This window comes from Myxine glutinosa, chromosome 1, assembly GCF_964187855.1.
Source record: "Myxine glutinosa chromosome 1, kmMyxGlut1.1, whole genome shotgun sequence".
Classification (NCBI taxonomy): Eukaryota; Metazoa; Chordata; class Myxini; order Myxiniformes; family Myxinidae; genus Myxine; species Myxine glutinosa.
In genome coordinates this window covers 372,628,546-372,772,724 of record NC_136261.1, presented here as the reverse complement: position 1 = coordinate 372,772,724, position 144,179 = coordinate 372,628,546, and the positions used below count along the sequence as shown (strand labels likewise).

The 144,179-nt window shown below is 47.2% G+C and overlaps 1 protein-coding gene across 1 annotated transcript; it reads right to left on the bottom strand.

The window, feature by feature from the left end:
* Positions 1-59,517: 59,517 nt before the first annotated feature.
* On the bottom strand, positions 59,518-117,173 carry LOC137417054 (E3 ubiquitin-protein ligase TRIM7-like). The gene is made up of 7 exons (XM_078770156.1): positions 116,481-117,173; positions 100,056-100,151; positions 98,728-98,961; positions 98,320-98,342; positions 92,906-93,033; positions 90,806-90,859; positions 59,518-60,166 (listed from the first exon to the last, which is right to left on the bottom strand). Exons 1-7 carry the CDS (start codon positions 116,955-116,957, stop codon positions 59,637-59,639), a joined length of 1,542 nt encoding a protein of 513 aa, XP_078626282.1. The 5' UTR covers positions 116,958-117,173; the 3' UTR covers positions 59,518-59,636.
* Between the last annotated feature and the right edge of the window lie 27,006 nt (positions 117,174-144,179).

Below are 144,179 nucleotides of genomic sequence, written 5' to 3'. Positions count from 1 at the left end.
ATTGTTACGATCGCCACAGGTAATGCAACCATCACGCACACGATGTATCGGGTTTTAATCTCCATGTATCGGAACTTGTCAATAAAACTCCTTTTCTTCTGCTCCAGCATTTCAGTGTCCTGCTCCAAGTTTTCCACCTTTTCCAATAGATCCTCATCCTTCTCTCCATTTTCCTCTGCCAGCTCGATCTCGTCCTTCCCCTCCGATAAAGAAGCTGCATAAAGAGGGTTTGTTATACCAGGTTAGTGAATATCACCAAGTTGTCAACTTAAAGGCTGCGAGGGATGGAGGAGGAGCCTCGACCCATAACTCCACCTCCTGCAATCTTGACCTTTGCTGTGACGTCAAACTAACGGATCAATGCATATTACATGAGCTGTTCAACTAGATGGTATTCATAGAATACTTACCCTGCACAGTCAACTTGTTGCGAGCCAACTCTTCTGTTTTTGAACATTTTTTTCCTTTGATCCAATATGGCTGCCAGACCACGTGAGCGATGACATCATAAATTAATGTTCTCTAATATAATTGTTGCATAAATCATGCTCAATACATTTCAAACTGATCAGACTAAGCGTTGTCCCTGTCGAATTATGACGTCATAATTATGGCACCAATGACGTCATCGTTAACAACATCTATTCCCCATATGGAGTTCTTTACAATGAGCCATGTTTCAATTTTTTCCATGCAGCGGTTTTGGAGATTTAGAGGTGCAACATTTTTCGGTTTTCCAAGATGGCGCCTGTACCAAATGAACTGTGACGTCATGATTATCATTAAAGTACGAGGAGGTGCTCCTATGGTGAAGATTTCGTGCCCATCAGACCAACAGTTGCTGAGAATTTATTTTTTACAATGATCGATAAGTATTGTACTTGTCGAATTATGACGTCATAACGAAGGCACCGATGACATCACCATCAACACATCTTATTCCCCATTGTGAGTATTTGACAATGAGCCATGCTTCAATTTTTTTCCCATGGAGCGGTTTGGGAGATATGGAGGTGCAACGTTTTTCCAAGATTGCGTTTGTACCACATGACCTATGACGTCATAATTATGAATATAAAAAAATCTACAGGAGGAGGCGCTTCTATGGTAAACTTTCGTGTAAATCGGACCAACGGTTGCCGAGAAAATTAATTTTAAAAATGCACACACGTATGGCACACGGCACACGCCACACGTACGGTACACGGCACACATGACACACGTACGCAGAAATGCTTAACCCCGCTTTTCGCTTCGCGAGCGCAGGGTAATAAGTCTGGCCTGGGTTTGACTCAAACCCGACTGGAGACTCTTGGAGAGGTGCTTCACAGGGGGTCTCTCGGATGGACGTTAAGCCGGGTGTTCCATCTGCTAGCATCAATTGTTGAACATGAAACTGCACAAGCACTTGACAGTGGAAGACTATCAGTAGAGCTAAACACCCTTCCTTACAATGTACACCAAGGCAGGATGATCTTCCGAACTCCGTTGCACTTATTGAAACATAATTTCCAGTTATGGGTCGTGTGCAACGGATATACCTCTTTCAACTTGGTTATGAAAATGTACTAATTTACATCTGACGTCATAATCTCGCCATTATTTGTTTACAATATTTTTCAACAACCCTGCCACAATAAACGGGCTTATTGTGTTCATCATTGTGTCCAAGCAACCCAGAGTACATCACATTAATCATTTCGTACAGATCTTGTATTCCACGGACAAAAACATGAACACAGGGATCTGGATTAAACTGGAGAACACCACCGTAAACTTGGAATCTGGAATGAAGAATTGTCTCCGAACACTGACCCAAGCGCCATTTGTTGAATTATCGTGTCTCGTTCTCAGAACAGAACGCATGAGCTATATCAAGTAACCCCTTTTAATTTAAGCAATCCTTACATCCCGAAATATTAGGCCAAGTAAAATACGTTATTGGCTTCTTGTGCCCGCCCGGTTGCTTTTTGATGCCCTACTACTTTATTCTTGATATTTATTATTTTCTCTTAAGATTTTGGATCAGCTTCACGATTGTCATCCAGGCATTGTAAGAACTAGGGCGTGCCCGCACGTACGTGCTTGCCCGTACGAGCGTGCAAAAAAACATGCGTGCAAACAACAACAACAAAAAAAAACTTTGAAACCACGTGGCAGTAACGACCACAGAACCCCCCCCCCTCTATTTACATGAAATGGTTTGGTCCATTCGCAAAGCCAGTAACGACCACAGAACCCCCCCCCCCCCCTCTATTTACATGAAATGGTTTGGTCCATTCGCGAAGCCAAAGCGAACGGCTTGCGAGTACGGTGACCATACCTTGGGAACCACTTGTCCGATTAATTTCAAACCTTGAAAAGGCACATCCTCGGGTCCCCAGCAATATACCTGGCAAGTTTCAAGTATATCGGACCGGTAGTTGTCGAGAAACAGCGGTCACAGACAAACACACACACACACAGACACACACACATACACACAGACACACACACATACACACAGAGATTACTGGAATTATAGATAGATGAAATCTCTGGCACGGAACTATGTCTGGTGGCCTCACCTCGACTCTGACATCGCACAGTGTGTGAAACATTGTTATCCATGCCAAAGCAGTCGAAACGCCCCTGCGAAGGCACCACTACACCCCCGGGAATGACCCACTGAACCATGGCAGAGGATTCAGCTTGACGATGCTGGACCCATCGAAGGCCGTATGATCCTTGTTGTTACGGACGCTCACACTAAATGGATCGACGCCTATGTAACACATACAGTAACCTCACCCGCTACCATAGAGAGGCTGCGCCAGTGCTTTGCCACTCATGGTTTGCCACGCTTGATAGTCACGGACAATGGGACCTGTTTCTCAAGTTCTGAATTCACTGAATTCACCCGCCCGAATGGTATAATTCACAAGTTTGTGAGCCCACACCATGAAGCTTCAAATGGACTATCTGAAAGCTCTGTGAGTTTTGTCAAGTCTGGTCTAAGTAAGATACCCGGCGGAAGCCTTCAGACCAGACGCTCACGTGTGCTTTTAACTCACCACATCACTCCCCACACAACGACAGGGGTGACACCGGCTGAGCTGCTGATGAAACGACGTTCGCGTACACGACTGGATTGTCTAAGACCAGACGTGGTGTCGGTTGTGTATCAAAATCAGTGGAAACAGAGACTTCACCATGACAAACAGGCTGTGCAGCGCTCTATAAAGGTCGGGGACCCGGTGTTTGTGAGAAACTTTGATCGCTGAATGGTTTGGTTACCAGGGCGGGTTCACAAAAATGAGGGACCATTGTCCTACGTTATCAAACTAGAGGACAATCGAGTCGTCCGGAGGCACCTTGATCATGTCCGGTATCGGTCCTGTGATCCTGTCATTTTCACAAAGGATATCTCGCCACTTCCTGAACCTGTGAACAGCGACATTGTTGCTGCAGATAGTACTGCACCACTCCCAGAGGCTGACCCCCATAACGCTGTTGCAGCACCACCAGTGGGGCCGTGTGGCGGCTTTGCACCACTCCCTGAGGCTGACCCCAATAACGCTGTTGCAGCACCACCAGTGGGGCCATGTGGCGGCTTTGCACCACTCCCTGAGTCTGACCCCAATAACGCTGTTGCAGCACCACCAGTGGGGCCGTGTGGCAGCTTTGCACCACTCCCTGAGGCTGACCCCAATAACGCTGTTGCAGCACCACCAGTGGGGCCGTGTGGCGGCTTTGCACCACTCCCTGAGGCTGACCCCAATAACGCTGTTGCAGCACCACCAGTGGGGCCGTGTGGCGGCTTTGCACCCCGACGATCATCCAGAGTTCGAAAGGCGCCGATCCACCTTGACTTGTAGTTAATATTCTTGTCTGCATATTGCATTCGATTTTCAATTTCATTCAATTCAATTTTTGCATTCAATTTTGCATTTGCAATTTTGCAATTTTGTATGTTTGCATTATTGTATGCATTTGTATGCTTGTAGTATGCATTTTCACTCTTAATGGGAGGGGGGAGATGTTATGTATTATTGCATGGGTTTAACCGGAAGTGCGGTCATAAAAGAGGCGGGGCATACTGCATGGCGCGGAAAGCTGGGCCGACGCTGGGCGCCTGTGTTTTTCCCGGCCGCGCAATAAACGACCGATGGTGCACTCAACCTGTCTTCCCAGCTTGATACATTACATCGACAAAATGAGTAGAAGAGTTGGGTTTTATTTTAGCAGAATAGTCTGTGGTCGGATCAGGGACATTAACTTGAAAGACAAGAAACCTCTGAAAGACCCCACCCCCCGACGCCCCTGGGTCCACCTGTCAGAGAGTAATTAACAAGGAAATTCGACGCGGGTGGAGCCTTGGAGGGCATTGGGCCAATCATGAATGTGGCGCACACAGGAGTGGTAGTGGGGATTGGGGTGGGTTGGAGGAATGGGGGTGATGGAGTGAGGAATGGGGGTGATGGAGTGAGGAATGGGGGTGATGGAGTGAGGAATGGGGGTGATGGAGTGAGGATGGGGGTGATGAAGTGAGGAATGGGGGTGATGGAGTGATGAATGAGGGTGATGGAGTGAGGAATGGGGGTGATGGAGTGAGGAATGGGGGTGATGGAGTGATGAATGGGGTTGATGGAGTGAGGAATGGAGTGAGGAATGGGGGTGATGGAGTGAGGAATGGGGGTGATGGAGTGAGGAATGGGGGTGATGGAGTGATGAATGGGGGTGATGGAGTGAGGAATGGGGGTGATGGAGTGATGAATGGGGGTGATGGAGTGAGGAATGGGGGTTTATGGAGAGGCGATTGGAATGGGTTGGAGGAATGGGGATGGGAGGAGTAGGGATTGGGGGGTTTGAGATGGGGGTGGGAGGAGTAGGGATTGGGGATGTCGTAATGGAGTGGGGATTTGGGGCGGGTGGGTTGTGGAATGGGAATTAGGGGGGTTTGGATGAATGGGAATGGGGAGGAGATGGAGTGTGGAGGGGGGGATGGGGAGAATTTTGTAGGAGTGATGAGTGGGTATGGAGGCAGGAGGAGTGGGGATCGGGGGGAGGGAGGAGTGGAGATGAAGGGGGAGGAGTGGGGATGAGAGCAGCGTGGCAGGAGCAAAGATCACCGGCCTTACATCTTGCTCAGCTTGACCCCGTGGAAACCAAGACCTTCAGTTTGACAATTGAAACACAATTTACCACACAATACAATTTACACAACCACCCATAATCCTCTCCTTCCCCAACACCACCCACACGCACCCACCCCCCTTTACATGCCCCCCACCCCAAAAAAGAAGCATTAAAAAAATCAAAGCACATGTCTGGATGGAATCTCCAGAAAACAAACAAACAAGATGGAAATGACGCCGCAATCCTTTTATGGATTGCCATCACAAATAATTATGAAAGTTTTACCTCAGTCACTCACTGAAGGTGGATAGAGGTTATGTTTTCAACAGTCTGTCTGTGTTGTTTATCTGTGAGCACGAAATCTTCAAAAGTTATGGACGGATTCGACGAAACTTGGTGGACAGGGTGGGTGTGTGACGAGGAAGAATTGATTCCATTTTGGTGAAGATCCGGATACGAGAGTTTTTTTTAGTTTTTAAAAGTAATTCTTCATAAGTGAGAGATGGGGCCAAAACCGTAAACTATTCAACCTGGAAGAGATATGTACTCCACCGAGTGCCATTTTAGCTTTTTATTGAATCAACCTGAAAATGAACCAGAAAAATAATGCACCTCAAACCTGGCGTAGCAAGGGGTGTGGGGCGAACGGGGCGAACGGGGCGGTCGCCCCAAGCTGCACTTTTGGGGGATGGAAAATTTGTTTTGTTGCATCCGCTCTTTCACTCTTTCTTGGCACTTTCACCGCTCTTTCACTCCCTCTCTCTCTGTTCTCTTCACTCTCTCTTTTGCTTAAGGTCATCTGCCATCTGCTTGGAAATCAGCAAACATCACCGCTTTGCACAAAAAAGGTGCAAAAACAGATCCCAGCAACTACAGACCAATCAGCCTTCTCCCAATTTTCAGCAAAGTCATGGAATCCATCATTGCTTCGGATATGAAATCTTTCCTCTTCTCCAATGGCTTGATCTCTGATCATCAATTTGGTTTCAGACCAGGTCACTCTACTCTGGACATGCTGCTTCTGCTTTCTCAACAATGGATGGAGGTCCTCAATGCCAAACAGGAAATTAGAGCTGTCTCTCTTGACATATCACGTGCCTTCGATACGGTCTGGCACCCCGCTCTGCTCACCAAACCCTCCTCCTTTGGTATCCATGGAAATCTCCACGCATGGCTGGCGGACTTCCTCTCTAGTCGTAATCAACGTGTGGCCCTGAATGGGTTTCTCTCATCTCCTCTTCCTGTTCAGGCTGGAGTTCCCCAAGGCAGTGTTCTGGGCCCTGTGCTTTTTCTGGTCTTCATCAATGATCTCTCTGACTCTCTTGAAAATCCTCTCTATCTCTTTGCTGATGACTCCACTCTCTGTCGCTCCATTCCTCATCCCTCAGATCGGCAGTCTGCAGCCTCCTCACTCTCTGCAGACCTGGACAAAATCACAGACTGGGCAAACAAGTGGAACATGTCTTTCAATCCTGACAAATACCACACTCTTACGATGTCTCTCCGAAAAGACCGACTGCACAACCCTCCCATCCACTTTCTGAATAATCCTCTCCAAGAAGTTCTGTCACTCAAGCTTTTGGGTCTCACTATCTGCCATGATCTTTCCTGGGAAAACCACATTTCAAATCTGGCCTCCAAAGCCAGTCGCCGACTGGGCATCCTCCGTCGTGTGAAGTCCTTCCTGGGCACACCTGAGCTCCTCACCACATACAAGGCTTTCATGCGCAGCTCAATGGAATACTGCTCTCCCCTCTGGGCTGGTGCTCCTGCCTCACACCTAGCTCGTCTTCACGATGTTGAAACCAAAGCGTTCAGAATCATTGGAATCTCCCGCGATGAAGCTAACTCCAAGGGCCTTTCACTCACTCACCGCAGGCAGGTTGGTGGTCTTTCCGTCTTCTACCGACTCCTCTCTGGCCTTGCCCCCCCCCCCCAAGCTCTCTCTGGGCTCTGTCCCCCAAATATTCCTGCAGGTCGCACAAGATCTGCCTGCAACCCTCTTATGATTAAACTGCCAAAATCAAGACTCTCTGCTCACCTTCACTCCTTCATTCCTCTTTTCTCCCGCCTCTGGAACAAACTCCCTCACTCTCTTCAATCCCACTCCACCCTCCAGGTCTTTAAACAGCTGTTCACCACCATCTCTTATCTTCCCCCATCCAAAACCTTGATCTTTTCTACCCCCGCTAATTTCACCCCAAATCCACTTTTTTGAAATACCAACTTCTGGCCTGGAAGTCCTTGGTGTCCTTGTGTTTTATACTTCTCCCATCCCCTCCCCCCACCTTCCCACGCCTCCCCCCCAAGCCCTCTCCCTCCCACACATCTCCCTGCTCTCAAATGTTGTGTTTGTGTGCTTCCCTTTCTCTCCCCATCTTGTCTTCTGCTCCCTCTTTTTATATATTTTGTTTGTCTGGTTGATTTGTTTGTGAAATAAATGTTAGCTCTTTCACGAGCTTCGATTCAGTAAACAAAAAAACAAACAAAAAAAAAATTAGCTCTTCTTTTAAATAGGTGTATTTATTTATTTAAGAAAGGCTGTCATCCCTCCTGCTTTGTCGTCTTAATTCATATCTATAGGATCGGGTATCACTCTACTGTACTGGGACCTGCGATACTTGTAGGAAACCCAAAGATTTTAACCATCTGTTTTTAAAACCCCTCAGTATGATGGAACCAGATTGAGTCTATTTCGAAGTATTAAAGAAGTGGGGATTAGCAGGTCGGATCTGCCAAACATTTTTATCCATTTACACCAGAAGCAATCGGCTTGCTCACGCTTGCCAAGCCAGCCGATCATTTAGTTGGAGTGCTTGCTTGAGTGCTTAAGCGGCTTGGCGATCACTCTCTAATCTGCTTGGTAATGGAACATACTGCAGTTTCACCATTCTCTTACCTTGCCGTTTGCTTTATTTGTCGTTTTGCATAAATATTTGTCATGACTTTGTTGCTCAACTCTCAGTGACAATGTTAAGGTTATAAATTAAATGTGTGTTCCATTGTTTTAATTCAATCTTACAAGTTCTATAATAATAGAAAGCAGTGTGTGTGTCTCCTCCATAACTCCAACACCATGAAACATAGCGGCCCCAAACTTCTCATACATACATCTCCACCTCCGAGAGAGCGCATGAATGAAAACAGTGTGTTTAAACACCCTAAAGATGATTAATGAGGTGCTCCCAACAAAAATAAATAAAAAGCCTTACCAAAATGGCGGTTCGCCATCATGGTCAGCCCACGGTCACATCGTTGGGTTCTTAAGCCGCCATTTTGTTTCGGCCTATTGAGATTGTTCACCCACCAACAGGGAATGTGCCCGTGGTTTAGACCGTCGTGAGACAGATTTCTTGCGTCAGTCCTCCTTGTGTGGATATTTGGAAAGACAAAGGTGTCAAGAGAAGAACAAGGTAAGTCTTGTGTTTGTGAGGTTTGTAGTTTTTCATTTGTTAATGTTTCAAAATTGGCCTGCAGGCCGTTGGTCTCGGCTTGGTCTTGGGTAAATGCGAGGCCGTGGGTTTTTCAGCAAATAAAGTTGTCTAAATGAAGGTGTGGTTAATGTTTATGAGAAGGATTGCATGCCTAAGGTTAACAGCTTTCGGATTATGTTAGGATGGACGATGTATGGCTTAGGAATCATGTTTTATGATTTAGAAAAGGAATTCCTCTGGTTAAAAACAGGGTTTTGCTTCAAACCCCTTCACAGGCTTATTTCAACTCGGATTCGATTTCTGTTTTGGGTTTGGTAGTCACTGAAGTGGTTTAACACTAGACTACAACAAATATGGATATTAAACGAACTTACAGCTTATCAGGATTTAACATGGGGAAGGCCGGTGATTGGGATCCTCATCGGCTTTCCTTCAAGGCGTTGATCGGCCTCATGGGTTTATTTTAACTCGGATTTGATTTCTGGTTTTTTTGTTTTAGTCGCATGTTAGGGTCGATAAAGGCCCTGGTAAAACAAATTCTGTGAAATTCTGATGAATTCTGAACAACTTACAGCTTTTAAGGACAACATGGAGATTGACTTGTGTGTCTCTTCTAACTCCGATTCAAATTCTGTTTACGGTTTTGGTGGTCACTGGAGTGGTTTAACACCCGACTACTACGAAAATGGTGGAAACCCAATAAATTTTCACTGACTTAAAACTTAGAGGATTTAACATGGGAAATGATGGCCATTACAACGTGAAGTACAACCTTCCCCCTTCCCTCTCTCCTCTTCCCTCCTCCCCTCTCCCTTCCTCCCTCCCCTCCGCCTTCATCCCTACCCTTCCCTCTCCAACCCCTCCCCTCTCCCATTCCCTCCCTCCCCACCCCTTAACCCTCCCCCACCCTTATGGTTCCCTCATCCTCTTTCCCCTCCCCTTCCCTCCCTTCCCCTTCTTCCTCCCTCCCTTACCCCTCTCCCCCTTCCCTTCCCCCCCCTCCCATTCCATTCCCTCTTCCATCCCACTCACCTTCCCTCCACCCTTTCCACCACTCCGCTCGTCCTTACCCTCCCACTCCCCTTTCCCCCACCTTCTTCCCTGCCCTGCTCTGCCCTACCATCCCCCTCCTCTCCTCTCTCCCCTCACCCCTCCCCTCCTGCTCCCCTCCCTCTCTCTCTCCTCCTCTACCCCACTAAAATTTATCACTCAAAAGGAATGATCACCAAAATTTCATTGGTCATCTGATCTGGCAGATAAAATTTGAAAATCCAAAAGATGAGCAAAAACCTTTGAACAAACTCTTCTATCAAACTGCCAAACCAATTTACGCAAAGCTTTAACCGTCATCAACTACCCTCGGGAATATACAACTGATCATGAAAACATCATCTGTCACATGGTCTAGCAGCCATATTGGAATGAAGGAAAATCTTTTTAAAACTCTAAAACTGCATAACCAATCAATGCGAAATTTTACAGACACCATTGACCAAACTTGCTGCATAGAGTGTGCTAACGATGACTTCATCAGTCACGTGGTGTGGCAGACATTTTGGAAAGGAAAACCAACCTTATCTGATCAAAACGAAACTTCACAAACGTGACTGCCCAGTTAGAGTCGTGTTTTAAATTCATGACATGATCGGTCGTGTGGTTGGGAGTCATATTCGATTGAAAAAAACAGATCCTATGAAAATCTCCTTCTCCGAAACCACTCAACAGATCGATGCAAAAGTTTATACTGGGAATCCCCACTTAATGTCGTCCCAGTTAACGTTGTTTAGTTATAATGTCTATACTAATTTGATTTATTGGGGAAAATCCCAAGGGCATAGAAAATGCCCCTTTATATGGTATGTGCCATGTGGAAAGCTTTATAAAAGAAGGGACATTCCATGGCTTGTAGAAAATGTCTAACAGTAGAAAAGAAAGGACATTCAAAAAAAATCTCGTATGCATGCTGTACTACCCTTGTGTTTTTAGGAGGAACCAAGTAATGCTCGAGAAAGGCTCATATAAAGGGCCGCCAGTTTGATGCATACAGCTGCATGAAGAAGTAAATGTGTTTTAACCTATATTATATATGGAAAAGACAAGGGTGTCCAAAGCAGCAGTCGATGTTGAGGTCTAGGTTATATGACCAACGTCTTTTTTAATGGTATATGGTATATGGGATGTGTGTTGGTGGTAGTGATAGTCTTTGATCTGATAAGACTTCACTGTGTGGTGGCCATCTTGGAAAAAAAAGATTGAAAATCTGGAAAATATCAAATAGTAAGGTGTCCCCTCCACCTTACTTTTAAAAAGCACGGACGAGAAACTAATAATTTATTTCACTTGGCCTTATCCACAAAGTGTTCTGGGGTCATGGCTCTCCCAGTCTCTAGTTGGTGTCGTTGTTTTCATACATTTTCACCACTCGTGGGCCCATTGGTCTTCAAGGCCTTGTAGCATACCTGCCTGCTGTGCCCCTTGAGCATTACCTTGCCTTTCACCAAGCCGAGATGTGCTTGGGCCGGGCAGGGGGAGGGGAAATTATATGTTCGTTATTGATGTTGCCAAATGATAGCACTATTATTATTGTTGTTAATATTGTAAGTATTAATTCATGTCCATGCTTTCTTACAATGGCATCTTTTTTTTGTTATTACCCCCGCCAGAGAACAGGGTATTGCATTTGAGTCCGTTTCTTTGTCTGTTTGCTACTTGACAAAAACATTTTTTTTGACATGTTGATCACTCCAGTTTGTGTGTTTGTCTGTCCGCTCTCTTATACTTGCCTACCGTCACAATTTAAAACCGATCTTCACGAAACTTCGCCAAATGTTAGAGTTTATGGTCCGACAAAATCCTATATATTTTTGAGGTCAAAAGGTCAACATTGGCCAAAGGTCAACCACTTTTTTTAATTGCTAAAATCCTCAATTTTCATCCGATTAACTTGAAATTTGAATAGGATTTTCATATCAACTCACTGAATTCAACCAACAACTATTTTTAAGATCATCATCGGCCAAAATGTCAACATAGGCCAAAATGTCAACCACTTTCTTCAAATTCCTAAAATCCTCAATATTCATCCGATTAACTTGAAATTTGAATAGGATTTTCAAATCAGCAAACTGAATTCACCCACCAACTATTTTTGAGGTCAACATAGGTCACAAGGTCAACATAGGCCAAAGGTCAACAACCATTTCAAATATCTAAAATCCTCAATTTTCATCCGATTGACTTGGAATTTGATTGGGATTATCATATTAGCGAACTGAATTCAACCACCAACTATTTTTAAGATCATCATCGGCCAAAATGTCAACATAGGCCAAAATGTCAACCACTTTTCTCAAATTTCTAAAATCCTCAATTTTCATCCGATTGACTTGACATTTGAATAGGATTTTCATGTCAGCTAACTTAATTCAACCAACAACTATTTTTGAGATCAGCATAGGCAAAAAGGTCAACATAGGCCAAAGGTCAACAATTTCAAATTTCTAAAATCCTTAATTTTCATCTGATTGACTTGAAAACTGAATGGGATTTGCATATCAGCTTACTGAAAGCAACCACCAACTATTTTTGAGGTCAACATAGGCCAAAAGGTCAACATAGGTCAAATTTCTAAAATTGTGCATTTTCATCTGATTAACTTCAACTTTGAAGACGATTTGCATATCAGGTCACTGAATTCAGGCACTAATTATTTTTTGAGATCAAAAGGATGCTCTACTGAGTGCCATTCTACTTTGTTCTGTTTTGCCAAGTGTTGCTCTTTGAGTGATTTTTCAAAAAATGAAAAATGAATGATTTTTGTTTGTCTGTCTGTCTGTCTCTGTTTGTTTGTTTGTCCACACAGAATAAATATCATTTTCTCTGCAACTGTTGGTCCGATTGACAGAAAATTTTCACCATAGGTGCAACTCCACCTGTAGAATTTTATAATGATAATTGTGACGTCATAGGTCACACGGAACGGGCGCCATCTTAGAAAAACCGAAAAACGTTGCACCTCTATATCTCCAAAAGCGCTGCATAGAATTTTTTTTATACATGGCTCATTGTAAAGACCTCTCCACGGGAAATAACATATGTTAATAATGATGTCACAGGTTACTCCATGATGACGTCATAATTCGACAAGTACAAAACTTCATCCGATCAAGATGAAATTTCTTGAGCGTCATCTAAGGATAAATTAAGCCTGGTTTTGGCTTAGCAGTTAGGGTACCAGCTTGTGATCATAGGATCCTGGGTTTGAATCACGGTCAATCGCTGAATTAACAACAGGGGGGTTGACTCAGCCTGTCATCCTTTCCAAGGTCGGCAAATTGAGTGCCAGTTCATTGGTAATTCCCTGTCTGTCGCAAGAGGCGACTAACAGGGTTGGCGGCAGGAAGGGCATCCGGCCATAAAACATTGCTTCAAAAAGAAGACCATAGTGCCCAAAAAAGATCGACCCCACTCTGCGGGGGAAAATGGCCTCGAAAGGCGGTTCCATCTATGGATAAATTTGTGGAGAAAAAAAATAACGTCATCGGTCACGTGGTGTGGCCGCCATATTTGTTTCAACACAAAAGCCTTTAAAACCACTAAAAACATGTCCTGGCAAGGGTCTGCAATCTTTGATTGCTCTTTCCAGTTTATTTTGTAATTAGAATGCCATGCCGTGGAAGGACCTATTAAGCTGCTATATACACCTTAACATGGTGTGCATTTTAAACATGGGAATTCTTCCAGATTCTTTGTACTTAATTAGCCTAATCAACTCAGGAAGCCATGATGATAATTTCAGTATGTCACATTCCACATCAGAATTCAGAAGACTGCAGTAGAACTCCACATTAATAATAATCTTTAAGGGTGTTTAAACACACCAAAACGCACAGTTTTCATTCATGCAGTATCTCAGAGGTGGAGATGTATGCATGACAAATTTGGAGCCGCTATGTTTCATGGCGTTGGTGTTATGGAGAAGACACACACACATACGCACATACACACATACACATACACACATACACACATACACACATATGCACACACACACGTGGGTGGTTCTCGACGTGTGCACAGGCGATTAACATGAAAACCAATTACCAGGATGTCCGAAGCAAGTCGCAATAATAATCAATATGAGCAGCACGAGGGATACCCGCTGGGTTTGCATTTCGCTGCTCCCATCGAGTCCGAGTTCATCAGAGCGCGAGTCCTCTCAAGGGTGTTTGTGCTAATCATGAATCATGAAGAACACAAGTAATGAACACGTGATTTTAAATGACGCTTGTTATATTGATACAATTAGCGAGGGCTCACCGGCTCCGCCCCTTAAGGGTCGATGACAGGGTTACGCCTCGTTCTGGGCACTCCGCCCCCTTCTGAGCTTGACCGCGTGCGTAATGGCGGTGCTTGGGCGGAAGATCAGTGAGGCAGCGAAAGCTGCTGGCAAAAGGCGCGTAATAGTCAGGTTCACTATGTTAACAAATATAATTTTGTTCAAAATTTTGGTAGATGAGCAAAACTATACATTTTTGGAATATTCAGAGCATGAGGAATCCAAAAATTAATGATTACATTTGCGTAGACACCTTTGCGAAAATGACACTCAGGACAGTGATGAAGATAGTCAGGTTCACGATGTTAACAAATATAATTTCTTTCAAAAATTTGGGATTAGCAAACCTGTACATTTTTGGAATCTTCAGAGCATGGAGAATCTGAAAATCAATGTTGGCATTTGCACAGACACCTGCATGGCCGCCATTTTGGATTTTGAAAATGGCCACCATAAAATACATATTTTGCGCGATCTCGGCTTCTAGTCAACCTAGAGACTTAATTAAACATGCTAATCCTATGTTTTCTGGGTCAAGGAATCCAATAAAGGCCTCAAAATAGTGCTCAGGATTATAGAAAAGCAACAAACAAAGGTAATTGAAAACCATTGTCTTTATATTTGTGATATAACTGTATTACATAATACATGATATTGCAAGTCCTTTGAAGTTATAGGTTGTTATAGGAAGTTATAGGTAGTATCAGATTGAACTATAAGTCCTATACACAGGATCTACGAGGTCTATACCGTTCAGGAATATGCTTTTACAGATCTTCATCACTGTCCTGAGTGTCATTTTCGCAAAGGTGTCTACGCAAATGTAAACATTAATTTTTGGATTCCTCATTCTCTGAATATTCCAAAAATGTATAGTTTTGTTAATCTACCAAAATTTTGAACGAAAAAACATCGTGAACCTGACTATAATATAATTTGGAGAGAGATAAGCCGCAAAATGAATGGCATTGAAAAGGACCTATTGTAGGGGCTGTGCTCCCACGTCAATCGGAAGAATGGACGCGACAAAAAGCTGGAATTCGTCCGAGTTTCTTTATTGTCACAAAACAACTCGGGTACTCTGAAAAGCCCGTTTATCGGGCAGCAATATATATACACACATTATTATCCCGGAGCGTTTGCCCGGGAAAGGCGAGAGGGGGCGTGGCCGGGCGTCCCGGACGCGGCCTGGCAAGTCGAGAGCGGGCGTGGCCGGGCGTGCCCGGGCATGCCCGGGCGTCCCGGCCGAGGCCTGGCAAGTTGAGTGCGGGCCTGCCCGGGCGTCCTGTACGAGCCCGGCATGGTGATCGCTCCGCGTCCTTGGTAGGTGCAAGGCGATTGTGTAAACCCAGCGGTAGCCGCTACACACGTCCCCCCCCAGGATCGACTTGCACTGGCAGGGTCAATTTGAGGGGGGTCCTGATGACCCGGCCGAAGCGACCTCTGGTGGGTCGTGGGAGGGGGGGGTCCGGTGTGGTGGTGGGCGGTCGAGTGGGGGGCACCGTGGATGGGGGGCGGCCTCGCCGCGGCAGAAGGGCCAACCATGGCGGTTGGTCGATGTCCACGTGCGCCGGCTTGAGGCGGTCCACCGCAATCCGGTCCGACCTGCCGCCGATGTCGATGACGAACGACTTGTCGTCCCGTTGCAGGACCCGGAAGGGCCCGTCGTACGGCGGCCGGAGTGGCCCCCGATGTGCGTCACGACGCACAAAAACGTACTCCACTGTGCGAAGCGCTGGGGAGACGTAGGACTGGGGGTCACCATGGTGGGATGTTGGCACGGGGGCAAACCGTCGGGCGGCCTCCTGGAGGTCTGAGCGCTGGTGAGCTGCGGACCAGGGACTGGTAGCGTCGGGCACGAATTCGCCCGGGACGCGTAGCGCCTGGCCGTAGACAAGCTCGGCAGTGGACGCCCGGAGGTCCTCCATGGGGGCCGTGCGGAGGCCCAAAAGGACCCACGGCAGCCGGTCGGCCCAACCGCCATCTTGAAGGCCGGCCATGAGCGCGGCCTTCATGGAACGGTGGAATCGCTCGCACAACCCGTTGGCTTGGGGGTGGTAGGCCGTAGTACGGTGGAGCTTGACCCCCAGGTTGCGGGCGACCGCACCCCACAGCTCGGAGGTGAACTGCGGTCCACGGTCTGACGAGATGTCCACCGGTGCGCCGAAGCGGGCGACCCAGGTGGCGATGAAAGCCTGCACCACGTCGGCGGTGGTGGTGGAGACGAGGGGAACGGCCTCCGGCCACCTGGTGGTCCTGTCCACCATGGTGAGCAGATGTGTGAACCCCCGTGATGGGGGGAGGGGGCCCACCAGATCCACGTTGATGTGGTCGAAACGTCGTTCGGGCACGGTGAAAGGTGCCAGCGGGGCCTGGGTGTATCGGTGGACCTTGGCCTGTTGGCAGGCTGTGCAGGTGCTGGTCCAATCACGGACGTCCCGTCGAAGGCCGTGCCAGATGAATCGCGCCGACACCAGCTTCTGGGAAGCTTTCTGGCCCGGGTGGGAAAGGCCGTGGAGGGAGGCGAAGATGCGGCGTTGCCAGGTAAATGGCACGATGGGGCGAGGCTGGCCTTTGGAGACGTCGCAGAGCAGGACAGTGTCCGCGAAGGAGATGTCGGCCTGGCGGAGGCCCGTGTCCGCCGCCTGGAGGGCTTGCACCATGCTGTCGGTGGTTTGGTCCGCCGCCATAAGCGCGAAGTCCACGCCGAGGTGGACCGCGTTCGCGCTGGCCCGAGAAAGACAGTCGGCCACGGCATTGTTTTTGCCGGCGACGTGCCGGATGTCCGTGGTAAACTCCAACACGGCAGAGAGGTGGCGCTGTTGGCGGGCCGACCACCGCTCCGTGACCTTGGCCATTGCGTAAACCAACGGCTTGTGGTTGACGAACGCCGTGAAGGGTCGGCCCTCCAGGAGGTGGCGGAAATGGCGAACAGCCAGGTGTAGCCCGAGGAGCTCACAGTCAAACGTGCTGTATTTGAGCTCGTTCGGCCGGAGCTGCCGGCTGAAAAAGGCGAGTGGCTGCCAAACCCCGTTCACCCATTGCTCATGTACGGCGCCCACCGCGAAGTCAGAGGCATCCGTGGTGAGGGCGATGGGAGCGTTGAGCACCGGGTGAGCGAGCAGTGTTGCGTCGGCGAGGGCCCGCTTTGAGCTTTGGAAAACCGCGTCCATTGCTGCGGACCAGACGATGTCGTGCTTGGCCGGCTTGCCCCGGAGGGCTTCGTAGAGGGGCCGCATGAGTTGAGCAGCGCGGGGCACGAAGCGGTGATAGAAATTCACCATTCCCAGGAATTCCTGCAGGGCCTTTATGGAGCGGGGACGCAGAAACGTGGTAATGGCCTCGACCTTGGTTGGCAGTGGCACGGCCCCGTTCTTGGTGATGTGGTGGCCCAAAAAATCAACGGCCGTCGTGCCGAAGTGGCATTTGGCCAGGTTGACGATGAGGCCGTGCTCGCTGAGGCGCCCGAACAGTGTTCGGAGGTGGAGGAGGTGCTCGGCCCAGGACGTGCTGGCGACGAGGATGTCGTCCAGGTAAACGAAGAGGAACGGCAGGTCACGCAGCACGCCGTCCATCAAGCGCTGGAACGACTGAGCCGCGTTCTTGAGGCCAAACGGCATCCGTAGGAATTCGAATAAGCCAAACGGCGTGATGACGGCCGTTTTAGGGATGTCGGCCGCCCTGACAGGTACCTGGTGATATCCCTGTATGAGATCGATTTTTGAAAAAATGACCCGTCCCGCCAGACGGGCGGAGAAGTCTTGGATGTGCGGGATCGGATACCTGTCGGGGGTGGTAGCATCGTTAAGGCGGCGGTAGTCGCCACATGGGTGCCAGCCGCCCCCTGGCTTTGGGTCGATGTGTAGTGGCGAAGCCCACGCGCTATCGGAGCGCCGCACGATGCCGAGGTGTTCCAAAGCGTCGAACTCGGCTTTGGCCACGGCGAGCTTGGCTGGGTCGAGGCGGTGGGCTCTGGCGTAGACCGGCGGGCCCGTGGTTGGTATGTGGTGCTCGATCCCATGTCGTACTGCGACGGCCGAAAACGTCGGCCGCATGAGGGCCGGGAACTCCGTGAGCAGGCGAGCAAACTCGTTCGCCGCCGGGAGGGCGCATGCCAGCTCGGTCGGAGCGGAGCTGCTCAATGTGCATACCAAGGAGCTGAAGGTCTCGGCATTGATGAGGCGACGCCGTTGGACGTCCACCAGCAGTCCGTGTGCGCAGAGGAAGTCGGCGCCTAGCAGAGCCATGGGCACGTTTGCGGTTACAAACGTCCAAGTAAAGCATTGGCCACCGAAGCAGAGGGTGACGTTGCGCGGGCCGAAGGTGCGGATGGCCGATCCGTTGGCCGCAACCAAGGAGGGGCCGCAAATCGCGGACTGCCTGTCCTGTTCAGAGGCGGGTATGACGCTCAGTTGGGCGCCGGTGTCGCACAGGAATCGCCGTCCGGACGCTTTGTCCGTGATGAACAGTAAGTTGCCCATGTGGCCAGCGCTCATGGCTGGTAATGAACGCCGGCCCGGCCATTTCCCGGCCTGCCGAAGGTGCACGGTGGTCGGCATGTCCGGGCCTTCTGTCCGAACCTGGCATGATAGTAACACCACGCTTGGTCAGGTGGAGGCCCCGGTCGTCGTGCTGGAGGTGGTCGGCTCGACGTAGCGGCCGCCAATTGCGTCGGCAGTTCAGTCGTCGACCGTGCCGGGTGCTCGGGTGCCATGGGCGTTGCGTCGGACGGCGGTGGGCCCCAGGTCGCTGCTGCAATGCGTTGGCCTGCCGCGGAGATCTTGTCGGCTTCCCTGGCGAGGGCACGGGGATCCGTGATCGTCGTGCTTGCCAGGGCGAGGCGTACCGGGCTAGGCAGCTGACGGAGGAACAGCTCCCGGAACAGGAATGCTGGAGAGTGCTCGCCGAGCAGCGAAAGCATGTAGTCCATTCGCTCGGACGGGCGCGTGTCGCCGAGCTCGGGCAGGTCGAGCAGGCGCCGTGAGCGTTCCGCCGATGGGAGGGCGAAAGCGTCGAGGAGGAGCTTTTTAATCGCGCCGTATTTGTCAACGGCTGGCGGGCTCTCGAGGAGGCTCAGGGCGTGGGCCGCGGTGGCTGAACCGAGCGCTGCTACCACATGGTGGAGCGGGTGTCGTCGGCCGTGATGCCTCACAGGGCGAACAGTGGCGAACTGGGCGAACCAAACCGCCGCGTGAGCCTCCCAGAAGGTAGGCTGTTTAAGGGCAACTGCCGTGTCCATGTCGGTAGGTCACCAATGTAGGGGCTGTGCTCCCACGTCAATCGGAAGAATGGACGCGACAAAAAGCTGGAATTCGTCCGAGTTTCTTTATTGTCACAAAACAACTCGGGTACTCTGAAAAGCCCGTTTATTGGGCAGCAATATATTGTTACGGACGCAGTTTAGATGTTATTTACCGAGCGGTGGTATTGCCGCGACCGAACAGTTATTCCCCGACTAGACCCCGATTCCACCCAACTCACCCGATTCACCCAGACGTTGACCAAATCGCGCTATGCCAAATCAATGATATAAAGGACACGACGACTGGGAAAGAGGAAACGACGCAAGGGGTACAGTTCTCAAGACCTCCGGAGGAGGGTATAATTACAGTGGTGCAGAAAAGGGGGTAGATTACACGGCAGAGTGAGGTAAAAGACACAGAAGAGATGGGCACTTAAATACAATCTTATCTATTCCCGGACAGACCACAGACAAACGGAACAAGGCTGACTTACACAGGGATTGATGGCAGGGAGGGACAGGCAGTTCGATGGCACAAGGTGCACCTTGGCTCGGGGACAGGATAAAGCACGGTCCAGTCCAGAAGATGCGGGGAGGCCTCACAGCGCTCGGAGGTGGTCGTGCTTGCTCCAAGCTCAGCGCGCATCTGACGTCACCTCCTTCTCCCTGCGCATGCTCAGCGGGGAGTGACACGCCCTCGGCTGGTTGGCTCCGCCCCACTGGGGCCGGTCCGCCGCTTCCATTGGGTGCGGGGGTTACCGGGCTCCGCCCTTGAAGAGGAGCTGACAGGGAGCCCCTATTTGGTAACCCCGTCGAGCACATGTTCGATGGCGGCTCGTTGGGAAGGCCTGGTGCCCTCCCAACACCCCCTACCAACCAAGCTGGAGTGAGGACGCGCACTTCCCACGCCCGCCGCTGCCGTTGCTGTTGTTGTTGTTGTTGTTGTTGCTGAACCGTGAGGAAGCGCTGCGGGGAGGTATTGGGAGGTCCTAAACTTCCTAACGGTGCCATACAATCACATTCTGGTGCAACGAAGGGTCAGAATTAATGGAAACGAGTCCTTAACTGACATAGACTAAGAATAACTAGCAAGATGTCCTATAGTTGTCTTACATGAGATGCGGTGAACCTGGGCACGACATTTAATGGGGGAAATAGGGGGAGGTCGGGTCTACAGAGTGTTGTTTACAGAAAATGGGACTAGGGAATGGGGGATTGGGGATAGTTGGGAAGTATTGAGGAAATAGGGGAATATTTACAAGCGGATATGGATGGATGCAAATCCCATATCCGCAACAATATATTGTTGTGGATATGAGGATTGTGTTTTCTTATTGTGTTCTATTGTATAGTAAATTGTTGTAAATATCACCCTCTGTAAAATGTAAGGATTCCTTGTAAATACCTCCGTAGTGTAAAGGTCAAAGGGCGTCCCATAATTAGTCCATAAAGCATACACGTCAGCCAATCATAGAATACCCCTGTTCGATAGTTATATCTTTATTATGTGTATTAGGGTAAGGCCTTGTCTTCCATTAAGATGACACTCCATTGCACCAAGTAAAATAGATAGATCCCCTTCATTCCCCCTTCCAAAACTTCCCTCCAAGCCTCCATTGCCAAGCCCCAGATTGCCCATTTCATCTCCTCCAAAACCACAATGGAACATGTGCTCAGGTCAGGGAAGAAGGGGCGTGCCCGCCCATCGTCATCGAGGGCGGAGTCAGAGGGCCTGTTCCCACCAATCAGGGCCGAGGCGAGCTCACGAAGGGGCGTGTCCTGAAAGCCGGTGGCTTGATCGCCCGAGGTGTTATATAAGCGCGCGGAAGCCTTGGTAGGAGAGAAGGTTCGAAAGGGGGACAGAGGGCTGGACTAAGAGTTGAGTTGGTTGGTTGTGGTTGAAGAGAGGCGGTGGTGAGGAGTGGTTGAAGGACGTTGTCGAGTTGGGTCGGGAGTTGGGTTGTCGATGGTGAGGAGTTGTTGGAGAGTGAGATCGTCCAGGGAAGCAAAAGCCTGCTATTCGTCGCCTTGCTCGCCAAAGTTGGACCAAAGAGGAGTTAAGCAAGAAGCCTGGAAAAAGCACGCGATGTCTACAGCATCAGCAGCAGCAGCGGCGGCCACAGCAGCAACAACAGCGCTGGGGGCCTGGACGGCGGTTTTGAGCAGGGCCGCGAAGGAACGGCGGCTGCGAAACGCACAGATCGTGCTGCAGGACCCCCTTGGACCTCCCTCTCCCTCCAGCCATCCACCTCCCGCCTTTCCATCCTTTTGGTGTACGTGAGTTTGTTCTGTTTGTTCTGTCCTGGGTTTAATTAAGACAGTAGGTAAGCTAGCGATTCACTGTGTCTCTAAAATCTTCTGTATATTCTTATCTTTCCTTCTTCCTTGGTTATTTTGAGCATGTAAATAGTAGGAATAAATTTAGTAGCATTTCAAACCTTTCGGTCTTCTGCTTCTTCTTCTTCGCATCCGTGGTCTTTGTCTTTTCCCGATTGAATATCTGTGGCGCGATCCGGCCAACGTTCGGGAATCGGGTTAGTCGGGGTAACTGTACGGTCGCGGTGCCATCCGCTCGGCCAAGCAACATCTTGTCCGCGGTCCGTAACAATTGGTGTCTGGGCGTGAGATTCGGGGCCCGAACCAAATTTTAAAAACATTTAGAAAAAAATTCGGTCAAAATTTGGAGCGGCCGAAATTTATTTTGTTAAAGGAAAACCCGAATTTTGGAATCGCGCCATGGCTGGTCAAGGCGACGGGATGTCGGTGGGATAGATAGACGGGGTAGAATCGACCCAGGACCCCGGGGAAATGTATGTGGAAGAAAGGGAGGAGGAGAGCATTGAGGTGGTTGAGGAGGTTTCAGGCACGCAAAATGGCGCCCTCGCGCACGTGGTTACAGCGGCACCAAATTTTGTCGCGCCCGTGACCGTAGCAGCGGCCGCAGCACCAATGAACTGGGGCCTATTCATGCAGCAGATGCAGGCCTTCATGGTCAAGGCGGATGAGGAGAGGGGAGAGAACAGGGGGATGAGAAACCAAATGGAAGGGATGGAAAGCAGAATGAGGAACAAAGCGAGGGGTACCAGTGAGCAATTGGGAGCAATGAGGGACGAAGTGAGGGGTACTAGTGAGCAATTGGGAGCAATGAGGAACGAAGCGAGGGGTACCGGTGAACGGTTAGACAAAAATTTAAAGGAGTTAGACAATAATTTAAAGGGGTTGGACAATAAAGTTGAAGGGTTAGACAACGGGATAAAAGAGGTGAAGAAGGGATTAATGGGGTGAGAAAATACAATGAACGACAAATTGCGGGAAGTAGGGGAGCAATCCGCCCGGGAAATCAAACGAATGGGGAACCAGATAGAGGAGGTGAAAGTCGGGGTAGAAACCAAATTGGATGCCCAGAGGGATGAATTCGAACAAATGAGGGTGGCATCTAGTAAAGAAAGGGAGGAGATGAAGGAGGGGATGAAGGAGGAGATACGACGAGGTGTAAGTGAGGAGGTCTCGGGAGTACGCGAGGAGGTAAAGCAAGGTGAGAAGCGTATGGAGAAAGAGGTGAGGAATAATACGGCTGGGTTACAGGGGGGGCATAGAGGGTCTGACGAAGGGGGTAGAGCAGCTGACAGTAGGACAAAGGGAACTAGCGGACCAAGTGGAAAAGAACACTGCAATCATCGGGGGTTTAAAAGCGACACAAAAGGACATTAAAAATGAATTAATAGCGACACAGAAGGAATGTCAGATGGTACATGAGGGGTTGACGAAGAGGTTGGAAGAGGTGACAGAAGTAATGGAGACGAAGGACCGAGAGGTGAGGACGCACATAGAAACGGTTAAAGTGGCGTTGGAGGAAGAAATAGAGGGGGCGCACCGGGAGATGAAGGAGGTAAAGGAAAAATTAGAGGAGGTGGAAGAAGGGATGAGTGAAATTAAGAAGAGACGAAGGGAAACTAAAAAGGAGATAAGGGAGGAAGTGATGGAGTATGTGCAAGGTCGGTGCTCAAATCGTGATGATGTGCTCACTAACCAAATAAAGAGTTTGCAGGTGGCAAAGGAGGTGCGGAGACGAGGTGCCAAGGTGAGTGGCGATATACGAGGAAATGTACATGATGTGAGGGGAGCTTCAGGTGGCTTGAGGGTTGATTTGGATCCGGGTGTTCGTGAGAGGCCGTTGGTGAAGTGTGCGACAGGTACGGTGTGCGAAAGAGGTGGTGTGCGAGAATGTCCGACTCTGGGGTGTGTGAGGAAAAAGTGCGCGCCAAGGAGTGAGTGTGCTGTCGAGGGTGAGTCGGTCGTGGCGCGTGTGCGAGGGAGCACATGGAAGCGCGTAGTGGGGAGTGTTACAGAGGAGGTAACGAGAGAGTGTACACCTGTGGTGAGTGTTACGGAGGAAGTAACGGGAGAGTGTGCGCAGGAGGAAGCGTGAGAAAGGTGTGTAACGGACAGGTGCATGAGGAAAGAGTGCGTTGTCAAAAGTAAGGAAGATTGCACACCTGTGGTGAGTGTTACGGAGGGTGTGAAGGGAGAGGGTGCGTGAGAAAGGTGTGTAACAGAGGAGTGTATGGGTACAGGGTGCGCTGTCAAGAGTAAGGGTGAGTGCGCGACCGAGTGTGGAGGTGAGAATAGTGAGAGTGACACGGAGCGTGAGTTGGTGGTGGCAGGTGACAGAGGATGTACACCTGGAATGGGAGGATGCACACCTGGAACGGCAGAGAGTGTATGGGAATGCACGCTGGAGTTGGTGGTGAAGCACGTGATTGGGTGTGCAAGGGAGAACACACCCATAATTGTCACAGAGGATGTGACCGAGAAGGGGGTGCTAAGAGGTGTGTTGCTACGGTGTGCGAACGACGAGTGTGTGCAAAGGTGTGCGGTGGTCAGGTGTGTGACCAAGTCTGTGAGCGGAATGAGTGTACCTGGGTGTGTCAGGGAAGGTGCAATGACCAAGAGCATGGAGACGGCTGGATGTGTGAGCAAGGAACGGGCTGCGGGGTGTAAGCATGCGAATGGAGCATCGACGCGAACCGGGGTAGCGGTTAGAACGACGTTTAGCCGAAGCGAGCCCTCGGTGCGTGCCGGGCTTCGCGTGCCGCGAGGACCAGTGGGGATCCGAACCACGGCGGTTTCGAAAGAACCGCCGTACGCGATCCACGCTTGGCCTCGCCTGGAACGGTCGCGTCCGAGCTCCGCCAGGCGGAACGGGCGGCCCGGTATGAAGGGTCGTCATGGCGACCTCTTTTGGTGGAGGCGCTCCGGCAGGGCGAGATCGGACCATTGGACGGCTCCGTGCCGAGATGGTGCGTTGGCTCTCGGCCCGAGTAGACCACCTTCCCTGCACCGAATGCCAGACGGACCAATCCGCTGGCAACGAACCACCCGCATCCATTGCTCGGCTTTACGAAGCCGGGCTTTGGACAGGAATTGGCGCACTGAGAGGCTCAAGTGAGTGGATGGTGAAGATGATGATGATGATAGTGTTTTGGACCCGAAATTGCAAAGCAAAATTTGATGATTGGAATAGAATTGGCAGTAATTGGAAAATTTTTGATTTGTGGAATTTGGGCGAGCAAAAATGTATAGTAAGGGATGACCCATGTGATGGGATGGCCAATCCACCATCTCTCACAGCGGGGGGCAAAGGAGCACTAGACTTATGGGGTTTATGGCAGTGAAATCTAGCCTGGGAGGGTTAGGATATAATGTGTAGGGATCTAGAGATTGACCATAGGTAACGTTAAGGTTAGGTAGCTACATTGGACAGGTAGCTGGGGACGTAGAGAGGGTAGTTGGATAATAATGACGAGGGAGCGCCGTAATGTAAGAGGCGACGGGGAAGCGCAAGTTTTAGCAGGGCACCAGGTAGTTTAGATGATGCCGTGTGAGTGTTGGAGGTGTATTCAAGTGTATTGAGCAGGGTATGAGTAACTGATTGTGAGTGTGAGTTAAAAGGTGTGATTGCACAGGTGTGCAACTGAACAGGTGGATGGAGCAGTGTATGAGGGAGTGATTGTGATTGTGAGTTGTGTTGACCAAATGGTCCAGGGAGGAAGGAGGGTGCAGGAAGCACCAGGTGTAGGTGTGATTGCACAGGTGTGCAACGACAGGTGTATGGAGAATGGTTGTGTGGAATACATGGAGTGTGGAATATATGGAGTATTGGAATGGATGGTCGTGGAGTGAGTATGGTGAAAACTGTGGAGTGGAGTGGATGGTGCGAAGGTGTGAATGGGGGAAGGATGGACCCCCATCACGAATACCCGGGGAGGGTAGTGTAAGTGTTAGGTAGAGGGTATAGGTAAATTGTGGTTGGATATTGGCATCTGTGGTGCGGGTGAAAGAATGGTATTTGGATGGGTGCATTAGTGACGTGGAAATGGCTGGGCGTGTGGCCTGTTAGTGTGTGTAGTTGGTTGGGCACTCCACCACTGTGAGGATGTCGGCCAGGTGAGGCCGCAGGTGGGCTCTGGGAGCCAGTAGAGTTGTTGTGGATGGGGCCCGAGGATCCAGAGGACGGACCCGGGTAGCCCAGTGCCAGAGGGCACCAAGGGGTGACAGAGCCAGGAGGGGCCTTCCCCAATTAGATAGGTTAGGTCAAGGAGCTAGGTAAGCTCGGGTGGCAACTGCAGTGGTGGAGGTGTGCAGGTGGGTAGGCCTGCTGGGAGAGCTACACGCCCCAGTCCTGAAATTGTGCAAGGGCACAGGGAGATGAATCGGGGGAGTGAGACCACAAATTGAGAAGCACCACAGTTTGGTCAATGGGAATTGGTTTTTAGAACCCATAGTGTAAGTTGGCCAATGGATTGGCAGGGAAAGACCCCGGGTAGTGCAAAGAGTATTAAAGTCATTTAGAAGGTAGTTAGGATGGAGATCTCCTTGCACCATCTACATCCACTCACCTGGGATGACGTACCTCCACACCATGCCATGGTTGGTTTTATTATTTTATTGTGCAAATGTTTGGATTGTGAGTCGCATCATGACGTGGGTGTGACATTGTGCTTTGTGTTCCATCTCTCCCTCCTTATGAGGATTGATGATGAATTGGTGATGGCAAATTTGGTTAGAGGGATTGTGGAGACGAATTTGGTATAGGAGAGATAAGGGGAGACGTGACAGTAGTGACGAATTTGTAAAGGTGTAAATTGTTGTACATATGGGGTAAGGGCAAGGGTAGTGTAGGTGACAGGGGGGGTGACGTACGGTAGGGACGAGCTTTTCTCACTTCGCTCTCCGTATGCACTTCGCCTTGCATTACCTTGTTTGATGTGTACCCTTGTGACCTTACCCCTCGCTCATCTGTCTTCCCCCCTTTGTCTCCCACATGAGGACCTGTGCGCCACTAGGCGCCGAGGGGAGCGTGCGTGAGTCCGCCATTGTGCACCCGGAACTCCCAGAACCAGCTGTCTGCATCGATGCACCACATTATGGACCACACGTCTGTGGCCGAGCATCACTTATGGACGGTTGGGGCATGGCCCCTCTGCTGGAACCGGCCATGAATGCCCGAAATCTTGCTGGCGGACCTTGATCACAGGGCACTGATGCCCCACAGGTGAACCACACTAGTCGGCCCTGTGGGCCATAAATAAAATAAATAAAAATGGACACGTTGGGTGCATTTTAATAGTGCAAATAGGCCGCCAGCAAAGGAAGATGACAACACCAGGAAAATAATAATAGCCAGCAGAGGGAGCCGAAGAGCAAGAGACCACCTGCAGGGTTAGGGGTTGTTGGTTTATTTTTATTATTGAACAATGGTGACTGTGCACCGATTGGTGCTTGAGGGTGTGTTGGTGCGTTCTGGGTGCTTTCATGGTGCATTGATGCAGAGCAGACTGTCTCCCCCCCAAAAAGAACAATCACAGGTCCTGGGTTGCGTTTTGTAAATAAAAGTAGCGTCAATTGTAAATAAAGCGCTCCCCACCCTCAGTGTATAGATTGAAAACCAATTCCGTGATTCGGTTAGCTGTGGGCGTGAGTCTGTTAGGTAGGGTGCAATGGAGCAGCGGGACGTATTTATTTATGTTTTAAAACTGTCGCACTCAGGGTCAGGTTAAATGTAGAGGGGACGACACCTACGTGTCACACTAAGTTAAAGTTATAGGCCTGGGACGTGCCTAAGGAGGAGGGTGCAGTGTTGTGGATATGAGGATTGTGTTTTCTTATTGTGTTGTATTGTATAGTAAATTATTGTAAATATCACCCTCTGTAAAATGTAAGGATTCCTTGTAAATACCTCCGTAGTGTAAAGGTCAAAGGGCGTCCCATAATTAGTCCATAAAGCATACACGTCAGCCAATCATAGAATACCCCTGTTCGATACTTTTATCTTTATTATGTGTATTAGGGTAAGGGCTTGTCTTCCATTAAGATGACACTCCATTGCACCAAGTAAAATAGATAGATCCCCTTCATTCCCCCTTTCCCACTTCCAAAACTTCCCTCCAAGCCTCCATTGCCAAGCCCCAGATTGCCCATTTCATCTCCTCCAAAACCACCATGGAACATGTGCTTAGGTCAGGGAAGAAGGGGCGTGCCCGCCCATCATCATAGAGGGCGGAGTCAGAGGGCCTGTGCCCACCAATCAGGGCCGAGGCGAGCTCACGAAGGGGCGTGTCCTGAAAGCCGGCGGCTTGATCGCCCGAGGCGTTATATAAGCGCGCGCAGAAGCCTTGGTAGGAGAGAAGGTTCGAAAGGGGGACAGAGGGCTGGACAAAGAGTTGAGTTGGTTGGTTGTGGTTGAAGAGAGGCGGTGGTGAGGAGTGGTTGAAGGACGTTGTCGAGTTGGGTCGGGAGTTGGGTTGTCGATGGTGAGGAGTTGTTGGAGAGTGAGATCGTCCAGGGAAGCAAAAGCCTGCTATTCGTCGCCTTGCTCGCCAAAGTTGGACCAAAGAGGAGTTAAGCAAGAAGCCTGGAAAAAGTGCGCGACGTCTACAGCATCAGCAGCAGCAGCGGTGGCCACAGCAGCAACAACAGCGCTGGGGGCCTGGACGGCGGTTTTTAGCAGGGCCGCGAAGGAACGGCGGCTGCTAAACGCGCAGATCGTGCTGCAGGACCCCCTTGGACCTCCCTCTCCCTCCAGCCATCCACCTCCCGCCTTTCCATCCTTTTGGTGTACGTGAGTTTGTTCTGTTTGTTCTGTCCTGGGTTTAATTAAGACAGTAGGTAAGCTAGCAATTCACTGTGTCTCTAAAATCTTCTGTATATTATTTTCTTATCTTTCCTTCTCCCTTGGTTTCTTTGGTCCTGTACATAGTAATAAATAATAATCGCATTTCCAACGTTTTTGCTTTGGTGTTCTTCTTCTTCGCATCCGTCGTCTGTCTTTTCCCGATTGAATATCTGTGGCGCGATCCGGCCAACGTTCGGGAATCGGGTTAGTCGGGGTAACTGTACGGTCGCGGTGCCTCCGCTCGGCCAAGCAACATCTTGTCCGCGGTCCGTAACAATATACACACATTATCCCGGAGCGTTTGCCCGGGAAAGGCGAGAGGAGGCGGGGCCGGGCGTCCTGGCCGCGGCCTGGCAAGTCAAGGGTGGGCATGCCCGGGCGCCCCGGACGCGGCCTGGCAAGTGGAGAGCGGGCGTGGCCGGACGTGGCCGGGCATGGCCGGGCATGCCCGGGCGTCCCGGCCGAGGCCTGGCAAGTTGAGCGCGGGCCTGCCCTGACGTCCTGTACGAGCCCGGCATGGTGATCACTCCGCGTCCTTGGTAGGTGCAAGGCGATTGTGTAAACCCAGCGGTAGCCGCTACACTATCTTATTTAATTAATACAACGCAGATGCAACTATTGGGAACACAGCCTTACCTAAAAAGAGACTAAGTAAATAACTAACATCCTATGGTGTCCTTCGTGGACTAACTATGGGTGCGACCTTATGAAATGAAGAGAATTATTTACAAGTATTTACAAGTGAGGGGTTCTAAAACCGCAACATTATGTGTGTGTGTGTGTGTGTGTGTGTGTGTGTGTGTGTGTGTGTGTGTGTGAGTGTGTGTGTGTGTGTGTGTGTGTGTGTGTGTGTGTGTGTGTGTGTGTCAGCTGAACTCGTCTCCCTGGGGACAAACCGTTCTCAGAGGATTTGTGTTAGTTAAGGCTCGTCTTGTACCATGTTTTTATATTCAAAGAATTGATAAAGCATTGTCCGACATTTTGCAGAAATAAGTGAGTGATTTTTAAATATAACTGACGTGTGAACAAAATGCGTGTGCACAGGAGGACAACAATGAATACCACAAATGTGGAGCGGTCGCCGCATACGGTCATTTTGTGGAAGTTCTCTCTGGATGAAGGAAGGATCATTTTATTGTGGATTTTTGCTTCCTTTGCGTTCCTTTCACTCCTCCTCAACGTGGGTATTATAACATCCTGTGCATCCCGCAGGTTCCACAAACCCATGCTGCTCTACATCAGCATTTCATCATTAGCCGATGCGTGCTGGGGAATCGTTGGGATATCCTGCGTTCTTAGCAACACGCTAGCACATCGCATGGAGATCACGTTCGTCGAATGTCTGTGGCAAATGTTTTGTTTGGAGTTCGCGCTTGTTCATCAGTTCCTCAGCACCTGGATCATGTACGTCGACCGACATTGCGCGGTGTTTTGGCCGTACACATATGTCGCTCTGATGGCAAATAGGCGAGGTGCCCTGAAGCTCGTATTATTGATGGAGATCCTTGCGGTCTTCCTCAGCATCAGTTACCCTGTGGTCACGTTGTACATCGAGTTTTGTAACGACTCGGTGATCGTGCCAGACAGCATATGCCTGTTCACAACTGTTGCTCGCTCCTCTTGTGAGAACTCCTCCATCGCATCCGCATCCATTGTCGTTCTTTTCTCTTTTGTGTTCGGATTAACTGGATTCACCGCATTGTACTCCACTTGTTGCATCATCTGGAAATGCCGAAATTCAAGCAAGGAGTCGAATGTCAAAGCTCTGCACACTTGCCTTACACAGCTCATGGTGACATCAGTGCAATTTGTAACTTGTATTGTCATCATGGTGATGAAAAATATACTAAAACGACCGGCCGACGGATTGTTCCTGGATCTTTTTGCCATCGTCACCCCAGGTACTATAAATCCACTGATATTTGGATTTCGGACTCAGGAAATCCGTGTGGTGGTCATGAACACATTTCATCCACTGTGGATTAAATTCTCCACCATGATCAAACATCCATTGTCGTGGAATTATTTCCTTAAGCAATGAGTACTTTTATACAATGTCAAAGTCCGTTGACCAGCTGAAAATTTACACTTTACAGTCACGGGAAAAAGTAAGTAAACCTCATGTAAAGTTTTGACTTTTTCAACATATTTCAACATCTATTTCAACAGCTATTAGATCTTCATTTGAACAATACTGATAGATAAAGGTGATATAATATAACAAATATCATGAAACATTTACATTTTGTAGTCCATTGTATAATTTAAATAAACATAAATACAAATTTCACATGTGGAAAAAGTAAGTACACCCTTGGCTCTAATAGGTGGTATTGCCCCCTTTGGCAGAAACAACCTCAAGTAGGCGTTTCTTATAACTGTCTACCAGTCTCTGATATCAATGGGGAGAAATTTTTGCCCACTCCTCCATGCAGAATTCTTTCAGCTGTGCGATGCTTGAGAGGTTTCTTGCATGCACAGCTCGTTTCAAATCCCCCCACAACATCTCGATGGGATTTAGATCCGGGCTTTGACTTGGCCATTCCAGAACCCGCCATTTCTTTCTTTTCAGCCATTCCTTGGTGGATTTACTGGTATGTTTAGAGTCATTGTCATGTTGCAAGTTCCGCCTTTGGTTGAGCTTTAACTTTCCAACAGATGGCCTCACATTATCCTCAAGCATCCTCTGGTACAATGAAGAATTCATAGTGGATTCTATGATGGGGAGCTGCTCAGGCCCTGATGCAGCAAAGCTGCCCCAAACCATAATATTTCCACCTCCATGGTTTGCAGTTGGTATCAGGTTCTTGTGGTCAAATGCTGTCTTTGGTTTTCGCCAAACATGTCTTCTGGTACTGTGGCCAAATAGCTCTACGTTTGACTCATCTGTCCAGAGCACATTGTTCCAGAAGTGCTAGTCTTTGCCTCGGTGTTCATTGGCAAACTTCAGTCTTGCCCTGATGTTCTTTCTGGACAGCAAAGGTTTCCTCCTGGCACACCTCCCATGTAGATCAAATTTGTGCAGCCTCTTTCTAATGGTAGACTCGTGCACTTTGACATCAACAGTGGCAAGAGCTACCTGTAGGTCCCGTGATGACATTCTGGGGTTCTTAGAGACTTCTTTCAGCATCTTGCGATCTGCTCTCGGGCTGAACTTGCTGGGGCGGCCTGGCCTGAACAAGTTGGCAGTTGTTTGGAATCTTCTCCACTTGTAGATGATCTTCCAGACAGTCAAATGATTGATTTCAAATTGTTTGGAGATCTTTTTAAATCCATTCCCAGACTCCTAGGCATCTTTCTGAAGGCCTCAGAGAGCTCTTTTGATCTAGGCATGGTGACGCCGCATACTTCAACAACAAAGAGCAAACCAAACTAAATGCCTGAGGTTTAAACAAGACATGTTCCTTCAAGATCCTCTCTAACGATGTTCTAATCATTTGCACCTGACCTGGTGCACCTGATTCTAATTTTAGGTATTTGAAGTAGTGATAAATGTAGGGGTGTACTTCCTTTTTCCACATGCGAAATTTGCATTTATGTTTATTTAAATTTTACAATGGACTACAAAATGTAAATGTTTCATGATATTTGTTATATTATATCACCTTTATCTATCAATATTGTTGAAATGAAGATCAAATAGCTGTATGTTGAAATATGTTGAAAAAGTCAAAACTTTACATGGGGTGTACTTACTTTTTCACGTGACTCTAGGTTTGACTTGATTTTAGAGGAGACCTATCGAGGTTAAAAGGTTGAAACCAAAATGATGCTGCAATGGCTTCACTGATGATTCAGGCCAGGGAAGAATGTTTGTGTTGTTCGGTGTCTTTACATAAATGTCACAAAGTGTGCATATATATAATGTATATTACGTAATATTTTTGTATATTTCTTGTGAACGAAATGGTGCCCGATTCCAAAACTACATCTCCTTGATCTTCAGCGCTCATTGACCCAAGTACACACCAAAAGTTTTGTTTGTTGCTCATAGCTAAATGAACGAAGGTCATTCAAATGATCGATGAACGACATACTCACAATGGTCCAAAAGAGATCAAAGTTTTATTTTTCAATTAATCAGTAAATGTGTTTCATATGCAAGAAAATCTATTTTCTTGTCTCGCACCCTGCTTGAATATGTAGCAACACACCAATGCTGATCCTGTGATAAAACCAGAACTCTTAAACACTTGCACCAAATTTTATATGGGTGACTTCGATATTCTATGTTGTTTGATGCGTCGTTAAGACCGATTCAATAAGAAACAGATTTTTTTTTTTAATATCGGCCTTTGTCATGAGGCTAACCCCCGCTCTAGCGGGGAAAATGGCCTTTAAAAAACGATCATTCATATCGGTCTTTGTCATGGTTGCTGATAGCTCGATGCTAACTGGAAATATAAGGCAGAGTAAAAATGCAACACATGCGTCATGTTCGACATGCGACAAGACACATGTTCATGTTAAAGTTAAAGTTAAACTTTACTGCTTATGGAAATATTCGAAGGGTTCAGGGAATTTCTAGCTGCCAACATATACACACACTATCTATATTATAATAGGCGAAGGTGATTCTGTCCGTCTGTCCGGGGGTGTGGCTTAGTCCGTTTGCAGAGTAGCTCCACCCATTCTTGCAGAGGCTTCATGTAAACAAATATCCACCATTTTATTACCTCGAATGGCTTTGAGGCCTGTTTAGTTAGGCCCATGCTGTCTTTCTCTCTCACACAGGTTTATTTCAATTCTAATTCGATATATCATTTCATTTTTAACAGTCGCTAACATAGTGTTAGACTCGGTTGAAAAAAAACGGGAAGAGAATCCCAAGAAAGTTTCCGTTTGTAGAACGAAATGATTTCTCAAAGGCCTGTAAACTAAAGCCCATTCATTGAGAGTCACCCTCACGATTTTATCTCGAATTCACCATCTGATTTAATTTTTATCGATGGTTTTAGACTCGGTGTCAGAAATAATTGAGAGCATTCACGCACACACGGGAAATTGCCGAGATATATTTATAAAAATCGCGCCACGATGACACGAAAATACAGCGCCTAAAATAACATTCGGGGAAAATGTCGACATATATAAAAAATTCGCTTTTTCTTTTCCGCTAAGATATATTACTTTTACCTTTTATGAGAGTCGGCACAAAAACGACATATACATCTTCGTTCTTTCTTATTTCATTCAACATTATTATCCGGAAGTAAAATATGTTTCAGGAAATTACCGAGAGATATTTCTTCGGTTTTTTTTTATTAGTTATGTGCGCATACACTTTAAATAGGTTTATTTGAATAATTTTCACAATGTAATTTACTTGCCATTTGTCATTTGATAATTAATTGTGACAATTCATGCGTTGCGTGGAAACTTCCATTATCCAAAATGAATGCGACGGTCGATGAAGAACGCAGACTTGAACAGGATGTAGCAAGAAAACGAATGAGGCGGGCGAACGAGTCCGTCGACGAACGTCAATGCAGACTTGAACAGGATGTGGCAAGAACCGCACAGAGGAGACCGCACGAGACGGGAGAACCGCACAGAATGCTGCTGCAACAACGATGAGGAGGGTTGGAGAGGAGCGAGGAGTTGGAGGGCGAGGTGCTAGGGGTTGGAGAGTGAGGAGCGAGGGGTTGGAGAGCGAGGGGCAAGGGGTTGGAGGGCAAGGAGCGAGGGGTTGGAGAGTGAGGGCCGATTGGAGTGGAGAGTGAGGGCCGATTGGAGCGGAGAGTGAGGGCCGATTGGAGCGGAGAGTGAGGGGCGATTGGAGCGGAGAGGAGTGTGAGGAGGGATTGGAGAGGAGTGTGAGGAGGTATTGGAGAGGAGTGTGAAGAGGTATTGGAGAGGAGTGTGAGGGCTTGGAGAGGAGTGTGAGGGCTTGGAGAGGAGTGTGAGGGGTTGGAGAGGAGCGAGGGATTGGAGAGGCGAGTGAGGAACGATTGGGGAGGTGAGCAAGGAGCGATTGGGGAGGCGAGTGAGGAGCGATTGGGGAGGCGAGTGAGGAGCAATTGGAGAGGCGATTGAGGAGCGATTGGAGAGGGGAGTGAGGAGAGATTGCAGAGTCGAGTGAGGCGTGATTGGAGAGGAGTGTGAGGAGGTATTGGAGAGGAGCGAGGGGTTGGAGAGGAGTGAGGGGTTGGAGAGGAGCGAGGGGTTGGAGAGGAGCGAGGGGTTGGAGAGTGAGGACCGATTGGAGGGTAGTATGAGGGATTGGAGAGGAGTGTGAGGGATTGGAGAGGAGTGTGAGGAGTTGGAGAGGAGTGTGAGGAGTTGGAGAAGCATGTGAGGGATTGGAGATGAGTGTGAGAAGGTATTTGAGAGGAGTGTGAGGAGGTATTGGAGAGGAGTGTGAGGAGGTATTGGAGAGGAGTGTGAGGGGATTAGGATTGGAGAGGCATGAGGGTGGAGAGAGGCGAGTGTCAGGTGGAGAGGAGTGAGGGGTCACATATTATGTGAAATAAATAAATTGTGTTCATGACACCATTTCTGGATCTGATGAATTGCCAGTAACCATTTTGTAAAAATGAATGTGCAGCATCTAACTCAATATGTCGAAATGTCACACACGTCCATGCCCATGGGATTCCCACGGGTGACCCCACTAGTAACTAATAATTTCCTTACATAAATAAAATGAATGCTGAAGAACGAGCAAGAAAATTTAAGTAACATCAACAATTACTTTCAAAACTTGTTAAACAAGAGGAAGAGATAAAGAAGAAGCGGAGGCAGAAACTAACGGGTGAAGAAATATTTGAAAGAAAACAAGAGAAGTTTTTTAAAACCTCTTTTAAAATCTGCTGAACAAAAGTTGGTTTCGTTTCAACCTCCTGCGATAGAAAATACCCCCCAAAAAATCCAAGAGGCGCATGATTTGATTGACCTATCAGGTCAAGTTCCCGCAATAACATATACTTCCAAACAACAGCAGGGGTTGCGAGAGTTGGAGGAACTAGCGAATCAAGAACTTACAAGTATAGAAACAACACAATCATCCCGAGACTTTGAGGAGACAAATAAACTTTCTTATCATGTTGTGAAAGCTCTTCAAGACAATGAATATAAAAAGGACGTAACATTAACCAAAACGGGACTCATTTCAGCAGGAAAACCAGGAGTATATTCTTGTTAACGAGGGGGTATTTACATTTAATGATGAGTTAATGTTTTTGAGTTATACTCACCCAAATCTTAAATTAACCCCTAGATTATTGTTTCTTCTCACACACACCGGGCTCAGTGGTTCAAAATATTTAGATGCCCCACTTGATATGGAAAGAGAGGAAGATAGAGAGTATATTGAGTTGCTAAACGCGATTGATAATTATGAGGGATATATTAAGGGTAAAGGTAAGAAGACCGAGAAGGAAAAACATATTAAAAATGCTTTAGATAAACTTGGACTGAGGTCAGGCTCCGGTGTTAGTTTTCTTCGGAGTGACTCATCACAATTAGTTAATGGACTATTACTGCTGTTAGTAGTCCATGGGCCAGACCAGATATCGGTACCACCCGAGGTGGCAAAAGTTCCATGGTGCCAATTTATTTGTTACACCCATATAAGTAAAATAATATGTGATAGCAATTCCAAATGGGTAGCTTTTTCATTTTTCTTGCAGGAAAGCTGTTTTTGCATTAATCGCGATACCGCAACTCCGCGCTGTTGTTACTAGTATCATCTTCCAAATCATTTTTTTAGCTGAATAGACAATGTAACATGCTTAAATATCTTAGCAAATGGATGTTTGTAATAAAGACATGTATGTTATACTATATAATACATATTCTTGTATTTATTCATGTGTGGAAACTAACTTTTTCTTCAGTTTTAGTGTCTTAGTTAAGAACAAAATATATGTTGGATGCTGGCAGTGTCCAGTTTTCTTCCGTATTCCGTATACTTGGCCACTGGTGGATACTTCCTGGTAGGTGAGGCAAGAACAAGAGGCTCTGCAATAATTATGTCTATTTAGTTAAGCAGAAAATATATGACAGATATGTAAAGTGCTGATTTCCCCTCATCAGTGGTGATATACATTTGCAGCCTGCAGGTTAGAATAAGTCCAGTCATGAATGCTTGATTTGCTTTCAGATATCAGTCCACTGGTTTCACCAGTCTAATTAAGTGTAATTAAATATAATTAAGGACTGGCAGACTACTAATTTGTGCAACATAGTAATGTGGATTGATAATTCTATGTTGCAGGTGAAAACTGACTGAACATGGCCTCTGACGGAGCAAGCAGCCTGCCACTAAAGCGGCCACGAGTGGAGTGCATCATCCACTGTTCCAATGACAATACAGACAAGCTGGTTTCACTACAAGACATTGACTCATGGAGAACATTGCTGAGGGCAGCCCAGATCAGAAAACATGCAGCAATTTTGAAACTAGCTACGAACCTTCCTGATGGACAGATTCCAACAATCCAGTACCACAGAAAATGTCGCAGTCTCTTCACCATGAAAAGACATCTTGATGGCATCCTCAAATGTGCCAGTGCCAGTGAACCTGCTCAAGACCTGCTCTGCTTGGAAATCAGCCAACATCACCGCTTTGCACAAAAAAGGTGCAAAAACAGATCCTAGCAACTACAGACCAATCAGCCTTCTCCCAATTATCAGCAAAGTCATGGAATCCATCATTGCTTCGGATATGAAATCTTTCCTCTTCTCCAATGGCTTGATCTCTGATCATCAATTTGGTTTCAGACCAGGTCACTCTACTCTGGACATGCTGCTTCTGCTGTCTCAACAATGGATGGAGGTCCTCAATGCCAAACAGGAAATTAGAGCTGTCTCCCTCGACATATCACGTGCCTTCGACACGGTCTGGCACCCCGCTCTGCTCACTAAACTCTCCTCCTTTGGTATCCATGGAAATCTCCACGCATGGCTGGCGGACTTCCTCTCTCGTCGTCGTCAACGTGTGGCCCTGAATGGGTTTCTCTCATCTCCTCTTCCTGTTCAGGCTGGAGTTCCCCAAGGCAGTGTTCTGGGCCCCGTGCTTTTTCTGGTCTTCATCAATGATCTCTCTGACTCTCTCGAAAATCCTCTCTATCTCTTTGCTGATGACTCCACTCTCTGCCGCTCCATTCCTCTTCCCTCAGATCGGCAGTCTGCTGCCTCCTCACTCTCTGAAGACCTGGACAAAATCACAGACTGGTCAAACAAGTGGAACATGTCTTTCAATCCTGACAAATCTCACACTCTTACTATGTCTCTCCGAAAAGATCGACTGGACAACCCTCCCATCTACTTTCTCAACAATCCTCTCCAAGAAGTTCTGTCGCTCAAGATTTTGGGTCTCACTATCTGCCATGATCTTTCTTGGGAAAACCACATTTCCAAGCTGGCCTCCAAAGCCAGTCGCCGACTGGGCATCCTCCGTCGTGCGAAGTCCTTCCTCGGCACACCTGAGCTCCTCACCACATACAAGGCTTTCATCCGCAGCTCAATGGAATACTGTTCTCCCCTATGGGCCGGTGCTCCTGCCTCACACCTAGCTCGGCTTCACGCTGTTGAAACCAAAGCTTTCAGAATTATTGGAATCTCCCGCGATGAAGCTATCTCTGAGGGCCTTTCACTCACTCACCGCAGGCAGGTAGGTGGTCTTTCTGTCTTCTACCGACTCCTCTCCGGCCTTGCACCCCCAGCTCTCTCTGTGCTCTGTCCCCCAAATATTCCTACAGGTCGCACAAGATCTGCCAGCAACCCTCTGATGGTTAAACTGCCGAAATCTCGGCTCTCTGCTCACCTTCACTCTTTCATTCCTCTTTTCTCCCGCCTCTGGAACAAACTCCCTCACTCCCTTCAATCCCACTCCTCCCTCCAGGTCTTTAAAACAGCTGTTCACCACCATCTCTTATCTTCCCCCATCCAAAACCTTGATCTTTTCTACCCCCGCTAATTCACCCCAGATCCACCTTGTTTGAAATTCCAACTTCTTTCCTGGAAGTCCTGGCAGTGTCCATATGTTTTATACCTCTCCCACCGCCCCCTTCCCATGCCCCCCCCCCCCCAAAGCCATCGCCCTCTCTCAGATCTCTCGATGTCTCCATGTCTCTCGGTCCCTGCTCTCAAATGTTGTGTTTGTGTCCTTCCCCCTCTCTCCCCATCTTGTCTACCGCTCCCGATGTTATATGTGTCGGTTTGTCTTTCTGTGTGATTAATGTTCGCTCTTTCACGAGCCTCGATCTTGTATACAAAAAAAAAAAAAAAAAAAAAAAAAGACACAGGATCACAGAGAGCAGCTAGACAATGTGCAAGCACATCAATGTGCAATGTGACAGCCTCTGCAAAGATATCTCACAGGCATCCCTGAAGCAGGTCCTCGGTGACCGCTCATGCGCACGCATCATGGAACTGTTTGGAATATACCTCGAGTTCCTCAGAGGTGGAAACGGCAGCCTCTCAGCATTCTGGATGTCGTATCTGGACATTGTCGAGATCTTGCTGGGTCTCATTCGAGCATCAAGAGAGGGAGACTGGGTGCTACACCTGGCATCAATTCGTGCAATGATCCCATGGTGCTTCGCATATGACAGGCTGAATTATGCACGCTACCTCCCATACTACTATGCCCAGATGTCCCAGCTGCCCACCACACACCCAGACGTGTATGCTGAGTTCATGCGAGGGGGATTCTCAGTTCAACTCGGTCCCAACAACCCCTTCGGAAGAATCCCTGTCGACCAAACGACCGAAGAGACAGTTAACAAAGACACCCAGACGGCAGGAGGGACAAAGGGGTTCAGCTTGAAACCAGGGGCTGTGAGCAAGTACTACCTGACAGCTGAGTACAGGACCATGTATCTGAGAGCACTGAGGGACATGATAGGTCAGGGCAGTTCCAAACTGTCTCATCCAGATATACATGCTCCAAGGATCAGGAAAGACGAAACTGCTGTCAAGTCCCTCATAGATCTCATGGAAAACAACTGGCTGAATCCAATGTTCCCTGACAACACTGACCTGATTGGTCTGTCCACTGGCACCATGGCTCCACCCGACGTGGCCAGGGACCTTCTGAAGGCGCTTGAAATAGGAGAAGAAGCGTACCAGACATTCAAGAAGACAAGGTTAGATGAGGATCAACCATCTGTCAAATTCCACGACAAGATGTCCAAGCAAAGCCTGAAGACATTCGCCAATGTCACCACAAAGACATCCCGTGGAAAGAAAGCACAAGATGTTGTTCTGAAGGCAGATCGAAAACTGTTCAGCCATATGATCCTTGTCGCTGAGAGCAGAAAGGTGAACATGAAGGATGTCCTGGCCCACCCACTAGGTCCGTTACCGTGGGCACTGGCAAATGCTGATGGATCCCTACGAAAGACGAACAAGGCCGCAGTTGCCAGGGAGCTTGAGAAGAATGTATCTCCTGCAGACACTATCCCAACACCTTCGACGTGCATCATTGATGGGATGAGTCTGGTGCAAAAGATTAATGGAAACAACAAAACCTTTGCACAGCTAGCAGAGGTGGCCTTGTCTAGGGTCCTGCATGAGTGTGGACAGAGTCAGAGGGTTGACGTGGTATTTGATGTTTACCGCCAGCCTTCGATCAAAGATGCTGAAAGGCTCAACCGTGGTGCAAGCACAGCCCTTCAGTACAAGAGCCTTGCAGGGGGGCACAACATCCAGCAATGGAGAAAGTTCCTGTGTAGCGCCTGCAACAAGACCAGCCTCATCAAGTTCCTGGTGGAGCAGTGGAAACTCCCAAGGTTCCAAGAGATGCTGCATGACAAGGAACTGTATGTGACTTGTGAGGAAACATGCTACAAGATAACAGAAAATGAATGGGTGGAAGTGTCAGAGCTGCAGTCGACACAAGAAGAAGCGGATACCCGTCTGCTCCTGCATGCATTGCATGCTGCAAATGCTGGCTCAAAGGCAGTCGTAGTCACAGCTGAGGACACTGATGTCATGGTGCTCTGTGTAGCCTTCCAGAAGGAGATCCCCTGCCCCCTCTACCAGAAATGTGGCACACAGAACCGCACACGGTTTGTCGACATCAGCAAACTGGCAACCTCAATTGGAGACAGCATGTGTGACAGCCTGGTTGGGCTACACGCCTTTACAGGGTGTGACACTGTGAGCGCATTCGCTGGCCGTGGGAAGCTGATAGCACTGAAGCTGGTGAGGAACGACAGTAACTACCAGGAGACGTTTAGACAGCTTGGTCAGTCATGGGATGTCAACCCAGAACTATTTGAGAAGGTACAGCAGTTCATCTGTCGCATGTATAGTGCAGCTGCTAGGACTGGTGAGGTCAACGAACTGCGCTACCAGCTCTTCTGCGCAAAGAGGGGAAGAGTCGAGTCCAGCCAGTTGCCACCATGTAGAGACTGTCTCTTCATGCACGTCCTACGAGCCAACTACCAGGCAGCAATATGGAAGTGCTGTCTGCAGGCTCGCCCAGCGGTGCCAAACCCTACCGAGCATGGATGGACAGTGGATGAAGATGGCAAGCTCGCCATCCACTGGATGCGTTCACCACCAGCACCAGATGTGGTCTTGGAACTCTTAGCTTGCAAGTGTGTGCGTTCCTGCAAATTGCCAAAATGCACATGCCTGACCAATGGACTGTCATGCACAGACATGTGCAAGCTACAAACCTGCAGTAACCAGAAACAACAGGAAGATGAAGAATCCTTCGAACTCGGAGACTCCGATGAAGACGAGCAGTTCGATGACTGACTATGATATCGCTAGTTTGGTACATTGACATACTCAGTATTATTCTGAAGAGCACAGGACGTGCTTTCCCTGGAAACACCCTCAGAATACATGTAGACATGTAGACATTTTGATAATGTGTTGTGTCATTTCATCTTTATGTGAAGCACTACCTGACCATACCGGGTACATAGCCTACAGTCTGTTAGTTCTGTTAGTATGTGATTTCCAACCATTTTGTATAACATTTGAGTACTAGTACTGTTTATAGCTATTGTGGCATACATGTACTTGAGATGGGCTCAGCAGATGAGCTCAGTACAGCCTCTGGACTTTCTTTCCCTTGATTCAGAAAACCGTTTGATTAATATGTGTTGTGACCTTTTCATGTTGTGACATGTTTATGTGACAATTTCCATAACAATCACGTACGTGTATTATAGTAGCTGTTGTATTCCAAAATTACACTATGTGAAGATTGTATGTTTAAAATAAGACATAAAGCGATAATTTTGGGATCTACGTTGTCTCAGTACTTTCTGATTAATATGCCCAATTAGTCCATGGGCCCGTACCCAAAATTTCACACATGGACTAAATCAATCCGAACCGTCGAACGCCTTTCACCGGGTGCGGGTATAAAATAGCTGATAACTACCACTAAGCTACCAGTCCAGAATTGCTATCACATCAGCATGTATCCCACATACATGCACCTTTCCAAAAATCATTACTAGAACTTGCCACCTCGGGTGGTACCAATTAGTGAAATTTCGGGTCCGGGCCCATGGACTATAGGTAGTAAGGAGGCGGGAAATAACAATTGTTTTAATGAAATATCAGCTATTCTAGATCAGTTGATGAATATGAAAATAATTAATAAATGTCAATACAAAGATCTTTTATCTCACGTACAATAAAATGAGAAGCACAACTTAGATTTGATTTTACAACGAGTGATCACACGGCTCCATTCCCGTTCCCGATAAAACTTGATTCCACAAAATAATATGAAGCGGTGTTATTGTCTATGGAAACATATAATACCTTGTTTAATATCACAGAAAAGAATAACAAGTTTAGTTATAATCCGGGAACTGGATATAAAACTATAGAAGTACCCCCCGGATCTTACGAGATACCCGTACTATGTTTTGACTGAAAACACCCCAAAGACCCAAAAGACCCCAAAGAATGCAAATACCCCAAAGACTACAAAGACCCCAAAAGACCCAAACTCTGAAGAGACCGAAAAGACCCCAAAGACCCAAAAGGCCCCGAAGACCCAAAAGACCCCAAAGTCCCAAAATACCTCAAAGACTGAAAAGACCCCAAAGACCCCGAAGACCTAAAATACCCCAAAGACAGAAAAGACCACGAACACCCAAAAGTCCCCGAAGACCCAAAATACCCGAAAGACCCCAATGACTACAAAGAACCAAAAGACTGAAAAGACCCCGCGGACCCAAAAGTCCCCGAAGACCCAAAAAACTCCGAAGACCTAAAATACTCCAAAGACTGAAAAGACCCCGCAGACCTAAAATACCGCAAAGATTGAAAAGACCATGAAGACTTAAAAGTCCACGAGCACCAAATAGACCCCGAAGACCCCAAAAACCCCTAATACCGAAAATACCCCAAAGACCTAAAATAGAGAAAAGACCCCGAAGATCCAAAATAGCCTGAAGACCCCAAAAAACCCCAAACATCGAAAAGACCCCGGAGACCCAAAAAAAGCCAAATACCCTTAAAGACCCTGAAGACCAAAAGACCAAAAAGACCCCGAAGACTGAAAAGACACCGAAGACCCAAAATACCCTTAAAGGGGAACCCAATTTTTATTTCTTGTGAAAACTATTGACAATCAATCACAGTCTAATTTGAAGGGGATTTTATTTTGTTTGTGAATCACAAAGTTCTGAAAAAAGCCCAAGAGTGTCGATTTTCGAGTTTGCCAGTGACATCACATTGTGAACTCACTGTGATCCTGCTGACGACAGTACATAGAGACAGTGCATTCTGAGCTGCTCGGATTCCGATAATGATTGGGGATGTTGGAGGGGGCGGGGTGTGTGGGTTGGTCGTGGGTACTGTTAGCTCGGGTGATGGTTGTTGGGGGATGGTGTGGGGTGGTCGTGAGTATCGTTAGTTACGGAGATAGTTGATGGGGGATTGTGTAGTGGTGGTGAGGGGTGGTCGTGAGTATTGTTGGCTAGGTTGATGGTTGTAGGGGGATTGTGAGGGCATGATGGAGCGGCAGGGGGTGGGGGGGGGGGGTGAGAGAGAGTAGGTTGGTCGTGGGTACTGTTGGCTAGGGTGATGGTTGATGCTTTTTTTTTTTTTTGGGAAAATTGGGATGCCTCAAAACCCAAGGCCACCTAAGTTGAACAGAGAGATGGTGTGGGATGGTCGTGAGTATTGTTAGCTAGGGTGATGGTTGATAAGGGATTGTGAGAGGATGGTGGAGGAGAGGAAAGAAGTGTTGTGGGGTTGTCGTGGGTATTGTTAGCTAGGGTGACGGTTGAAGGGGGATTTTGAGGAGATGGTGGTGGGGTGGGTGGGCGGGGTGTGAGGTTGTCATGGGTATTGTTAGCTCGGGTGATGGTTGATAAGGGATTGTGAGAGGATGGTGGAGGAGAGGAAAGAGAGTGTTGTGGGGTTGTCATGGGTATTGTTAGCTCGGGTGATGTTGAAGAGGGATTTTGAGGAGATGGTGGAAGGAGGAGGGGGGGGGGGGAAGAAGTGAGTGTGGTTTGGTCGTGGGTATTGTTAGCTAGGGTGATGGTTGATGTTTGTTTTTTCTGGAAAATTGAGATGCCTCAAAAACCAATGCCACCTAAGTTGAACAGAGATCCAGCAATATTACCAAAGGAAATAATCAAGAGCTCCAAGTCAAATCATTTGCATCAGCAGAAAATATCCTCCAATAAGAGATGACAGAAAATGTGTTGTACGCTTGGAACAAGAACGCCCATAGGGTCGCCCGTAGGGCAGGTACTCTGCTAGTATATATAATGGAGCAAGTGTTTGTGTGTTTGTATGTATGTATGTATGTCTGCTCTTCACCCACTGGTTAGACAGCTGACCTGCCTCCACCCACAAATGTAACCTGAAATACTTAACCTAAAGTACCCAGATGACCCAAAAGACCCTCCCCCAACCCCTCCTCAACAACCAGAGGACGTACAAGACCGAGAAGACCCAAAAGACCCAGGGGACCCAAAAGACCCTTAGGACCCAAAAGACCCTGAGGACCCTAAATACGCCCGAGGCCCCAAAGGACCCAGAGGAACCAAAAGATCACAAAGACGAAAAAGCCTGAAAAGAAGCAAAGGACCCCAAATACCCAAAACACCCCAAAGACCCTGAAGATCCCGAAGACCCTAAAATACCCCAAAGACTGAAAATGTTCCAAAGACCCTTAACAATCCTGAAGACTGAAAAGACCATTAAGGACCCCATTGACCCCAGATAACCAAAAAACCCTTAAAGACAACAAAGACCCAAAAGACCCTGAATACCCAAAATACCCCAAAGACCTAAAATACCCCAAAGACTGAAAATATACCAAATACCCATAACAACCTCAAAGACCTAAGAGAACCAAAAGACCCTGAAGACCCAAAATACTTCAAAGACACTTGAAGACCCGAAAACCCCAGAGAACCAAAATACCCTGAAGACACAAAATACTCCAAAGATCTAAAAGACCCGAAGACCTTAAAGACTGAAAAGACGCAATGGACCCCAAAGACCTAAAATACCCCAACTACTGAAAATATTCCAAAGACCCTGAAATACCTCGAAGACCCAAGAGAACCAAAAGACCGCGAGAACCCTTAAAGACCCAAAATACCCCGAAGACCCAAGATAACCAAAAGACCCTGTAGAGTCAACCCCCCCCCCCCCGAAGACCCTTAAAGACCGTGACGACCCAAAGGACTCAGAGGACCTCAAATACCCAAAATACTCCAAAGACCCTTAAAGACCCTGAAAACACAAAATACCCTGAAGACCCAAAAGACCCAAATATCCCAAAGATCCTTGAAGACCAAAACTACCCTGAAGAACCCTAAAAACTCAAAAGGTCATGAAGACACAATGGACCCCAAACACCCAAAATACCTGAAGACCCAAAATACCCCAAAGATCATTAAAGACCCCAAAGACAAAAAGACCCAAAAGACTGAAAATATACCAAAGACCCAAAAGACCTCAAAGATCCTTAAATCCCAAAAAACATCAAAGAATGAAAAGACCACAAAAACCAAAAATACCCCAAAGACTGAAAAGACCCTGAAGACCCAAAAGACCATCAAAACCCAAAAGACCCATAAAGGGGACCCAAACACAATTTTTTTTCTTTTGAAAAACCATTGACAATCATTAATTGTCAATGGTCAATATTGGTCATCTATCACCCTGAGGTCTTCACTGCAGGGTAGACACACGAAAACTGGTGCCAGGGTTGTGAGTTCGACACCCGCTGAGGGCAAATTGCGCTCAGCTTTTGGAATTTTTTTACATTTTTAATTTTTACATCAAATTTATTACATCAATTTTTTACATTTACATCTAAATTTTTAAAGGTCAACTTTCTCTTGTCGAGGGGGCGTGATCGTAGTGACCGGGGTGTCCAAATTTTATAGTTGATTGGTGTCGGGAAGAGCGCAAGGCAGCGCGACGATAAATTTAAATCTTTTTTTATCCTGAGGTAAAATTAAGCACGTGCGGGAAAACTGCTTTGTCAGCACGTAATGGCGGACGCGAATGAAATGGCAGAGCATATGAAGGGTCCTGAAGAGCAAGAAAGCGAGCCGGGATAGAGGGTTTTGAGGATAGGATTGGAACCTTCCCGGTTCCTGAGCGATCGAACGAGGAAGAATATCCGATGACTTTCCAGGCCTTGCTCAAATAAACTATGAAGGGACTGAGTGAACGAAGGAAGGGAGAATTGATTGAACGATTGAAGACCCCATGGAATGAAGTGAAGAAAATGAAAATACGGGTACAAAGGGAAATGGTATTGGACAAATGGTTAGAGTGAAAAAAATTAATGCTCAGAATGAGCGTGGGGAACGATTGGAAAGCAAAATTAAGTGAATGGAAAATAAAATTGATGGATTGGAGGGAAAGATAGAGGGAATGAACGAACGAATGAGTGAACAAGGGGATGAAATTAGGGAAATGAATAACCATATTGGAAGGGAAAATTGGGGGAATAACACAAAAACTGGGGGAACGAATTGACAAAGTAACGGGGGAATAGATGGCACTGAAAATTGGAGGGTGTAACCCAGGCTGATAAAGTTGGGGCACAGGAGAGGGAATGTTTGGAAGTAAATAAGAATTATTTATTAAACGAGGACCTGGAAGGCTGTCGGATTGGCGAGGATGCCAAAATGCACCAGCAGGGGGAGCAATTTGAATTTTTGCAGCACCAGGAAGGTGATTTGGAGCAAGAGGTGGAGAAAATATTGGAGGCCCGTGAAACGGAACCAGCTCGGGTGTTTATAAATAAAGACCTGCTGGGGCCACAATTGGTTGGGGATGAGATTAATGATTTGACACATGAATGGCCGAGCCCTTTGGACAATACCATCGAGGAAGAGATTGCCCAGGTCCAACAGAGTCTGGGAGATGAGGTGAGTCGGTCCGTCAAATATCCCCAGGATGAGATTAAGGTGACCCAGGGCACCCTCACCACGAACCACATTTGGGCACCAGAGGCTCGGAAATTGGATACACAGTTGGGTGGGGGGGAGGGGGTATTTTGGCCCCGGGCTGGACTCGGACATGGAGGAGTCAGGAAATAGAGCCTTGGAAAAAGTGATCCCCATAGTGAATTTGGAACAGCTGCAGGGAGGGGCAGAAAAACCCAAAGAAGGGGTTGTTAGCTGCAGCTGCGGTTGGGCACACGAGGCCGAAATTTTTAAAAAGAAATTGAAATTGAAATGGGAAATTAATTTGGCACAGCCCTGAAGGGAATTGGTCACCGGGCTGTGGAATTCGGACTAGGAGAGGTTGATCGGCCTTGTGGGAAATTGCTCCACTTGGAAATTGGATGATGCCAGCCAGCTGGGGAGGTGTGCTGACAATATTTGGACGTGGGGTCCGACTACGGGTGTCGTGGTACGACCCTGGCCCCACGGGGGTATGGTGGAGTGTGGCGTCCCTTGTCCATCGGGGCACCGCCAGAGCGAGTGTCTCGGGTCGTCGGACCCTGGTGGGGGTTAAGACATCCGGGGGTCCAAGGGGTGGTTTCTCACAGGCACCTGGTATGGTGTATCATGAGGACCACTAGGGGGAGGTGTTGCAGATCGTGCTTTGGTGGTGGCACCATGGACGGCCAACAAGGGCCTGATGTGGTGACCGCCCGGGCATGCGGCCTGGCAGCCTCTCCCTGAGACTCCGGGGCAGCCAGCATGTGGTGATCTGCCATGCTGTGCTGCTCTATGGACGCGAGTCGAACCGCATGTACAGGAATGGATATCGCCCACTGGACAACCATTGGGGCATCTGTGGAACTTGATGGTGTGAGCATGATCTTCCACAGATATTCTGTTGTGATGTGTGGACTCTCGGCTTGGGAAGAGAGCCCTGGGATTGATTAATTGGAATGAGCAGAGCATACGGGGCCATGCTCTGCTGGCAAGTGTATGGAGAAGCGCCCTTCTTTGGTGAAAATAATGAAATGTGGAACAATTGGCACGGGTAATTTGAGGGTTAGATGTAAAATTGAGGGTGAATTTTGTGAGGCCAGGGTGGACACTGGGCCAGTGATACCATTATTGATCCAGGTGTGTTGGACCAAATTGTTGGAGTCTGGGACAAAAATTGAATAAAGTAGCAGGACACAGCCTTCAACTGGCTGCGGGGGCACCGGCGCCAATATTGGGACGTGGTGTTGAAGGGATGGGGTTGGGCAGTCAGGTGGTCAACGTGGTGGTGTGGGTGGCCGAGGTGTGTGACCACGTCTTCTGGGATTGAGTCTCCTGGTGGAGCATGGCTGTCGACTGGTCCTTGGGTGTGGTCATATGTGGGTGGGTACTGAGGGACTGCATGTGGTCGGACTGGGGAATGTGAGAGGTGCAGGGGATGTGATGGGAATGCCACGCACTGCGACCGTGCCCATCAGGTCCGAGGCCTTGGGAATGGTGGAGTTGGCAGCAGGTGCTCACCAAATTGGCCAGCTTGGGCTAGTGGAGCCGTGGCCCTTGCAGGGGGCCGAAGGATGGATGGTGGATCGCGCCCTTGTGGGCACTCGTGGGCTATGTTGTTTTGGCTGCACAACTCATCCAATAGCCCTCACACAGTAGAGGGGCAGAGCTGTTGTAGTCACATTTAGTTGTGTAGTAAAGGTCACCAGAGGAGGCGGATCCAAATGCTTACCACTTTGGGCTTCTTGAAAAGCGCTATATAAAATAAATGTATTATTATTATTATAGTGGATAAAATAGAAATTTCAGGAAAATTGATAGGCCCCATGAGATAAATTGAGGATTCAGTAGGGTGATGGCACTCTTGGATCCGACAAACCTTCGTCGACCTGCACTTAAGGTCAGTTGCCTTGATGTTTACTGTGCCAGGGTTTCAGTACTTGCTCATAAATTGGGACATGAGTAATTTGTAGTGGGGGTGGGTGAGAGTGATGAAATGGTTGTAGAGTGGATTGGTTTGTGAGCCACAAAGTGTCTTGTGGGTGGCGTTTGTTTATGTGTGAAGGTTTTGTGCTTTGATGTGGTCGTAAGGGGCCATTCAAATATTACGTAACGCTTTTTTTCCCGAAATTTGACACCCCCCCCCACCCCCTCGTAACGCTTCGTAACGTTCGGCCAGACACCCCCTAAGCGTCGGTCACTACACCCCCCCCCCCCCCGAATATACATTTTGCGATCTACTGCTTGCACAGACCAGTGCAACCTCTGAAACATGGTGGGGGGGGGGGGCGGAGGGTGACGGGAGAATTTAGGGTTGGGGGTTAGGGGGTTGGGGAGGAGCTTAGTTATTTTAGTAGATGTTTACTGGCAAAATAAAATAATGCGATATATAATATAATCTCAGGAAACTAGCATAACAATATATGTTTATCCAGATTATAAATAGTTAAAAACTGTTTTACACTTCTTAAATTTCAAAGAAAAAATAATCAGAAACAAAGCAACATGAACACCTAACCCGGAAATAGATGTGAGCACCGGCAAAATAGTAATCAGCCTAGAGTAACACGCGATCGTTGCTGCGGCAAAGAACATCTGTTTTGCGCACTGCGGTGCACCATAGGTTGAGGTGATTATGAACGATTCGCCAGGTGGGGTTGCAAGCTGGGGTGACCTTTACCTTCCGAAGAAACGCCATTTTGTCGGCAGTCGCGTGATTGGTGAGCAAACGCATGAACCACACACATTTCAAGCATGGCGGCCATGAATATAAAAGAAAAGCTATATAAGAGTTTAATCGACGGATTTTCCAAGGCAAACCCCTCAACTTCTAAACAAGCTGTGCAATTACAAGTCGCCAAAATATGGGCCCAACTGAAAAAGCAACACGACATTCAGCTTGCTGTGACGGCAAAGCTACAAGAATGGAAACAGAAAGAACTAGAACGAAAGGGCCGGATGCTTTCATTTTGGTCAAAGGTATGTACATTTTCATGTCCTTCAAATGAGAGTGATGCGACTCACAATATAATTCCCTGCAAATACAGCTAATATTCTCAATATCATGAAAATGTATCATTCAGAATATATAGGAGAACTTATCTATCTATAAATTATGTTGAAACTGTAATCATGGTAATAAATGAGCAATTTTTAAGATATTGTTTCTGGCGTGCGTTCCGTGTTGACTGGGCGATAATATAGTATACACACCGCAAATTTTATGCCATTTAGTCACAACCGGGAACTACATTCTATTTCTATCCCGAAATGCCTAAATAGCAGATTCAACTATTTCCACAAAAACTGGAGCTGTTGCAGGTTGGTACAATGGTACTAGCTTTAAGAAATATCGTCCGGTTTTTTTCCGGATTTGGCTCTGAGTCATTGACCAGAGGTCAATTTTATCAAAATCGGCCAAAATCTTACGGTTTAGGTTTAGACCAAAACTTCCTCTAAAACACATATAGTAAGTCGCATGCTGGCTTTCATTTGGTACCAAAATCATTGACCTCTGATGACATTGAGAAGTCAAAACCCCCTACCCCTGGGTAACACCGTATTTTCAAACCCTTATAAATCAAATATTTTGTACTTTAGCGCTATAGTTCCTCTTAAACACTTATATGAAACCATATATTGGCTTTAATTTGACACCAAGTTCACGTCGTTTCGCCAAGTCTCGCTCTCTGAGCGGTCTCGTTGTATACAGTGCTGCTTCCTGCCACCAAAATGTAGTGTTCCCATTTCCGCTGCTATGAATTTGCATTGTAGCTTACACCATCCACGCTTACCGCCCTGATTCCAGGCCGTGTGGGGGGGGGCAATTGCCCCCTCAGGGTGTCTAAGGCGCCCCTTTCGACTATTACGGGGATTTATGGGTCCCCTTTTTGGCCGTCGTGCGGGGCGGGTGCAAATGAGATTCATCGGGCCTTTTTCCGTGCGCCCGTAGGGCAAATTCCTGGATCTGCCACTGATAGGTTTGAACTAGAATATAATCGAATATATAGAATATAATCGTACGATTACTCACTGACGATGCTGATGAGTGGTGACCACGTGACAGGAAAGTTCAACAGACGGGGGATTTGAATTAAACGGGTTTATTGAGCCGATTTCCTCCTGAGATTTTTGGAGAATTACTTTTGATACTTTTGATGATTGTCTGAAAATGTTCTCGAAGGAAAGTAATAGGGATTTTTATTTTATTCAGGTACCGACAGCGGCGACAGACCAACTACAAGCAGAAAAGGAGACTGATGGCACTATCGAACCCGCGGCACCACCCAAACCGACGAAACCTGTGCAACCCGTTGCGACTACCAGCTCAGCTGAGGAAACCAAGGTGCGGCTAGCGCTGAAAAAACAAGCATTGGACGCCACCCTTAACGTTGTACAAGATGAAGTGAATTATCTGTCCAAACGTCAAGGCCAAGGACTTTTATCAGCGGATGAGCGTAGGGATCTGAAGCAGAAACAGCAGAAACTGGATGGGCTTAAATCTGAACTCAAAAACTGCGTGAAAAACAAAGAGCGGCAACAACGGTACCGGGATAACTACAAACGAAAGTTGGATAACTTAGATGAAGACCAACGTAAACAACTCCGAAAATCAACTGTGGGCAGGCCAGCGATAGTTGATGAGAACCTACTTCACAAAGTTAAAGTGTATATCGCTTTCGGTGGTTCCGCGGCTGATGAGCGACGACGTTCTGAGATCATTAGAACGGTCAAGACTCTGGATGACCTAACCGCTGCCTTGACAAAACGTGGCTTTCAGCTATCTCGAAGTTCTGTTTACCTCCGCCTTCTGCCGCGCAACTCTACAACGCGGGAGGGGAAGAGGCACTGCAAAACTGTACCAGTAAAACTGTCGAGAGCTCAAAATGACGTACACTCCGGGCATAAAGATGCGATGTTTGCCAGGGCATCTATCGCAAATCTCGAAAACTTGGCATCCCTGTTGGGTCCTGATGAAGTTACCTTCCATTTCCAAGATGACAAAGCCAGGGTTCCTATTGGCCTAACGGCCGCCAATAAACAGGCGCCGTTGATCATGCATATGGAATACAAAGTCCGATTGAGTGACCATGACTTCGTCATTGCTTCCCGGCATAAATTGGTGCCGTCCGTCATCGCTGCAGTAATGATCAAGGGTAACTATATCACCGGTGGTGTTGTGACGTACTCGGGCCCCACCTATATCGGCATCAGGAGTGCTAAGCATTCATCATCGACTGCATTCAACCACCTCCACGACATGAAACGCATTTGTTCCTTGACCGAATTTCGGGACAGCTTGTCGTGCAAAGACGGTCTTCCAAAACCTGTCATGATTGTGACCGTGGATGGCGGCCCGGATGAAAATCCGTGTTATGAGAAAACGATTCAGTGTGCAATTGACTATTTCTGTACGAACGATTTGGATGCCCTCTTCATCGCGACCAACGCCCCAGGTAGGAGCGCCTTCAATCGGGTTGAGCGACGTATGGCACCGCTCAGCCACGACCTGGCAGGGCTCGTGCTGCCCCACGATCACTTCGGGTCATCTTGATGGATCGGGCAAAACGGTCGATGATGAGCTGGAAGTCCAGAATTTCGCCCATGCGGGCAAGGTCCTGGCGGAAGTTTGGTCTCAGACTGTCATAGACGACTTCCCTACGGTGGCAGAATACATCTCGGCAGATGCGGAAGACGATGTTATTGAGAAGGACAGAGACTGGCAGGCGATACATGTACGGGAGAGTCAGTATATGGTACAACTGGTCAAGTGTAACGATCGAGACTGTTGCAGAGAGCCCAGAAGCTCGTTGTTCAGTGTAGTCCGAGATCGCTTCCTTTCACCCCCGTTGCCCGTGCAGCAGACGGGTGACGGGCTCGTTTGCAACACGACCGATGGGAAGTTTCCAACGCTGTTCCAGAGCCTTGTCCTTGGGCAGAGCATTCTCACGCCGGGAGCCCGTAAAAAATTCCCAAAGGGAGTCCCGTATGACTTTGCATGTCCTACTCTGGAAACCGAACTCCAGAGGCGGACTTGTTCAACTTGTGGACTGTATCCTCCATAAAGTCAGGCAAGGCCCATGCCCGCTGTCACAAGGACAAGAAAACTGGAGCAGCGTGTGGAACGTATGCGTCCGCAGCGCGTAGCCGCACGACGACAGCGGGAGCTAATGTGCCTGGTGGCGTACCAGGAGAACGAGCCGGTCCTGGAATGGCTAGACGATGATGGTGTCGACACTGAGGGGCTCCAACTTCCACAGGAGCAATCAATCGAGTCTGGTACCCCGATACTGACCACCGAAGCACGCGAACCCGCATGGGAACTGGAATAACTTACGAGACCCTAAGAGGCTATACAAACAATTCGTTGTGGCGTCAATATTATAAAGAGTAATAAAGAGCACTAAATTTAATACAGTTAAATGTGGTTTCTAGTTGTGACTTCGACTTCAGTATCAACATGGTCTCAGCAAAAATGGGATGAGTAGTCATCCCATTTTTGCTGAAACCAAAAATGGGATGAGTAGTCATCCCATTTTTGCTGAAACCAAAAATGGGATGAGTAGTCATCCCACTTTTGGTTTTAAAAACTTAGATCACTACTGTTACGTAACGCCGATGCGAACACCCCCCCACCCCCTCATAACACTTCATAACGCTCAGCCGTACACCCCCCCCCACCCCCCATAGCGTTACGTAATATTTGAATGGCCCCTAATTCAAATTACCCGGATTAAGCCGAGATGGGGTCAGGGGAAAAGGGAGGGGTCGGGGGAAAAGGGAGGGGTCGGGGGAAAAAGGGGAGGGGTCAGGTACAGTTTTCTGTAAAAGCAGGGGGGAAAAAAACCGCAAATAAAACGCCACTCGGCATGTACCAGCACGAGAAAAACGAACGCGGTAAAACACACCTCTTAATGAGGAAGGGGGCGAAAACCCATCGCAACTCCTTAGAGTGTCGATAGGAATACCACTCACCCGTCGACCTCACCGAAAGGCGTGGGCTCTCCCTCTCTCTCTGCATCCCAAAGGAAAAATAGAAGAAGCTGGAAGGAAAAGAATCGAGACAGCAACATAAGCGGGGAACGTGATGGGGGGGGGGGGAGGAAGGGGTGTGGGGGGGGGGGAGCGGGCAGAGGGAGGGCAGAGCGGGCGGGGAGCTGGGGGGGGGGGATGGGGAGTTGCAGTAGCGGGTTTTTGAAATGGAGTGGTGGGGGCAGACAGAGAGTAGACAATGTGAGGATTAGAAAGAAAAGTGGAAAAAACAGAGGAAAGAGCAACGAGCAAGGGGGGGTGGGGGTAGAAAGATCGGAGGTTGGAGCAGCTCACACCTCACCACACTTGCGCAGCCATCTTGCCACACCCCAAAACACAAACGGCCAGCAGGGGGCGAGAGAGAGAGGGAGAGAGAGAGAGAGTGTGTGAGAGAGAGAGGGAGAGAGTGTGAGAGAGAGAGGGGGAGAGTGAGAGAGAGAGAGAGAGAGAGAGAGAGAGAGAGAGACTTTTAGACTTTTTATTACAAAAATATAAAAATACAAGCCAGTCGGTGAAGATACTATTCAATACAGGCACAATAATCAAAAATACAGAAAAGAAAAAGAGATAATGACAGGAAATCAAAACAGTACAATGAACTAGAAAAGAAAAACAACAACAGAAAAACCGACCACACACAGATTCAATCCCAACAAACCTACAAATATATCAATAATTCATTCTCCTGCACCATGCAGATCCCATCAAAACACCAGATGTTCATAAACTCATCAATACATTTCTTTCTTCCAGAATCACAAAATTCAAGTTTGAGTCTTGCAGATATCAAGGCATTAAAAAAGAACAAGACATCACATTGCCCAATCGGCTTTCCTTTCAGTTTTTCCTTCCTCGATAAATAAATTGCCATTTTCGCCGTGGCCACTAAAAACAAAAACAACATATGTACATGTTCTTTCATATCATTGAAACCAAAAATAAATGATCGCAGAGAAAAAGTGATCTTCATTTTTCCAGCCATGTAGTTCAGCCATTGAAATAAAGGCACAAGCCTTGCACAATCAACGTACGCATGGAACACATCCTCTGTGTAAACACAGAACAGGCAACACGTAGATATGGGCACGAAATGACTCACTAATTTATTAGAAGGAATGATCCAGTGTATCATTCGCCACTGGAGATCACCTGTCCTTTTGCTTACCAGTTTACTGTATACTGATTCCCATGCAGGCTCAGATGGGAGTCCTTCCGGCATTAGCCCTTTCCACCTGGCCACTCCATTTAACGGTGAGTTCCCAAGCAGAACTGCAGTGCATAACCGATACAGGTCTTTACTACTGCATTTCTGAAAAATGTTTTGTCCCTCACTAATTGGGGGCAAGTCTCCGTGACTAGGCTGTACCAATAAACCAGGAAAATGCCAGTCATTGGATGTCACCAAAACTTCCTGGGTCCATCTTAGTCCAAGTTGGAAGCTTTTCTTTACTATTCCCTTTAGTATTCTTCCGATTATTCTGTTTGACCATATTCCAGTCATATCGGCTATCTCTTGCACCGTCTTCCACCCCCAACCAGAATCATGGCGGAGGTCCAACACTTTGATTATGCCCGCTGTAATAAAGTGTTGATAAAAGTCTCGGCTTCTTGGAATTGCAGGAAACAGTAGGTTGTAAAAAAGGGGTTCTTCCACAAACATGCTTGTAGCATAGGTTTCTTGCTGGCGACTAGTCGAAAGGCTTTGCCAGGCATTCAGAAGGCTCCGATAGAATGATGGTAGATGAGATGTGTCGACATGTTGGAGTTGGACTAAGAAAAGTTAAAGGCCATATCCGAGCCCGCTTGCTTTTCGCAGCACGTGATAGGCCAGAAGTCGGCTTGGCAGTCGTTCCTTGTACAGCAACTGCTGTATGGTACACAGCCGAAAAGCCATGATACGACTTTTTATGTCGATCAGTCCCTGGCCACCTTCAGACAAGGGGCTACATATGACATTTGGTAGTAACCAATGGTGACCACTCCAAAAAAAATCCACGAGTAGCCTCTGCACTGCCTTTAGTAGTGCCTCTGGCGGCTGAAGGCAGATAAACCTATGCCACAGGGAAGAAGCCACCAAATTATTCACCACTAGAACCCTGCCTTTGTAGGAAAGGTGGGGCAGAGCTCGTTTCCACAGTCCCAGTCTTTTTTTGACATGCTCAACAATCCCGTCCCAATTTTTGAGGACGTAATGTGGAGATCCCAGGAAAACCCCAAGGTATTTGACTCCGTCTTCCACCCATTTTAACTTTGTTGGTAGATGCACAGGTGGTACCAGCACTCTTCCAGGTGGAATGTTCTTGAGACAGGGAATCCATAAGGCCTTACTCTTGTCCCAGTTACACTTCAAAGAAGAAGCGAGGCAAAAAAGATTTAAACATTCAACAAGTGCTGGGATATCACTCTCCTTCTTAACAACCACACAGACATCATCTGCATAAGCCGATACAACTACTGAAGGACTCCCAGGGGATACAGTCACTCCTGAAATATTTTTCCTAAATAAAATTAGGAGTGATTCCATTACCAAGGAAAATAATAACCCAGAAACCGGGCATCCTTGTCTCACCCCTCTTTGAACCTGTACCGGAGAGCTGAGTTCGTTATTTATTTTAAATAAACTAAATATATTGTTGTACAACAAAGTCACGTAGGCCCTAAAATTGACACCAAAGCCACATGCTTCTAGCACCCGATACAAAAAAACATGATCCACACTGTCAAAAGCCCTTTCCAAATCCAGGAATATTATCCCAAAATCTTTTTCCAAGCAATCACATTCCATTAAATCTCTAATCAAAAAAATATTATCATAAATAGATCTGTTTGGGATGCAGTAACTCTGATCATAGTGGACTAGATCACCGATTACCGTCTTCAACCGACTGGCCAACACTTTTGACAATATTTTATAGTCCATACATCATAATGAGACCGGCCGCCAATTCTTTATCTGTCGTAGATCCCCAGTCTTTGGAATCAGCGACACCACTGCTCTTCTGAAGCTTAGTGGGAGTTCTCCAAGCACCAAGGATGATTCCAGGACATTCAATAATTCAGGGCCCAAAAGGTCCCAAAAAGCCAAGAAAAATTCTGCCGGTAGGCCGTCAATCCCAGGAGCTTTCCCCGAGTCCATTTCACTTAGGGCCTGCGTTAGCTCAGGCAAAGTAATTGTTGAATCCAGGCCCAGGCACTGAGGCTCAGTTAGGGATGAAAGGTGAGAAGTTAAAAATTCCATGGTTTGCTCACAAACATTTTGTTTTGCATAGACTTTTGAAAAAAACTCTCTAATGCACAACCTTACATCTCCAGGGTTGGCAACCATGTTTCCCCTAAAGTCTTGTACAGAGAAAAGGGTTTTGGGTGACTTATTTACAAAATCCATTTGGAAGAAAGATTTACTCGGGGTGTCTGATACCTTTAAATTGTTTATTCTTAATCTAATTAACAGGCCTGCTGCTTTCTCCTGAATCAGCTCCCTCAGTTGAGCCTTCTTTTCAACCAATAACCTGTGGTCTCTTCTGATATTATCTTTAGCCAGTTTACACTCTAACCGTATAATATCAGCTTCTAAACAAGCCATTGTTATATTTTTTACGTCAGTATCATTTGAAACAAACTGCTGACAAAACACTCTAATCTGAGCTTTTGTGTTATCCCACCATAATGCTAAAGAAGAGAAAGAGGGCTTTCTTGAAAGTTGGATGACCCAAAAAGCACGGAAGGCGTCTTTAAACAAAGCATCTTCGAGAAGACTGGTATTGAATTTCCAGTATGCACTTTTGCGTAAGGGTTGAGGGAAAAAGAGGCCCATGGTAACTAAATGATGATCAGAAAACAAAGATGGAAAATGATTTGGAGAGATAACCGCATTCCTGAACTGTGAGTTTATGTACCAACGGTCAAGTCTAGCGAAAGTCATTCTCCCATTGGCACATCGTCCCCAAGTATACTCAGATTTGTTGGGGTAATGCAGTCTCCATGCATCTAGCACACCCACTGCCGAAAAATAATTTAACAAATCAGTACTACCTTCGGGATGAGGTTCTGCTGTATTTCGGTCTATACTGGGTTTAAAGGTGCAATTAAAGTCACCCCCCATGCAAATACAATTATTGAGATCTATCGACTGCATGTGTCGAATTAAAGATGAAAAGAAAGCTCTTCGTTCCACACTCTCACTTGGTGCATAAACGTTGAATAGTGTAAACCGAAAATTATTAATGACCAGTTCCAATGAAATAAACCGGCCTTTAATCACCTCCTGGAAGAGGCATGACTCAGGTACTAGGCCTGGTCTGAGTAAAAAGGCTACACCAGCAGAAGAAGAAGACATGTTACTAAAAAAACATTGTCCTTTAAAGAGGCGACACCAGTCGTACTCCCCATTTTGAATTATATGGGTTTCCTGGAGTAAGAGTACATCAATTTTCTTGCGCTCAAATAAACTTTTCACCTGAACCTGGCGGTTTTGGCTTCCACCTCCACCATTCACGCCAAGACAAAGAGACCTGTCTCTGTGGTTAAACCTGCACTTACAACATCGTGAACGAATTTTTCATCGGGCACAAATACAACAACTTTTTGATTCATTCTCGACGCTGCTCGTACATTTTCACAACCGATTATTTTCCCCACCGACAAAACAATGTCCTCAGTGGAAGTTCCTTCGGGTGGAACACACACAAATGCATGCTTCCTTGTTAAGTTGTCGAACGCCTCTAACCGAGAGCGTGCATTCGCCATCCCAGCAAATTAACACCCCCCACTTGTCCGAACCGGACAAGTAGGTACCAAACCGAAATAAATCAAACTAGAATAAATAATAAACGTGCATTACAAGCACAAAAAGGCTTACAAAGCGTCGTCGAAGCCGGTAGGCCGCACCCAAAATGGGTCCGCTCTCAAACCTCTCTCTCTTGAAGACAAAGGTATAGAAAGGATGAAAACAAAATGCCAAAGTACACAGGATGGAAAGGAGAGGGAGGGGGGGGGCAGGGGAGGGCAGGAGAGGAGGAAAACTCACAAAGAACTCACTACAACACAGAGCAGTTGCTCACAGCCGCCATGACGCCACGCCCACCACAAACGGCCTGCAGGGGGCGAGAGAGAGAGAGAGTGTGAGAGAGAGGGGGAGAGAGAGAGGGAGAGAGTGTGAGAGAGAGAGGGGGAGAGAGAGAGGGGAGAGTGTGAGAGAGAGAGAGGGGGAGAGTGTGAGAGAGAGAGAGAGGGGGAGAGTGTGAGAGAGAGAGGGGGGGAGAGTGTGAGAGAGAGAGGGGGAGAGTGTGGGAGAGAGAGAGGGGGAGAGTGTGAGAGAGAGGGGGAGAGTGTTGGAGAGAGAGGGTCAGAGTGTGAGAGAGAGAGGGAGAGAGTGTGAGAGAGAGGACAGTGAGAGGGGGAGAGTGTGAGAGAGAGAGAGAGAGAGAGAGAGAGAGAGGGGGAGAGTGTGAGAGCAAGGGAAGGAGAGAAAAAGAGTGAGAGTGAGCGAGAGAGAGAGACAAGAGGGAAAGGGCCGGTCCATGGGGACCGAACAGCACTTGATGAATTTGGGCAGCAGGAAGAAAGGGGAAGATTCGACCCTCGACTAAATAATTAATAGTTGTGTGTTGTTGGTGGAGACGGTAGTCTGACAGGATGAGGATGGAGTCTGATGTGATTCTTGGGGTTTTTTTACTGGAACAATTCAGAAAACCACGTCCCATGACTTTTACTCTCATCCCAAAATCATTGGACATTCATCATGCCCAGATATTGTTGTGAATATGTGAGGAATGTGAAGGAAATAAATGCATTTTCATCAAACACAAAATTAGAAAAACAATAAATGTATTTAATTTTATAAACTTTATTAACAAAGAAACAATCAGATTGTAAATACATTGTTGTAATCACAAAGTAAATAATCAGAAGGGAATGAATGAACAAAACGGAATGAACGAAATGATTAAAACGAGCAAAACCGCACGGAGTCACCAACATGTTTATAAACCCCAATCGCGGATTTAACGGGGACCAGGAAGTTCCCCCTGAACACGTGCAGAACCCGCGAGTCCCCGAAACACGTAAACTCTCCCTCCTCACAATCCAACAAGAACCCAAACCGTTCGGGATCCCCCGGCACGGACAGGTGGGTTCCTTGACAGTTGTGCCAGGTTGAGTATTTGTTTTGATATTTCATTAAACACCAAGACTCGGGATTCCCTCCCAACCAGCACTCTTTCCCTTTCCCTTTTCTCCGCATGGAGTTCAAACAGATTCCGATTCTCCACCAACTACTCGACCTCACCTCGACCTCCCAGTAATGACGACCCGAGGAGAAACAATCAGAGGAAAGAACTTGTACACAACGATCAAACCGATCAGGATGTTCCGGGTACGGATTGTGGGTCTCGGTTCGAGTCGCCGTCCTGAGATCCCGGGAGATCTTGACCCAAGGATTTGCAGAGTTTGGGTCCAGACTCGGGGTCCGTCCATCTGTGGACACGACGCGGATCACAAACTTTGTTAGACAAACGGACAGAAACACAAACACATTAATCTCTTTTATAACATTTGAAATATTAAATACATTTTTAATTTCACCTTCTTTACGAAACACAATTCACCTTTCTGTACCTGGTTAGGAATCCCCGAACATCCTCTTGTTCCCATATAACAAAACCCTCCCCCGAACATCCGGTTATTTAATTTTCGCCTTCGTTCGATTTTCTTTTAAAATATAAATAATGACGTTTCATGGAAATTGTAACATCTTGTGAATGGGTTATGGGGTAACATAAACCTGGTGTTACCTTAACGGTCAAGGTGGCGGGTTTAACATCTTAAGGTCCTGAGATTGAGCACCTGTCGTGCCGTTAAAATAACACCTGGGCGCGGTTTCTGGAAAGATATCACATATTTATCCACTGGAGAGCTTCGAGCAACTGGGCTCAGGTGGGCTGACTCAACCTGTCATCCTTCCGAGGTGGACCAGGTGAGTACCAGCTTACTGGGAGTAATAAACCATTCGAGTATCCTGCGTCGGAGTGGCGACCTGGCCAGTACTGCACTCCTTAGCCAATGAAATGGCGTGAAAGGAATTTTATTGTTACCTCCAACCAACGAAGGTGGACCGAGGTTATGTTTTCTCCCCTGTCTGTTTGTGTGCAGGATATCTCAGAAAGGTATGGACGGATTCGGACGAAATTCGGTGTACCGCTGCGGTAGGTGACAAGAAAGAATCGATTCGATTTTGGTCAAGATCCGGATCCGGATACGAGAATTATTTTCGGGATTCTTCACCATTGATTGGTGGTGGTTCAGATGCAGCTTGTGGCTGTTTGGCTGCATCATTTTCTGGGGGCAGGACGTGCACTGATGCAATGCCCCCATTACCAGTCGGCAGGTACTCATTTTTCCCACCTTAAAAGGATGACAGGCTGTGTCAGCTCACCTGGTGTTCAACATCATGGCAGGGGCTCAAACTCAGGACCCGAATATTTAAAGCCAGCCATCTTAACCGTGAAGCCAACACCAACCTCACCATTGAATGATCGGGCTAACAATGATATACAGCACGATGTCTCAAAAAGTTATGGACAGATTCGGACGAAACTTGGTGGATAAGTTGGGTGTGTGACAAGGAAGAGGTGATTCGGTTTTGGTGAAGGTTCAAATCCGGATTCGATCAGTGGGATAAAAATGGAATGAATCACCCTGGTATGCACTCTACCAGGGGTATGCGCTCTACCAGGGGTATGCACTCTACCAGGGGTATGCGCTCTACCAGGGGTATGCGCTCTACCAGGGGTATGCGCTCTACCAGTGGTATGCACTCTACCAGTGGTATGCACTCTAGCAGGGGTATGCACTCTCCCAGGGGTATGCACTCTCCCAGGGGTATGCAATCTACCAGTGGTATGCACTCTACCAGATGTATGCACTCTACCAGAGGTATGCAATCTACCAGGGGTATGCCCTCTACCAGGGGTATGCCCTCTACCAGGGGTATGCCCTCTACCAGGGGTATGCACTCTACCGAGTGCCCTTGTAGTTATTACTGTTAACAGTGGCACTGCGTCTGCGGCACAGCCACACTTCCAGAAAATGATGCAACCAGCAGCCAAAGGCTGGATACGAAACAGCAACAGAAGTCACATCTTGTGAATGAGTTGAAGTGATCTAATCATTTCATCTGGAGCTCACCGTGGACAAGGTGTGGACAAGATGGATACAGAAGGAAACTCCAAGGAGGTGAAGATGGAAATTTGGAAGGAGGAGGGGCTGGGGTGGATAATGAGGATAGTGTGGAAGCTGTGCTTGCAAGGTTAAAGCTAGACAAAATGGACGACACAGGAACGAAGTTTCACCGAGCTATTTATTTAGCTCAAAACCAAAGAACTCAAAAGCACACTGAATCCGCCCCTCGAACGGGCGGCAATTTATATCGCAAACCGAACACACAAAATCCACGCCTCAGGCGGGGCGTGGTATGCAAAATAGGTAAGTCACGCCTCTCGACGGGGCGTGGTATGCAAGGCAAGTGTTCGCCCGAGAAAGGCAGGTCTGGACACGCCCGGGCGAGTCCGGACACATGACCGCTCGCCGGTTGCGTCATCGGCCGGTCCACGGTAATTGTGTCATGCTTCCGGTAACCGCTACATGCGCCCCCCCCCCCCCCCAGAATTAACCTGCACCGGGAGAGTCAGTTTGAGGGGGGTCCTGATGACCCGGCCGAAACGACCCCTGGCGACTCGTGTGGGGGTGGTAGGTGGCGTGTCGGTGGATGGTCGGGCGGGGGGCTTGGTTGACGGGGGACGGCCCCGTCGTGGAGGAAGGGCCAACCGTGGAGGTTGGTCGAGATCCAAATGGGCCGGCTTGAGGCGATCCACGGAGATGCGGTCCGGCTTGCCGCCGATGTCGACAATGAATGACTTGTCGTCCCTCTTCAGGACCCGGAAAGGTCCATCGTACGGCGGCCGGAGCGGTCCCCGGTGTGCGTCGTGCCGGATAAAAACGTACTCCACATTGCGAAGTGCTGGTAGTCCTGCGGCATAGCAGACCAATTGTTCAAATTGTTCTAAAAGCACCAAAATTGGCACACATGTAGATTAATATATTCTAAACATTTTTGGATATGGAGGCATTCAAGATTAGCCGCCAAATTCAAAAATGGCCGCCAAATGTGCTACGGGGAGAATCTTGAATGCCTCCATATCCAAAATTGTTCAGAATGTATTAATCTACATGTGTGCCAATTTTGGTGCTTTTAGAACAATTTGAACAATTGGTTTCGTATTTTTTACTATGCCGCTGGGCTAGTCCTGTGGCATAGCAGACCAATTGTTCAAATTGTTCTAAAAGCACCAAAATTGGCACACATGTAGATTAATATATTCTAAACATTTTTGGATATGGAGGCATTCAAGATTCTCCCAGTAGCACATTTGGCGGCCATTTTTGAATTTGGCGGCTAATCTTGAATGCCTCCATATCCAAAAATGTTTAGAATATATTAATCTACATGTGTGCCAATTTTGGTGCTTTTAGAACAATTTGAACAATTGGTTTCGTATTTTTTACTATGCCGCTGGGCTATGGGGGGACGTGGCGTTTTTTTATTATTTTATTTTATTTTTTTGTATACAAGATCGAGGCTCGTGAAAGAGCGAACATTAATCACACAAAAAGACAAACCGATACATAAAACATATAACATCGGGAGCGGTAGACAAGATGGGGAGAGAGGGGGAAGGACACAAACACAACATTTGAGAGCAGGGACCGAGAGGCATGGAGACATCGAGAGATCTGAGAGAGGGCGAGGGCTTTGGGGGGGGGGGGCATGGGAAGGGGGCGGTGGGAGAGGTATAAAACATATGGACACTGCCAGGACTTCCAGGAAAGAAGTTGGAATTTCAAACAAGGTGGATCTGGGGTGAATTAGCGGGGGTAGAAAAGATCAAGGTTTTGGATGGGGGAAGATAAGAGATGGTGGTGAACAGCTGTTTTAAAGACCTGGAGGGAGGAGTGGGATTGAAGGGAGTGAGGGAGTTTGTTCCAGAGGTGGGAGAAAAGAGGAATGAAAGAGTGAAGGTGAGCAGAGAGCCGAGATTTCGGCAGTTTAACCATCAGAGGGTTGCTGGCAGATCTTGTGCGACCTGTAGGAATATTTGGGGGACAGAGCACAGAGAGAGCTGGGGGTGCAAGGCCGGAGAGGAGTCGGTAGAAGACAGAAAGACCACCTACCTGCCTGCGGTGAGTGAGTGAAAGGCCCTCAGAGATAGCTTCATCGCGGGAGATTCCAATAATTCTGAAAGCTTTGGTTTCAACAGCGTGAAGCCGAGCTAGGTGTGAGGCAGGAGCACCGGCCCATAGGGGAGAACAGTATTCCATTGAGCTGCGGATGAAAGCCTTGTATGTGGTGAGGAGCTCAGGTGTGCCGAGGAAGGACTTCGCACGACGGAGGATGCCCAGTCGGCGACTGGCTTTGGAGGCCAGCTTGGAAATGTGGTTTTCCCAAGAAAGATCATGGCAGATAGTGAGACCCAAAAGCTTGAGCGACAGAACTTCTTGGAGATGATTGTTGAGAAAGTAGATGGGAGGGTTGTCCAGTCGATCTTTTCGGAGAGACATTGTAAGAGTGTGAGATTTGTCAGGATTGAAAGACATGTTCCACTTGTTTGACCAGTCTGTGATTTTGTCCAAGTCTTCAGAGAGTGAGGAGGCTGCAGACTGCCGATCTGAGGGAAGAGGGATGGAGCGGCAGAGAGTGGAGTCATCAGCAAAGAGATAGAGAGGATTTTCAAGAGAGTCAGAGAGATCAGTGATGAAGACCAGAAAAAGCACGGGGCCCAGAACACTGCCTTGGGGAACTCCAGCCTGAACAGGAAGAGGAGATGAGAGAAACCCATTCAGGGCCACACGTTGACGACGACTAGAGAGGAAGTCCGCCAGCCATGCGTGGAGATTTCCATGGATACCAAAGGAGGAGAGTTTGGTGAGCAGAGCGGGGTGCCAGACCGTGTCGAAGGCACGTGATATGTCGAGGGAGACAGCTCTAATTTCCTGTTTGGCATTGAGGACCTCCATCCATTGTTGAGACAGCAGAAGCAGCATGTCCAGAGTAGAGTGACCTGGTCTGAAACCAAATTGATGATCAGAGATCAAGCCATTGGAGAAGAGGAAAGATTTCATATCTGAAGCAATGATGGATTCCATGACTTTGCTGATAATTGGGAGAAGGCTGATTGGTCTGTAGTTGCTAGGATCTGTTTTTGCACCTTTTTGTGCATAGCGGTGATGTTGGCTGATTTCCAAGCAGATGGCAGTTGACCTTGAGCAAAAGAGAGGGTGAAGAGAACAGAGAGAGGGTGAGATAGAGCGGCAGAGCAGGATTTTAGGACCCGTGGGCTGATGCCGTCGGGTCCAGTTGCAGAATCAGAGTCGAGGGTTGACAGAAACTTTTCCACCTTGTCAGGAGGAAAGGACACGGAGTCCAAGAGCAGCAGGGTACGACTGGGTATGGTGGGTACAGAGAGGGATGGGTTTGGGACACAAGATTTAGAGGCAAACACAGAGTTGAGGCATTCAGCTTTTTCACGGGCGGAGTCAGCTGTGTTGGGCTAGCGGCTAGGGTGCCGGCTTAGGATCCTAGGATCCTGGGTTCGAATCTCGGTCGATCGCCGAATTAATGCCAGGGGGGTTGACTCAGCCTGTCATCCTTCCGAGGTCGGCAAATTGAGTACCAGTTCACTGGTAATTCCCTGTTTGTCGTTGAAGGCGGCAAAAAGGGTTGGCGTCAGGAAGGGCATCCGGCCGTAAAACATTGCTTCAAAAAGAGGACCGAAAAACAACAACTACCACGGTCCCCGAAATAGTCCAGTCAAAGTAGGGCTGGACCTAGAACAAATTGCAATAGAAGGTTTTTTGGCTTTAACTTGTTTATTAGGTCCCTCTGATGAACATATAAAAAGTCTCGAACGTTTGGACACCGGGAAAGTGGTTAATTTGCATATATTCAAGATGGCCGCCGTCCAAAGCTTCAATTTACAGCTAACTTTTTTCTGGCTGCTCCTAGACCCTATAAATGTATTACAAACAAGTGGAATATGATATCAAAATACAGAATGAGGCATTGCAAATGTGATATGACGTCACCATGACGTAGTATGACGTCATTCAGAGGCAATGATGTCATTCATGATAGGAGTTCGTATTCACTTGGATCATCGGTGCTTGCATCAAAGTTGCTATTTTGACAGAGTCCTTTACATTCACCACATGCACTGGCACATTCAAGCTCATTCCGTTAGCAACTACAGCGTTGAGTGTCACAGTTGCCCTTACACTGACATCTATCTATAATTCCAGTAATCTCTGTGTGTATGTATGTATGTATGTATGTATGTATGTATGTATGTATGTATGTTTGTATGTTTGTATGTCTGTATGTATGTCTGTGACCGCTGTTTCTCGACAACCACGGGTCCGATATACTTTAAACTTGCCAGGTATATTGCTGGGGACCCGAGGATGTGCCTTTTCAAGGTTTCATATTAATCGGACAAGTAGTTACCGAGCTATGTCCAAAAAACGATTCAACCAATCAGAGAGCAGCGAGCTATCACGTGTGCCGAACGTGCCGAACAGACTCTGCCTCGGACGGCACATTTGAGAGCGTATTCATTTATTTCACGTTGGCAAACTATGTTGGCGTTAAACTATGTTTTAAAACTAATTAAAACTAATTTGCGATTCTTTCGCTTTCCTGCGCGTTTGTGCACGCTATGGCGATTTCTTTACCAAACTCCGGAAGCCGTTCGCTTTGGACCAAACCATTTCATGTAAATAGAGGGGGGGGATTGTCACCGTACTCGCAAGCCGTTCGCTTTGGACCAAACCATTTCATGTAAATAGAAGGGGGGGATATAATTTTAGATATAGATATAGTACGGGCATGCCCTAGTCTGACCAATTTCAGTAGTGAATCAGGAGCCACTGGCGAATCCATCGTCTTCGGTTCAAGCTGTCCCTTCCGCAGACACCAGCCCCATTTCTCGGGGTCCACACTGTTCCCCATCCATTCCTGGACCTGACAATAAACTCGGAACGAGTGGTATTTGGCTACATCGGTTGTTGGGGGAAGGCTTTGAACTTCAACGGTAGTTGAACTTTTTGCCACCTTGTTGCAAAACTTTGTCTTACGCAGTCCGTAAAGGGTGTCATTTCCTTTTCCCCCGTACAAATAAACCAAGGCCTTTTCACCAGCTGATGATATCGCGTCTTTAGTTCCACTTTGGCAACAGAATGCTTCTATACATTTCAAGAAACCGTTCTCTTCCCTCACTTTCCTCAAGGCAGCCCTTTTACCAATACCATACAGTCGTGAGGTTGAGTCACATCCACAGAGTGCATGGACAACTGGCAGGACATGGCAGATGCTTTCACCCAGAGCTTCTGCTACAGAGTTAATATGCCAACATTTCCCACCGTCCTTGCTCGACTTGAAGTACAAATCATTCATCCCTCGTTCCGCATAATGACACAACAGCACCAACAAGTCTGTGTCCTCACCTATCACATATGTCACGGTTTCCCTTGCATGTTCAATTCCCTTCTTCGCAACCATGACATCTGCATCTGCTGGCGCATTGACACAGTCAATTCCATTTGCCTTGAATGTTTCACACAATAAGTCAATGAAGTTTTGCTTATTGTCCGAGTTTGACAAGAAGTTTTCCTTTTTTGACCTAAGGGGCATGGTTGGAGTGAACATCACCTTTTGACCAAAGACTCCTTTTGATCGTCGATTGTGTGTCATGTCCTTGGTAGTAGGTCCTGATTTATAACCGTCGACTACAACCACCGGGTTGAGAAAGTTTTTGGAAACATGCTTCATGTACATGTTTGCAATGTCCTCAAATGTGTCACCCTTCTTCCATGGAATCCTTTGCAATAAGGAACCACCATCCAGAACATGGGTCACAGTCCTTTCTTCCTCAAATGATTCCAATGCCGACTTGGGAGCAACAGCAGCTATCTCATCTCCTAGCTGTGGTGTATTGGCTTCCCTGAGCCTCCCCCACTTATCGAACAGAGCAGTAGGGTAGCTAGACAACTCATACGCAAAGACCTCTTCAACACCTAACTCTCTGTTATTAGCAAAGATGAGGAGCCTCTGGAAAAGGAGCTGTGGGTCGATTGCTACTTTTTCAGCACTGATTGTAACCTTTTTACCCAACGACGCAACGTGATGTTTCATCCTAAATGAAAAGTCAAAAGCATTGCTACCTTCCATCTTCTGCACAATGTTCATACCAACCTCATCTATCTATAATTCCATTAATCTCTGTGTGTGTGTATGTCTGTGTGTGTGTCTGTGTGTGTGTATGCGACAACGATTTCTCGACAACTACCGGTCCGATATACTTGAAACTTGCCAGGTATATTGCTGGGGACCCGAGGATGTGCCTTTTCAAGGTTTGAAATTAATCGGACAAGTACTTACCGAGCTATGTCCAAAAAACGATTCAACCAATCAGAGAGCAGCGAGTTATCGCGTGTGCCGATCGTGGCGAACACACTCTGCCTCGGACGGCACATTTGAGAGCGTATTCATTTATTTCACGTTGGCAAACTATGTTGCCGCTATGTTGGCGTTAAACTATGTTTTAAAACTAATTAAAACCATTTCATGTAAATAGAGGGGGGGGATTGTCACTGTACTCGCAAGCCGTTCGCCGTTCGCTTTGGCGTTGCGAATGGACCAAAACATTTCATGGACCAAACCATTTCATGTAAAGCGTTCGCCGTTCGCTTTGGCGTTGCGAATGGACCAAAACATTTCATGGACCAAACCATTTCATGTAATTAGAGGGGGGGGGATTGTCACCGTACTCGCACCCACGTACCCACGTACCCACGTACGGGCATTGCACCCACGTACGGGCATGCCCTAGTACAGTAAATGAGGATTGGCCAAGGCTGGTCCTGTCACACCGTTGGCAATATTCCTGAGTTCATTTGATTCTCGAAATGGATCATAATCCTTGAAGAATGCGAGAACCTTCTCTGTGTCCTTCCTATCTCGTTCACGCCTTGCTTCAGTCATTTCTTTGTGCTGCTCAGAGGTGTGGAAATGCTTCCCTGTGAGTTCTTGCATAACTTCACTCACCTCAGCGCAGGCTGGCATAGCAAGTAACCAGCGCAGGCGTTGCGTTTCCTCCATGCCCCTATCACGTGTCAATCCACCATTCGTTTTCAAAGAGCGCATCAAAACCTGCTCTATAACCAAGTCGCTTGGCAGTCCTGCCCACAGCCGATCACTTCGGCGGATCACAAATAGACCGGAGTTCAATTGGCAGAACATGTCTGGGTTGAGCTGCTCAAGTTCAATCATGTCTTGAATGTACACATGGGCTGACTTGGCATAATTGTTATGACCAAACGCTGCAAAGTACGGCAACATCTCCTGGAGTGTTCTGAGGTACAGTAGGAAATCGCCCATTCTCAGTGCCCTCAGGAAGCGACGCAGCAAGTCAATCATGTCCATGTATTGAATCCATAGCTTTCCCATCTTATGCTCTGCTAAGGAGCTCTTCTCAGCTTTAAGTTTTTCACAAATTCTGTTGAAAACGTCTTTACTGCAGACTTCATCCGGTGAAACGTCTTCACGCAACAGCTTATCCAAAAGATCTGCAGCCTCCTGGAAGTCCTTGCATTCGTCACTTTCCTCATCTACCATTGAGAGGTTGAGACCGTATGCCCTGCCTAACACAATCGAACTCAAGGCTGTGTCAACCAAGAAGTGGCCTCTGATTGCTCGTGCATAGGCTTTCCCACTCAGCATTTGGGTCACAGCATTTTCAGCATATATAAGTTCCAAAACCTCCTTAAGCCCAGATGCTTCCATAACATGGCCCATGCATCCCAAAAAGCTCATCACAGAGTGAAAGCCACCAAGGTTCAAAACAATGGGTTTCAGTTCGCTTCCTTCCTTCTCATGAACAATGATCGTCTTCGCTTTCCAATAAAGCGGTTGGTCGAATGTCAGCATTGGCGTCGTTCCTTGGCGATGGCTTTCCGCAGCAACGAAGTGAAGTGTTGAGTAAATACAACTCATGTCAGTAGGGTCCATGTCAATCATGGGCAAGAAATGGACGGATGATTTCCCTGGGTGTGGTCCATGGCACACACTCTGCATTAAGCCGGACCAGCCTGGTCGTTTTGGTCGAAGCAACCATGACGTTTTCCACAGTATGTCCAGATTTTCAAGCTTGTCAGATGCTGAAATGGGGTCAAGCTTTCTAAATTTGAGAGGCCCACCCTTCTTACGAACACTGCGGTAGTATTTGATTTCAATTTGAGCTGCCGTGAAGTTGTTTTCAGGTGACTGCAATCTTGGTATTGATGTTGTGTCTCTTACTCCAGGGGTGACAGCAACAATTATACCCATACCATGGTATTGTCGCGTAACCGTGATTAACACCACAGTTACGGATGACCGATTTGCGAGACTTTAACTCCCGAGGCGAACACTCAATGGCGGACTCAAGTTCAACACCAACGCGCGGAATGGCGGGCCGCAGCGAAGGCTCCGCAACCTTATCTATTAAAATCAAACACCCAGGAAAACTGCGTTCAGATATTATGTACAAAAAGTAATATAAGGGTTTATTAGGAAAAGTAAAGCCAGTGAAAAAGCCCGCCGGTAAATCTAATAACTCTAATAAACCTAAATCGGGACGTCCCCACACGACTGACAGCAAACACAAACGAGGGAGATTAATCACGAAAATAACACGTCCCGTCGTTCAAAATATACGCGGAGATCGGGCTTATCTGTCTTTGTCGTCTTGTATTGTTGGTGTCCAGCACCGCTCCTTCCGGCCCGATCGCACACCACGAGGCCCCTCGCTCCAAGCACCACGCGTCCGACGCAGGCCAGCGGCTCCACTTGACCAGGGACAGGAAGGACTCCTTTCAACTCCACTCGACTCGACGCGGGAGTGCTGGCAGCCAAGTGCCAACGAACTGCTCAGTGCCAACTGGGTGTGCTCTCGTGTGTCTCCTGCGACTCCCTACAACCCGAACTGCACTCGAACTGCGACTGGAATGGCGTGTCCTCTCCAACTCTCCACCACCGCTCAACTCTCTGGTGCCTGCCTGCGTCTCCCAGTGCCTGCCACGAACTCAACTCAACTGGCGAACGAACTGGGACGACTCGAGATCAGATCTCAACTCCTGAAATGGCGTCCGACCGTCGCCTATATTGGTGGCCGATGACGTCACATTGCGCACTCCTCAGCCAATCAAAGCCTCCCGCGACTCCTGACATCTCCCCCGTTACGCGACCCTGCGGTCCTGGCATAACACGTGCCGGCCAGGTTTTTAGGCCTTTGGAGGTGTACACGGTGGCGGCCAATTGTGGTGGTGTTTTTGACCTGGTTTCCTGTCAATTTAATACGAAGTCCTTGTCAGGGAAAGGGGATTATTTAATGTTGCGCTAAGGACCTAACTAATGTTTATGTGGTTTGCAGTGCCATAATGGACAAAGGTTTGACTACTAGGTGAGACTCACAGGGGCGTTACCTTTAATCCCTCACTATTTAACACTCGAATCTCCAGGTAGATCCACACTCATACATCTTACCCCGACAACCGCCTGAACATCAATAACTTATTACATGTAGAGTCCCTGTCACGACAGCCGAATACCTACCTATTCAGATCTACCTAGCTCTAGATGTTGCATTACCAAATTCATAACACAGCCCCCCCCCCTGGAACCGTAGCTCCTGCAAGGTTCACCGCAGGGCTACCATTCCAGCCTTAACACTTACTGTCACACACTTAATTAACCTATGAAATAAATCAGGAAGGGCTGTGGGAAGTGAGTCGGACTACCTACCTACACTTCCTTAACATGCTGAACCCCTTAACCATCATGCAAGTATGTACATCTTCTTCGTTGTTCCTGTGGAGGGAGGAAACAACAACACACAACACTAACTTAACCACAAAACTTAACCATCTTTCCAAAACTCAAAACTCTAACCTTTGTACATACCCCGGTCTACAGACCGCGTCCCCCGGTGGATGCCACAAGACACAACCTTACCTGCGGGGCCATCCCCAATGCATCCCACTAAATTTCCACGGGCCCTGTCCAGATGTTACAGGTGAGTGACACGGCTCGGTGGATTTCGCCCACATTCATGCAACACAGACCCCTTAACCACTCATTCTCATTCCATAGGTCATCAAGGCATTTCAAAAATCAATAAGGTTCTTCTTCAATACACCCCCCTGCAGGACCATGGCATTGATGTCATTCACGTGTGTGTGCATTCCTCAACTAGGCAGCGGGGAGGTACCGCACAAAAAGATGGTGGGGGCGCATCAGGCTGTGGTGCCCGCAGTCCCAAAAACAAGTCAACCGACTTACAAGTTCATTGCCCCCCCCCCCCTTTACCTCTTGGCCCCATGACAGCCCAACAGCCCCTTTCCGCCGTTACCTCGCCGGTGAGGGTCTCCACACACACCAGGCTCCTTTGCCTCCTGCTTTCGCGCAGCAACACGGGTCACCGGGGGACTTCCTCACCCCGCGGCGCCCAACCAGACCCTCCACCGACGAGCTCCAATTTCCAGTTACCACCGGCTGCCAGGGGTAATTGCCGCAGAGGGGGGCCCGCAGGCATCGCTCCTCAGAGCTTGCTCTGTACCTGCGGACACACACACCTTCCCCACCCACAAGACCCCAAAACACACTTCCTCCCCCACTGCCATTCAATTCTCCACACAACTCAGCACAATTCAGTACAATTCCATAGATGGTGTAAAAGGTGTTACAAGGCTTGCCATGGCCTGCCAATGTGAAATCCCATTCACAGTTCGAATCATTGAATCCTTACACATTTCCATTAGCACATTTCCAAAAAGCACAATTATCGCCCCTCATTATCTCCAATAATCATCACTCACTCTCCAGGTTCCACTCTCACGACCACATCAAAACACGTAACCACAATACAAAAACATACGCCACCCACAAGACACTGTGGCTCCCATTCCATCCCCTCACCGGCCATGTCATCACTCACACCCGTCTCCCAACTCCAATTTACATGTCCCCAATTTCCAAAGCAAGTCCTGAAGCCTGGGACAGTACTCCTCAAAACACTCACCTCAAGTGCAGGTAGTTGCAGGTTGGTCAGGTTCAAAGTGCAATCCACCCATACAATTCCCAAAATTTCACATTGGGCCTACCAAATCCTTCCAAATTTCTCTTTTGTCCCCACTGCACTGGCAGGTATGTGGATCCGCATCCAACGGTGATCATCACTACACAACTACCTATGGCCACGACAGCTCTGCACCTCTACCGTGCAAGGGTCACCGGGACAAGGTGAGCAGTCAAAACGCCAACATGGCCCATGAGTGTCCATAAGGGTGCGACCCACCATCCATCCTTCGGCCCCCCTGCGAGGAACACAGCTGCAGCAGCCCCAGCTGGCCAATGTGGTGAGCACTTGCTGCCACAACACACACTACCGCACACACAACCTCGGCCCTGGGGGGCACGGTCGCAGTGCGTGGCATCCCTACAGCCACGTCCCCTGCACCTCCCCATCATCCCCCAGTCCGACTACAGAACTGCAGCCCCCCAGTGCTCACCCACACTTGACCACACCAAGGTCCAGTCAACAGCCATGCTCCACCAGGAGACCCACCCAGAAGACATGGTCCACACACCTCGGACACGCACAGCACCACGTTGACCCTCAGGCTACACAACTACATCCCCATCATCCCGCGTCCCAAATATCAGCACAGTTGCCCCCGCAACCAGTTGAAAGCTGTGTCTTGCTACCCTATTAATTTCATCACAGCCTCCAACACTTTGGTCTACACACCTGGATCAATAATGGCGTCACTGTACAGTGTCCACCATGGCATTTCACAATCCACCCTTAAATTTGCATCTAACCCACAGATTACCCATGCCAACCATTTGTCACATTTCACTCACCTCACCAAAGAAGGATGTTTGCCATACACATGCCAGCCGAGCATGGCCCATATGCTCGGCTCGTCGTTACACATCTCCCGATTCACATCCCCATGGCTCTCTTCCCAACCCGAGAGTCCATAAATCACAACGGAGCATCTGTGGAAGGTCACTCACACCATCACGTTCCACAGATGCCCCAATGGTTGTCCGGCAGGCTATCTCCATCCCTGTCCATTCGGTTTGACCCGCGTCCATAGACCAACCACCATGCCAGGTCACCACATGCTGGTTGTCCCAGAGTCCCTGGAGGAGAGTGCCAGGCCGCATGCCCGGGTGGTCACCACATCAGTCCCAAGTTGGCCGTCCGCAGTGCCACCACCAAAGCGCGACCCACAACACCTCCCCCTAGTGGTCCTCAATATTTGCCATCCCAGGCTTGAGAAACCACCTCGGACCTCCCTGGAGGTCTTAACCCCCACCAGGGTCCGGTGACCCTGCCGGCCCGAGCCACCAGCTCGGACGGCGCCCCGACGGACAAGGGACGCCACACTCCACCAGACCCCCCGTGGGACCCAGGTCGTACCTCGACACCCAAGGCTGGACCCCACGTCCAAATCTCGCCATCACAGCCCCCCAGCTGGCCGGCATACCCAAATTTTGAAAGGGGCAACTTTTGCCCGAGGCCATCACCCATGACCTCTCCATGTCCAAATCCCGCAGCCCGGGGACCAATCCCCACCATGGCTGCTCCAAATCAATTTCCCATTGTAATTTTATTTTACATTTTATTTTACAAATTTTCATTCCCATTGCCAACCCGCAGCTGCAGGGAACAACCTCTACCACCGGTTGTTCTGCCCCTCCCTGCAGTTGATCCAAATTCCCTACAGGGACCAAATCTCCAGAAGCTCTATCTCCCGATCCTCCAAGATCCAAATCCAGCCCGGAGCCAACACACTCCCCCAACTGGTTGTCCAATTTTGGAGCCTCTGTTTCCAAATAGCAGTGTACAGTGAGCGTCCCCTCGGTCATTCCAACCACCTCCTTGGACCAACTCACCTCTTCCCCCAGACTCCTTTGGGCCTGAACAAGCTCTACCTCCATGGGACTGTCACAGGTCTCCAGCCGCTGGATCAAATCATCCTCATCATTACAAATCATTCCTGGCCCCGCCAGGCTTTGATCAATATCCCCAATAAATACCCGGTCCGGCTCTATCGCATGGACCCCCAAAAACTCTACCCCCTCTTGCTCCGCACCACCGCCCTGGTGCTGCACAATTCCAAATTCATCCCCCGGTTGGGGTGTTGTGACATCCACACGGTCCCGATAAACAACCAGGCCAGAATGTGGGAAACATTCCCCATTACAACTCTCACATTCCAAATTTCCTTCCCCGCTCACCTGTGGACACTCCACGTTTACCTGCAGGCATTCCCCATCTACCTGTACACATTCCCCATCCACCTGTGGACATTCCCCGTCCACCTCTGCACCTGCAGTCTCCCCATTTACTTCAATTGCCATTCCCTGTGCAATTCCCAATTTTGCCATTCCCGGTGCAATTCCCTGCTCGTGAGCAACATGCACATCTGCATGGGCCGTACTCTCTCCTGTTCCCAATCTAGCTTCCCCCCGTTCCGATTCAATTTTTGCCACCTTTGGCTTCTCCTGTGCCCCCATTTGAATTTCTACTTTACCCTCAAATTTCCCCAGTCCGTCCGTAATTTGGTTTTGCACTCTCCCTTCTATGCCATCAATTCGTTCCCCCAGCTGCTGTGCCATTTCCCCAATTTTTCCTTCCAATTGTTCATTCCTTTCCTTTATTTCATTCCTCCATTCCTTCCCCTGGGACTCCATTTTATTTTCCATCCCTTCAATTTGTTCCTCCAATCGATCACTCATTCCCTTCATTCCTTCCCTACATTCCTTCCCTTGGGACTCCATTTTTCTTTCCATTCCTTCAATTTTTTCATTCAATTCCCGACTGGTTCGCTCACTCTCGGCCCTCTGAGCATTTATTAAATTTACTATGGTCTGGAGATCTATCGGGGCCGTCCCAGCGGCGGGGAAAGTTCCAACGCTATCCTTCATATCCCCCATTTCCGGCTCACTCCCGACGCTGACGGAGGCCTCGCTACGCACCTCCATTTCGTCGACCTCCGACATCCGCTTTTCGGAAGGTTGTTTCCCGCGCGCGTATTTATTTTAATACCAAAAACACAATTTAAATTTGACGAAGACGCGATATCGCGCTCCGTATGCCCAATTGATTATTAAATTTCTCCGCCTCGCCTATCCAAATTTTGCGTTCGAACGTCGGACGCAATGTACGCCCGACCGTGTCGATGTCTCGCCGCGGACAAAAAAATTTGTCCGACGGATTCGAATCCTACACTCCTGACACCACTTGTCGCGTAACCGTGATTAACACCACAGTTACGGATGACCGATTTGCGAGACTTTAACTCCCGAGGCGAACACTCAATGGCGGACTCAAGTTCAACACCAACGCGCGGAATGGCGGGCCGCAGCGAAGGCTCCGCAACCTTATCTATTAAAATCAAACACCCAGGAAAACTGCGTTCAGATATTATGTACAAAAAGTAATATAAGGGTTTATTAGGAAAAGTAAAGCCAGTGAAAAAGCCCGCCGGTAAATCTAATAACTCTAATAAACCTAAATCGGGACGTCCCCACACGACTGACAGCAAACACAAACGAGGGAGATTAATCACGAAAATAACACGTCCCGTCGTTCAAAATATACGCGGAGATCGGGCTTATCTGTCTTTGTCGTCTTGTATTGTTGGTGTCCAGCACCGCTCCTTCCGGCCCGATCGCACACCACGAGGCCCCTCGCTCCAAGCACCACGCGTCCGACGCAGGCCAGCGGCTCCACTTGACCAGGGACAGGAAGGACTCCTTTCAACTCCACTCGACTCGACGCGGGAGTGCTGGCAGCCAAGTGCCAACGAACTGCTCAGTGCCAACTGGGTGTGCTCTCGTGTGTCTCCTGCGACTCCCTACAACCCGAACTGCACTCGAACTGCGACTGGAATGGCGTGTCCTCTCCAACTCTCCACCACCGCTCAACTCTCTGGTGCCTGCCTGCGTCTCCCAGTGCCTGCCACGAACTCAACTCAACTGGCGAACGAACTGGGACGACTCGAGATCAGATCTCAACTCCTGAAATGGCGTCCGACCGTCGCCTATATTGGTGGCCGATGACGTCACATTGCGCACTCCTCAGCCAATCAAAGCCTCCCGCGACTCCTGACATCTCCCCCGTTACGCGACCCTGCGGTCCTGGCATAACACGTGCCGGCCAGGTTTTTAGGCCTTTGGAGGTGTACACGGTGGCGGCCAATTGTGGTGGTGTTTTTGACCTGGTTTCCTGTCAATTTAATACGAAGTCCTTGTCAGGGAAAGGGGATTATTTAATGTTGCGCTAAGGACCTAACTAATGTTTATGTGGTTTGCAGTGCCATAATGGACAAAGGTTTGACTACTAGGTGAGACTCACAGGGGCGTTACCTTTAATCCCTCACTATTTAACACTCGAATCTCCAGGTAGATCCACACTCATACATCTTACCCCGACAACCGCCTGAACATCAATAACTTATTACATGTAGAGTCCCTGTCACGACAGCCGAATACCTACCTATTCAGATCTACCTAGCTCTAGATGTTGCATTACCAAATTCATAACAGTATGTTCCTCGCCCATCAAGCGTACGCAAGTTGTGATCAACATTGTCTGCAACGAACTGTCCAAACCTGCCTGCAGTGGATATGTTGGTGCCCCTGAAATTGGCAGCACACTTCGAAAACCTCAAAACTTCTGCGTAAGGCAGACAGAAGCCGTGGCTGTGTAAACTGTCCACAAGGAAGCGGGAACCAAAGTGCTGGTGCATTTGAACCGCCAATCCATACTGAATGGGTGCTACAATGGCCCTTGGTCTGGTAAGTTGCATGATACTTTGTCCAATTGATGCAACTTCAAGATCACATGACTTGCCACTGAACGTCTCTTGCAGAAATATACGAAGGGACTGCGGAACGTACGCCACATTCTTTTCCAGCGACCGGAGTTCAGAAGGATCTGGATAGAAATCTCTACAAGTATCAATGTTCTTTATATCTGCTTTGATCAACTGTGCCGCAGCCCTGACGATCTTTCTTTTTCCTGCTTCCTCATCATCAGTCTGTGGTGAGTCTTTGAATTGTTGCAAAATCTTTGCAGCAGTTTCTTTGACAGTTACAACATCGCTGCGTCCATGCACGTTACTAATAACCAGTTCATCTCCAAAATATGAAATAAGTTTCTGTTTCATGTACTTTACACTATACGCTTCAACATCAGGGCACAACTGGGACATTCTATCAACGAGATCAACCACTGTAGTCTGTTCATCATCATTGCCACTGCCTAGGTCCTCGATTGCGAGCAGAAATGCTTCCTCTCGTGACGCATCTACTTTGCGACCCTTGCGAGGAGGTTCACTGTCTGCGGAATCACGATATTTGGAGGGGATCCGCCTATGTGTCTGGAAATTTGAGCTGCACTGCTTGTGATATATTGCGTCAGCTGCTGGAAGATCGCGTGCAAAGTTAATTCGGCCTCTAACAGTCTCAGCCCACTCATCAGCCCTGGCATCACATGCAGAAAGTATTGTCCTTTGAAAGTTGAAGGTGCGTACTGGATACACTTCTTCTGAATCATGCTTTGTGTCCAAATAGATTTTTCTACCACAAAAAAAGCAGTTCTCTGTAAAACAAAAGTCTGGTTCCTGAGAACGAAGAGCAGGTTTTTCAGGACGTTTCTTCTGCTTCCCAGGGATTCTATTTGGCTTCGTATTGACATGCATCTTACGGCAATCAATGTGCACCGTTTGGCCCTCGGACACGGTAATTGACGGCGTTCCACGTTCAGTACTGGCCTTGTTGATATTATCTGCTCCCTTCGCCCTCAGCTTGACTGTTTCTCCTTCGTCTAACGTGTTTGAGCAAATGCCGCAGGGATTATGCACCACCTCTTCTTCCATGGCTTCGGTAGATGTCGCACCATTAGACATGGTCCAATCTGTTTAAACAAGAAACAAGATGATGGGATTAGTATAGGCCTAGGCAAAATTGAAGCTTTGGACGGCGGCCATCTTGAATTTATGCAAATTAACCACTTTCCCGGTGTCCAAAAGTTGGAGACTCTTTATATGTTCATCAGAGGGACCTAATAAACAAGTTAAAGCCAAAAAACCTTGTTTGTAATACATTTATAGGGTCTAGGAGCAGCCAGAAAAAAGTTAGCTGTAAATTGAAGCTTTGGACGGCGGCCATCTTGAATTTATGTAAATTAACCACTTTCCCGGTGTCCAAACGTTCGAGACTTTTTATATGTTCATCAGAAGGACCTAATAAACAAGTTAAAGCCAAAAAACCTTCTATTGCAATTTGTTCTAGGTCCAGTTAAATGATTGCTAGATTTACTGGACTAAAAAGGCCAACCCCCGCTTTGCGGGGAAAAATGGCCTCTAAACGGTGTTTTTTTTTTTTTAGTCAGCTGTGTAGCCGTTTGAGGTAAGGGAGGGGATGGAGGGGGAACAAACACCAGAAACGGAAACCTCCAGGAGGTTGGGGGCAGCCGTGGTGGGACGTGGACACGGGGGCAAATCTCCTGGCGGCCTCCTGGAGGTCCGAGCGTTGGCGAGCCGCGGACCAGGGGCCAGTGGCGTCAGGGATGAATTCGCCCAGCACGCGCAGTGGCTGGCCGTAGACCAGCTCGGCAGTGGAAGCCTGGAGGTTCTCTTTAGGGGCCGTTCGGAGGCCCAATAGGACCCACGGGAGCCTGTCGGCCCAACCGTCGTCCTGGAGGCTGGCTCTGAGAACGGCCTCCATCGAGCGGTGGAACCGCTCACACAAGCCGTTGGCTTGGGGGTGGTAGGCCGTGGTGCAGTGAAGCTTTACCCCCAAAGCCTGGGCAACCGCGCCCCAGAGATCGGAGGCGAATTGCGGGCCTCTGTCGGAGGAGATGTCCGAGGGCGCGCCGAAACGGGCAATCCAAGGGCCAATGAAGGCCTGCGCCACGTCGGCGGATGTTGTTGATGCCAGCGGGACGGCCTCCGGCCACCTGGTGGTCCTGTCCACCATCGTGAGGAGGTGGGTGAAGCCCCGCGAGGAGGGAAGGGGTCCCACCAGGTCCACATTGACGTGGTCGAAGCGCCGCGCGGGCACGTCAAATGGTGCCAACGGGGCCTGGGTGTGCCAGTGGACATTCGTGCGCTGGCAGGCGACACAGGCATTGGCCCAGTCGCGGACGTCCTTACGGAGCCCATGCCAGACGAACTTTGCTGCCACGAGCTCCTGTGATGCTTTCCCGCCCGGGTGGGAAAGGCCGCGGAGGGCCACAAAAATGTGCCGCTGCCATCCGGTGGGCACGATGGGGCGAAGTTGGCCCAGGGAAACGTTGCACATGAGAACCGTGCCTGTGCCCTCGAAGGGGACATCGGCCAACCGCAGGCCTGTGTCCGCTGTCCGGAGGGCTTGCACCGTGGGGTCGGTGGTCCGGTCGGCCGCCATGCGGGCGAAGTCCACACCCAGGTGGACGGCGTTCGCGCCGGACCGGGAGAGGCAATCAGCCACAGAGTTGTCCTTGCCTGCGACGTGCCGGATGTCCGTCGTAAATTCGGACACGGTGGAGAGGTGGCGCTGCTGGCGGGCCGACCACGGCTCCATAACCTTGGCCATAGCGAAGACCAGGGGTTTGTGGTCCACAAACGCCGTGAACGGGCGGCCCTGCAAAAGATGGCGGAAATGGCGAACAGCCAGGTAAAGGCCGAGGAGCTCGCGGTTGAAAGCCCTATACTTGCGCTCGTTAGGGCGCAGCTGCCGGCTGAAGAAGGCCAGCGGTTGCCAAGCCCCATTCACCCACTGCTCATGCACGTCGCCCACCGCGTAGTCGGAAGCGTCCGTGGGTGAAGGCGATGGGTGCGTCGAGCGCCGGGTGCGCCAGCATGGTCGCGTTGGCGAGGGCCAGCTTAGCGCCCGTGAATGCCGTGTCCATCTCTGTGGTCCAGGCGACGTCGTGCTTGGCCGGCTTGCCCCGGAGGGCATCGTACAGGGGGCGCATGAGTTGGGCGGCGCGAGGCACGAACCGGTGGTAGAAATTTACCATCCCCAAAAATTCCTGTAGGGCCTTCATGGAGCGGGGGCGCGGGAAACTTGTGACTGCCTCCACCTTGGTAGGCAGCGGGACGGCCCCGCGCTTCGTGATGTGGTGCCCCAGGAAGTCGACGGCCGTTACGCCAAACTGGCATTTCGCCGGGTTGATGATGAGGCCGTGTTGGCCGAGGCGCTCCAAAAGCGCGCGCAGGTGGACGAGGTGCTCCGCCCGGGAAGTGCTGGCGATGTGAATGTCATCCAGGTAGACGAACAGAAAGGTGAGACCGCGTAGCACACTGTCCATCAGTCGCTGGAAGGCCTGGGCCGCATTCTTAAGGCCGAACGGCATGCGAAGGAACTCGAAGAGGCCAAAAGGTGTAATTACAGCCGTCTTCGGAACGTCGGCCGGCCGGACAGGTACCTGGGGGTAGCCCCGAATAAGGTCGACCTTGGAGAAGATCACCCGCCCCGCCAAACGGGCGGAAATGTCCTGTATGTGTGGTATCGGGTACCGGTCGGGGGTGGTGGCGTCGTTGAGGCGGCGGTAATCGCCGCATGGTCTCCATCCGCCACCCGGTTTGGGCACGATGTGCAGGGGCGAGGCCCATGCGCTATTCGAGTGTCGCACAATGCCCAATCGCTCCAGCACATTGAATTCCGCCTTCACCATGGCGAGTTTGGCCGGGTCGAGGCGACGAGCCCTGGCGTAGACCGGTGGACCTGTGGTCGGGATGTGGTGTTCGACGCCGTGCTTGACGGCGACGGCCGAAAACGTCGGCTGCGTGAGGGCGGGAAACTCGGCGAGTAGGCGGGTGAATTCGTCCACGGCCGGGAGCGCGCAGGCTAGCTTGGTCGGAGCGGAGCTGCTCAATGAGCAAGCGAGCGAGCTGAAGGTCTCCGCGTTGATGAGCCGACACCATTTGACGTCGACCAAAAGCCCATGCGCGCAAAGAAAATCTGCACCCAGCAAGGCCATGGGCACGTTCGACGTGATGAAGTCCCACCTGAAGCGCTGGCCCCCGAAGCAGAGTGCGACGCTGCGCGAACCGAAGGTGCGGATGGAGGAACCGTTTGTGGCGACCAGGGCGGGGCCGCACAGCGCGGCCTGTTTGTCCTGCACCGAGGCGGGTATCACGCTCAGCTGAGCGCCGGTGTCGCACAAAAAACGCAACCCGGACACTGTGTCCATAATAAACAGAAGGCTGCCTGAATGGCCGACGCTCATGGCAGGCAGCGAGCGCCGGCCTGGTCATTTCCCGACCCGCCGAAAGTGCACGGTGGGCGGCACGTTCTGGCCTTCTGCCCGAACCTGGCGTGGTAATAGCACATGGTCCGCTCTGGTGGAGGCTCCGGCGGTCGCGTCGGGTTCAGTCGGCGGGGCGTCGCGGCCGCCGTCAGTGGCGCGCACTCGGCCGGTGGTGTCGCCGGTCGTGGCACGGGCGTTGCCTCGGTCGGCCCAGTGTCCCAGGCGGCCGCTCCGACATGTCGCCTGGCCGAGAAAAATTTATCGGCCTCCTTGGCCAGGGCGCGAGGGTCAGTGATGGGCGAATTAGCCAAAGCTAACCGTACCTGCCCGGGTAGCCGCTGGAGGAACAGCTCGTGGAAGAGGAAGTCCGGGCTGTGGTCATCGAGAAGAGCAAGCATGTGGTCCATGCTTTTGGATGGACGGGCCTCACCCAGCTCCGGGAGGTGCAGTAGTTGTCGTGCACGTTCGGTCTCCGTGAGTCCAAACGCACCGAGGAGTAGGCCTTTGAGCGCACCGTATTTGTTGGCGTCTGGCGGATGCTGCAGGAAGCTCAGGACCCGGGCCGCGGCGGAGGCGTTGAGCGCGGAGACCACATGGTGGTAGCGCGTCGTGTCCTCCGTAATGTTCCGCAGGGCGAATTGAGAATCCGCTTGAGCAAACCAAATGGCCACGTGCGACTCCCAAAAGCCCGGGAGCTTCAAAGCTACAGCCGACTCCATCGCCGTGTTCGTAGAAAGGGGTCACCAATTGTGGTAGCTGTGCTCGCACGATAAAGCCAGACAAAATGGACGACACAGGAACGAAGTTTCACCGACCTATTTATTTAGCTCAAAACCAAAGAACTCAAAAGCACACTGAATCCGCCGCTCGAACGGGCGGCAATTTATATCGCAAACCGAACACACAAAATCCACGCCTCTCAGGCGGGGCGTGGTATGCAAAATAGGTATGTCACGCCTCTAGATGGGGCGTGGTATGCAAGGCAAGTGTTCGCCCGAGAAAGGCAAGTCTGGACACGCCCGGGCGAGTCCGGACACATGACCGCTCGCCGGTTGCGTCATCGGCCGGTGCACGGTAATTGTGTCATGCTTCCGGTAACCAGGACAATAGGAAAGATCATGGTTTTGGATTGGGGACGATCGATTTTGGATTGAGATGGTGGTGAACAGCTGTCATAAATACATGGAGGGAAGAATGACATTGAAGAGAGTGTGGAAGTTGGTTTCACAGGTGGGAAAACGAGGAACAAATTAATGATTCGGAACTAGAAATGAACGAATGCTTAGAAAACACGAAGGATGAAAAAAACTTTCTTTTTGGAAGGAATGAAATGATTTTGTTCCGTATTCATGGTGAGAATGTCCCGTTTATCATTATTATGCGAGTACTATATGCAATTCGAGAAGTGTTTGCTATTTACAAAATCAAAGATTCACTAGTACAGTGCTGTACTGTATATTTGTTTACCGAATATGTTTTTATTTGTTTGTCTGTCTGTTATCCGTCATTCCACACCGATCCTAATGAAAGTTAACCATCTGATAAGGCAAGTCAAAGGTTATAAGCTTACTAGCAGAAATACCCGGCATTGCCGGGCGGGGGAGGGGAGGGAGGAGGGGGAAGGGGAACGGGGGGAGGGGAGGAGAGGGGGGGAGGGGAGAAGAGGGGGGGAGGGGAGAAGAGGGGGGGAGGGGAGAAGAGGGGGGGAGGGGAGAAGAGGGGGGGAGGGGAGAAGAGGGGGGAGGGGAGAAGAGGGGGGAGGGGAGAAGAGGGGGGAGGGGAGAAGAGGGGGAAGGGGAGAAGAGGGGGGGAGGGGAGAAGAGGGGGAAGGGGAGAAGAGGGGGGAGGGGAGGGGGGAGGGGAGAAGAGGGGGGAGGGGGGAGGGTGAAGGGGAGGGGGGAGAAGAGGGGGGCGAAGAGGGGGGAGAAGAGGGGGGAGAAGAGGGGGGAGAGGAGGGGAGGAGAGGGGGGAGGCCAAGTGGGCGGTGGCCACGCCCGAGGGGTAGGCGTGGCCTCATGATATACACCGGGCGCGCAGCCCGGAGCGCGCCAGTGTTACAGTGAGCTCCTGAAATAAAGACGCTTATAAGTTACCGCTTGTCCGCTTCCTCCTTGCTCGCAAACAGCGCGCGTAACGCCGCGCTTTACTTGTGACCCCCTTGACGTTGGATCTGCCGAAGCGATCCTTCCACACGCGACGCCATTGCCATGGCCAACTTCATCAAACTTCCCGAATTTTGGGAGGCTCAGGCCGAAGTCTGGTTCGTCCAGGCCGAAGCCCAATTTCAGCTTCAGCGCCTCACCGGCGATGACACGCGCTATTGCCACGTCGTCACCTCCCTCGGGCCCAGCACGGCCGCTCGAGTTGTGTCCGTCCTTCGCCACCCACCGGACGGCCACAAGTACGAGGCACTCAAGCGGCTACTCCTAGCCACGTTCGGCCTCACGGACGACGCACGGGCCGACCGCCTCCTGGATCTCCCCGAGCTCGGTGACACGCGCCCGTCGGTCCGAATGGACCATATGCTGTCACTGTTGGGCGACGAAGCCCCCGGTTCTCTATTCCGGGCGCTTTTCCGTCGCCAACTTCCAGCGCAGGTTCGCCTCGCGTTGGCCGGGACCGGGCTAACGGAACCCCGAGCATTGGCAGCCGAGGCGGACAAGTACTTCGCCGCTTCGGACACGCGGGCGAGAGTCGGCGTGGCCGTCACGGCCCTCGTGGCTGATGCTGCTGATGCTGCTGATCCACAGCATCAGCTTATACAGCATAGGCAGCATGCTGATACGCACCTCGTGACCGCCGCCACGCCCCGCTCACCGCCGCGGCTAAAACCGCCACCGCGGGGAAACCCGCCAACTCCACCGGCCTGGCGGAGCCAGCCGCGCTCCTCCAGCTCCACCACCTGGTGCTGGTTCCACGCCAAGTTCGGCCACGAAGCTCGGCAGTGTCATCCGCCATGCTCCTTCAACAGGTCGGGAAACGCCTGGGCCGGCGCTCAATAGTGGCGATGAGCGCCGGCCGTTCGAGCAGCCTGCTGTTCATAACGGACACCTTCTCCGGGCGCCGTTACCTGTGCGACATGGGAGCGCAGGTGACTGTCGTTCCCGCCGGCACGTCAGACAAGCACGCCGCGGGTGGGGGCCCCGCGCTGCTTGCCGCGAACGGGACGCCCATCCGTACGTACGGAAAACGCTGCCTCTCTCTGCGGTTCGGAGGGCAGGTTTTCCGATGGACGTTCTTCACCGCCGACGTGCCCATGGCACTGCTTGGCGCAGACTTCCTGTGCGCTAATGGGCTCCTGGTCGACGTCAAGCGCAGACGTCTTGTCCAGGCCGAGACGTTCAGCTCGCTCGCTTGTGCGTTGCCCAGCTCAACGAGTGGCTTGCCGAACGGTTCGGTTCCGGCCACGTTGGTCTGTACGCTTCGGGCAGCGGACGCATTCACCCGCCTCCTCGCCGGCTTCCCAGCCCTCATGCGGCCCACCTTCTCGGCGGGGGCCGTCAAGCACAGGGTGGCCCATCACATCCCCACCGTCGGGCCACCGGTCTACGCCCGGGCACGCCGCCTCGAGCCGACGAAGCTGGCGGTGGCAAAAGCGGGGTTCGCTACCCTGGAGCGACTCGGCATCGTTCGGCGCTCAGAGAGCGCTTGGGCGTCGCCGCTGCACATCGTGCCGAAGCCCGACGGGGGATGGCGACCGTGCGGGGACTATCGCCGTCTCAATGACGCCACGACTCCCGACCGCTACCCCGTCCCCCACATTCAGGACTTTTCCGCCCGTTTGGCGGGCATGTCCTTCTTCTCGAAGGTGGACCTCATACGCGGCTACCATCAGGTCCCCGTCAGGCCGGAGGACGTCCCGAAGACGGCGGTCATCACGCCATTCGGACTCTTCGAGTTCCTGTGCATGCCCTACGGTCTGAAGAATGCGGCTCAGGCGTTCCAGCGACTGATGGACAGCGTCCTGCGTGACTTGGATTTTGTCTACGTCTACCTGGACGATATCCTTGTCGCCAGCGCGTCCCGCGAAGAGCACCTACGCCACCTCCGCACGCTCTTCGAACGCCTGGGCCAGCATGGCCTGATTGTGAACCCCGCAAAGTGCCGGTTCGGCGCCACCATAATCGATTTTCTGGGGCACCGTGTCACCAGGCACGGAGCCGTCCCCCTGCCGGCCAAGGTGGAGGCGGTGAAGGGGTTTCCGCGCCCCCGCACGATCAGAGGGCTGCAGGAGTTCCTGGGCATGGTGAACTTTTACCATCGGTTCCTGCCCCGTATCGCCCAGCTCCTGCGCCCCCTGCACGAAGCTCTCCGCGGTAAGCCAGGCAAAGGCGACGTTACCTGGACCGAGCAGATGGACACGGCGTTCACGGGCGCGAAGCTCGCCTTGGCTAACGCCACCATGCTCGCGCACCCGGTGCCCGATGCACCGATCGCCCTCACCACCGATGCCTCGGACTACGCGGTGGGCGCGGTGCACGAGCAATGGGTGCGTGGAGCTTGGCAACCGCTGGCGTTCTTTAGCCGGCAGCTTCGCCCGCCCGAACGCCGTTACAGTACCTTCGACCGCGAGTTGCTAGGGCTTCACTTGGCGGTCAGGCACTTCCGCCATCTGCTCGAGGGCCGTGCGTTCACTGCCTTCGTCGACCACAAGCCGCTGATCTTCGCGATGGGCAAGGTCACCGAGCCGTGGTCGGCCTGGCAGCAGCGTCACCTCTCGGCCGTGTCCGAGTACACGACGGACATCCAGCACGTCGCGGGGAAGGACAACCCGGTGTCGGATTGCCTTTCCCGGGCCGTCGCCCACGCAGTCCACCTCGGCATCGACTATGCCCGGATGGCAGCGGACCAGGCCGCTGACCCCGACGTCCAGGCCTTGCGGACCGCCGTCACGGGCCTCCGCGTCACCGAGGTGGCGTTCGACGGCGCGGGCACGGCCCTCTTGTGCGACGTCTCCCTCGGGCGTCCTCGCCCCATCGTGCCCGCGGGCTGGCAGCGCCAGGTGTTTGACGCCATCCACCGCCTGTCCCACCCGGGCGCGAGGGCCTCCCAAAGGCTGATCGCCGACAAGTTCGTCTGGCATGGCCTCCGGAAGGCCGTCCGCGGCTGGGCCAGGACGTGCCTCGCGTGCCAGCGCGCCAAGGTGCACCGGCACACCCAGGCCCCGTTGGCCCCGTTCACGGTGCCGGAACGCCGGTTTGACCACGTCCACGTGGACCTGGTGGGACCTCTGCCCCCCTCACGGGGTTTCACCTACGTCCTCACCATGGTGGACCGCACCAGCCGGTGGCCGGAGGCCGTGCCCTTGGCGTCGACAACGGCGGCCGATGTCACGCAGGCTTTCATCGCCACCTGGGTCGCCCGGTTCGGCGCCCCCTCAGACATCTCGTCCGACCGCGGCCCCCAGTTCACCTCGGAGCTCTGGGGGGCGGTCGCGCAGGGGCTCGGGGTCCGGCTGCACCGAACCACGGCCTACCACCCCCAGGCTAACGGCCTGTGTGAGCGATTTCACCGCTCATTGAAGGCCGCGCTCCGGGCCACCCTCCGCGACGGCGGCTGGGTCGACAGGCTGCCCTTGGTCCTGCTGGTCCTCTGGACGGTGCCCAAGGAGGACCTGCGCGCATCCGCGGCGGAGTTGGTCTTCAGGCAACCGCTGCGGGTGCCGGGCGAGTTCCTCCCCGACTCCACGGCACCATGGTCCGCGGCACAGCAGCGCTACGCTCTGCAAGAGACCGCCCAGAGGTTCGCCCCGGTGCCAACGGCATGCCACGGGCACCCACCGACGCACGTCGCCCCGGAGCTTCGCACGGCGGAGTACGTCTTCGTCCGCCACGATGCCCACCGGACACCACTGCGGCCCCCGTACGACGGGCCTTTCCACGTGCTGGAGACCGGGGCGAAGCACTTCACCCTGGACATCGGCGGTACTCCTGACCGCGTTTCGGTAGACCGCCTCAAGCCGGCCCACCTCGACGTGGACCATTCACCGCCAGTGGCCCGACCCCCACGTCGGGGCCGCCCCCCTGCGGGCGGACCCCCGGCACCGCCCAGCCCCGCCCCCACCCGGTCCTGCATCCATCCCAGGGGCAGCCAGGGGCATCCCACCTGGCATCCCTGCACCCCGGACACCGCCGATCGCCAGGGGGCGCTTCGGCCGGGTCATTCGTCTGCCCCGCAAACTGGCCCTCCAGGTGCGCGGGAATTCTGGGGGGGCGCGTGTGGCGGACACAAAAGCCCACTGGCGTGGTGACATCATTCCGCGCACCAAGTGGGCGGTGGCCACGCCCGAGGGGTAGGCGTGGCCTCATGATATACACCGGGCGCGCAGCCCGGAGCGCGCCAGTGTTACAGTGAGCTCCTGAAATAAAGACGCTTATAAGTTACCGCTTGTCCGCTTCCTCCTTGCTCGCAAGCAGCGCGCGTAACGCCGCGCTTTAATACCACTTTTCAGGGGTTTTCGAGGTCGAGGAATCCAGTTATGGTTATTTTGATGATTCGAGGTCAAGGTCAACCCTCAAGGTCATCTTAAAGGTCATTTTTGAGTCAAACATGTCGGTTTTTGAGTTTTTTGTCAAGATTTACGCAAGGTTCACCATTTTATGTTTCTGGGTTGGGTAATCGAACTCTGACCTTATTTTTGACAATTAGCGGAAATATTTGCACGTCTATTTCCTAATTTTCAGGCATATGCAGTTCATCAGTCTAATTACAAAGGTACGGATTTTGATGTTTTATGAACTGTATGCCATATCCTTGTGTTTAATTTTTGTGCGATCATGATCCGGGTTCATGTATACATGATTGCATACATGTCATAAATATGACGTCATAGGTCATGTGACCTGGCGGCCATATTGGATTTTATGAAAACCTTAAAAATGGATCCCTGCCTTCATTTTTCGATCGATTCATTTTGAACTTTGACCACTTATAGTACGCCATGTGATTGGATGCATATCCTAATTATGACGTCATCGGTCAGATGACATGGCGGGATGGACCGGTATGGTCACCGGATCATACCGCCCTTGGCGCCCGTCAAAAATCGAAAGAGTATGGCATGGGCAACATCTGCGCCAAATTTGATGCTTTTGGAAGAATTTGAACCAAAATACCCCCAAGGGCCCTGACTACTGTGCTCTTGGGAACCTTCAATGCAGCAGAAATTTTTTTGTAGGCTTCCCCAGATCTGTTCCTCAACACAATCCAGGCAGTTCCTCTGACCTCATGGCTTGGTTTTTGCTGTCATATGCATTGTCAGCTGTGAGACCTTATATAGACCGGTGTGCGCCTTTCCAAATCATGTCCAATCAATTGAATTTACCACAGGTGGACTCCAATCAAGGTGTGGAAACATCTCAAAGATGATCAAGAGAAATGGGGGGCACCTGAGCTAAATTTCAAGTGTCATAGCAAAGGGTATGAATACTTATGTCAATGTGATATTTCAGTTTTTTATTTTTAATAAATTTGCAAAACTTTCTAAAATCCTATTTTCTCTTTGTCATTATGGGGTTTTGAGTGTAGATTGATGAGGGAAAAAATGAATTTAAACGATTTCAGCATGAGGCTGCAACATAACAAAATGTGAAAAAAGTGAAAGAGTCTGAATACTTTCTGAATGCACTGTGGTGAGCTCGTATGTAATTTCAGGGACTTCTTGCAACTTCAGTTGTCTTTCCTACTTTTCTTTTTTATCAACTTCGAGTGACCAATCACAAATGTAGATAATTATATAATGTTGTTATTAGAGATGTCCTTGCAGTTTGTAAAAAGTTGATGATCATGTACTGAGAACTGATCAGGTACTGAAATCATGTACTGTTGATGATCATGTACTGTATTCAGGCTGCTAATTTGTAGAGTCTCCATATGTGGCTACACTACAAGAGTAATCAAGTGTTGTTGTAACCAGTGGAGTGTTTGTCGAAGCTTGAAGCAATAATTACCTTCGCAAAAGCGGAAGGTTATGTTTTGATCGCTGTGTATTTATTTGTATGTCTGTGTGTGTGTGTGTATGTTAATCGCATAACTCAAAAAGTATTCAACCGAATTGCATGAAATTTGGTGGGATGATTGGTTATTATACGGGACACATTTGATTAGATTTTGGGAGCAATCGGGTCAAAGGTCAAGGTCAAGGTCACGAAAAGGTCAAAATCGTATTTTTGTTGTTCTGTTCCCTACACTCCCATGCCAAGTACAGAACAGTAGCTGCGGCGAAGGTATGCGCTCTACCGAGTGCCCGTTCTAGTTGATTAAGTGTAAATGAGGCAGTGATGTAAGGATTGCCTGTTTACTGCGAATGGCCAAAAAGATGTTGATCTTCACAAGCACATGATCAGATGAAAATGCATTCTTTGTTTGAAATTAGTTTGGGTGATGCATTATCTGTTTGAAATTTCTTTATATTTTGTCCTTGATGATTTTGTGGAAAAATTTTCAAAAGTGAACTTTCAAAAAACAAGAAAGCTTTAACTATGTTGAACATATAAACCAAGTAAGAGAGAAAAGAAACAAGTGTATCAGCATGAATAAAAAAGGGAAACAAAATCAAAGGAAAGGGAACGAATTAAAGTAAAGAAAGTGGGAATTTTGAAAGATCATGGAAAAAGAGAAAAACCAAAGAAGGACAATGAATTTCCTCGTTAAATATCATTCTTTTCAATCCCTTCACCCTCCATGTCCCATTTCCCTTCATTTCACTTACAAAGTCTTCTCAAGCTGCTCTGGTCCAGCGCAGCCATTTGGAGCTCCACTGGCTCTGTTGAAAGAAGGAAAGGTAAAGCAACATCACAATCAATGTGGACACCCTGCTGTTTATTTATACAGTAAATATTTTTTGCTTTAAGGAACAATTTATAAACATGAACAGATTTGAACAATGTGTGAATGCTAACGAGGCCTTTCCCGCATGTGCTGTGTGTGAATTTTCAGGGACTTGCTTCTGCCCATCAGGGCACTTTTAACCTGCCGCTGCTAGGGAGAAGTGTGTAACTCAAATAGTCTTTTTAAACATGATTTTCAGCATTTAAACGAGTGGCAAATTATAGATGATTAACCATAATTGTTTTTGTTTTGCTCCTGGATGAAAATCAGACTCCTGGAAAAATAGGAAATACGAGAAATATCTGTGGATGAGACTGAGAGGTGTTTAGTTCTGTTCATTTCCTGCAAATACACGCGAGCTGTGGATACACACAAAAACACACACACACACACACACACACACACACACACACACACACACACACACACACACCTTACCTTCAAGCAATAAATGCAAAAATCAAGTATAATTTATCTTGCCCCGTCCCCCTGGAAACAGGAAAAAGGAAACAAAGAAAATGTATTTATCCCAGCCCTCACAGCTCCAAAATCTCTTTTGGTCTTTTGCTCTCTGAAGCAGGTTCTAATCAAGGATTTGCCTGCACTTGGCTCCATTCAATGTTCCCTCTGTCCTTACAAGTCTCCCAGTCCCCACCACTGAAAAGCTTCCCCACAGCATGATGCTGCCACCACCGTGTTTCACAGTGGGGATGGTGTTAGATGGGTGATGAGGTGTGCTCTCTTTCCGCCAGAAATAGCACTTTGCATTCAGGCCGAAGAGTTCAATTGTCGTCTCATCAGACCACAGAATATGTTGCCTCACTCGCAGAGTCTTTCACGCATCTTTTTGAAAATTCCAGGCATGCTGTCATGTGCCTTTTTCTCAGGAGTGGCTTTGTCTGGCTTCACAAATCCAGCCATAAAGCCTAGATTTGTGAAGTGCTGCAGACTCTTATCCTTCCAGAAGGTTCTCCCATCTCAGCCAAGGAACTCTCGTTCTGTCACAGTTGTCATTGGGTTATTGTTCACCTTCCTTGACCAAGGTGCTTCTTGCCCGGTTGCTCAGTTTGGTCGGACGGAACTTTCAACATTCTCGAAATTGCTTGATACCCTTCCTCAGATCTACGCCTCCTCACAATTCTATCTCAGAGTTATACGGACAGTTCCTTGGACTTTATGGTAGTTTCTTCTCTGACATGCACTGTCAACTGTGAGACCTTGTAAAGAAAAGTGTGTTTCTTTCTCATATCATTTCCAATCAATTGAGCTCCATTAGGTCTGTTTGAAACATACAATGTTTGTTTTTTAATTTAACATTTTTTTGTCAATGCACTAATTGTATTTTATAAACTTTTATCTTGGAAGCAATCTTTGATTGAAAATTATGAATATGTATGCATGTGCAATTCAGCCATTCGCTGCCAGACATGCTTTCGACAAACCATTTTGATTGATTGATTGAATTGGCCATAGTGGATTCCAATTAAGTTGAACATCCATCTTAAGGATGATCAAAGGAAATTGGATGCACCTCAGCTCAATTTGGAGTGTCATAGGAAAAGTATTGAATACTTGTCAACTCAAGACATTTCAGCTTTTCATTTTTAATTATTTTGTGAAAGGAAATTCCCAAAAAAATTAATTCCACATTATGGGGGTATTATGTGTAGATCAGTGACCAAAAAAATCTACATTTTATCCATTTTAAATTCAAGCCGTAACACAACAAAATGTGAAAAAGTCAAGGGGTGTGAATACTTTCTGAAGGTACTGTACGGTATCCTTTAAGGTGCCCCAAACACCGCTAAGGTGCCAAAACAGATTATGTCCTTTTGAAAGTTGTGTATGAGAGGAAGACAATGATCTTTGTCATTTATGTACTTTTCACTTTTCTATTATCCTTCCTGGTTCTCTCGCATCTCAATCTCATGTTCCCCAAAGAATTATTCTCCTCACAAAATAGCACATTTTTGTCACTCACTCATTATATTCTTCAGAAAGTTCTCATGGAGTTCAATGAATGAGCCCAGATTCTTCTCCTCTTTGGAGAAGTCCAACACTGTGGGTTGTGCCATCTTCAGAGATTGAAAATGTGACACCGACTCGAGCCTTGGTATGAAAAGGAAAAAACTTCAGGAAGGTCAGGGGGTCATTGGAGGAGAAAAAGGTTTGTAAAATGATATTATAAAAGCCTCAAATATAGAAGATATCGATAAACTTCTCTCAGCGGTCCTTCGATTGTGCTCCAATTACTTTCGTTCTCTCAGTTTTCCCAATCTTTCCACCACATACTTCCTTGTATAAAATCTCAACTCAAAAAAATATACATATATTTCCTTCTCTGTTCTTATTCGTTTATTCGTTCGTTCGTTCTTCGACCACGTGTTTCTCCCCCATTTCCCCAGATAGTTTTCACTGCTCAATTTAAAAATGTTTAAACTTTCCCCTGAAGTACTGCATTCTGTCGTATATTATAACACCTTTTTCTTCTTCTTCTTTAAAAGGATGCTTTCAACTTGCTCACCAAATCTATTCATTCCAAAAAAAAATTCCATCTATTACAGTGCCTCTTTCATACATTCCCGAAACTCAGCTGCACTCCACCCCCCCCCCCCCCCCCCTCCTCCAGTGTCCTTAAACGTATTTTTGACTCGAAGGTCACAAGAAACTCATTTTGCAATAAATGTTCGTTTCCCATTAATCGTGCACTTTCTAAAATCCAATCTCACCCCTCCCCTCCAAATCTTCCCCATCACACCTCCCCTCCAAAACCTCCCCATCACCCCTCCCCTCCAAATCTCCCCCCTTGCCCCTCCCCTCCAAATCTTCCCCATCACCCATCTCTTTCAAATCTTCACCCTCCCCTCCAAATCTTCCCCATCACCCCTCCCCTCCAAATCTCCCCCCTTGCCCCTCCCCTCCAAATCTTCCCCATCACCCATCTCTTTCAAATCTTCACCCTCCCCTCCAAATCTTCCCCATCACCCATCCCTTTCAAATCTCCCCCTTGCCCCTTCCCTCCTAAACTCCCCCCACACCCATGCCCTCCTAGACTCTCCCTCACTCCTCCCCTTCTAGACTCCCCCCTCACCGCTCCCCTCCAAATCTCCCCCATCTCTCATCCCTTTCAAATCCCCCCCCCCCTGTCCCTTCCCTCCTAAACTCTCCCCTAACCCCTCCCCTCATAAACTCCCCCCCCTCCCCTTCAAATCTCCCCACCCTCATTTCTTCTCCATTTCCCCCCTCTCACCCCTCTTCCTCAAAGCATCCTCCCCACTTCTTCCCCCTTCCAACTCTCACCTTCATCTCCCCCAACATTCTGCCTCGCTCTTCCCACTCCTCAAATAACACCTCACTGTCCCTCACCCAATCACCATCAAACCTTTTGTCCACCCCATCCTTCCCTTTCTGCAAGCCATTCTGAAATCTCTGACACACCTTCAACAGCTCTCCCTACCTCCTCTACTCCTCGTCCACATCTTACCCTACCCCTCCCCCCCTCTGTTCTGTATCCGATGCTCCCTCTTTTCCTCTTCATTAAAGGTATGGACCTCAAACATCCAGGGCCTTCGCTCAAACTTGACTGATCTCTCCATACAGGTTGCTTCTGACAAACCAGACGTGATCTGCTTAACAGAAACTTTCCTCCTTCATGATGTCTCTGATTCCTTAGTATCTCTCCCGTGTTATTCCCTCCTCCGGTATGATAGACCTGAGCCTCGTCCTGGAGGTGGGGTTGCCATCTTTATCAAAAACTCTCTTCCTCACTCGCGCTGCACTGCCCTCTCTCCACCTCACCCCCAGGAATACCTCTGGCTACAGCTTCCCGTTCGCTCCCACCTTTTGTTAATATGTGTGTTGTACCGTCCACCAAACAGTGATGACTCCATCTACATCTCGCTGTCTGATAATATGGACCAACTTCGATCTACTCATCCCAACTCTCTCTTCCTCATATGTGGCGATTTCAATTGTCACCGTGCCAGTTGGCTGGGTGTGGGTACCTCTCTCACCAGCCATGGCTCCTCAGCAAAGGACTTCTGCGACTCACTGGGAATGACACAATCTGTCAATTTCCCGACCTGGATCTCAGTCAAGGGAGCATCTTCTCTTCTGGACTTGGTTATGACTAACTTCACTTAGAATGTCTGCTGCTCTTCTTCTGCTCCAATCGGCTCATCTGATCATGTGCTTGTTAAAGTGGACATCTCTCTGACCATTCTCAGAGAGCCTCCTCAGCGTCGACGAGTCTGGCATTTCACTCAGGCCAACTGGCACGGTCTTCAAGCAGCCATCAATCATCTGGACTGGTCTCCCATCTCTACCGCCTCTGACATCAACTCATCCTGGGAATTCTTCCAAAGTAAATTGCTCTCTCTCATGCACAGATTTATCCCATCTCATCTTCAGTTGTCATACCCTTCCTCCCGTCCATGGCACATGGAATCTTGTGGTGAGGCTGTTGCCGAGAAACAACTTGCCTTTGTCTCCTGGAAAGCAAATCCAACGGAAGGAAATCTCATTTCCTTTCACAAAGCCCAAAACAAGTGTGTGTCCACCCTCTGGAGAGCCAGGAAACAATATCTCTCCATTCTCAACACCGAACTCTCTTATCTGTCCCCCTCTTCCAAATCCTGGTGGCGTCTGGTCAAATCTGTTTCTGGTGTCTGTTCCCCCTCTATCCCCTCCCTTACCTCAAACGGCTACACAGCTGACTCCGCACGTGAAAAAGCTGAATGTCTCAACTCTGTGTTTGCCTCTAAATCTTGTGTCTCAAACCCATCCCTCTCTGTACCCACCGTACCCAGTCGTACCCAGCTGCTCCTGGACTTTGTGTCCTTTCCTCCTGACAAGGTGGAAAAGTTTCTGTCAACCCTCGACTCTGATTCCGATTCTGCAACTGGACCTGACGGCATCAGCCCACGGGTCCTAAAATCCTGTTCTTCCGCTTTCACTCCCTCTCTCTGTTCTCTTCACCCTCTCCTTTGCTCAAGGTCATCTGCCATCTGCTTGGAAATCAGCTAACATCTCTGCTTTACACAAAAAATGTGCAAAAACAGATCCTAGCAACTACAGACGAATCAGCATTCTCCCAATTATCAGCAAAGTAATGGCATCCATCATTGCTTCGGATACGAAATATTTCCTCTTCTCCAATGGCTTGATCTCTGATCATCAATTTGGTTTCAGACTAGGTCACTCTACTCTGGACATGCTGCCTCTGCTTTCTCAACAATGGACGGAGGTCCTCAATGCCAAACAGGAAATTAGAGCTGTCTCCCTTGACATATCACGTGCCTTCGATACTGTCTGACACCCCGCTCTGCTCACCAAACTCTCCTCCTTTGGTATCTATGGAAATCTCCACGCATGGCTTGTGGACTTCCTCTCTGGTCATAGTCAAGGTGTGGCCCTGAATGGGTTTCTCTCATCTCCTCTTCCTGTTCAGGCTGGAGTTCCCCAAGGCAGTGTTCTGGGCCCTGTGCTCTTTCTGGTCTTCATCAATGATCTCTCTGAATCTCTTGAAAATCCTCTCTATGTCTTTGCTGACGACTCCACTCTCTGCTCCATTCCTCATCCCTCAGATCGGCAGTCTGCAGCCTCCTCACTCTCTGCAGACCTGGACAAAATCACAGACTGGGCAAACAAGTGGAACATGTCTTTCAATCCTGACAAATATCACACTCCTACGATGTCTCTCCAAAAGGACCGACTGGACAACCCTCCCATCCACTTTCTGAATAATCCTCTCCAATAAGTTCTGTCACTCAAGCTTTTGGGTCTCACTATCTGCCATGATCTTTCCTGGGAAAACCACATTTCAAATCTGGCCTCCAAAGCCAGTTGCCGACTCGGCATCCTCCGTCGTGCGAAGTCCTTCCTCGGCACACCTGAGCTCCTCACCATATACAAGGCTTTCATCCGCAGCTCAATGGAATACTGCTCTCCCCTCTGGGCTGGTGCTCCTGCCTCACGGCAAGCTCGTCTACACGCTGTTGAAAGCAAAGCGTTCAGAATCATTGGAATCTCCCACTATGAGGCTAACTCCGAGGGTATTTCACTCATTCACCGCAGGCAGGTTGGTGGTCTTTCCGTCTTCTACTGACTCCTCTCAGGCCTTGCTCCCCCAGCTCTCTCTGGGCTCTGTCCCCCAAATATTCCTGCAGGTCGCACAAGATCTACCTGCAATCCTCTTATGGTTAAACTGCCAAAATCAAGACTCTCTGCTCACCTTCACTCCTTCATTCCTCTTTTCTCCCACCTCTGGAACAAAATCCATCACTCTCTTCAATCCCACTCCTCCCTCCAGGTCTTTAAAACAGCTGTTCACCACCATCTCTCATCTTCCCCCATCCAAAACCTTGATCTTTTCTCCCCCTGCTAATTTCACCCCAAATCCACTTTTTTGAAATAACAACTTCTTTCCTGGAAGTCCTTGTTGTCCTTGTGTTTTATACTTCTCGCACCCCCCCCCCCACCCCCACCCCCTTCCCACGCCTCCTTCCCCCAAGCCATCTCCCTCCCACACATCTCCCGATGTCCCTGCTCTCAAATGTTGTGTTTGCGTGCTTCCCCTTCTCTCCCCATCTTGTCTGCCGCTCCCTCTTTTTATATATTTTGTTTGTCTGTTTGATTTGTTTGTGTGATAAATGTTAGCTCTTTCACGAGCCTCAATTCTGTATCCCAAAAAACCCAAAAAAGGACAACTTGTGGTTGAAATAGAATATATAACCACCTTTAGAGGCCATTTTTCCCCGCAAAGCAGGGGTTGGCCTTTTTCGGGCACCGTGGTTGTTGTTGTTTTTTGGTCCCCTTTTTGAAGCAATGTTTTATGGCCGGATGCCCTTCCTGACGCAAACCCTGTTTGTCGCCTTTTACGACAAACAGGGCATTAACAGTGAACTGGTACTCAATGAGCCGACCTCGGAAGGATGACAGGCTGAGTCAACCCCCCTGGCGTTAATTCAGCGATCGACCGGGATTCGAACCCAGGATCCTAGGATCCTAAGCTGGCACCCTAGCCGCTAGCCCAACACCAGGGATGTGGTTGAAATAGAATGATCGATGGAATTTATATTTGCGCCAATCTTTCGATGAGAATCTATAATTCAACACATATATGAAAAGGAGAATGGGTGAAACAAATAGACTTGATAAACTTTTATTTTCTTCATGTTCTCTATTATAATATGGACTCAGGTTACATTATATAACAAGGATCATCAAATGGGAACGAGTTGAGACATTTTTGTGAATTACATATTTTTGGAAGAAGTAGAAAATAAAATATATCTGGAGATGATTGAAAATGAATGATGGTTCTGAAGAAGGAACAGAGAGGAGGAAAAAAGCATGATGTGTCAAACAACGTGATGGACACCATCACAGTCTCACCTTTTTATGACATCCTTATAACCCTGAAAAGGAAGAAAAGTGAATTACCTCAAGACTTCTTCGTTAATGAATGCTCTCTTCATAAATGTAAATAATGCTTCATAAATATTGTGGTAAATGTGAAACTATAATCCCGAAACAAGAGTGATAAATGAACTTCCAGGGTCTGTGTCAAGGACGATATCTCCACATATGATGGTATATTCATGTTGTGTTATTGTCCTTCTGAAGTACAATGTACCATTAATTCACTCTCCGAGCAATACCCCAAATCCGAGCATTCAATAGGTTCTCATGTCCTGAAAGTTTATGATTAGTCAATTTTTTCCTCTTCTAAAAAAATTAAATTCAATAAACATTGACAATTAAACATTACCATTTTTGTAAAAGGTGACGAAGAATGCCTACCTTTAAAAAAGAAATAGTCTCAAGATCCTGGAGTGCTGCTTTCAATGTGGAATTTGTTTCCTGGAGAGAGTTCAACTGCTCCTTCACCTTGTCCATCTGCTTCTGAAGAAGACAAATCTTCTCATTTTGCCTTTTGATCACGCTACTCTTCATCAGATCCACGGATTTATCCACATATTGGTACAACGCCAATCGCTTTTCCTCCATCCTGTCCACAGTCCCTTTGCCTGAATCCTGGAATAAATCAATCATTGTGTGATTAGAGTTAAAAGTCACAAATAAACCATCAGAAAGAAGGTTAAAACTAAAGAGAACAAAGAATTATGACTGAGGAAGGATTAGGACATATTGCACGAGTACGTTCAGAAGGACAATGTTTTGGACAGGACACTTATCTACAACACTTATTGGGGTGAGTTGATGGGTTGATGGAAAATGTCAACATTTACCCAACCGAGATGAGGGAGATTTTAACCAGTTCGCATGTGATGGACAGAATTAGGCAGAAAAGGTATAAATCTTTAAAAGTGAAAGAAATAAAATAATATTTCAGATTTCCTGATCACAAAAAAACACCAACACTTGTTCAGATATGGACAGAGTTTGTTTCCAGGGAATTTGTTTCCAGTGATTTGCACAAAGGTGGGCAGTAATATTACAGGATACCTGCCTACCTCCACTCTTTTCTCTGGCTTGTGAAACGATCTTCATGAAAAAGTTCAATCCCGCTCTACCCTCCACGGCTCGATATTGGCATCCCACTACCCTCTCCCGTCATCCTGAACCATCCAAACCTGCAATATTTTACCACTTTCACTATTTTCACCACTTTTCACCACCACTCCCCACTTCCCTAAACCAATCGTCTTGCAGGTTAATGTGTTCTTCACATCTTGTTGTTTTTCTTTTTTGCCCATTAATTAATTCCCTAACCTTTTCGGATTCCACCTTTTGCCCCACTGCCGCACCGTCAATACATTTCCTTTTTTCACTCTGTTTTTTGCTCTTCCATGAGCTGACTTTTGTATCCAAAAAGAGCATTTTAAACAATAACTTGAAAGCATTTTAAGCACACAACTTCCAAAAAAAAGTCTGCTCAGTTGGATTTAAAAATAAATCTGACATTAATGGTCATGGATTGAAATTGTTTTGGGTCAGGTGGTTGGTGGCTAGTATGTGTAGATGGCCAGAGGTGGCTTGAGATGGCTGAGATGCAAGTAATATTGTGTAGTTTGAGCTGTGGTGATGTCACCCATTGGAGAACAAATATTTTTTCCAGATGCTAATTCTCTTTCCTTCAATCACGTCCATTCCTTGGTATTTCATACCTGTGTTTGTTCAACCTGCCGCTTCAGCTGATGGAGTTGGGATTCAAGGTGCTGCTTTGACTTTGATAGTTCAGGACACTTTGCAGCCAAAACGCCCTGCACAGAATAAATAAGTCCAGGTAAAGGGAATTGTTCATCTGTATGTGGAAACGATAAGGCACAAACTGCACATAATGATTTAAAAATGTATTTGCAAAAAAAGTGGAGACTAGACATTTATAGATTCCAAAATAAATATCAACTCTTCTTTATTTATACAACTGCATGAGAAGAGAGGTCATCAACATTATTTATCATGGTGAATAATTGATCGTTAAAGGAAGCAGAGGTGGACTACAAAGGGGCGCTCTACATCTGGCAAATAAAATACATTTACTTCTTCATGCAGCTGAATGAATGAAATTGGCACCCTTCATATGAACTTTTCTGGAGCATTACTTGGTTCCTCCTCAGAACATAAGGGTAGACCAACATGCACATGAGATTTTTTGAATGTCCTTTCTTTTCTATTCTTTGGCATTTTCTACAAGCTATGAAATGTCGCTTCTTTTCTATACTTTGGCATTTTGTACAAGCTATGAAATGTCGCTTCTTTTCTATTCTTTGGCATTTTCTACAAGCTATGAAATGTCGCTTCTTTTCTATAATTTGGCATTTTCTATAAGCTATGAAATGTCGCTCCTTTTCTCCAAGCTATGAAATGTCGCTTCTTTTCTATATTTTGGCATTTTCTACAAGCTATGAAATGTCGCTTCTTTTCTATACTTTGGCATTTTCTACAAGCTATGAAATGTCGCTCCTTTTCTATACTTTGGCATTTTCTACAAGCTATGAAATGTCGCTCCTTTCCTACAAGCTATGAAATGTCGCTTCTTTTCTATTCTTTGGTATTTTCGACAAGCTATGAAATGCCCCTTCTTTTCTATTCTTTGGCATTTTCTACAAGCTATGAAATGTCGCTTCTTTTCTATTCTTTGGTATTTTCGACAAGCTATGAAATGTCACTTCTTTTCTATTCTTTGGTATTTTCTATAAGCTATTAAATGCCCCTTCTTTTCTATTCTTTGGCATTTTGTCCAAGCTATGAAATGTCGATTCTTTTCTTTTTTTTTTGTATACTGAATCGAGGCTCATGAAAGAGCTAACATTTACATCACAAACGAATCAACCAGACAAAACAAAATATATAAAAAGAGGGAGCGGAAGACAAGATGGGTGTAGAAGGGGAAGCACACAAACACAACATTTGAGAGCAGGGAGATGTGTGGGAGGGAGAGGGCTTGGGGGGAGGAGGTGTGGGAAGGGGGGGGGGGAGGGGGTGGGAGAAGTATAAAACACAAGGACACCAAGGACTTCCGGGACAGAAGTTGGTATTCCAAAAAAGTGCAATTGGGGTGAAATTAGCGGGGGTAGAAAATATCAAGTTTTTGGATGGGGGAAGATAAGAGATGGTGGTGAACAGCTGTTTTAAAGACCTGGAGGGTGGAGTGGGATTGAAGAGAGTGAGGGAGTTTGTTCCAGAGGTGGGAGAAAAGAGGAATGAAGGAGTGAAGGTGGGCAGAGAGTCTTGATTTTGGCAGTTTAACCATGAGAGGGTTGCAGGTAGATCTTGTGCGAACTGTAGGAATATTTGTGGGACAGAGCCCAAAGAGAGCTGGGGGGGCAAGGCCAGAGAGGAGTCGGTCGAAGACGGAAAGACCACCAACCTGCCTGCGGTGAGTGAGTGAGAGGCCCTTGGAGTTAGCTTCATCGCGGGAGATTCCAATGATTCTGAATGCTTTGGTTTCAACAGCGTGAAGACGAGCTCGGAAGACGAGGCAGGAGCACCAGCCCAGAGGGGAGAGCAGTATTCCATTGAGCTACGGATGAAAGCCTTGTATGTGGTGAGGAGCTCAGGTGTGCCAAGGAAGGACTTCGCACGACGGAGGATGCCCAGTCGGTGACTGGCTTTGGAGGCCAGATTTGAAATGTGGTTTTCCCAGGAAAGATCATGGCAGATAGTGAGACCCAAAAGCTTGAGTGACAGAACTTCTTGGAGAGGATTATTCAGAAAGTGGATGGGAGGGTTGTCCAGTCGGTCTTTTCGGAGAGACATCGTAAGAGTGTGAGATTTGTCAGGATTGAAAGACATGTTCCACTTGTTTGCCCAGTCTGTGATTTTGTCCAGGTCTGCAGAGAGTGAGGAGGCTGCAGACTGCCGATCTGAGGGATGAAGAATGGAGCGACAGAGAGTAGAGTCATCAGCAAAGAGATAGAGAGGATTTTCAAGAGAGTCAGAGAGATCATTGATGAAGACCAGAAAAAGTACAGGGCCCAGAACACTGCCTTGGGGAACTCCAGCCTGAACAGGAAGAGGAGATGAGAGAAACCCATTCAGGACCACACATTGACTATGACCAGAGAGGAAGTCCACAAGCCATGCGTGGAGATTTCGATGGATACCAAAGGAGGAGGGTTTGGTGAGCAGAGCGGGGTGCCAGACCGTATCGAAGGCACGTGATATGTCAAGGGAGACAGCTCTAATTTCCTGTTTGGCATTGAGGACCTCCATCCATTGTTGAGAAAGCAGAAGCAGCATGTCCAGAGTAGAGTGTCCAGGTCTGAAACCAAATTGATGATCAGAGATCAAGCCATTGGAGAAGAGGAAAGATTTCATATCTGAAGCAATGATGGATTCCATGACTTTGCTGATAATTGGGAGAAGGCTGATTGGTCTGTAGTTGCTGGGATCTGTTTTTGCACCTTTATGTGCAAAGCGGTGATGTTGGCAGATTTCCAAGCAGATGTCAGATGACCTTGAGCAAAAGAGAGGGTGAAGAGAACAGAGAGAGGGAGTGAAAGAGCGGAAGAACAGGATTTTAGGACCCGTGGGCTGATGCCGTCAGGTCCAGTTGCAGAATCAGAGTCGAGGGTTGACAGAAACTTTTCCACCTTGTCAGGAGGAAAGGACACAGAGTCCAGGAGCAGCTGGGTTCGACTGGGTACGGTGGGTGCAGAGAGGCATGGGTTTGGGACACAAGATTTCAAGGCAAACACAGAGTTGAGGCATTCAGCTTTTCCACATGCGGAGTCAGCCGTGTGGCCGTTTGAGGTGAGGGAAGGGATGGAGGGGGAACAAACACCAGAAACAGATTTGACCAGACGCCACCAGGATTTGGAAGAGGGAGACAGATAAGAGAGTTCGGTCCTGAGAACGGAGAGATATTGTTTCCTGGCTCTCCTGAGGGTGGACACACACTTGTTTCGGGCTTTGTGAAAGGAAATGAGATTTCCTTCCATTGGATTTGCTTTCCAGGAGACAAAAGCAAGTTGTTTCTGGGCAATAGCCTCACCACATGATTCGTGTACCATGGACGGGAGGAAGGGTATGACAACTGAAGACAAGATGGGATAAATCTGTGCATGAAAGAGAGCAATTTACTTTGGAAGAATTCCCAGGATGAGTTGATGTCAGAGGCGGTAGAGATGTGAGACCAGTCCAGATGATTGATGGCTGCTTGAAGACCGTGCCAGTTGGCCTGAGTGAAGTGCCAGACTCGACGACGCTGAGGAGGCTGAGGAGGCTCTCTGAGAATGGTCAGAGAGATGTCCACTTTAACAAGCACATGATCAGATGAGCCGATTGGAGCAGCAGACATTTTCAGGGAAGTTAGTCATAACCAAGTCCAGAAGAGACGATGCTCCGTTGACTGAGATCCGGGTCGGGAAATTGACAGATTGCGTCAGTCCCAGTGAGTCACAGAAGTCCTTTGCTGAAGAGCCATGGCTGGTGAGAGGTACCCACACCCAGCCAACTGGCATGGTGACAATTGAAATCACCACATATGAGGAAGAGAGAGTTGGGATGGGTAAATAGAAGTTGGCCCGTATTATCAGACAGCGAGATGTAGATGGAGTCATCACTGTTTGGTGGACGGTACAACACACGTGAACAAAAGGTGGGAGCGAAGGGGAAGCCGTAGCCAAAGGTATTCCTGGGGGTGAGGTGGAGAGAGGGCAGTGCCTTCTTTTCTATTCTTTGACATTTTCTACAAGCTATGAAATGTCCCTTCGTTTCTGTACTTTGCCACATGGCACATACCATATAAAGAGGCCTTTTCCATACCCCTGGCATTTTTCGCAAGAATTACGACCGGGGTCAAAAAATTTCTATGCCCAACATTTTGGGGATCGCCCCCATGAGCCAAGCAAAAATAAGACCGCGGGTCCTCAAGCTCACCTGCATCAAGAGCAACAATCACTCAAACCCCCCAGAGACCATGATATTTTTTAATGCGGTGAACAAACTTTTGTACATCATGAGTGATGAAGGTTGTGGGCAAGTTTCATCAAAACAGTGTGTGTAGTTTCGGTAAGCGCACTTCCATTGCAAGCAAAATCATGTCAACCATTATCGATAAAGATGGAAAGTCTTTTGTCTTTTCAAAGAACCTAATCATGGATCATCATTTTGGATTCTGTGTCATTCAACTTTGCAAACGATTTTGCTTCGCAATTAGAAATGGTAAGAAGGCTTGAATCTGAAACAAATCGTCAAGATACATGTCGATATAACATGGCTTGGACATATTTTCGATAATCAATATGAAGTAGCATCCTGTTCGACTTGTCAAGCTCACTAACTGCTGCATACAAGAAAGCTCTTACTATGTCTCTCCGAAAAGATCGACTGGACAACCCTCCCATCTACTTTCTCAACAATCCTCTCCAAGAAGTTCTGTCGCTCAAGATTTTGGGTCTCACTATCTGCCATGATCTTTCTTGGGAAAACCACATTTCCAAGCTGGCCTCCAAAGCCAGTCGCCGACTGGGCATCCTCCGTCGTGCGAAGTCCTTCCTCGGCACACCTGAGCTCCTCACCACATACAAGGCTTTCATCCGCAGCTCAATGGAATACTGTTCTCCCCTATCGGCCGGTGCTCCTGCCTCACACCTAGCTCGGCTTCACGCTGTTGAAACCAAAGCTTTCAGAATTATTGGAATCTCCCGCGATGAAGCTATCTCTGAGGGCCTTTCACTCACTCACCGCAGGCAGGTAGGTGGTCTTTCTGTCTTCTACCGACTCCTCTCCGGCCTTGCACCCCCAGCTCTCTCTGTGCTCTGTCCCCCAAATATTCCTACAGGTCGCACAAGATCTGCCAGCAACCCTCTGATGGTTAAACTGCCGAAATCTCGGCTCTCCGCTCACCTTCACTCTTTCATTCCTCTTTTCTCCCGCCTCTGGAACAAACTCCCTCACTCCCTTCAATCCCACTCCTCCCTCCAGGTCTTTAAAACAGCTGTTCACCACCATCTCTTATCTTCCCCCATCCAAAACCTTGATCTTTTCTACCCCCGCTAATTCACCCCAGATCCACCTTGTTTGAAATTCCAACTTCTTTCCTGGAAGTCCTGGCAGTGTCCATATGTTTTATACCTCTCCCACTGCCCCCTTCCCACGCCCCCCCCCCCCCCCAAAGCCCTCGCCCTCTCTCAGATCTCTCGATGTCTCCATGTCTCTCGGTCCCTGCTCTCAAATGTTGTGTTTGTGTCCTTCCCCCTCTCTCCCCATCTTGTCTACCGCTCCCTATGTTATATGTTTTATGTGTCGGTTTGTCTTTCTGTGTGTTCATGTGATTAATGTTCGCTCTTTCACGAGCCTCGATATTGTATACAAAAAAAAAAAAAAAAAAAAAAAAAAAAAAAAAGCCATCATACCTGGCTTCTTTGCTTCCAGCACTTGCACAAATGACTCCACATTATATAGTACAGCACTGTATCCTCACGATTTGTAATGGTTGGACAAACAAAATGGATCACACCTTGCCTTCCTGGCATTTCTCTCAGTCTCACACCAGAAGGACCATTACATAAACCCACATATTTCCATGTTCAACCACTGAGTGTCTTCGAGATTCAGTGTCTATCTTCTGACATCTCTTCGGTTGAATATGTTACAAAGTTGGTTTGCAAAAGCAACCACAGATCGGGCATTCTCTGTCGTGTTAAGTCATTCCTTGATGGATGTGAGCAGTGAGTCTGGATTTTGGGAGTTTCACAAGAAGTGAGTTCGTGGCAGAACCCTATGGGGGGTTGAAGGGTGAGGAGACAGAACATTAAAAGGGGAGAGGGTGAAAGGCTAGCAAGGACACAGGAGAAGATAGAGAGCCAACCAAGCTGTCAGCGATGCAGGAGTAACAGGCCCAGGGATGCCGCATTGCTGAAGGAGATTCCACTGCTTTTGAAGGCCTCGATATCCGTGGATTCAAGTTGAAAAGGTGTGAAATAGGAACATGAGCCCAGAAGGAAAGCAATACTCCATTGGGCTGCAGCTGTAAGCCTTGTGGGTTGTTAAAAATTACAATTTGTCTTTGCATGATGGAGAATTCCCAATGAGGCAATGGCTTTGCAAGCCAACTCAGATATTTAGTTGGTCCAGGAGGGATTGTGGCTAATGGAGATGTTAACACGTTTGAAGACCTGAATTGCAAGTGTTGCTTAAATGGAATGGATTGGTTTTCCCAGATGGTCCTTTTAAAGAGACGAAGTGAGACTGACATTCACCAGGGTTTACAATTCCAAGTGCTGCTCCAGCTTCTTCTTTTTTCACACATCTTCAGAGAGGGAAGAGGCTGATGCCTGCCTTTCTGGAGGATGAGTGGTGCTGCAGAGGGTAGTGTTAAAAGCAAAATTTTAACCTGAGACTGGTTTGGGGCCTTAGATTCTCACCTGGAAGAGGATCCCATTGAGACCGAGGCATGACTATGAAAGTGGAAGAGAGGAAGACACAATAGCAGATTTGGATAAATGCTTGAGCCATGTCCAGGAGATACAGAATTGATCTCTTTTCTAAAATTCAGAGCCTCAATCCATTGTTGGAAGAGCAGCAGATGGAGGTCCAGGATGATTGATTGGGGTTAGAAACCAAACTGATGGTTTGAGATCAGGCCATGAGAGAAAAGGAAGGTTTTGATTTCAACTGCAATGTTGGATTATTAAGGCCCTTTCTGTCAATGTAAAAACCTGTCTGTGTTCATTTGTAGACTTGTGTCCTTGTCAATGTCATTGCACATTTCAAACAGCCATTTTGATTGTGGAGAACAATTCAACTTTGGTTTCCAGTTACATCATAGTTTGTTAAAGGAGTTTCCATGATTAATATGCTGGTCCTCTTTGAACAGAATATAAAAATGAGATCATTAAAAAAAACTCAAAATAATTTGTTGCTTCATGCTTTTGGCAAGTCCAGTAATTTTTTAAAGTCTGATTGTCGTGTCATCATAAATATTATTGAAGATCTTTGAAACCAGGATAAGACTACCATTGGCCGAGACTCAGTATGAATGTGAACATTGTGATGCAAGGAAGTAAATAATAATAATACATTTATTTTATATAGCGCTTTTCAAGAAGTCCAAAGGCGCTTTGACAGAGTACAAAAAACAAGTGCAAAAAGACAAAAATCAATAGGTAAATAATCAAAGCGAAAGGAAGGAGAAGGAGAAGAGATAGTCAGGGGTTAAATGCTGTGGGTTAAATGTTGAATGCAGTGTTGAAAAGGTGGGTCTTGAGTGATGTTTTGAATGTGGTGAGTGAGGAGGAGTCTCTGATGGTGTGAGGTAGTGAGTTCCAGAGGGTGGGAGCAGCGATGGAGAAGGCCCTGTCCCCCAGGATCTGAATTTGGTCCGCATGGGGGGGGGGGTCAAGAGGTTGGTACCAGCAGAGCAGAGGTTGCGGGTGGGAGTGTGTCTGGAGAGGAGGTCAGTCAGGTAGGATGGGGCCAGGTTATGGAGGGCTTTGTAGGTCAAGAGGAGGATTTTGTACTGGATTCTCTGGGGGATGGGGAGCCAGTGAAGCTTGTAAAGGACGGGGGTGATGTGACCATGGGTCCGGGAATGGGTGAGTAGACGGGCAGCGGAGTTCTGAATGTATTGGAGTTTATTGGTGATTATTGAGGGTGAACCAAAGAGGAGGCTGTTGCAGTAGTCCAGACGGGAGGTGATGAAGGCGTGGATGAGGGTTTCTGCAGCCGTGGAGGAGAGGGATGGACGGAGACGGGCGACGTTTTTCAGGTGAAAGAAGGCTATCTTTGTGATCTGTTTCGTGTATTTGTCGAAGGAGAGGGTTTGGTCAAAGATGATGCCAAGATTCCGGATGTGAGGGGAGGTGGATACTGGGAAACCATCGATGTTGAGGGCAAAGTTATGGGTGGATTTGGTGAGCGTTTTTGGGCCAATGATGATTATTTCAGATTTATCATAGTTAAGTTTGAGGAAGTTGATTTGAAGCCAGGATTTTATTTCAGTGATGCAGTTTGTCAGGACAGAGTGGGTGGCAGTGGAGATGGACTTGGTGGAGATGAAAAGCTGGATGTCATCAGCGAAGCAGTGGAATTGGAGACCATGACGGCGGATTAAGTGACCAAGGGGGGACAGGTACAGGATGAAGAGGAGGGGGCCAAGAACTGAACCTTGGGGGACACCTTGGGGGAGGGGAGCAGTGGGGGATTTGCAGTTATTGATGGAGATGAACTGGCGTCTGTCGGAGAGGTACGATTTGATCCAAGAGAGGGCAGTGCTGGTAATGTCAAAGGTGGTTTCAAGTCGGGTGAGGAGGATGGTGTGATCGATGGTGTCAAAGGCGGCGCTGAGGTCGAGGAGGATGAGAATGTTGAGGTTGCCAGCATCAGAGGAGAGGAGAAGGTCGTTGGTGATTTTGAGGAGAGCAGTTTCAGTACTGTGGTTGGAGCGGAATCCGGATTGGAATGTTTCATACAGGTTATTGGCAGAGAGGTGATGTTTGAGTTGAGTGGCCACAGCGCGTTCCAAAACTTTTGACAGAAAGGGTAGGTTGGAGATGGGTCTGAAGTTGTTTAGGGTGTCAGGGTTGAGTCCAGGTTTTTTCAGAATGGGGGTAACAGCAGCAATTTTGAGGGATGGTGGGACGATGCCTGTAGACAGGGAGGAGTTTATTGTTGCAGTGATAAGTGGAGAGAGAGCAGGAAGGGAGGCCTTGACAAAGCTGGAGGGGTTGGGGTCAAGAGTGCAGGTGGCAGTTTTCATTCCTATGAGGAGTTCAGAGAGGTCAGTAGGGGATACTGGGGAGAACTGAGACAGGGGTTGGCAGGATAAGGGGGGGGCAGGTGGTTTGAGGGGGAGCAGGTGCGGTGGTGGTTAAGCTGCTGTAGATGTTGTCAATTTTTCTTTGGAAGAATGAAAGAAAGGAGATGCAGTTGTCTACTGTGAATGACTGGGTGGTGGTGTCCAGGGGGCTGAGGAGTTTGTTTTTTGTAGAGAAGAGTGCTTTTGGGTTTCCGGAGCCAGAGTGGATAATTTGAGAGTAGTAGGCGGAGCGGGCGTGGGAGAGGGCATCTTTGCAGTGTTGTAGGTGGTCCTTGTAGGCTTGGGAGTGAATTGTGAGACCTGTTTTATTGCGGAGTCTTTCAAGTTGGCGAGCACGAGTTTTCATCAGGCGGAGTTCAGGGGTAAACCAGGGAGCAGAATGGGTGAAAGAAACTGTTTTGGTTTTTATAGGCGCAAGCTGGTCAAGGCAGGAGGAGAGAGTGTGGTTGTAGTTGTCAGTGAGGTCAGAAGGGGTGTGGAGGTCAACGAAGGGAGAAGTAGACATTTTTTCAGAGGGTGGATGAGAATGAGGTAGGTGAAAGAGCACAAGAAAACAAACACCCAGTGATGGATAATAAAATTAGGCCTGAACATTACTGCTTGGTAATTGCTATAACTGGAAGTATTATTTTATCCTTTTTTTTTTTTTTTTTTTTTTTTTGTATACAAGATCGAGGGTCGTGAAAGAGCTAACATTAATCACACAAAAAGACAAACCGACACACAAAACACAAAAAACAAGGGGAGCGGTAGACAAGATGGGGAGAGAGGGGGAAGGACACAAACACAACATTTGAGAGCAGGGACATCGGGAGGACTTGGGGGGAGGTGGGAGAGGATTAAAACATATGAACACTGCAAGGACTCTGGGGTGAATTACCGGGGGTAGAAAAGATCAAGGTTTTCGATGGGGGAAGATAAGAGATGGTGGTGAACAGCTGTTTTAAAGACCTGGAGGGAGGAGTGGGATTGAAGGGAGTGGGGGAGTTTGTTCCAGAGGCGGGAGAAAAGGGGAATGAAAGAGTGAAGGTGAGCAGAGAGCCTAGACTTTGGCAGTTTAACCAGAAGAGGGTTGCAGGCAGATCTTGTGCGACCTGAAGGAATATTGGGGGGACAGAGCACAGAGAGAGCTGGGGGAGCAAGGCCGGAGAGGAGTCGGTAGAAGACAGAAAGACCACCAACCTGCCTGCGGTGAGTGAGTGAAAGGCCCTCGGCGTTGACTACATCGCAGGAGATTCCAATGATTCTGAAAGCTTTGGCCTCAACAGCGTGAAGCCGAGCAAGGTGTGAGGCAGGAGCACCAGCCCAGAGGGGGGAACAGTATTCCATTGAGCTGCGGATGAAAGCCTTGTATGTGGTGAGGAGCTCAGGTGTGCCAAGGAAGGACTTCGCACGACGGAGGATGCCCAGTCGGCGACTGGCTTTGGAGGCCAGCTTGGAAATGTGGTTTTCCCAAGAAAGATCATGGCAGATAGTGAGACCCAAAAGCTTGAGCGACAGAACTTCTTGGAGAGGATTGTTGAGAAAGTAGATGGGAGGGTTGTCCAGGCGGTCCTTTCGGAGAGACATTGTAAGAGTGTGAGATTTGTCAGGATTGAAAGACATGTTCCACTTGTTTGACCAGTCTGTGATTTTGTCCAGGTCTGCAGAGAGTGAGGAGGCTGCAGACTGCCGATCTGAGGGATGAGGAATGGAGCGACAGAGAGTAGAGTCGTCAGCAAAGAGATAGAGAGGATTTTCAAGAGAGTCAGAGAGATCATTGATGAAGACCAGAAAAAGCACAGGGCCCAGAACACTACCTTGGGGAACTCCAGCCTGAACAGGAAGAGGAGATGAGAGAAACCCATTCAGGGCCACACGTTGACTACGACCAGAGAGGAAGTCCGCCAGCCATGCGTGGAGATTTCCATGGATACCAAAGGAGGAGAGTTTGGAGAGCAGAGCAGGGTGCCAGACCGTATCGAAGGCACGTGAAATGTCAAGGGAGACAGCTCTAATTTCCTGTTTGGCGTTGAGGACCTCCATCCATTGTTGAGAAAGCAGAAGCAGCATGTCCAGAGTAGAGTGACCAGGTCTGAAACCAAATTGATGATCAGAGATCAAGCCATTGGAGAAGAGGAAAGATTTAATATCTGAAGCAATGATGGATTCCATGACTTTGCTGATAATTGGGAGAAGGCTGATTGGTCTGTAGTTGCTGGGATCTGTTTTTGCACCTTTTTTGTGCAAAGCGGTGATGTTGGCTGATTTCCAAGCAGATGGCAGATGACCTTGAGCAAAAGAGAGGGTGAAGAGAACAGAAAGAGGGAGTGAAAGTGCAGAAGAACATGATTTTAGGACCCGTGGGCTGATGCCGTCAGGACCAGTTGCAGAATCAGAGTCGAGGGTTGCCAGAAACTTTTCCACCTTGTCAGGAGGAAAGGACACAGAGTCCAGGAGCAGCTGGGTACGACTGGGTACGGTGGGTACAGAGAGGGATGGGTTTGGGACACAAGATTTAGAGGCAAACACAGAGTTGAGGCATTCAGCTTTTTCACGTGCGGAGTCAGCCGTTAAGCCGTTTGAGGTGAGGGAGGGGATGGAGGGGGAACAAACACCAGAAACAGTTTTGACCAGACGCCACCAGGATTTGGAAGAGGGAGACAGATAAGAGAGTTCGGTCTTGAGAATGGTGAGATATTGTTTCCTGGCTCTCCTGAGGGTGGACACACACTTGTTTCGGGCTTTGTGAAAGGAAATGAGATTTCCTTCCGTTGGATTTGCTTTCCAGGAGACGAAAGCAAGTTGTTTCAGGGCAACAGCCTCACCACAAGATTCCGTGTACCATGGACGTGAGGAAGGGTATGACAACTGAAGACGAGATGGTATAAATCTGTGCATGAGAGAGAGCAATTTACTTTGAAAGAATTCCCAGGATGAGTTGATGTCAGAGGCGGTAGAGATGGGAGACCAGTCCAGATGATTGATGGCTGCTTGAAGACCGTGCCAGTTGGCCTGAGTGAAATGCCAGACTCGTCGACGCTGAGGAGGCTCTCTGAGAATGGTCAGAGAGATGTCCACTTTGACAAGCACATGATCAGATGAGCCGATTGGAGCAGAAGAAGAGCAGCAGACATTTTCAGGGAAGTTTGTCATAACCAAATCCAGAAGAGAAGATGCTCCGTTGACTGAGATCCGGGTCGGGAAATTGACAGATTGTGTCAGTCCCAGTGAGTCGCAGAAGTCCTTTGCTGAAGAGCCATGGCTGGTGAGAGAGGTACCCACACCCAGCCAACTGGCATGGTGACAATTGAAATCACCACATATGAGGAAGAGAGAGTTGGGATGGGTAGATAGAAGTTGGTCCATATTATCAGACAGTGAGATGTAGATGGAGTCATCGCTGATTGGTGGACGGTACAACACACATATGAACAAAAGGTGGGAGCGAAGGGGAAGCCGTAGCCAAAGGTATTCCTGGGGGTGAGGTGGAGAGAGGGCAGTGGAGGGCGAGTGAGGAAGAGAGTTTTTTATAAAGATAGCAACCCCACCTCCAGGACGAGGCTCAGGTCTATCATACCGGAGGAGGGAGTAACCTGGGAGAGATACCAAGGCATCAGAGACATCATGAAGGAGGAAAGTTTCTGTTAAGCAGATCACATCTGGTTTGTCAGAAGCAACCTGTATGGAGAGGTCAGTCAAGTTTGAGCGAAGGCCCCGGATGTTTGAGGTCCATACCGTTAATGAAGAGGAAGGGGGAGCATCGGGTCCAGAACAGGGGGGGGGAGGGGTAGGGTAAGATGTGGAAGAGGAGGAAGAGGTAGGGAGAGCTGTTGAAGGTGTGTCAGAGATTTCAGAATAGCTTGGAGAAAGGGAAGAATGGGGTGGACAAAAGGTTTGATGGAGATTGGGTGAGGCACAGTGAGGTGTTATTTGAGGAGGGGGAAGAGCAAGGCAGAAGGTTTGGGGAGATGAAGGTGAAAGTTGGAAGGAGGAAGAAGCAGGGAGGATGCTTTGAGGAGGAGGGGTGAGAGGGGAGTCTAGGAGGGGAGGAGCGAGGGAGAGTCTCGGAGGGGAGGGGTGTGGGGGGAGTTTAGGAGGGAGGGGAGGGAAGGGGCAAGGGGGGAGATTTGAAAGGGATGGGTGATGGGGAGGATTTGGAGGGGAGGGGTGAGATTGGATTTTGAAAAGTGTACGATTCATGGGAAACGAACATTTTTTGCAAAATGAGTTTGAGACCTTCGAGTCAAAAATACGTTTGAGGACACTGGAGGAGGGATGGAGTTCTGGATAGTTTAGGGAATGTAGAAAGGAGGAACTGTAAGAGATGGTATTATATATATTTTTTGGAATGAATAGATTTGGTGAGCAAGACGAAAGCATCCTTTTGTAGGAAAAGAAGAAAAGGGTGTTATAATATATGAGAGAAAATAGTTGTTCAGGGGAGAGATTATACATTTCTAACCGCGTGATCGCGAACGAAGAACGAGCGAACAAAAAGAACAAATAAACGAATAAGACCTGGGAAGGAAATAGTTTTTTTGGGGGTTTTTTTTTTTTTGTGAGTACAGATATTAAACAAGGAGGTACGGGGTGAACGACTGGGACGAAACAGTGAACGAAAATAATTTCAGCGCATTCGACGAATCGCTGAGAGAAAAACAAACCACAAGGTCGGAGACGGTACGGTAGTCCAAGCCTACGAGTACTAGGCCGCAGAATACTCGATACCATTAACCGACGATTGTGTATACATGTACGAAAAATTAGCACCGAAAATTTTCCAAAAGATACGCTATAGGTACATGCACCGAAAGATAGATACAGTCTCGACAAAAACACGATTGAGAAATATCACTTAGCTTCGAAAGCGTGAGCGCATGGAGCAGCTTCGAAAAGACGTCAAACTTCATATACCAGCGCTCTGGTACAATGAAGAATTCATAGTGGAATATTCCTGCCCAGGCCCTGATGCAGCAAAGCTGCCCCAAACCATAATATTTCCACCACCCTGTAGGGTGAATGAGGATAATGTGAGGCCATCTGTCGGAAAGTTGAAGCTCAACCGACCTTGCAACATGACAATGACCCTAAACATACCAGTAAATCCACCAAGGAATGGCTGAAAAGAAAGAAATGGAGGGTTCTGGAATGGCCAAGTCAAAGCCCGGATCTAAATCCCATCGAGATGTTGTGGGCGGATTTGAAACGAGCTGTGCATGCAAGAAACCCCTCAAACATCGCACAGCTGAAAGAATTCTGCATGGAGGAGTGGGCAAAAATTTCTCCCAGTCGATGTCAGAGACTGGTAGACAGTTATAAGAAACGCCTACTTGAGGTTGTTTCTGCCAAAGGGGGCAATACCACCTATTGGAGCCAAGGGTGTACTTACTTTTTCCACATGAGAAATTTGCATTTATGTTTATTTAAATTATACAATGGACTACAAAATGTAAATGTTTCATGATATTTGTTGTATTATATCACCTTTATCTATCAATATTGTTGAAATGAAGATCAAATAGCTGTATGTTGAAATATGTTGAAAAAGTCTAAACTTTACATGGGGTGTACTTACTTTTTCAAGTGACTGTATATCCTTCGGCCCAGGGCCATGAACAATCTCAGCACAAAATTGTTAATTTGGTGAGCTCTCAAGCCTACCTTTTTACCTGTAAAATCAATAACCACCTTTTCTGTCAGTTGTTCAATTTAAAAGACTTGTTTTTGATACTTCGCTCATTCTACAACCAATTGATCTACAGCAGTGTCCGGGAAAGTATTGTTGTGGATTTGTAATTGTTGTAAATATCACCCTGTGTAGTGTCGTGAATCTTGTTGTAAATATCACCCTCCGTCGTGTAAAGGTCAAAGGTCGTCCTCGTAGTTACTCCATTACATGCACGTAGCAAATCATATATCCTTTTAAATAGTTATCTCCTTATTATGTGTAGTAGCTTAAGGCTCTGTTTCCCATTAGTTGACACTCCATTGCACCGAATTCAAATAAGATAGATCCCCTTTCAATTCCCTCAAAGCCACTATTGCCAACTGCATTCGCCACTACGGCTTTGGCTGATTGTCAGCGCCTTTGCCTCCATTGAACACGCGGTCGGTTCGGAGAAGAAAGGCATGTCTCCGCCCTCGTCATCGGAAGGAGGAGTGAACCAGCCCTTGCCGACCAATCGAACATCAAGGGGTTTGGCTTGAGAGGGCGGAGAAAGAACGATCGGGGAGGTTCGCGAAGGTTCGAGGGTGTGGCATATATAACCCGTCACGCAACCCCCCCCCCCCCAGGAGGAGTCCACCGGAGATGCGTCAGAGAGTTGTTGAGTACCGCAGTCCACCAGTTGAGTTCAAGTCCATCAGTGGAGGAGGAGCAGCAGCGTGGAGCTGAACCACCGCAGCTTTGAACCACCGCAGCTTTGAACCACCGCAGCTTTGAACCACCGCAGCTTTGAACCACCGCAGCTTTGAACCACCGCAGCTTTTACCACCGCAGCTTGAGCGTTGACGGCAGCGTTGTTTTTGAGGAGAGTCGGCGGTTGCTCACTCCCGGCCCGGGCCGTTCTCCTGCGTCCAGCTGAACCGTCCAGCCCGGTGGTCCCACCTCCTCATCCGTCCAGCCATCCACCTCCTGCCATTCCTGTCATCATCCCCGTGTAAGTCTGACTGTCGTCCGTCTTCTATGTTGTCCTGGGGTTTAAGTAAGCTTGTATAGGTAAGTAGAATTGCACTGTGTCTGCCTCTTCTGTCTTTATTTTCTGATCCTTCCTACTCCTTGGTTATTTTTGGTCTTGTATATAATGAATAATAAATCATATTTGTTCTTCCTATTTTTGCCTTCTTCTTCTTCACATCCGTTCGCCTTTGTGATTTCCCCATTGGACACCTGTGGCGCGATTTTGGCCAACGTTTCAGGATCGGGTTTAGTCTCTGTTAATGGTTCGTGCCGCGGTTGCTAAACCGCTCGGCAATTAACATCTGTCCGCGGTCGCGAACGAGGTTGCGCCCTGCCTCTCCGGAGGGAGCTGTGCAACTTCAGGACTCACGTCAGTCAGTATCAGACAGGGGGATAGCCCCCCTTGGTAAGGGAAAGAGGCCGACAACTGAGATCCGTAACAGTATCATAAGAACGTAGTCTTTCTATAAAATAACCTCCACTTGTGAGGAATGTTCTGAGTTATGAGAAATTTTCATGATTACACAACTTGCAATTTATCAGTCATATCTTTTGGCATTTTGTTCTTTTAACTTCCTTTGAGAATAGATTTTATATTCTTGGAGATAAATTCATACGGATATAATTTATATGAACAAACAAACTTTTCATTTATTTACTTGCCTTGAGTTCATCATGAACAATCTCCACAGGAACAACTTCATGGTTCTTATGTTGTCCAACCATGCACATCACACACATAAAGCTTTCATCATCCTTGCAATAGAGTTGTATTGGCTTGCCATGATTGGTGCATCTTCGCTCCTCCACGTTTACGACTGACGTCAATTTCATCTTCTCTTCGTTTACTCCTGGCACCAATTTCATCTTCTCTTCGTTTACTCCTGGCACCAATTTCATCTGCTCTACCAATTTGGCAAGGGCCACATTCTTTTGACATTTTGGTTTTATCGGAAATACCTCACGGCAGTTCGGACAATCACAGACTGTGGCCTCTTCACTGCTTTCCCAGTGTTGCTCGATGCAGACTTTACAAAATGAGTGGCCACATGGCAGAGTAATTGGTTCCTTGTACAGTTCAAGGCACACAATGCATTGAAGTTCATCTGCACAAACTCCAGTCATTGAAGAAGACGCCATTTTCTTGTATCAGAGAAGGAAGTGGAGCAGAGTTGAAACCTGTAGATCGAGAGGGGTAGTTATAAAAACAAAACTTTAAAGGTAAGAAAACATCAGGTAAATTACTATGGAGCACAATTACCTTAGAAACAAGAGAGTTCATAGAACACGATACCCCACTCAGTGTTAAAGTCTATACAGGAATGCCTTGTCGTTCACGAGGTGGTGAAAATCCCCGTGAACCACAAACTTTGGGGGTAATGGGGAAAATATGGTTTGGCACTTCAACTATAAAATTGTCCACACTGTACCATTAATTAACATGTTTGTGCATTGTTTTTGTGTTGTTTGGATTCAAAAGAAAGTATTATTTTCCTGTATTAAGAACAAAAAATAAAATGTATTTTCCTTAGTTAGGTTTATTCTCCATTAAAATGGAGAGTAACCTATTATTACTGCTAGAGTTTTTCTTATTAGGTTTACTCTCCATGAAATGGAGAGTAACCTATTATTACTGCTAGAGTTTTTCTTATTATTAGGTTTACTCTCCATGAAATGGAGAGTAACCTATTATTACTGCTAGAGTTTTTCTTATTATTAGGTTTACTCTCCATGAAATGGAGAGTAACCTATTATTACTGCTAGAGTTTTTCTTATTATTATTATTAGGTTTACTCTCCATGAAATGGAGAGTAACCTATTATTACTGCTAGAGTTTTTCTTATTATTATTATTATTATTATTATTCTTCCACCCTATTTTGCACCTCCGAAAACTTCATAATTATGTTTCTCATCAACCGCTGGTCGGATTGAGAGGAAATTTTCATCAAATGATCGGCTAGGCTCGTAGAATTTTTTAATGCTAATGATGACGTCATAGGTCACGTGGTATGGGCGCCATCTTGTAAAACACCTTCAACTTTGCCCCTCTGTATCTCCGAAACGGCTCAATGGAAAAATTTGAGGAATGGCTCATTCTAAAGAACTCTGCAATGGGAACAAAAAACATGTGTATTGAGTATATCAAAAATGCTAACGTTAAAAGGTTAGAATTCGTCAAACACAGTTTTTCTCCCCCGAAAAAGAGATTTTTCCCCAAGATGCTTAGTGTAAAAAAACTCAGAATGCGAAAATTTTCGAAGTCATACGTCACATGGTTCGGCCGCCATCTTGTTTTCCGTGAAAAAACACAAAAAACCCTTTTTCTCCGCAACGGCTGAACGGATCGAGCCCAAACTTGGCATGCGTATTCGGATACCCATGACAAACAAACAAGTCAGCGAGCACGACGTCATCCGACACGTGGTTTCAGAGTTATGACGTTTTCAAATCTCAAACTAGAAATGGAATCACCTCCATAATTTGTGGATGTATCGAGTGGAAACTTTACACAAATGTTCCTCATGGGGGGATGTTTAATCGTTACTTGAGACGTTTTTTTAAGTCACATGGTTTGGCCGCAATAAATAATGGAAGTTAAATTTAAAAAAGCTTGTAACTCTTGAACCGCTGCATGGATCGACTTGAATTTTTAATGCAATGTAGCTCTCATCAGGTGGAATAAGTTTACAAAATTTCAAGATGATTGGATGTACGGTCGCGAAGCTAAAGTCTTTATTGTTGAAAGAGGAACAAACACACCATTTTGTCCTGCCAGGCCACATCTCCCAGTGCTTTTGCCATTTTCAGTTTTAATTTCCTTTAAAAAGCATTTTCTCTGCAATAATAGGGCCGATTGAGATAAAATTTTCACCATAGGAGGCACTCGGTCTGTAGAATATTTTAATGGTAATTATGACGTCGCAGGTCACGTGGTTCGGCCGCCATCTTGTTTTTCGTGAAAACACGAAAATCCATTTTTCTCTGCAACGGCTGAACAGATCGAGGCCAATCTTTGCAAGCAGAATCGCATGCCCATGACGAACAAAAACGTCAGCGAGGGCGACGTCATGCGACACATGGTTGCAGAGTTATGACGGTTTAAAGCATGAACCTTTAAAACGTAGCTCCTCCCTCATTTTTGATCCAATCGAGGAGAAACTTCACAGGTCTGTTCAGCATGTCAGTCTACTAAAATGTCATTTTAGAATTTGCGATAGGTCACGTGGTTTGGCAGATATCGTTAATTAAACGATTTTTTTTTTTAAATGGATATCTCTTGAATCGCTTTATTGATCGACGTGAAACTTCATACTCTAGTAGAAGTCATGAAGAGTAACAAGTGTGCAAAATTTCAAGATGATTTGATGTACGGTCGCGAAGCTATAAGTCTTTATTGTTGAAAGAAGAAGAAACGCACCATTTTGTCCTTCCAGGCCATGATCACGATCACACGATCTCCCGCGGTCATTTCAACCTCAAATGAAATTCAAATTGCAGATTTATCAATAGATGAGACATATTAACAAAGGAATGAAACAGATTTGCTCAAATTCTGACTATTTTTAACTCGATCGTATTTCACTCAAAGTAATGAGGACTGAAGAAGAAGATTCCCTTGCAGGACGTGATCATTATCACACGATCTCCCGCGGTCATTTCAACCTCAAATTAAATTCAAATTGCATATTTATCAATAGGGGAGACATATTAACAAAGGAATGAAACAGATTTGCTCAAATTCTGATTTTTTAAAAATCGATCGCATTTCACATAAAGTTTGAGGTACGAAAGAAGAAGAAGAATCGTTTAGCTTCTCAGATAAAATAAATAATTCTGTCTGCAATTTCAGGTTAATTTTCTTTTTTAAAATGGCTTTTTCTGCAATCAGTGCATGGATTGACATGTGTGGATGTGTGTGTGGGTGTGGGTGTGGGGAGGGGGGGTGGGGGGGGGGGGGAGGGGAAGGGATGTGTGTGGGGGGGGGGGGGTTGGTGTGTGTGTGTGGGGGGGGGGGGGGGTTGGTGTGTGCGTGTGTATGTGTGGGTGTGGTGGGGGGGAGGGTGTGTGTGTGTGTGTGTGTGTGTGTGTGGATGTGTGTGTGTGTGGGCGTGTGTGTGTGGGGGGGGGGGGGGGGGTGGATATGTGTGTATGTGTGGAGGGGTGTGCGTGTGGGGGGGAGGGGGGTGGGGGTGTTTGTGCATGTGCATGTGTGTTTGGGTTGGGTGTGGATGTGTGTGTGTGTGTGTGTGTGTGTGTGTGTGTGTGTGTGTGTGTGTGTGTGTGTGTGTGTGTGTGTGTGTGTGTGTGTGTGTGTGTGTGTGTTGGGGGTGGGGTGTGTGTGTGTGTGTGTAGGGGGGATGTGTGTGTTTGTGGGGGTGGAGGGATGTGTGTGTGTAGGTGGGGGTAGGTGGGATGTGTGTGTGTGTGTTGTGTGTGTGTGTGTGTGTGTGTGTGTGTGTGTGTGTGTGTGTGTGTGTGTGTGTGTGTGTGTGTGTGTGTGTGTGTGTGTGTAGGGGGGATGTGTGTGTGCACGTGGGGGGAGGGGTGTGCACATGTTTGTGCGTGTGTGCATGTGTGTGTGTGTGTGGATATGTGTGTGTGTGTGTGTGTGTTGGGGGTGGGGTGTGTGTGTGTGTGTAGGGGGGATGTGTGTGTGTGTGGGGGTGGAGGGATGTGTGTGTGTAGGTGGGGGGGGGGGCTTGGTGTGTGTGTGTGTGTGTGTGTGTGTGTAGGGGGGATGTGTGTGTGTGTGTGGGGGGAGGGATGTGTGTGTGTGTGGGGGGAGGGATGTGTGTGTGTGTGGTGGGGGAGGGATGTGTGTGTGTGTGTGTGTGTGTGTGTGTGTGTGTGTGTGTGTTTGGAGGGGTGTGCGTGTGGGGGGAGGGGTGTGGGTGGGGGTAGGGGGGATGTGTGTGTGTGCGTGTGTGCGTGTGTGTGTGTGTGTGTGTGTGTGTGTGTGTGTGTGTGTGTGTGTGTGTGTGTGTGTGTGTGTGTGTGTGTGTGTGTGTGTGTGTGTGTGTGTAGGGGGGATGTGTGTGTGTGTGTGTGTAGGGGGGATGTGTGTGTGTGTGTGGGGGGAGGGATGTGTGTGTGTGTGGGGGGGGGGGAGGGATGTGTGTGTGTGTGTGTGTGTGTGGGTGTGTGTGTGGGTGTGTGTGTGGGTGTGTGTCTTTGGAGGGGTGTGCATGTGGGGGGAGGGGTGTGGGTGTGTGTGTGGGTGTGTGTGTTTGGAGGGGTGTGCATGTGGGGGGAGGGGTGTGGGTGTGTGTGTGGGAGGGGGTAGGGGGGATGTGTGTGTGTGTGTGTGTGTGTGTGTGTGTGTGTGTGTGTGTGTGTGTGTGTGTGTGTGTGTGTGTGTGTGTGTGTGTGTGTGTGTGTGTGTGTGTGTGTGTGTGTGTGTGTCGGGGTTGTATCCAAGGGGGTTGTGTCAAAGCATGTCCAATGAAAGTGGGGTTGTATCACAAGTGGGGTTGTATCAAAAGTGGGGTTGTATCAAAAGTGGGTGCGAGTAAACCGGTCATCACTGCCAGCAGTTTTAAAGTGGCAGTTCTAGTTAGGTTTACTCTCCATGAAATGGAGAGTAACCTATTATTACTGCTAGAGTTTTTCTTATTAGGTTTACTCTCCATGAAATGGAGAGTAACCTATTATTACTGCTAGAGTTTTTCTTATTATTATTATTATTATTATTATTCTTCCACCCTATTTTGCACCTCCGAAAACTTCATAATTAAGTTTCTCAGCAACCGCTGGACGGATTGACAGGAAATTTTCATCAAATGATCGGCTAGGCTCGTAGAATTTTTGAATGCTAATGATGACGTCATAGGTCACGTGGTATGGGCGCCATCTTGTAAAACACCTTCAACTTTGCCCCTCTGTATCTCCGAAACGGCTCAATGGAAAAATTTGAGGAATGGCTCATTCTAAAGAACTCTGCAATGGGAACAAAAAACATGTGTATTGAGTATATCAAAAATGCTAACGTTAAGAGGTTAGAATTCGTCAAACACAGTTTTTCTCCCCCGAAAAAGAGATTTTTCTCCCAGATGCTTAGTTAAAAAAAACTCAGAATGCGAAAATTTTCGAAGTCATACGTCACATGGTTCGGCCGCCATCTTGTTTTCCGTGAAAAAACACAAAAAACCCTTTTTCTCCGCAACGGCTGAACGGATCGAGCCCAAACTTGGCATGCGTATTCGGATACCCATGTCAAACAAAAAAGTCAGCGAGCACGACGTCATCCGACACGTGGTTTCAGAGTTATGACGTTTTCAAATCTCAAACCAGAAATGGAATCACCTCCATAATTTGTGGAGGTATCGAGTGGAAACTTTACACAAATGTTCCTCATGGGGGTATGTTTAATCGTTACTTGAAACGTTTTTTTAAGTCACATGGTTTGGCCGCAATAAATAATGGAAGTTAAATTTTAAAAAGCTTGTAACTCTTGAACCACTGCATGGATCGACTTGAATTTTTAATGCAATGTAGCTCTCATCAGGGTGAACAAGTGTGCAAAATTTCAAGATGATTGGATGTACGGTCGCGAAGCTAAAGTCTTTATTGTTGAAAGAAGAAGAAACACACCATTTTGTCCACCCAGGCCACGACATCATCCGACATCAGTGCGATTGCCATTTTCAGTTTTAATTTCCTTTAAAAAACATTTTCTCTGCAATAATAGGGCCGATTGAGATACAATTTTCACCATAGGAGGGACTCGGTCTGTAGAATATTTTAATGGTAATTATGACGTCGCAGGTCACGTGGTTCGGCCGCCATCTTGTTTTTCGTGAAAACACGAAAATCCCTTTTTCTCTGCAACGGCTGAACAGATCGAGGCCAAACTTTGCAAGCAGAATCGCATACCCATGACGAACAAAAAAGTCAGCGAGCACGACATCATCCGACAAATGGTTTCAGAGTTATGACGTTTTTAAGCATGAACCTTTAAAACCTAGCTCCTCCCTCATTTTTGATCCAATCGAGGAGAAAATTCACAGATCTGTTCAGTATGTCAGTCTACTAAAATGTCATTTTAGAATTTGCGATAGGTCACGTGGTTTGGCAGATATCGTTAATTAAACGAAAATATATTTTTTTAAATGGATATCTCTTGAATCGCTTTATTGATCGACGTGAAACTTCATACTGTAGTAGAAGTCATGAAGAGTAACAGGTGTGCAAAATTTCAAGATGATTGGATGTACGGTCGCGAAGCTATAAGTCTTTATTGTTGAAAGAAGAAGAAACACACCATTTTGTCCTGCCAGGCCACGTCTCACAGTGAGTGCTATTGCCATTTTAAGTTTTAATTTCCTTTAAAAAACATTTTCTCTGCAATAATAGGGCCGATTGAGATAAAATTTTCACCATAGGAGGGATTCGGTCTGTAGAATATTTTAGTGGTAAATATGACGTCGTAGGTCACGTGGTTCAGCCGCCATATTGTTTTTCGTGAACACACGAAAAACCCTTTTTCTCTGCAACGGCTGAACAGATCGAGGCCAAACTTTGCAAGCAGAATCGCATGCCCATGACGAACAAAAAAGTCACCGAGGGCGACGTCATCCGACAGATGGTTTCAGAGTTATGACGGTTTAAAGCATGAACCTTTAAAACGTAGCTCCTCCCTCATTTTTGATCCAATCGAGGAGAAACTTCACAGATCTGTTCAGCAGTTCAGTCTACTAAAATGTCATTTTAGAATTTGCGATAGGTCACGTGGTTTGGCAGATATCGTTAATTAAAGGAATTTTTTTTTTAATGGATATCTCTTGAATCGCTTTATTGATCGACGTGAAACTTCATACTCTAGCAGAAGTCATGAAGAGTAACAAGTGTGCAAAATCTCAAGATGATTGGATGTACGGTCTGGAAACTAGAAGTTGTTATTACCTGAAGAAGAAGAACCACAACACTTTTTTTTGACCAGGCCATGTGACATAACCACCTCACGAGCTAAGGGTAGCTCGAAATTAAATTGTCTTCTGATTTGACAGTCGCTAGAGGGTGTTAACATTCGAATGCAACAAATCTGGGCAAATTCTGATGAATTTTCGTAAAACTACACGATATTGTCATTTACATTGGAAAATAACATTGTAAAACTCTCCGCCGCCTCGGCTTATTTCTCGCTCTGAAGTTCATCCTGTCTTCAATTTTAAGGAGAAAGAGAGGTATCTGCAAGCAATGGTGACCTTCATTTTGTGGAAATGCGATTTAAAATGACGAAGTTATCCAAAATCTAACATTTTAAATGGGTAGCATTTCCAAAGTGAATCTTCCACAGGTAAAATATCCACACGTGCAGGCACACCTTTCGGCGTCAATTTGGCTCCGATTTCAAATCGGATTTCGATTGTCGTATTGCCTCGGATGAGTTAACAAAATACCACAACAAATTTGGTGACAATCATGAAAAATTTGACCAAGTACGATCGACGGGATACTTCGTTCTACGCTGACGTACGGCACGGGCCACGGATGACGTCATGCAACGGCAGGACGTTCTTCCACGGGTGGCAGATATCGTTAATTAAACGAAAATATTTTTTAAAATGGATGGGGTGGGGGGGATGTGTGTGTGTGTGTGGGGGGGGGGAGGGATGTGTTTGTGTGGGTGTGTGTGTGTGTGTGGGTGTGTGTGTGTGTGTGTGTGTGTGTGTGGGTGTGTGTGTGTTTGGAAGGGTGTGCATGTGGGGGGAGGGGTGTGGGTGTGTGTGTGGGAGGGGGTAGGGGGGATGTGTGTGTGTGTGTGGGTGTGTGTGTGTGTGTGTGTGTGTGTGTGTGTGTGTGTGTGTGTGTGTGTGTGTGTCGGGGTTGTATCCAAGGGGGTTGTGTCAAAGCATGTCCAATGAAAGTGGGGTTGTATCACAAGTGGGGTTGTATGAAAAGTGGGGTTGTATCAACAGTGGGGTTGCATCAAAAGTGGGTGCGAGTAAACCGGTCATCACTGCCAGCAGTTTTAAAGTGGCAGTTCTAGTTATTAGGTTTACTCTCCATGAAATGGAGAGTAACCTATTATTACTGCTAGAGTTTTTCTTATTATTAGGTTTACTCTCCATGAAATGGAGAGTAACCTATTATTACTGCTAGAGTTTTTCTTATTATTATTATTATTATTATTATTCTTCCACCCTATTTTGCACCTCCGAAAACTTCATAATTAAGTTTCTCAGCAACCGCTGGACGGATTGACAGGAAATTTTCATCAAATGATCGGCTAGGCTCGTAGAATTTTTGAATGCTAATGATGACGTCATAGGTCACGTGGTATGGGCGCCATCTTGTAAAACACCTTCAACTTTGCCCCTCTGTATCTCCGAAACGGCTCAATGGAAAAATTTGAGGAATGGCTCATTCTAAAGAACTCTGCAATGGGAACAAAAAACATGTGTATTGAGTATATCAAAAATGCTAACGTTAAGAGGTTAGAATTCGTCAAACACAGTTTTTCTCCCCCGAAAAAGAGATTTTTCTCCCAGATGCTTAGTTAAAAAAAACTCAGAATGCGAAAATTTTCGAAGTCATACGTCACATGGTTCGGCCGCCATCTTGTTTTCCGTGAAAAAACACAAAAAACCCTTTTTCTCCGCAACGGCTGAACGGATCGAGCCCAAACTTGGCATGCGTATTCGGATACCCATGTCAAACAAAAAAGTCAGCGAGCACGACGTCATCCGACACGTGGTTTCAGAGTTATGACGTTTTCAAATCTCAAACTAGAAATGGAATCACCTCCATAATTTGTGGAGGTATCGAGTGGAAACTTTACACAAATGTTCCTCATGGGGGTATGTTTAATCGTTACTTGAAACGTTTTTTTAAGTCACATGGTTTGGCCGCAATAAATAATGGAAGTTAAATTTTAAAAAGCTTGTAACTCTTGAACCACTGCATGGATCGACTTGAATTTTTAATGCAATGTAGCTCTCATCAGGGTGAACAAGTGTGCAAAATTTCAAGATGATTGGATGTACGGTCGCGAAGCTAAAGTCTTTATTGTTGAAAGAAGAAGAAACACACCATTTTGTCCACCCAGGCCACGACATCATCCGACATCAGTGCGATTGCCATTTTCAGTTTTAATTTCCTTTAAAAAACATTTTCTCTGCAATAATAGGGCCGATTGAGATACAATTTTCACCATAGGAGGGACTCGGTCTGTAGAATATTTTAATGGTAATTATGACGTCGCAGGTCACGTGGTTCGGCCGCCATCTTGTTTTTCGTGAAAACACGAAAATCCCTTTTTCTCTGCAACGGCTGAACAGATCGAGGCCAAACTTTGCAAGCAGAATCGCATACCCATGACGAACAAAAAAGTCAGCGAGCACGACATCATCCGACAAATGGTTTCAGAGTTATGACGTTTTTAAGCATGAACCTTTAAAACCTAGCTCCTCCCTCATTTTTGATCCAATCGAGGAGAAAATTCACAGATCTGTTCAGTATGTCAGTCTACTAAAATGTCATTTTAGAATTTGCGATAGGTCACGTGGTTTGGCAGATATCGTTAATTAAACGAAAATATATTTTTTTAAATGGATATCTCTTGAATCGCTTTATTGATCGACGTGAAACTTCATACTGTAGTAGAAGTCATGAAGAGTAACAGGTGTGCAAAATTTCAAGATGATTGGATGTACGGTCGCGAAGCTATAAGTCTTTATTGTTGAAAGAAGAAGAAACACACCATTTTGTCCTGCCAGGCCACGTCTCACAGTGAGTGCTATTGCCATTTTAAGTTTTAATTTCCTTTAAAAAACATTTTCTCTGCAATAATAGGGCCGATTGAGATAAAATTTTCACCATAGGAGGGATTCGGTCTGTAGAATATTTTAGTGGTAAATATGACGTCGTAGGTCACGTGGTTCAGCCGCCATATTGTTTTTCGTGAACACACGAAAAACCCTTTTTCTCTGCAACGGCTGAACAGATCGAGGCCAAACTTTGCAAGCAGAATCGCATGCCCATGACGAACAAAAAAGTCACCGAGGGCGACGTCATCCGACAGATGGTTTCAGAGTTATGACGGTTTAAAGCATGAACCTTTAAAACGTAGCTCCTCCCTCATTTTTGATCCAATCGAGGAGAAACTTCACAGATCTGTTCAGCAGTTCAGTCTACTAAAATGTCATTTTAGAATTTGCGATAGGTCACGTGGTTTGGCAGATATCGTTAATTAAAGGAATTTTTTTTTTAATGGATATCTCTTGAATCGCTTTATTGATCGACGTGAAACTTCATACTCTAGCAGAAGTCATGAAGAGTAACAAGTGTGCAAAATCTCAAGATGATTGGATGTACGGTCTGGAAACTAGAAGTTGTTATTACCTGAAGAAGAAGAACCACAACACTTTTTTTTGACCAGGCCATGTGACATAACCACCTCACGAGCTAAGGGTAGCTCGAAATTAAATTGTCTTCTGATTTGACAGTCGCTAGAGGGTGTTAACATTCGAATGCAACAAATCTGGGCAAATTCTGATGAATTTTCGTAAAACTACACGATATTGTCATTTACATTGGAAAATAACATTGTAAAACTCTCCGCCGCCTCGGCTTATTTCTCGCTCTGAAGTTCATCCTGTCTTCAATTTTAAGGAGAAAGAGAGGTATCTGCAAGCAATGGTGACCTTCATTTTGTGGAAATGCGATTTAAAATGACGAAGTTATCCAAAATCTAACATTTTAAATGGGTAGCATTTCCAAAGTGAATCTTCCACAGGTAAAATATCCACACGTGCAGGCACACCTTTCGGCGTCAATTTGGCTCCGATTTCAAATCGGATTTCGATTGTCGTATTGCCTCGGATGAGTTAACAAAATACCACAACAAATTTGGTGACAATCATGAAAAATTTGACCAAGTACGATCGACGGGATACTTCGTTCTACGCTGACGTACGGCACGGGCCACGGATGACGTCATGCAACGGCAGGACGTTCTTCCACGGGTGGCAGATATCGTTAATTAAACGAAAATATTTTTTAAAATGGATGGGGTGGGGGGGATGTGTGTGTGTGTGTGGGGGGGGGGAGGGATGTGTTTGTGTGGGTGTGTGTGTGTGTGTGGGTGTGTGTGTGTGTGTGTGTGTGTGTGGGTGTGTGTGTGTTTGGAAGGGTGTGCATGTGGGGGGAGGGGTGTGGGTGTGTGTGTGGGAGGGGGTAGGGGGGATGTGTGTGTGTGTGTGGTGTGTGTGTGTGTGTGTGTGTGTGTGTGTGTGTGTGTGTGTGTGTGTGTGTGTGTGTGTCGGGGTTGTATCCAAGGGGGTTGTGTCAAAGCATGTCCAATGAAAGTGGGGTTGTATCACAAGTGGGGTTGTATGAAAAGTGGGGTTGTATCAACAGTGGGGTTGCATCAAAAGTGGGTGCGAGTAAACCGGTCATCACTGCCAGCAGTTTTAAAGTGGCAGTTCTAGTTATTATTAGGTTTACTCTCCATGAAATGGAGAGTAACCTATTATTACTGCTAGAGTTTTTCTTATTAGGTTTACTCTCCATGAAATGGAGAGTAACCTATTATTACTGCTAGAGTTTTTCTTATTATTATTATTATTCTTCCACCCTATTTTGCACCTCCGAAAACTTCATAATTAAGTTTCTCAGCAACCGCTGGACGGATTGACAGGAAATTTTCATCAAATGATCGGCTAGGCTCGTAGAATTTTTGAATGCTAATGATGACGTCATAGGTCACGTGGTATGGGCGCCATCTTGTAAAACACCTTCAACTTTGCCCCTCTGTATCTCCGAAACGGCTCAATGGAAAAATTTGAGGAATGGCTCATTCTAAAGAACTCTGCAATGGGAACAAAAAACATGTGTATTGAGTATATCAAAAATGCTAACGTTAAGAGGTTAGAATTCGTCAAACACAGTTTTTCTCCCCCGAAAAAGAGATTTTTCTCCCAGATGCTTAGTTAAAAAAAACTCAGAATGCGAAAATTTTCGAAGTCATACGTCACATGGTTCGGCCGCCATCTTGTTTTCCGTGAAAAAACACAAAAAACCCTTTTTCTCCGCAACGGCTGAACGGATCGAGCCCAAACTTGGCATGCGTATTCGGATACCCATGTCAAACAAAAAAGACAGCGAGCACGACGTCATCCGACACGTGGTTTCAGAGTTATGACGTTTTCAAATCTCAAACTAGAAATGGAATCACCTCCATAATTTGTGGAGGTATCGAGTGGAAACTTTACACAAATGTTCCTCATGGGGGTATGTTTAATCGTTACTTGAAACGTTTTTTTAAGTCACATGGTTTGGCCGCAATAAATAATGGAAGTTAAATTTTAAAAAGCTTGTAACTCTTGAACCACTGCATGGATCGACTTGAATTTTTAATGCAATGTAGCTCTCATCAGGGTGAACAAGTGTGCAAAATTTCAAGATGATTGGATGTACGGTCGCGAAGCTAAAGTCTTTATTGTTGAAAGAAGAAGAAACACACCATTTTGTCCACCCAGGCCACGACATCATCCGACATCAGTGCGATTGCCATTTTCAGTTTTAATTTCCTTTAAAAAACATTTTCTCTGCAATAATAGGGCCGATTGAGATACAATTTTCACCATAGGAGGGACTCGGTCTGTAGAATATTTTAATGGTAATTATGACGTCGCAGGTCACGTGGTTCGGCCGCCATCTTGTTTTTCGTGAAAACACGAAAATCCCTTTTTCTCTGCAACGGCTGAACAGATCGAGGCCAAACTTTGCAAGCAGAATCGCATACCCATGACGAACAAAAAAGTCAGCGAGCACGACATCATCCGACAAATGGTTTCAGAGTTATGACGTTTTTAAGCATGAACCTTTAAAACCTAGCTCCTCCCTCATTTTTGATCCAATCGAGGAGAAAATTCACAGATCTGTTCAGTATGTCAGTCTACTAAAATGTCATTTTAGAATTTGCGATAGGTCACGTGGTTTGGCAGATATCGTTAATTAAACGAAAATATATTTTTTTAAATGGATATCTCTTGAATCGCTTTATTGATCGACGTGAAACTTCATACTGTAGTAGAAGTCATGAAGAGTAACAGGTGTGCAAAATTTCAAGATGATTGGATGTACGGTCGCGAAGCTATAAGTCTTTATTGTTGAAAGAAGAAGAAACACACCATTTTGTCCTGCCAGGCCACGTCTCACAGTGAGTGCTATTGCCATTTTAAGTTTTAATTTCCTTTAAAAAACATTTTCTCTGCAATAATAGGGCCGATTGAGATAAAATTTTCACCATAGGAGGGATTCGGTCTGTAGAATATTTTAGTGGTAAATATGACGTCGTAGGTCACGTGGTTCAGCCGCCATATTGTTTTTCGTGAACACACGAAAAACCCTTTTTCTCTGCAACGGCTGAACAGATCGAGGCCAAACTTTGCAAGCAGAATCGCATGCCCATGACGAACAAAAAAGTCACCGAGGGCGACGTCATCCGACAGATGGTTTCAGAGTTATGACGGTTTAAAGCATGAACCTTTAAAACGTAGCTCCTCCCTCATTTTTGATCCAATCGAGGAGAAACTTCACAGATCTGTTCAGCAGTTCAGTCTACTAAAATGTCATTTTAGAATTTGCGATAGGTCACGTGGTTTGGCAGATATCGTTAATTAAAGGAATTTTTTTTTTAATGGATATCTCTTGAATCGCTTTATTGATCGACGTGAAACTTCATACTCTAGCAGAAGTCATGAAGAGTAACAAGTGTGCAAAATCTCAAGATGATTGGATGTACGGTCTGGAAACTAGAAGTTGTTATTACCTGAAGAAGAAGAACCACAACACTTTTTTTTGACCAGGCCATGTGACATAACCACCTCACGAGCTAAGGGTAGCTCGAAATTAAATTGTCTTCTGATTTGACAGTCGCTAGAGGGTGTTAACATTCGAATGCAACAAATCTGGGCAAATTCTGATGAATTTTCGTAAAACTACACGATATTGTCATTTACATTGGAAAATAACATTGTAAAACTCTCCGCCGCCTCGGCTTATTTCTCGCTCTGAAGTTCATCCTGTCTTCAATTTTAAGGAGAAAGAGAGGTATCTGCAAGCAATGGTGACCTTCATTTTGTGGAAATGCGATTTAAAATGACGAAGTTATCCAAAATCTAACATTTTAAATGGGTAGCATTTCCAAAGTGAATCTTCCACAGGTAAAATATCCACACGTGCAGGCACACCTTTCGGCGTCAATTTGGCTCCGATTTCAAATCGGATTTCGATTGTCGTATTGCCTCGGATGAGTTAACAAAATACCACAACAAATTTGGTGACAATCATGAAAAATTTGACCAAGTACGATCGACGGGATACTTCGTTCTACGCTGACGTACGGCACGGGCCACGGATGACGTCATGCAACGGCAGGACGTTCTTCCACGGGTGGCAGATATCGTTAATTAAACGAAAATATTTTTTAAAATGGATGGGGTGGGGGGGATGTGTGTGTGTGTGTGGGGGGGGGGGAGGGATGTGTTTGTGTGGGTGTGTGTGTGTGTGTGGGTGTGTGTGTGTGTGTGTGTGTGTGTGGGTGTGTGTGTGTTTGGAAGGGTGTGCATGTGGGGGGAGGGGTGTGGGTGTGTGTGTGGGAGGGGGTAGGGGGGATGTGTGTGTGTGTGTGGGTGTGTGTGTGTGTGTGTGTGTGTGTGTGTGTGTGTGTGTGTGTGTGTGTGTGTCGGGGTTGTATCCAAGGGGGTTGTGTCAAAGCATGTCCAATGAAAGTGGGGTTGTATCACAAGTGGGGTTGTATGAAAAGTGGGGTTGTATCAACAGTGGGGTTGCATCAAAAGTGGGTGCGAGTAAACCGGTCATCACTGCCAGCAGTTTTAAAGTGGCAGTTCTAGTTATTAGGTTTACTCTCCATGAAATGGAGAGTAACCTATTATTACTGCTAGAGTTTTTCTTATTATTATTATTAGGTTTACTCTCCATGAAATGGAGAGTAACCTATTATTACTGCTAGAGTTTTTCTTATTAGGTTTACTCTCCATGAAATGGAGAGTAACCTATTATTACTGCTAGAGTTTTTCTTATTATTATTATTATTATTATTATTCTTCCACCCTATTTTGCACCTCCGAAAACTTCATAATTAAGTTTCTCAGCAACCGCTGGACGGATTGACAGGAAATTTTCATCAAATGATCGGCTAGGCTCGTAGAATTTTTGAATGCTAATGATGACGTCATAGGTCACGTGGTATGGGCGCCATCTTGTAAAACACCTTCAACTTTGCCCCTCTGTATCTCCGAAACGGCTCAATGGAAAAATTTGAGGAATGGCTCATTCTAAAGAACTCTGCAATGGGAACAAAAAACATGTGTATTGAGTATATCAAAAATGCTAACGTTAAGAGGTTAGAATTCGTCAAACACAGTTTTTCTCCCCCGAAAAAGAGATTTTTCTCCCAGATGCTTAGTTAAAAAAAACTCAGAATGCGAAAATTTTCGAAGTCATACGTCACATGGTTCGGCCGCCATCTTGTTTTCCGTGAAAAAACACAAAAAACCCTTTTTCTCCGCAACGGCTGAACGGATCGAGCCCAAACTTGGCATGCGTATTCGGATACCCATGTCAAACAAAAAAGTCAGCGAGCACGACGTCATCCGACACGTGGTTTCAGAGTTATGACGTTTTCAAATCTCAAACTAGAAATGGAATCACCTCCATAATTTGTGGAGGTATCGAGTGGAAACTTTACACAAATGTTCCTCATGGGGGTATGTTTAATCGTTACTTGAAACGTTTTTTTAAGTCACATGGTTTGGCCGCAATAAATAATGGAAGTTAAATTTTAAAAAGCTTGTAACTCTTGAACCACTGCATGGATCGACTTGAATTTTTAATGCAATGTAGCTCTCATCAGGGTGAACAAGTGTGCAAAATTTCAAGATGATTGGATGTACGGTCGCGAAGCTAAAGTCTTTATTGTTGAAAGAAGAAGAAACACACCATTTTGTCCACCCAGGCCACGACATCATCCGACATCAGTGCGATTGCCATTTTCAGTTTTAATTTCCTTTAAAAAACATTTTCTCTGCAATAATAGGGCCGATTGAGATACAATTTTCACCATAGGAGGGACTCGGTCTGTAGAATATTTTAATGGTAATTATGACGTCGCAGGTCACGTGGTTCGGCCGCCATCTTGTTTTTCGTGAAAACACGAAAATCCCTTTTTCTCTGCAACGGCTGAACAGATCGAGGCCAAACTTTGCAAGCAGAATCGCATACCCATGACGAACAAAAAAGTCAGCGAGCACGACATCATCCGACAAATGGTTTCAGAGTTATGACGTTTTTAAGCATGAACCTTTAAAACCTAGCTCCTCCCTCATTTTTGATCCAATCGAGGAGAAAATTCACAGATCTGTTCAGTATGTCAGTCTACTAAAATGTCATTTTAGAATTTGCGATAGGTCACGTGGTTTGGCAGATATCGTTAATTAAACGAAAATATATTTTTTTAAATGGATATCTCTTGAATCGCTTTATTGATCGACGTGAAACTTCATACTGTAGTAGAAGTCATGAAGAGTAACAGGTGTGCAAAATTTCAAGATGATTGGATGTACGGTCGCGAAGCTATAAGTCTTTATTGTTGAAAGAAGAAGAAACACACCATTTTGTCCTGCCAGGCCACGTCTCACAGTGAGTGCTATTGCCATTTTAAGTTTTAATTTCCTTTAAAAAACATTTTCTCTGCAATAATAGGGCCGATTGAGATAAAATTTTCACCATAGGAGGGATTCGGTCTGTAGAATATTTTAGTGGTAAATATGACGTCGTAGGTCACGTGGTTCAGCCGCCATATTGTTTTTCGTGAACACACGAAAAACCCTTTTTCTCTGCAACGGCTGAACAGATCGAGGCCAAACTTTGCAAGCAGAATCGCATGCCCATGACGAACAAAAAAGTCACCGAGGGCGACGTCATCCGACAGATGGTTTCAGAGTTATGACGGTTTAAAGCATGAACCTTTAAAACGTAGCTCCTCCCTCATTTTTGATCCAATCGAGGAGAAACTTCACAGATCTGTTCAGCAGTTCAGTCTACTAAAATGTCATTTTAGAATTTGCGATAGGTCACGTGGTTTGGCAGATATCGTTAATTAAAGGAATTTTTTTTTTAATGGATATCTCTTGAATCGCTTTATTGATCGACGTGAAACTTCATACTCTAGCAGAAGTCATGAAGAGTAACAAGTGTGCAAAATCTCAAGATGATTGGATGTACGGTCTGGAAACTAGAAGTTGTTATTACCTGAAGAAGAAGAACCACAACACTTTTTTTTGACCAGGCCATGTGACATAACCACCTCACGAGCTAAGGGTAGCTCGAAATTAAATTGTCTTCTGATTTGACAGTCGCTAGAGGGTGTTAACATTCGAATGCAACAAATCTGGGCAAATTCTGATGAATTTTCGTAAAACTACACGATATTGTCATTTACATTGGAAAATAACATTGTAAAACTCTCCGCCGCCTCGGCTTATTTCTCGCTCTGAAGTTCATCCTGTCTTCAATTTTAAGGAGAAAGAGAGGTATCTGCAAGCAATGGTGACCTTCATTTTGTGGAAATGCGATTTAAAATGACGAAGTTATCCAAAATCTAACATTTTAAATGGGTAGCATTTCCAAAGTGAATCTTCCACAGGTAAAATATCCACACGTGCAGGCACACCTTTCGGCGTCAATTTGGCTCCGATTTCAAATCGGATTTCGATTGTCGTATTGCCTCGGATGAGTTAACAAAATACCACAACAAATTTGGTGACAATCATGAAAAATTTGACCAAGTACGATCGACGGGATACTTCGTTCTACGCTGACGTACGGCACGGGCCACGGATGACGTCATGCAACGGCAGGACGTTCTTCCACGGGTGGCAGATATCGTTAATTAAACGAAAATATTTTTTAAAATGGATGGGGTGGGGGGGATGTGTGTGTGTGTGTGGGGGGGGGGGAGGGATGTGTTTGTGTGGGTGTGTGTGTGTGTGTGGGTGTGTGTGTGTGTGTGTGTGTGTGTGGGTGTGTGTGTGTTTGGAAGGGTGTGCATGTGGGGGGAGGGGTGTGGGTGTGTGTGTGGGAGGGGGTAGGGGGGATGTGTGTGTGTGTGTGGGTGTGTGTGTGTGTGTGTGTGTGTGTGTGTGTGTGTGTGTGTGTGTGTGTGTGTGTGTCGGGGTTGTATCCAAGGGGGTTGTGTCAAAGCATGTCCAATGAAAGTGGGGTTGTATCACAAGTGGGGTTGTATGAAAAGTGGGGTTGTATCAACAGTGGGGTTGCATCAAAAGTGGGTGCGAGTAAACCGGTCATCACTGCCAGCAGTTTTAAAGTGGCAGTTCTAGTTATTAGGTTTACTCTCCATGAAATGGAGAGTAACCTATTATTACTGCTAGAGTTTTTCTTATTATTATTATTAGGTTTACTCTCCATGAAATGGAGAGTAACCTATTATTACTGCTAGAGTTTTTCTTATTAGGTTTACTCTCCATGAAATGGAGAGTAACCTATTATTACTGCTAGAGTTTTTCTTATTATTATTATTATTATTATTATTCTTCCACCCTATTTTGCACCTCCGAAAACTTCATAATTAAGTTTCTCAGCAACCGCTGGACGGATTGACAGGAAATTTTCATCAAATGATCGGCTAGGCTCGTAGAATTTTTGAATGCTAATGATGACGTCATAGGTCACGTGGTATGGGCGCCATCTTGTAAAACACCTTCAACTTTGCCCCTCTGTATCTCCGAAACGGCTCAATGGAAAAATTTGAGGAATGGCTCATTCTAAAGAACTCTGCAATGGGAACAAAAAACATGTGTATTGAGTATATCAAAAATGCTAACGTTAAGAGGTTAGAATTCGTCAAACACAGTTTTTCTCCCCCGAAAAAGAGATTTTTCTCCCAGATGCTTAGTTAAAAAAAACTCAGAATGCGAAAATTTTCGAAGTCATACGTCACATGGTTCGGCCGCCATCTTGTTTTCCGTGAAAAAACACAAAAAACCCTTTTTCTCCGCAACGGCTGAACGGATCGAGCCCAAACTTGGCATGCGTATTCGGATACCCATGTCAAACAAAAAAGTCAGCGAGCACGACGTCATCCGACACGTGGTTTCAGAGTTATGACGTTTTCAAATCTCAAACTAGAAATGGAATCACCTCCATAATTTGTGGAGGTATCGAGTGGAAACTTTACACAAATGTTCCTCATGGGGGTATGTTTAATCGTTACTTGAAACGTTTTTTTAAGTCACATGGTTTGGCCGCAATAAATAATGGAAGTTAAATTTTAAAAAGCTTGTAACTCTTGAACCACTGCATGGATCGACTTGAATTTTTAATGCAATGTAGCTCTCATCAGGGTGAACAAGTGTGCAAAATTTCAAGATGATTGGATGTACGGTCGCGAAGCTAAAGTCTTTATTGTTGAAAGAAGAAGAAACACACCATTTTGTCCACCCAGGCCACGACATCATCCGACATCAGTGCGATTGCCATTTTCAGTTTTAATTTCCTTTAAAAAACATTTTCTCTGCAATAATAGGGCCGATTGAGATACAATTTTCACCATAGGAGGGACTCGGTCTGTAGAATATTTTAATGGTAATTATGACGTCGCAGGTCACGTGGTTCGGCCGCCATCTTGTTTTTCGTGAAAACACGAAAATCCCTTTTTCTCTGCAACGGCTGAACAGATCGAGGCCAAACTTTGCAAGCAGAATCGCATACCCATGACGAACAAAAAAGTCAGCGAGCACGACATCATCCGACAAATGGTTTCAGAGTTATGACGTTTTTAAGCATGAACCTTTAAAACCTAGCTCCTCCCTCATTTTTGATCCAATCGAGGAGAAAATTCACAGATCTGTTCAGTATGTCAGTCTACTAAAATGTCATTTTAGAATTTGCGATAGGTCACGTGGTTTGGCAGATATCGTTAATTAAACGAAAATATATTTTTTTAAATGGATATCTCTTGAATCGCTTTATTGATCGACGTGAAACTTCATACTGTAGTAGAAGTCATGAAGAGTAACAGGTGTGCAAAATTTCAAGATGATTGGATGTACGGTCGCGAAGCTATAAGTCTTTATTGTTGAAAGAAGAAGAAACACACCATTTTGTCCTGCCAGGCCACGTCTCACAGTGAGTGCTATTGCCATTTTAAGTTTTAATTTCCTTTAAAAAACATTTTCTCTGCAATAATAGGGCCGATTGAGATAAAATTTTCACCATAGGAGGGATTCGGTCTGTAGAATATTTTAGTGGTAAATATGACGTCGTAGGTCACGTGGTTCAGCCGCCATATTGTTTTTCGTGAACACACGAAAAACCCTTTTTCTCTGCAACGGCTGAACAGATCGAGGCCAAACTTTGCAAGCAGAATCGCATGCCCATGACGAACAAAAAAGTCACCGAGGGCGACGTCATCCGACAGATGGTTTCAGAGTTATGACGGTTTAAAGCATGAACCTTTAAAACGTAGCTCCTCCCTCATTTTTGATCCAATCGAGGAGAAACTTCACAGATCTGTTCAGCAGTTCAGTCTACTAAAATGTCATTTTAGAATTTGCGATAGGTCACGTGGTTTGGCAGATATCGTTAATTAAAGGAATTTTTTTTTTAATGGATATCTCTTGAATCGCTTTATTGATCGACGTGAAACTTCATACTCTAGCAGAAGTCATGAAGAGTAACAAGTGTGCAAAATCTCAAGATGATTGGATGTACGGTCTGGAAACTAGAAGTTGTTATTACCTGAAGAAGAAGAACCACAACACTTTTTTTTGACCAGGCCATGTGACATAACCACCTCACGAGCTAAGGGTAGCTCGAAATTAAATTGTCTTCTGATTTGACAGTCGCTAGAGGGTGTTAACATTCGAATGCAACAAATCTGGGCAAATTCTGATGAATTTTCGTAAAACTACACGATATTGTCATTTACATTGGAAAATAACATTGTAAAACTCTCCGCCGCCTCGGCTTATTTCTCGCTCTGAAGTTCATCCTGTCTTCAATTTTAAGGAGAAAGAGAGGTATCTGCAAGCAATGGTGACCTTCATTTTGTGGAAATGCGATTTAAAATGACGAAGTTATCCAAAATCTAACATTTTAAATGGGTAGCATTTCCAAAGTGAATCTTCCACAGGTAAAATATCCACACGTGCAGGCACACCTTTCGGCGTCAATTTGGCTCCGATTTCAAATCGGATTTCGATTGTCGTATTGCCTCGGATGAGTTAACAAAATACCACAACAAATTTGGTGACAATCATGAAAAATTTGACCAAGTACGATCGACGGGATACTTCGTTCTACGCTGACGTACGGCACGGGCCACGGATGACGTCATGCAACGGCAGGACGTTCTTCCACGGGTGGCAGATATCGTTAATTAAACGAAAATATTTTTTAAAATGGATGGGGTGGGGGGGATGTGTGTGTGTGTGTGGGGGGGGGGGAGGGATGTGTTTGTGTGGGTGTGTGTGTGTGTGTGGGTGTGTGTGTGTGTGTGTGTGTGGGTGTGTGTGTGTTTGGAAGGGTGTGCATGTGGGGGGAGGGGTGTGGGTGTGTGTGTGGGAGGGGGTAGGGGGGATGTGTGTGTGTGTGTGGGTGTGTGTGTGTGTGTGTGTGTGTGTGTGTGTGTGTGTGTGTGTGTGTGTGTGTGTGTGTGTCGGGGTTGTATCCAAGGGGGTTGTGTCAAAGCATGTCCAATGAAAGTGCGGTTGTATCACAAGTGGGGTTGTATGAAAAGTGGGGTTGTATCAACAGTGGGGTTGCATCAAAAGTGGGTGCGAGTAAACCGGTCATCACTGCCAGCAGTTTTAAAGTGGCAGTTCTAGTTATTAGGTTTACTCTCCATGAAATGGAGAGTAACCTATTATTACTGCTAGAGTTTTTCTTATTATTATTATTATTATTATTATTCTTCCACCCTATTTTGCACCTCCGAAAACTTCATAATTAAGTTTCTCAGCAACCGCTGGTCGGATTGACAGGAAATTTTCATCAAATGATCGGCTAGGCTCGTAGAATTTTATAATGCTAATGATGACGTCATAGGTCACGTGGTATGGGCGCCATCTTGTAAAACACCTTCAACTTTGCCCCTCTGTATCTCCGAAACGGCTCAATGGAAAAATTTGAGGAATGGCTCATTCTAAAGAACTCTGCAATGGGAACAAAAAACATGTGTATTGAGTATATCAAAAATGCTAACGTTAAGAGGTTAGAATTCGTCAAACACAGTTTTTCTCCCCCGAAAAAGAGATTTTTCTCCCAGATGCTTAGTTAAAAAAAACTCAGAATGCGAAAATTTTCGAAGTCATACGTCACATGGTTCGGCCGCCATCTTGTTTTCCGTGAAAAAACACAAAAAACCCTTTTTCTCCGCAACGGCTGAACGGATCGAGCCCAAACTTGGCATGCGTATTCGGATACCCATGTCAAACAAAAAAGTCAGCGAGCACGACGTCATCCGACACGTGGTTTCAGAGTTATGACGTTTTCAAATCTCAAACCAGAAATGGAATCACCTCCATAATTTGTGGAGGTATCGAGTGGAAACTTTACACAAATGTTCCTCATGGGGGTATGTTTAATCGTTACTTGAAACGTTTTTTTAAGTCACATGGTTTGGCCGCAATAAATAATGGAAGTTAAATTTTAAAAAGCTTGTAACTCTTGAACCACTGCATGGATCGACTTGAATTTTTAATGCAATGTAGCTCTCATCAGGGTGAACAAGTGTGCAAAATTTCAAGATGATTGGATGTACGGTCGCGAAGCTAAAGTCTTTATTGTTGAAAGAAGAAGAAACACACCATTTTGTCCACCCAGGCCACGACATCATCCGACATCAGTGCGATTGCCATTTTCAGTTTTAATTTCCTTTAAAAAACATTTTCTCTGCAATAATAGGGCCGATTGAGATACAATTTTCACCATAGGAGGGACTCGGTCTGTAGAATATTTTAATGGTAATTATGACGTCGCAGGTCACGTGGTTCGGCCGCCATCTTGTTTTTCGTGAAAACACGAAAATCCCTTTTTCTCTGCAACGGCTGAACAGATCGAGGCCAAACTTTGCAAGCAGAATCGCATACCCATGACGAACAAAAAAGTCAGCGAGCACGACATCATCCGACAAATGGTTTCAGAGTTATGACGTTTTTAAGCATGAACCTTTAAAACCTAGCTCCTCCCTCATTTTTGATCCAATCGAGGAGAAAATTCACAGATCTGTTCAGTATGTCAGTCTACTAAAATGTCATTTTAGAATTTGCGATAGGTCACGTGGTTTGGCAGATATCGTTAATTAAACGAAAATATATTTTTTTAAATGGATATCTCTTGAATCGCTTTATTGATCGACGTGAAACTTCATACTGTAGTAGAAGTCATGAAGAGTAACAGGTGTGCAAAATTTCAAGATGATTGGATGTACGGTCGCGAAGCTATAAGTCTTTATTGTTGAAAGAAGAAGAAACACACCATTTTGTCCTGCCAGGCCACGTCTCACAGTGAGTGCTATTGCCATTTTAAGTTTTAATTTCCTTTAAAAAACATTTTCTCTGCAATAATAGGGCCGATTGAGATAAAATTTTCACCATAGGAGGGATTCGGTCTGTAGAATATTTTAGTGGTAAATATGACGTCGTAGGTCACGTGGTTCAGCCGCCATATTGTTTTTCGTGAACACACGAAAAACCCTTTTTCTCTGCAACGGCTGAACAGATCGAGGCCAAACTTTGCAAGCAGAATCGCATGCCCATGACGAACAAAAAAGTCACCGAGGGCGACGTCATCCGACAGATGGTTTCAGAGTTATGACGGTTTAAAGCATGAACCTTTAAAACGTAGCTCCTCCCTCATTTTTGATCCAATCGAGGAGAAACTTCACAGATCTGTTCAGCAGTTCAGTCTACTAAAATGTCATTTTAGAATTTGCGATAGGTCACGTGGTTTGGCAGATATCGTTAATTAAAGGAATTTTTTTTTTAATGGATATCTCTTGAATCGCTTTATTGATCGACGTGAAACTTCATACTCTAGCAGAAGTCATGAAGAGTAACAAGTGTGCAAAATCTCAAGATGATTGGATGTACGGTCTGGAAACTAGAAGTTGTTATTACCTGAAGAAGAAGAACCACAACACTTTTTTTTGACCAGGCCATGTGACATAACCACCTCACGAGCTAAGGGTAGCTCGAAATTAAATTGTCTTCTGATTTGACAGTCGCTAGAGGGTGTTAACATTCGAATGCAACAAATCTGGGCAAATTCTGATGAATTTTCGTAAAACTACACGATATTGTCATTTACATTGGAAAATAACATTGTAAAACTCTCCGCCGCCTCGGCTTATTTCTCGCTCTGAAGTTCATCCTGTCTTCAATTTTAAGGAGAAAGAGAGGTATCTGCAAGCAATGGTGACCTTCATTTTGTGGAAATGCGATTTAAAATGACGAAGTTATCCAAAATCTAACATTTTAAATGGGTAGCATTTCCAAAGTGAATCTTCCACAGGTAAAATATCCACACGTGCAGGCACACCTTTCGGCGTCAATTTGGCTCCGATTTCAAATCGGATTTCGATTGTCGTATTGCCTCGGATGAGTTAACAAAATACCACAACAAATTTGGTGACAATCATGAAAAATTTGACCAAGTACGATCGACGGGATACTTCGTTCTACGCTGACGTACGGCACGGGCCACGGATGACGTCATGCAACGGCAGGACGTTCTTCCACGGGTGGCAGATATCGTTAATTAAACGAAAATATTTTTTAAAATGGATGGGGTGGGGGGGATGTGTGTGTGTGTGTGGGGGGGGGGAGGGATGTGTTTGTGTGGGTGTGTGTGTGTGTGTGGGTGTGTGTGTGTGTGTGTGTGTGTGTGTGGGTGTGTGTGTGTTTGGAAGGGTGTGCATGTGGGGGGAGGGGTGTGGGTGTGTGTGTGGGAGGGGGTAGGGGGGATGTGTGTGTGTGTGTGGGTGTGTGTGTGTGTGTGTGTGTGTGTGTGTGTGTGTGTGTGTGTGTGTGTGTGTGTCGGGGTTGTATCCAAGGGGGTTGTGTCAAAGCATGTCCAATGAAAGTGGGGTTGTATCACAAGTGGGGTTGTATGAAAAGTGGGGTTGTATCAACAGTGGGGTTGCATCAAAAGTGGGTGCGAGTAAACCGGTCATCACTGCCAGCAGTTTTAAAGTGGCAGTTCTAGTTATTAGGTTTACTCTCCATGAAATGGAGAGTAACCTATTATTACTGCTAGAGTTTTTCTTATTATTAGGTTTACTCTCCATGAAATGGAGAGTAACCTATTATTACTGCTAGAGTTTTTCTTATTATTATTATTATTATTATTATTCTTCCACCCTATTTTGCACCTCCGAAAACTTCATAATTAAGTTTCTCAGCAACCGCTGGACGGATTGACAGGAAATTTTCATCAAATGATCGGCTAGGCTCGTAGAATTTTTGAATGCTAATGATGACGTCATAGGTCACGTGGTATGGGCGCCATCTTGTAAAACACCTTCAACTTTGCCCCTCTGTATCTCCGAAACGGCTCAATGGAAAAATTTGAGGAATGGCTCATTCTAAAGAACTCTGCAATGGGAACAAAAAACATGTGTATTGAGTATATCAAAAATGCTAACGTTAAGAGGTTAGAATTCGTCAAACACAGTTTTTCTCCCCCGAAAAAGAGATTTTTCTCCCAGATGCTTAGTTAAAAAAAACTCAGAATGCGAAAATTTTCGAAGTCATACGTCACATGGTTCGGCCGCCATCTTGTTTTCCGTGAAAAAACACAAAAAACCCTTTTTCTCCGCAACGGCTGAACGGATCGAGCCCAAACTTGGCATGCGTATTCGGATACCCATGTCAAACAAAAAAGTCAGCGAGCACGACGTCATCCGACACGTGGTTTCAGAGTTATGACGTTTTCAAATCTCAAACTAGAAATGGAATCACCTCCATAATTTGTGGAGGTATCGAGTGGAAACTTTACACAAATGTTCCTCATGGGGGTATGTTTAATCGTTACTTGAAACGTTTTTTTAAGTCACATGGTTTGGCCGCAATAAATAATGGAAGTTAAATTTTAAAAAGCTTGTAACTCTTGAACCACTGCATGGATCGACTTGAATTTTTAATGCAATGTAGCTCTCATCAGGGTGAACAAGTGTGCAAAATTTCAAGATGATTGGATGTACGGTCGCGAAGCTAAAGTCTTTATTGTTGAAAGAAGAAGAAACACACCATTTTGTCCACCCAGGCCACGACATCATCCGACATCAGTGCGATTGCCATTTTCAGTTTTAATTTCCTTTAAAAAACATTTTCTCTGCAATAATAGGGCCGATTGAGATACAATTTTCACCATAGGAGGGACTCGGTCTGTAGAATATTTTAATGGTAATTATGACGTCGCAGGTCACGTGGTTCGGCCGCCATCTTGTTTTTCGTGAAAACACGAAAATCCCTTTTTCTCTGCAACGGCTGAACAGATCGAGGCCAAACTTTGCAAGCAGAATCGCATACCCATGACGAACAAAAAAGTCAGCGAGCACGACATCATCCGACAAATGGTTTCAGAGTTATGACGTTTTTAAGCATGAACCTTTAAAACCTAGCTCCTCCCTCATTTTTGATCCAATCGAGGAGAAAATTCACAGATCTGTTCAGTATGTCAGTCTACTAAAATGTCATTTTAGAATTTGCGATAGGTCACGTGGTTTGGCAGATATCGTTAATTAAACGAAAATATATTTTTTTAAATGGATATCTCTTGAATCGCTTTATTGATCGACGTGAAACTTCATACTGTAGTAGAAGTCATGAAGAGTAACAGGTGTGCAAAATTTCAAGATGATTGGATGTACGGTCGCGAAGCTATAAGTCTTTATTGTTGAAAGAAGAAGAAACACACCATTTTGTCCTGCCAGGCCACGTCTCACAGTGAGTGCTATTGCCATTTTAAGTTTTAATTTCCTTTAAAAAACATTTTCTCTGCAATAATAGGGCCGATTGAGATAAAATTTTCACCATAGGAGGGATTCGGTCTGTAGAATATTTTAGTGGTAAATATGACGTCGTAGGTCACGTGGTTCAGCCGCCATATTGTTTTTCGTGAACACACGAAAAACCCTTTTTCTCTGCAACGGCTGAACAGATCGAGGCCAAACTTTGCAAGCAGAATCGCATGCCCATGACGAACAAAAAAGTCACCGAGGGCGACGTCATCCGACAGATGGTTTCAGAGTTATGACGGTTTAAAGCATGAACCTTTAAAACGTAGCTCCTCCCTCATTTTTGATCCAATC

What these genes read in the sequence shown, in the direction of transcription:
- LOC137417054 (XM_078770156.1), bottom strand. Translation starts at nt 116,957, where the DNA reads ATGGCGTCTTCTTCAATGACTGGAGTTTGTGCAGATGAACTTCAATGC. An exon ending in TTGTTCATGATGAACTCAAG is followed by an intron (nt 100,152 to 116,480) that starts GCAAGTAAATAA and finishes TATTCTGTGCAG; the next exon opens with GGCGTTTTGGCTGCAAAGTG. An exon ending in CTTTCTGAAGAATATAATGA is followed by an intron (nt 90,860 to 92,905) that starts GTGAGTGACAAA and finishes TTCTTTCAACAG; the next exon opens with AGCCAGTGGAGCTCCAAATG.